General features: G+C 56.0%; 9 protein-coding genes and 1 long non-coding RNA gene across 32 annotated transcripts; 4 read left to right on the plus strand and 6 right to left on the minus strand.

The window, feature by feature from the left end:
• Positions 1-7,480: 7,480 nt before the first annotated feature.
• Positions 7,481-12,091, plus strand: CHRNE (cholinergic receptor nicotinic epsilon subunit). 5 transcript variants are annotated; one of them, XR_016224254.1, is made up of 13 exons: positions 7,481-7,605; positions 7,777-7,883; positions 7,977-8,119; positions 8,203-8,247; positions 8,343-8,452; positions 8,547-8,702; positions 9,049-9,149; positions 9,395-9,571; positions 9,654-9,768; positions 10,940-11,068; positions 11,151-11,337; positions 11,427-11,533; positions 11,608-12,091. XR_016224254.1 is itself a non-coding variant. In XM_017348960.4 (13 exons), exons 2-13 carry the CDS (start codon positions 7,838-7,840, stop codon positions 11,761-11,763), a joined length of 1,458 nt encoding a protein of 485 aa, XP_017204449.4. In that variant the 5' UTR covers positions 7,499-7,605; positions 7,777-7,837; the 3' UTR covers positions 11,764-12,091. The 5 variants fall into 5 exon arrangements, 4 of the variants coding, with proteins under 4 accessions (XP_051681262.3, XP_089174406.1, XP_069917393.2 ...); XM_017348960.4 differs by having other exon boundaries at positions 7,499-7,605; positions 10,954-11,068; XM_089318280.1 differs by having other exon boundaries at positions 7,497-7,605; positions 9,395-9,768.
• Positions 9,778-10,858, minus strand: C17H17orf107 (chromosome 17 C17orf107 homolog). The gene is made up of 3 exons (XM_089318281.1): positions 10,674-10,858; positions 10,041-10,580; positions 9,778-9,954 (listed from the first exon to the last, which is right to left on the minus strand). Exons 1-3 carry the CDS (start codon positions 10,737-10,739, stop codon positions 9,871-9,873), a joined length of 690 nt encoding a protein of 229 aa, XP_089174407.1. The 5' UTR covers positions 10,740-10,858; the 3' UTR covers positions 9,778-9,870.
• Positions 12,082-67,311, minus strand: MINK1 (misshapen like kinase 1). Of its 16 annotated transcripts, none has more exons than XM_070061278.2 (34): positions 66,882-67,311; positions 29,014-29,079; positions 27,039-27,095; positions 26,825-26,950; positions 24,789-24,899; positions 24,360-24,450; positions 23,874-24,004; positions 23,398-23,452; positions 23,228-23,306; positions 22,928-23,094; positions 22,487-22,556; positions 22,053-22,263; positions 19,074-19,190; positions 18,646-18,732; positions 18,236-18,442; positions 17,943-18,116; positions 17,431-17,691; positions 17,078-17,163; positions 16,815-16,925; positions 16,563-16,675; positions 16,273-16,361; positions 16,032-16,055; positions 15,776-15,939; positions 15,479-15,584; positions 15,225-15,362; positions 14,973-15,081; positions 14,525-14,692; positions 14,287-14,430; positions 13,943-14,077; positions 13,750-13,850; positions 13,523-13,672; positions 13,283-13,442; positions 13,063-13,202; positions 12,082-12,915 (listed from the first exon to the last, which is right to left on the minus strand). In XM_070061278.2, exons 1-34 carry the CDS (start codon positions 66,936-66,938, stop codon positions 12,832-12,834), a joined length of 4,089 nt encoding a protein of 1,362 aa, XP_069917379.2. In that variant the 5' UTR covers positions 66,939-67,311; the 3' UTR covers positions 12,082-12,831. The 16 variants fall into 16 exon arrangements, with proteins under 16 accessions (XP_069917379.2, XP_069917381.2, XP_089174403.1 ...); XM_070061280.2 differs by having other exon boundaries at positions 17,431-17,631; positions 22,919-23,094; positions 66,882-67,175; XM_089318277.1 differs by having other exon boundaries at positions 15,479-15,581; positions 22,919-23,094; positions 66,882-67,175.
• Positions 67,312-72,520: 5,209 nt separating this feature from the next.
• PLD2 (phospholipase D2) lies at positions 72,521-87,696 on the minus strand. Of its 4 annotated transcripts, none has more exons than XM_070061293.2 (25): positions 87,563-87,696; positions 87,002-87,110; positions 86,781-86,911; positions 86,547-86,689; positions 86,077-86,182; positions 85,922-85,987; positions 85,769-85,827; positions 85,551-85,643; positions 85,309-85,461; positions 84,720-84,869; positions 78,095-78,178; positions 77,888-77,966; positions 77,285-77,395; positions 76,603-76,773; positions 76,163-76,289; positions 75,885-76,003; positions 75,679-75,792; positions 75,478-75,582; positions 75,257-75,345; positions 75,052-75,165; positions 74,421-74,470; positions 74,026-74,160; positions 73,786-73,939; positions 73,426-73,540; positions 72,521-73,213 (listed from the first exon to the last, which is right to left on the minus strand). In XM_070061293.2, exons 2-25 carry the CDS (start codon positions 87,108-87,110, stop codon positions 72,989-72,991), a joined length of 2,802 nt encoding a protein of 933 aa, XP_069917394.1. In that variant the 5' UTR covers positions 87,563-87,696; the 3' UTR covers positions 72,521-72,988. The 4 variants fall into 4 exon arrangements, with proteins under 4 accessions (XP_069917394.1, XP_069917395.1, XP_089174408.1 ...); XM_070061294.2 differs by having other exon boundaries at positions 86,547-86,664; positions 87,563-87,648; XM_089318282.1 differs by having other exon boundaries at positions 75,885-76,289.
• Positions 87,697-95,829: 8,133 nt separating this feature from the next.
• Positions 95,830-96,603, plus strand: C17H17orf114 (chromosome 17 C17orf114 homolog). Its single transcript, XM_051825155.3, has 2 exons — positions 95,830-95,902; positions 96,326-96,603. The coding sequence occupies exons 1-2, from the start codon at positions 95,830-95,832 to the stop codon at positions 96,490-96,492; spliced, it is 240 nt and encodes a 79-aa protein (XP_051681115.1). The 3' UTR covers positions 96,493-96,603.
• A 3,318-nt stretch (positions 96,604-99,921) lies between these two features.
• On the minus strand, positions 99,922-101,854 carry PSMB6 (proteasome 20S subunit beta 6). The gene is made up of 6 exons (XM_002718827.6): positions 101,742-101,854; positions 101,316-101,383; positions 100,823-100,954; positions 100,572-100,701; positions 100,261-100,405; positions 99,922-100,138 (listed from the first exon to the last, which is right to left on the minus strand). Exons 1-6 carry the CDS (start codon positions 101,841-101,843, stop codon positions 99,996-99,998), a joined length of 720 nt encoding a protein of 239 aa, XP_002718873.3. The 5' UTR covers positions 101,844-101,854; the 3' UTR covers positions 99,922-99,995.
• Positions 101,855-106,423: 4,569 nt separating this feature from the next.
• Positions 106,424-109,608, minus strand: GLTPD2 (glycolipid transfer protein domain containing 2). Its single transcript, XM_070061295.2, is given in 4 exon segments — positions 106,424-108,863; positions 108,960-109,126; positions 109,273-109,391; positions 109,394-109,608. Coding segments are annotated over 4 exon segments (1,029 nt in total). The 5' UTR covers positions 109,599-109,608; the 3' UTR covers positions 106,424-108,325.
• Positions 109,609-112,251: 2,643 nt separating this feature from the next.
• Positions 112,252-114,604, plus strand: VMO1 (vitelline membrane outer layer 1 homolog). Its single transcript, XM_002718826.6, has 4 exons — positions 112,252-112,345; positions 112,709-112,986; positions 113,108-113,223; positions 113,385-114,604. Exons 2-4 carry the CDS (start codon positions 112,777-112,779, stop codon positions 113,680-113,682), a joined length of 624 nt encoding a protein of 207 aa, XP_002718872.4. The 5' UTR covers positions 112,252-112,345; positions 112,709-112,776; the 3' UTR covers positions 113,683-114,604.
• Positions 114,605-115,000: 396 nt separating this feature from the next.
• On the minus strand, positions 115,001-121,395 carry TM4SF5 (transmembrane 4 L six family member 5). Its single transcript, XM_002719003.6, has 5 exons — positions 121,026-121,395; positions 116,017-116,097; positions 115,524-115,660; positions 115,189-115,369; positions 115,001-115,111 (listed from the first exon to the last, which is right to left on the minus strand). Exons 1-5 carry the CDS (start codon positions 121,194-121,196, stop codon positions 115,100-115,102), a joined length of 582 nt encoding a protein of 193 aa, XP_002719049.1. The 5' UTR covers positions 121,197-121,395; the 3' UTR covers positions 115,001-115,099.
• Positions 121,396-121,514: 119 nt separating this feature from the next.
• On the plus strand, positions 121,515-125,232 carry LOC149121230 (uncharacterized). The gene is made up of 2 exons (XR_016224258.1): positions 121,515-122,278; positions 125,036-125,232. It is a non-coding gene; the product is annotated as an uncharacterized LOC149121230 (long non-coding RNA).
• Positions 125,233-134,271: the final 9,039 nt, after the last annotated feature.

Here is a 134,271-nt window from a genome sequence, read left to right on the forward strand (position 1 = left end):
CAATTGGCTGCACCGGCCAGAGCTGAGCCAATCCGAGCCAGGAGCCAGGAGCCCCCTCTGGGTCTCCCACATGGGTGCAGGAGCCCAAGCACTTGGGCCATCCTCCATTGCTTTCCCAGGCCACAGCAGAGAGCTGGATCAGAAGTGGGACAGCCAGTACTGGAACTGGTGCCCATATGGGATGCTGGCACTGCAGGTGGCGGCTTTATCCACTATTCCACAGCACCGACCCCAGGGAGAATATTTTAACCATTGTGCCGGACACCCACCCCTTAAACTTTATCTTTTTGCATTAATATTTCATCTTCATTGAATAGCAAACAATGATATACTAGAACAAATATTTTGTTCTATTGATATGAACAGGCAGTTTTCAGAAATTATAAATGCACATAAATGGCCACTATGTATTTTTTTAATGTTTATTTGAAAGGCAGAGTTATAGAGGCAGAGAGAGGTCTTTCATCCTCTGGTTCACTTCACAAATGGTCGCAACGGTGGGAACTGGGCCAATCCGAAGCCAGGAGCCAGGAGCTTCTTCTGTGGGCACATCTTTTGCTTTCCCAGGCTATAACAGCTGGATCTTGAACCAGTGTCCATATAGGGCGCTGGCACTTCAGGCAGCGGCTTTACCTGCTAGGCCACAGTGTAGCCCCCACTATATTTTAAGTTCAATAGACAGAGATCTTCCATCTGCTGGTCTACTCCCCAAAGCCCACAACAGCCAAGGCTAGGCCAGGCCAAAGCCAGGAGCCTAGAACTCATTGTGGGTCTCCCACGTGGGTGACAGGCACCCAGGTACTTGAGCCGTCCCTTGCTGTCTCCTAGGTGATTATCCCTGCATTAGCAGGAAGCTGGAGTCAGAAGTGGAGCTAGGACTTGAACCCAGACACTCTGATGTTGGATGTGGGTGTCCCAAGTGGTGTCTTAATCATTGTACCAAATGTTAACCTTAGTGGTTAGATTTTTAAAAAATCTTTAAAAGAAAAATGGATTCAACAATTAAAAAAAGTAGCAGCTGTCTCCTCTCCTTTGGCAGAAGTATCGATGATGCCGTGTTGGGGGCAGGCGTGAGCAGACAAACCTCGCAGCTGGCTGGTGTGGATCTAAAGTGGGGCGTGCTTCTTGCGCAACGGCGAGGCCAAAGGCAGCAGCAGCTTAACACCAGTGCGTGACCTCTCCGCCCCAGCGGTTGACTGCGGCATTTACCCTATGGATACACGGACCCAAGTGGGTCAAACGGCACTCAGGCCGCCCCACAGGGCACTGCACAAACCGCGGGGCTTACGTCCTCTGCGTCTGTCCCCGGGGAAGTGGCGAGAGTGTCAGTGGTCCTTGGCTGCGTGGGAACCCCGTGCACCAGTTACAGGCTGAGAGCACGCGCTGCAGCGGTAGGGCCTGGTCTCTATGAGAGCTGTGACAGCAAGGTGGAGAAGAGTCAACAGTCTGATGGCCGTGCGCACGCACACACACACACACACACACACACGCTGGATGTGGGTGCAGGAGGATTTACAAGAGGCTGCTCGGTTTTGGAGGGAGTGACTAGGTGGGAAGAGGAGTGCCTTTGTGTCTTTTTATTATTACAGATTATTTTACTTGAAAGGCAGAAACAGAGTGATTAGATCTTCCATCTGCCAGTTCACTCCCCAAATTGCTACAGTGATGGAAGCTGGTCCAAGCTGAAGCCAGGAGCTTCTTCTGGGTCTCTGACGTGAGTGCAGGAGTCCAAGCACTTGGGCCACCTTCCACTGCTTTCCCAGGCCACAGCAGAGAGCTGGATCAGAAGTGGAGCAGCCGGGACTTGAACCAGCGCCTGTATGGGAGGCCGGCACTGCAGGTGGCGACTACCAGCTACGCTGCACCACTGGCTCCTTCTTATTACTATCTTTTTTTTTTTTTTTTAATGCTGATATCTTTAAGCCAAGAAAAGGGGGATTTATTGGAAAGTTGCTGAGGCATCTTGTTCAACCACCGGAAGTGCCGGGCAGCCTGCCTGTGGGAGGAGGCAGTCTGGCTCCAGGAGCTGGAGTGCTGTAGGCTGTTCTTGTCTCTGCTTGTCTGTGTGCTGGTCCCCTGCTGTCTACGGAAGGGATGATGAACACAGCTATCTGATGCGTCTGAAATCCGTGCCTTGGGGCAGGCACTTGGCGCGGTGGTTAGGACGCCGTGTGTTAGGCTCACAACCCGTGTCAGACTGCCCGGGTTCAAGTCCTGACTGCCCCCAATTCCAGCTTCCTGCTAACGCGCACCCCCGGGAGGCAGCAGAGGATGAAACCTGCCTTGCGTGTGGGAGACGTGGCCCGAGTTCCCAGCCTGGCCCTGCTCTGGCTGTTGTGGGCTTTGTGAGGGGCGGGGGGGAGGACCAGTGGCTGAGAGATCTGTCCCTTTAAAAAAATTTTAAAAATTAAAAACTCAGGTGCCGCCCAAGAGACTGTTCCCCCTCCCACCCCCCTGCGGGGTTCTGTCTGACAGAGTTCTCGGGGAGGGATGAATTCTGGCCTGCCTGGGCTCATGGATGGCTGCGGCGGGGGGGCGGGGAGACCCTAGAGGGTCAGGTGCTTGGAGAAGGCAGCTTCTCAAGGAGGCAGAGTTTGGGGAGACAAAGCTGTCACCCCTTATTCTCTTAGTCACTTGTTTAGCAAGCATTTCGTAGGCGCTGAGCCAGCAAGGGAGGTGTGTGACAACCAGGTCTGGTGCTACTGAGGGAGGCAGTCTAGAAATTAGCATCTGCTTGGGCCTCTGACGACTGCTTAGCCAAACGACTGTCCCTGCTGATCAGAGTAGGAGGGCCGAGGGCTGGCCGTGTGGCACAGCGGGGGTAAGCTGCCGCCTGCATGTGGCGCCCGCGTCCCACGTCGGCACCGGTTACAGTTCGGCTGGTTGACTTCCGATCCAGCTCCCTGGGAAAGCAGCAGAGGATGGCCCAAGTGCTGGGGCCCCCACCACTCATGTGGGGGAGCCACAGGCAGTTCCAGGCTCCTGGCTTCAGCCTGGCCCAGCCCCAGCTGTGGTGAGGATTTGGGGAGTGAACCAGCGGCGGAAGACCTCTGTCTCTGCCTCCCCTTCTCTCTTGGTCATTCTGCCTTCCGAGTAAATCTAAGAAGAAAGAAGGCTGAGGAACCCCAGTTCCTGTGCCTGCAGGGCAGGAAGACCCCGAGGTGAGGGTCCTCCAGGCTCAGCTGTGTGCCAGGAGAAGCCCTGTCAGAGAGGGGGCGCGTGCAGAGAGAAGAGATACTCCATCCGGGTCCCCCCCCCCCCGGGTGGCAGGGACCCAGGAACTGCAGCCGTCATCCGCCACCTGCACACATTAGCAGGGAGCTGGATTGGAAACGGAGCAGCTAGGACTTGAAGCAGGGCTCCGAGTGGATGCGGGCATCACGAGCACAATTTTTTTTTTTTTTTTTTGACAGGCAGAGTGGACAGTGAGAGAGAGAGACAGAGAGAAAGGTCTTCCTTTGCCGTTGGTTCACCCTCCAATGGCCGCCACGGCCGGCATGCTGCGGCTGGCGCACTGCGCTGATCTGAAGCCAGGAGCCAGGTGCTTCCTCCTGGTCTCCCATGCGGGTGCAGGGCCCAAGGACTTGGGCCATCCTCCACTGCACTCCCTGGCCACAGCAGAGAGCTGGCCTGGAAGAGGGGCAACCGGGACAGAATCCGGCGCCCCGACCGGGACTAGAACCCGGTGTGCCAGCGCCACAGGCGGAGGATTAGCCTAGTGAGCCGCGGCGCCGGCCAATGAACACAAAATTAACCCAGTGCGGCACTGGTGGCCACCCCCGCCCCTGCCCCTGCCCCTGCTCAGCAGAAGGAGGGAGAAGCGAGGTGGAGGCCTGTGGGAGGGGTCTGAGCGAGACCTTCACCCACGACCTGCAGTCCCAGTCAGGACCCTCTTGTTGAATGTGACCCCTGCCTGGGAACCGTGGCCCAGCCTGCACTGCGTGGGGCTGGGGATCCAGGGATGAGGACTTGCGTTCCTTCCCCCAACCCCGAGCAGCTCTCCTGCGTGCAGGCCGTTGGTGCAAAGGTAGTGCTGCCCACTGTTGTGTCGTGCATGGTATATGTGTGGCAGGATGAGAGCGAAGCCATAGAACAATGCGATTAAAAGATCTTGGTGTGGCCGGCACTGTGGCTCACTGGGATAATCCTCTGCCTGCAGCGCCGGCACCCCCGGGTTCTAGTCCCGGTTGGGGCACCAGTTTTGTCCCGGTTGCTCCTCTTCCAGGCCAGCTCTCTGCTGTGGCCCGGGAGGGCAGTGGAGGATGGCCCAAGTGCTTGGGCCCTGCACCCCATGGGAGACCAGGAGGAAGCACCTGGCTCCTGGCTTCAGATCAGCGCAGCGCTGGCTGTAGTGGCCACTTGGGGGGTGAACCAATGGAAGGAAGACCTTTCTGTCTATCTAACTCTGCCTGTCAAAAAAAAAAAAAAAAAAAAAGATCTTGGTGTGAGACATTTTTGAAATCCATGCATATTATATGTGTGTACTCCATGAACTCATAAGACATTATTTTCATAAGAGATGGGTAGAACATGCTCCCATCTGCCCTTCACTCCCCAAATGTCCACAACGGTTCTCGCCTAGGGGCTGAAGCTGGGGGTCTAGAACGCAGTCCAGGTCCCCCGGGTGGGTGGCAGGAATCCAGTACTTGAGCCATCACCACTGCTTCCCCGGGTCTGCATTAGCAGGGAGCTGGAGCCGGGAGCTGGAGCTGGGTGTGGAACCCGAGCACCTTAACCCTAACCACCAGGCCAATTGCCTGACCCTCGGATGGACTTCAAAGTGTTTTGTATCAGAATAAACTTATTTTTTGTGTGTCTGATTAGCTGAAGAAATTATATTAAGAGCTAGTCTCATATTTTCTTTTCAATACCTGTGTTAGAAATATTTTATTTGAAAGTCAGAGTTACAGAGAGGAGAGGCAGAGAGAGAGAGAGAGAGAGAGAGAGAGAGAGAGAGAGAGGTCTTCCATTCGCTGGTTCACTCCCCAATTAGCCGCAACAGTTGGAGCCAAACCAATCCAAAGCCAGGAGCTTCTTCCGGGTCTCCCACGTAGGTGCAGGGACCCAAGGACTTGGGCCATCCTCTACTGCTTTCCCAGGCCATAGCAGAGAGCTGGATCAGAAGTGGAGCAGCTGGGACTCCGACTGGTGCCCATATGGGATGCCGGCACTGCAGGCAGTGGCTTTACCTGCTATGCCACAGCGCCGGCCCATAGCTTGTTTACCATGCAATTTAAAACATGACCTTGCACATAACTTAGTTCATCATTTGGAGGACGGATGCAAGTCACCCAGGTGAGGCTTTTTTTTTTTTTTTTGATAGGTAGAGTGGACAGTGAGAGAGAGACAGTGAAGATTTAGACGTTGGTTCACTCCCACAATGGCCGCTGCTGCCGGCGCACCGCGCTGATCCGAAGCCAGGAGCCAGGTGCTTCTGGTCTCCCATGCGGGTGCAGGGCCCAAGCACTTGGGCCATCCTCCACTGCCCTCCCAGGCCACAGCAGAGAGCTGGACTGGAAGAGGAGCAACCGGGACAGAATCTGGCGCCCCAACCGGGACTAGAACCCGGTGTGCCGGCGCCGCAAGGCAGAGGATTAACCTATTGAGCTGCGTTGCCGGCCGGTGAGGCTGTTCTTAAACCAGGGAGCCCGGCCTCTGGGTTAGGTTTTTGGAAGGGCTCCTGCCACAGTGGCTTTTAGGAGTGCGAGTGCTGGGGAGGACGTAGTGAACTTGCAGTTGGAGCAATGAGAATTGGGTCATGGCAGGTGTTTTGAAAACTAATTACGTAGGAAGTGGGCTGGGTTGGCAAGGGGTGGAAGGCCCTGGGCACAGGGCCACACCCACCAGCCTTGGCAGATTAGTCTTAGGCCACACCCATGACCTTTGGTGTCTGTAGCTTCAGCCTTAGTGGCATCAGGCAGGTGACCTAGGGCTGCCATGGCCGCATCTGCGGAGAGGAGCCAAGAGGTGGGCTGGGGGCCAAGACCCTGGCGCCCTGATACAGAAGCTGGGAGAGAGCAGAACTCTCTGGCAGAAAAGGGAGACGCCAATGGGGAGAAGTGGAGGAGCAGACGGGGCAGCAGGGACCTGGTCCCCAGAACCGCCCTGGCCTCCGACACGCACTGGTCCATCTGTCCCAGGCCAGGTGTCCATGTTTCCAAGCCTGCTGGAGACTTCCAGAAGCCGTGGTTTTCTTTCGCTGGGTCTACGCGGAGCTGCTTCACCCCACCTAGTGTTTCCATGGCTGCGGTCTCGCCGCTGTCTTCACAGTTCTGGGGTCACTGTGGATGGTGTCCTCTGTAAGCCAGCAGCTCGTCCTCTTCGTCTGGCCCTGGCCCCGTGTGGGAACCTTGCCGGAGCCCATGCACCTGCGTGCGCTCATCGGAGCTCTCAGCCTGGACCCCACCGCAGGCGCCATGGGCAGGACAGTGTTTTGTGAAGCGTGTACCTGACCTGTCAAGTTGATGTCTCGGGCGTTTCTGCCAATCTGCTTGTGTGACCTTGGACTTCGACTTCAGAGTCGTCTTTCGTGCATTCGGGATGATGCTGGGTTGGCGTGGGGACGTCTGGTGTCTTAGTCCAGCAGCTGCAGTTATTACATGAGGAGCTCTGGGAGAACTACTTAAAAACATGGATTCCCAGCACCCTGTATCTCCTGCTTTCCTAAATCAGGATCCTGTGGGTGCCTAGATATGTGCATTTTATTTTATTTTATTTTATTTATTTTTTTGACAGGCAGAGTTAGTGAGAGAGAGAGAAAGAAAGAGCGAGAGACAGAGAGAAAGGTCTTCCTTCCGTTGGTTCACCCCCCAAATGGCCACTATGGCCAGCGCACTGCGCCGATCCGAAGCCAGGAGCCAGGTGCCTTCCTCCTGGTCTCCCATGGGGTGCAGGGCCCAAGGACTTGGGCCATCCTCCACTGCCCTCCCGGGCCACAGCAGAGAGCTGGACTGGAAGAGGAGCAACCAGGACAGAATCTGGTGCCCCAACCGGGACTAGAACCGGGAGTACCAGCGCTGCAGGCGGAGGATTAGCCTAGTGAGCCGCGGCATTGGCCAATATGTGCATTTTAAATAAGCACCCCAGGACTGTTCAGAGCGGTTCAAAACTTTGAGAAATACAAAAGAATCAATTAATTACGTTTGGGTGGTGCTGTGTTGGGGAGACAGTACTATCATCTGTGGCCACAAGGTGGCAGCAGAAGAGGGCAGGATAATTGGCAGCCTCTGGCAGGTGCTCATACCCCTAGGGATGGGTGTGGGCATCAGACTGTGAAAGGGTTGGGACTTTACGGGGACAGGGGCCCCTTGGCCAGGTGGAGTCTTACCACAGAGCAGTCCTTGTGACCGCCTGTCTCATTTTGGGGGATCTTTAAGGAGACTTGGCTTCTTGCCATATGCCAGCAGCAGGAGTTGTGTGTGACCTTGGCCAGGCTGCAGGCGGTGACAGTGTGTGTCCCACATGGCTGAGTATGAGGCAAGGAGTGGGTCACATGCCTAGATGTGATCAGCGGAGTCCCAGGGCCTGTGGGAAGCAGGGTCCCTGTCCGCACCGTTCCTGGTTCCAGGAGCTCGGACAGGCTGGCTCCTCTCCCTACTGGACCAGGTCCGCGGCTGTGGAGCTGGCCGGGGATGCCCAGGGTGGGGTGAGGGCAGGCGGCAGGAAACGGGTCGGGGCAGCTGCTTCTGGGAGCAGCCACAGTAGGGATAAGGGGAAAGGATTAGGTGACAGTCCCCTAACTCGGCCCGGAACTGACACCCTCCTCCCCTCCCACAGCACCCTGGCCTGCTCCCTCCAAGCCTGCCAGAGCTCAGAATAACCAGAGTCAGACGGCGGGATGGCAGGCGCTCCACTCGGCACCTTGCTCCTCCTGGGGCTCCTTGGTATGAACAGGGGTCGGGCGTCCAGACCAAGACAGACTTGGCCCCCAGGGACCGTGGGCGTCCAGCCACCCTTTGTTCTCGCCCCCACCCCAGGCAGCGGCCTGGGCAGGAATGAGGAGCTGAGTCTGTACCACCATCTGCTGGACAACTATGACCGACAGAGCCGGCCGGTGAGGGGCCCCGAGGACACCGTCACCATCACCCTCAAGGTCACCCTGACCAACCTCATCTCCCTGGTAAGCACCCGGCCCCCACCCTGAGCCTGACGTCCGGTTTCCGGCCCCCACGGCCCGCGGTCACCCCGGTCTCGCTTCCGCAGAACGAGAAGGAGGAGACCCTCACGACCAGCGTGTGGATTGGAATCGTGAGTCGGTGCTGGGAGATGCTGCCCAGGGGCCCCCAGCTGTGCGGCTCGAGGGGGAGACGCAGGCCACGTGTCCCGTGTCCCCCGCCCCGCAGGACTGGCAGGATTACCGACTGAACTTCAGCAAGGACAGCTTTGGGGGCGTACAGACCCTGCGGGTCCCTTCCGAGCTCGTATGGCTGCCGGAGATTGTGCTGGAAAACAAGTGAGGGCGCCAGGCAGGAGCAGGGGGCTGGCCTGGATCTGGTCGGGGCAGGTGGGGCAGACCCGTGAGAAGTCCGGCTTCCTGGAACCCACAGCATCGACGGCCAGTTCGGCGTGGCCTACGAGGCCAACGTGCTGATCTACGAGGGTGGCTTCGTGAGCTGGCTGCCGCCGGCCATCTACCGCAGCACCTGCGCCGTGGAGGTCACCTACTTCCCCTTCGACTGGCAGAACTGCTCGCTCATCTTCCGGTGGGAAGGGAGACCTGGAGACCCGGGTGGCTGTGGGTGGGGCCAGGGAAGGGGGCGGTCCCTGGGGGGGTGGGCTTGGTGCCGGAGGCGGGGTCAGGCTCTGGAATGAGACGGGCTGAGTTCCAAGTTGGGTGGGACCAAGTGCGTGCAGGCGGGGCCTGGGTGTAGGGGGTGGGGCCCCAGGACCCCCAGATCCGAGCTCCCAGGGCGAGGACCCAAGGACCCCAAGATCTGAGCTCCCAGGGCGGGGACCCAGGGGCCCCCAGACCCGAGCTCCCAGGGTGGGGCCCGAGGCCCAGGCCCACGTCCAAGCCCGGGGGATGGGCCGGACCCTGTGGCTCCGCAGCTCTCAGACATACAACGCCGAAGAGGTGGAGTTCGTCTTTGCCGTGGACGACAACGGCGAGACCATCGACAAGATCGACATCGACACGGAGGCCTACACCGGTGAGGCCCCTCCTACTCCGAGAAAGCCGCTTCTGGCCGAGGTCCTCGGGTGCAAGGGTCCCCAACCCGACAATGGGCGTGAACTGGCAACTGGGCCCTGCGTGTCGCCCGCAGCCGGCCCACACACTCGCCAGGAATGCCCCTTCCGCGCTCACTGCCCACGGTCCCAGCAGCCTGCCCTGGTCCACACGGCCACAGGTGTCTGTGGTCAGGTGTGCGGGCTGACCAGCGCCTTCGCCCCGCAGAGAACGGCGAATGGGCCATCGACTTCTGCCCGGGCGTGATCCGCCGCCAGGAGCACAGTGACGTCATCTACACGCTCATCATCCGCCGGAAGCCGCTCTTCTACGTCATCAACATCATCGTGCCCTGCGTGCTCATCTCGGGCCTCGTGCTGCTCGCCTACTTTCTTCCGGCGCAGGGTAGGGCCTGGGCCCGGACGGAAACCCTGGCCGGCTCCTGGGGGCCAGCCCTGCCTGCCCTTAGCTGGCGTGCTCCCCGCAGCTGGCGGCCAGAAGTGCACGGTCTCCATCAATGTCCTGCTCGCCCAGACCGTCTTCCTGTTCCTGATCGCTCAGAAAATCCCAGAGACGTCTCTGAGCGTGCCACTGCTGGGCAGGTGAGGCCCGGAGGAGCAGGCGGGGAGGGACGGGGGGCCGCGCGGCCGCCGAGACCCAGCGACCGCAGGAGCTGCTCTGGCTGCTGTGCCCCCTCCAGGGCTTTATTTGGGTGCAGGGTGGGGCTGGGATGGTGGTGGAGCCTCAGGTCCCCCGTCTTCGGCCAGCAGGAGGTCTCCCGAGTTTCCCTGTGAGGGGGGGAGGAGGTCCGGCTCAGTGCCTCCCCCATCCCGCCGCCTCGGGTCCCCACCCCACCCTTCTCCCCCGAACTCACGGGCTCCCCGGAGATGCCGAGGCCGGGCTGGCATCGCCACTGCTGCAGGAAAGGGCTGGACTCCTGTAGCCCCCGGCCGCACAGGCACAGCCACGCGCCCTGCACGAGGAGCTGGGCGCTCACCCGCGCCGCGACCCCAGCTTGCCGGGCACCTCGCCCGGCAGCCTGAGCCACGCGGGCCAGCGCTCCGCCCGGATCCCCAGTTTCTGGGGCTGCACCTGGGCCGCCGCCACCCTCCAGCCGTCGCGCCTCCTTCTGCAGCCACAGGGCTGAGATCTGCGTTGGGGACACAGGAGTTAGGGCAAACGCAGAGACCCCGCCGCCCCGCAGCCCCGCAGCCCCGTGCCGCACCTCGACCAAGGCGGCCCCGAAGCTCACGATGCTGGCCGCGGCTTCTCTCAGCACCAGACCCAGGGTGGGCGGCTTCGCCGACTCCCCAGGCTCCGGGGACCCCAGCTCGCTGAACCTCTGCTCCAGATACTCGTGGGCGGCTGCCGCGGCCAGTTCCAGGGAGGAGAGGAGTGGGGGCTGCAGGGCTACCTGGAGAGGGCGCAAGGACGGTGGTCAGAAAGTCGCCGGAAAGGGGTCATGGAGAGGGGTCGCCCTCGGGTGGGACCGCGGGCAGAGCCTCACCTCGGTGGAGCTGTGGAAGTGGTAGACCCACAGTAGGGTCTCCAGGGAGCTGGGGGTGCCCTTCATGGCCGCCGCAGGTGACAGGAGGGGCAGAAGGGCTGGGGACGCGGCTAGCCTCGCAGAGGGGGAGCCGCGAGGGGGCGCCACCCCACCTGCTGCAGAGGGGAGGTGTGTTTGTGAGGTCAGGGGACCCGCGCCTGCTGCGCCCTGGGGGCGTGGGGAGGCAGGGTTGTCAGCTGGGCCGATGATGCTGTGACGTCACGCAGGTCGCCCTCTTCAGGTACCTTATTTTCGTCATGGTGGTTGCCACTCTCATTGTCATGAACTGCGTCATTGTGCTCAACGTGTCTCTGCGGACGCCCACCACTCACACCACCTCCCCGCGGCTGCGCCACGTAAGCGCGGGGGGGGGGGGTGGGGGTGGCGGGGGCGCGGCCCGAGTAAGAGGCGGGACCTAGAGCTGAGCCCCACCCCCAGGCCCTGCTGGAGCTGCTGCCCCGCCTCCTGGGCTCCGGCCCGCCCCCCGAGGCCCCTCGCTCCGCGTCACCGCCCAGGCGGGCGTCGTCCGTGGGTCTTCTGCTCCGCGCCGAGGAGCTGATCTTGAAAAAGCCCCGGAGCGAACTCGTGTTCGAGGGGCAGAGGCATCGGCACGGGGCCTGGACGGGTGAGCACAGTGGCCCTGGGCAGCCAGCGGGGGGTGCCTGCAGCCGGGGAGGCTCCCCTTGGCCCACCCTCAGGGTCCCCCCTTGCCAGCTGCCCTCTGCCAGAGCCTGGGCGCCGCCGCCCCCGAGATCCGCTGCTGTGTGGATGCCGTGAACTTCGTGGCTGAGAGCACGCGAGACCAGGAGGCCGCTGCGGAGGTGCGGCGGAGCCGGGGCGGGGCGGGAGCCCCCTCCCCCAGCCGCCGAGCTGAGCCGGCCTCTCTCTTCCCCAGGAGGTGTCCGACTGGGTGCGCATGGGGAAGGCCCTGGACAACATCTGCTTCTGGGCGGCTCTGGTGCTGTTCAGCGTGGGCTCCACCGTCATCTTCCTCGGGGGCTACTTCAACCAAGTGCCGGACCTCCCCTACCCGCCGTGCATCGGGCCCTGAGCCCAGCCCGCGCGGCGTCGGCTTTGCCAGCCTCCAGCAGGTCACCCGTCAGGCTGCTGCCACCACCCCCGCCTTGCCAAGAGGAAGCGGGATGCCAAGGTGTGGATGCCAAGGTCAGCCCCCAGGTCAGCCACACTGACCCCTGGCTGTCGGCAGGCCCAGCCCCGGGAACGGCTCGGCCTGAGCTGTTAAGCAACCTTTATCCATTTGCTAAACCACTTGGCAGGATGGGCAGAGGCTGGGGTGGGTGGCCCCCAGGCCCTGCCCCTTCCCGGCAGCCCTGACTAGCTTGTGAGAGAACACACAATACACGAAGCCTGCAGTGGTAGGAGCTGGTTGAATTGTCTTTATTAACAAACGGGGTATCCAAGGCCACTACATCGAGGAGAGGTGGGGAGGGCAGGGAGGGCTACTTGCTGCTCACACTATATACAGATGCAAGCAAGGGGGGGTTGGCTGGGGCGGGAGCACCCTGCTCCCACCCTCCACCAGGGAGAGGCTAGAAAAGATGGGGGTCGGAGAGGGGGGAATGTTTTGGCTGGCGGGGTCCCCCCTCCATTCCCTGGGGGGAGGGAATCATTAAAGTGCTTTCAGAGAAATGAGGAAATGGCCCCTGCCCCGGAGTGGCTGGAGACTCCCCTAAAGCCCGGGGCCCGGTGACGCCCCCCAGAGTCTGGTACATTCAAGGGGGGAGCCGGCTCCCCTAACGTGCAAATAAAGGGGTCCAGGGCCCTGCCCAGTCAGCAGCGGGGGTGGGGGGAGGGGCCAAGCCCCAAGCACTCTCCTCACAAGGGGAGGCGGGGCAAGGCCCCCTGATTCCTGCCAAGGGGTAGCCGTGTCCCTCCCCAGAAGCTGGGGCCAGGCACAGACTTGGGGAGAGAACACTGGGGGAAGAGGATGGTCACGTGATCACAAAAGCATCAGGGGTCAGAGGTCACGTTCCCAGCAGGCTCCAGTGAATCAAACCAGTAAAAGCAAAAGCCCAGGGAGGGGGAAGCAGGGCGGCCTGGGAAGCCTGGCGCAGGGAGAGCCGGGTCCAGGGCAGGGTGGCCCCAGCCCAGGGCGCCGTCACCAGTTCATGATGCAGTTCCGGTTCAGAGTCATGAAGTAAACCTGGCTGCTGCCCCCAGAGCGGACGGAGGCAAAAAACACCTGCGTGGGGCGGGGGGAGGCGTCACCAGGGGCCGGCGAGGACCGGCACACCGCAGGGACAGGCAGGCAGGGGAAGAGGTGCTGGGAGGACCCAGGGCAGTGTGCCCGCCCCTGACCTCCGCCCCGCCCCGGCCCCGGGCCTCCCACCTTGTCGTTCCGCTCACACAGGAACTTGAGCCTCTGGGCTCGTTTGTGCATGAAGACCCCGTCCAGGTGGCCCGTCTCCACGGAGCGGATCTCGATGGCTTTCTCACCCCAGCCCATGATCTGGTTGGAGCAGATGTAGGCTGCGGGGGAGGCAGGGGCAGCCAGTGAGCGAGCCGCAGCCCGGGCCGCCGGGGTGGGGGGGTCCGCGGGCCTCACTCACCCACAGAGGTGGGCATCTCGCCCCACTGCAGCACCACGTCCTTGATGATCCGCCCGTACGTGTTGACGTAGACACCCTCGTCCTCGTAGCACAGCAGCATCTCCATGCCGTCGGTGTTGGGGAGGAAGATGATGGCGTGGGGTGTGATCTGGCTCTGAATCTGGGGAGGAAAAGGAGGCTGGAGGTCCCCTGGCGGGTGCCAGGCTGGGCCCCGCCCCCGATACCCTGCAGCTGCCTCACGTGCACGGGGATGTAGATGTCGTAGCTGTTCCCCGAGTCCACATCCACAGCGTGGAAGCCGGCGCTGGAGCCGTAGATGACCTTGAGCCGCTGCCCCTCCTCCACCGTGAGGTCGACCAGCAGAGGGCGGTGCGGGAGGTCGGCAAAGGACTGTGGAGCAGAGAAGGGGTCGGCGCGGGCTGGGGTGGCCCGGGCCTGGGGCAGCGTCGGGGCAGGGGTGGGGTTACCTTGAAGGCCATGAATTTGTGGTAGGGCTTGGGGGCCCAGGCATACACCTCCACGGAGCTCTTCAGGGCAATGACCAGGAACTTGATGCGCTCGTACTTCACTGGGGGCAGCAAGGCAGGGGGCTGCAGGCCCATTCCCCAGGTCTCTCCCAGCACAGCCCCAGCTTCCCGGCCCCGCCCCTCCCTGGCTCACCCACGCGGTAGTGGCCACAGCCCTCCATGTCCCCCACAGTGGTCCAGCCCTGCTTCTTCTCCACTTCCGGGTCATTGTGCAGAATCTTGTTCCGGAGCCAGGACAGGTAATACACCCGCAGTTTGTTCCTCTTCCCTGAGGGACAGACAGACTTGTCCTCACGGCGGCCCAGCTGCTGCCCCCCCACTGTCCTCGGTCTGCCACCCGCAAAGGGGTGAGGAAAGCGTAGCCCCGCCTTCAGCTCCGGCCCAGGGCTGCCCTCCTCGCCTGCGGGAGAGCTGAGCCCCGCCCACCGCCCTCCTCGCCTGTGGGAGAGCCGAGCCCCCCCCCCCCCCCGCACACACCTGAGATGGTGATGAGCAGGTTGAGCCCCTCCAGCACGTCCATCTGCTGGAAGCGGCGCCGCCCTATGAGGCCGTACACCTTGCCCTGCCCGCTCCGGTCCAGCAGCATGAGCCCATTCTCCGTGCCCACCAGCAGGTTGACCCCTGCAACAGGAACCCTGGGCAGGTGAGAGGCAGGGCCGGGCGCTCCCCGGTCGGGCCCCGTCAGCCCTCGCCAGCCCTCGCCAGCCTGGCTTACCCCAGAGGGCGGCACAGAGGATCTCCGAGTTGAAACGCTTCTTGTACTTGCGGATCTCGGGGGTCTCGCTGTGGGCGCGGGTGTTGGTGGGATTCACGTTGACCACGGAGCCCTTCCTCACGTCGTACTGCAGCTGATCCAGCCGAGCGCCCTCTCCACCCACCAGGGCTGCCGGGAGGAGCGAGAACAGGGGGAGGCGCTGCAGCCTCTCCTCTGCCCCATCACCCCACCCCCTACCCCTGCTCTGGATCCTTGGAATGTTCAGAAGGGAAGGGGGAGACTGCAGAACGGGGGTGGGGGTGCCCGGAAGAGGCGGAGGCCGAGAGCAGGACACAGTCGCAGGCCTGGCTCGAGTCCCAGTTCTGCCGCTTGTTATGTTGGAGCTGTGCCCAGGTCCCTGTGCTGCCCTCCGGGCCCAGCCTCTGGGCAGCTCCGCGCCCGTTCTCACCTGTGATGGGGATGGTGTCCCCACTGCCTCCGGGCTGGTAGAGCCCTAGATCCACAAACATGGTGAAGGAGCTCTTGCCGGGGGCCTTGACCAGGCCACGGGACTGGTACTGTGGGCGGGACAGCAGTCAGGCAGACCAGCCTGGGCCCGGCCCCTCTACCCTCCCCGGTCCCTGGAGGGAGGCTCGTGGCGCTCTGCCTGCCCACGGCCAGGCCCCATCTCTGGTCCATGGAGCCACCCCAGCCCACTTACGTCACTGCTTCCATCCTTTGAGGGGGGGCTCTGGCCTTTGCTGTTCTCGGTGGGCGAGTGGCTCGGCTGGACCACGTCCGGCAGGTTCGTGTAGCCGTTGCTGTCTGAGTGCAGCAGGCTTCGCTCCTCCTCCGGGGTCTGCAGGACAGAGGGTCAGGTCGGCGCTGGGGCCCGGCCGGGGTGGGCGTGGGCGCGGGCAGCCGTGGGCAGGGCAGGGCGGGGGGCAGGGCAGGCAGGGCGGGGGGCCCACTCACGCGCTGCACCAGCATCGTGCCGCCCCCGTAGGGGGGCTGGGTCCCGGCCGTCTCCTCCACGTCGTGGACCACCATGGTGCTGACGCTGTCTGTGTCTCCGTCGCTGCTGGGGGAGACAGGAAGAGGCCCCTCCAGGTGCTGCTGCCGTACAGGTGCCCCAGGAAGCAGGGGGCGGCCAGACTCGGGCTTTCCAGCTCAGCCCTCGCTGGTGGCCCCTGCTGTGCGGCGCATTCCATGGGACAGGGACAAGACGCAGGCACCCGCGCCCCGTGCTCTCTCCCTTGGGCTGCCCCATACCGGCCCCCGGGGGTGTCTCTGCTGCCCTCCGCAGGCTCGCCGTCGCCCTCCTCGTCGTCGTCCTCGCTGCTCTCCACCTCCTCGCTGGACGAGGAGTAGTCCATGGCTTTTTTGGGCGGCCGCGGGGCCTCGTCCAGGGTCCGCTCTTTCAGCAGCACAAAATCCTGCCAAAGGGCAGAGGTGCGTGAGGGGAGGGGTGGGTGCAGGCTGAGGGGGTGGCAAGGAGGATGCCAGAGGAGACCCCCATCTCACTGACCTCACCAATCGCTCGCTTATAGCTCTAGGAGGGGCCGCGGGGGGGAGAAAGGCAGCCAGGAGAAGGCAGGAGAGAGGGTGAGAAAGGTTAGTGACTTGAGCCACACCCGGGGCAGGGTCCCCACTGCCCTTCCTCTCCCGTAGATTAGTGAAGCCCCACCCCTGACACCCAGGCTCCACGGCCTGCCCCTAAGCCCAGCACCAGGGTGAGGCAGGGCTATGCCTGCCGCCAGGCAACTCACTGCGGGCCGGCCTGGCCGAGAGCGGTGGTCATCGGGCTTGGCTTTGTTCCCGGGGGACAGCACTGGGGAGCTGTCCAGTTTGGTGGTAGCTGGACACAGCAGGGTGGGAGAAGGGAGGTTACCCCGATACCTACACAGCGGCTGGCCCCAAGCCCGAGAACTCCATGTCTCTGCCCTCATCCGCTCTGCCCCCGCAGGTGTCCTGGCCCACCACCACCAGAGGCAGGGCCCATCCCGATCGAGACCAGGCTGGGGCGCAGCGCCAGCCTCTCCAGCCCTCGCTCACGCACCTCCCACTCGGTTTCGCTCCAGCGAGCCAGCCTGCGGGAGGTGCCCATGAGAAGCCGGGAGGACGCTGTCCGAGCGCTCCCAGCCAGGATCGCTCCTCCTGAGGTCAGGGTTACTGTGGGGGGATAGGATCAGGGTCAGGGAGACAGGAGCGCCCCTCCACGGGGGCCAGGCTGCACTGCAGAGGGAGCTGTCACCGGGGAAGCAGGTGGCACAAGTGAGAAGTGAGAGTGAGTAGGGGACAACTCTGTTACCTAGAGGCGTTGGGCGGGCCAGGGGGCTGAGCAGGGGGCCCTGGAGGCTTGGGGGCGCCCCGCTCTGCCCGCCTTTGCAGGTAGATCTGCCAGGCGGAGTTGCTGCGAGGTCTGTGGAGGGAGCACAGGGTGCGGGGTGGGGGGGCACAGAGGGGGGCTGAGGTGACCTGGCCGGGGCTTGCCCACCCCTGAGCGGGTAACCTGGGAAAGTCCCCTCTGCCCCCCGATTCCCTAGGCTGGCACCTGCCCCCACCAGGCAGTACCTGGCACGGACAGCCTGCGCTGGCCGGGACCCTGCGGCCCCACTGGTGTTAAGGGCAGTGGCGATGGACGAGGTCCTCTGAGGCACCTGCAGGAGGAGCACGTGGTTGGCCGGCGCCCCCAGCAGGCGGGGTTCAGGGACGTCAGCCGCGTGTCCGGGTTAGAAAGCTGGGAAGTGGTAGCTTCTAACCCGGGGAGTCTGCCCCAGGCTCCTGCCACCAGCTGGGTGTTTCCCACTTCCAGGGCCACAGCTGCACCCCTTCCTTCCCACCCTGCCTGCCCCTCCACTCACCCCTCCCTCTTCTTCGCCTCACTGTCCCCTTGCTGTCCCCTGGTCCGAAAGGGCTGTCCCTACCTTGGGCGGGGCCTCATTGTCTGGCCGGACCCAGGCTGGGGGGTTGGGGCTGGGCCCAGGCCCTTCAGAGGTGGGGTCTGAATTCTGGCGGATGACAGCTCCGCGGGCACTGGGCGTGGCAGCAGGTGCGGCGACGGCAGGGTCTGGGTCGTGGGAGGCTGGGAAGGCAGCCAGGTTTCGGGTGGGCTGGTCCTGCAGGGACTGGGATCGGGGTACAGGTGCTGCATATGGCTTCAGTGGGACCCGGTGTGCCACCAGGCTCTGCAGGGAGAGACCAGGGAGGGTGGGCTGCCCGCTCTGTGGCACATCCCCACCTGCATGTCAGGGTGCGGGCAGGGAAGGGGCATTGCGAGGGTTCCCGGAGCCCGAGGACAGGTAAGGAGTAGGAGCTGTGACCATCTGTGCCCATGGACCCTGTGGTCTATGATCCTGGCTGGGAGCTGAGTCAGTGTGGACTTGCGTGCTCACGCGTGTGCACATACACGCCAAGACAGCCGTGTGGAGACACTTACCTTGTGCGGTCCCTCCTGGGGCTCCACCGGCCTCTGCATAGGAGGAGTTTGGGACAGGGGTCCTGGGGGGCTGGGGGAGGCCTGGGGGGCAGGGGGCTCAGGTCCCGTGCTGCTCGGCTTGGTCTTGGCCAAGGGAGAGTTCTGCTGCTTGTTCATCCTGGTTCTCTCTTCCACCTGCGATGGTCAGGCAGGCTGGTCTCGCCTTCTGGCCCCAGCGGCCCCAACCCCTCAGCCCCAGGCCTCTTCCCCTTCTCGCCAGTCTCCAGGGCTCGGGTGCGGAGGGCAGGGAGTACCTCTCGGGCCCAGGCTGGTTTGTCGGCAGGGTTGACGCCCCGGCCATAGTGGTAGAGGGGCTTCCTGTCCCCGGGCAGGATCTGCGGCGGCTGCTTCTGGAGCTGCTGCTGCTGCTGCAGGGACTTGAGGTAGGCGTGCTCCTGCTGCAGCTGCCTCTGCAGGCGCTCCGACTGCCGCTGCTCCTCCAGCTGCTTCCGCTTGTACTCCTGGGCCCAAGGGTAGGGAGAGAGGGCTCAGCAGGGGGTGGCCCCGGAAGTGCGAGCCGGCGGCCCTCGGCTTTCTCCAGCTGCCTAGAGAGGAGGGTCTCCCTCGGTGACTCGGGCGAACCCTCTCTCCCCGAGTGCTCCCATCCCCGCTCGGCAGAGGGGCTCTGGGGAGCGCCTCCCCCGGGGACGCGAGGGCCCGTTACCAGCAGGAGCGCCTGTTCCTGGAGCAGCTGCTGCTGGAGGATCTCGAGCTGTCGCTGCTCCTCCTCCAGCCTGTGACGGATATACTCCTGGGGGGGCGGGGCGGGGGCAGGGGGCAGGGGGAGAGGCGGAGGGGGCAGCGCGGCGGCGGCGGGGTGAGGATGAGGGGAGCAGGGAGGATGAGCCCCGAGCAGGGGTGCGGCACGGATGGGGTCAAGAGGAGCAGGAGCGGGACAGGGACAGGGAGGGGTAGAGATGGGAATGAAGGCACAGAGACAGGAGGAGGGCAGGAGCCAGGGCCGGGGTTCAAGGGGGGGAGAAAACAGAGAGAGAGAGTGAAGCTAGAAGAGATAGGGGGACTCTGGGGGCGGGGAGAGCAGGGGAGCAGGCGGCGGGGGCGGGAGGACCGGGAGCACGGGGAGCGCCGTACCTGCTCCCGCTCGGCCTGCCGCCGCTCCTCCTCCCGCCGCAGGGCCTGCATGTCCTCCAGCCGCCGCTGCTGCTCCTTCTCCTGCAGCTTGCGCTGCTCCCGCTCCCGCCGCTGTTGCTGGGGGCCGACAGGGAGGAGGTGGGCTTAGGGACAGCCCTGCCCTGGGAGGGCGCCCTGCAGGGTCAGGGCTCATGTCCTTGCTTCCCCAGGGTGGCGACAGAGAATGGCCTCAATATGCCTGCTCACAGCCCAAGGGGGTGTGACGTGCAAGAGGATAAAGCAGGCTGCCCCAACCCCTAACAGCCAGCAGAGAACCAGGAGACAAGCGCCCGGGCTGTGGGATAACCTTGGGCCACAAGGGGGCACCAGGTGCTCCTGCACAGAGAGGCAACCTTTGGATTTCCGTCCAGGGCCTGGGCAGCAAGGCTGTGGGGTTGCACTTGACTTTCACAAGGTTTCTGACCAAAGAGCTCTCAAACAACAGTGGGGCAGGCGCTCCGAGGAGCCCTTGCACTCCCAGGGACCCGCGCCTCTGCGGTGGGCTGCCTCCTCCGGGAAGCGTCTGGCTAGCTGTGATTTCCTGTTGCTGTGCCGCCTGAACGCTACGGAGCTGACAGAACTGCACACGGCTCTTTTGGAGCAGGCTTTCTCGCAAGTTCTTTTTCTGTTCAACAAAGGTGGGGGGGGTCTGCTTTGGGGAGCGGGAGACGCAGTGTATGCGCTGCAGTTCGGGCCTACTATTTTAGACACTTTTTTTGTGTGTGAAGTCCCTCTCATGAACTTGGAAGTCTTACAACAGTTTCAACAAATATGCTATTTATTTAAGGCATGTTAAAAACTGCTTTGGGGCCGGCGCTGTGGTGCAGTGAGTAAAGCCACCACCTGCAGTGTCGGCATCCCATATGGGTACTGGTTTGAGTCCCGGCTGCTCCACTTCCAATCCAGCTCTCTGCTATGACCTGGGAAAGCAGTAGAAGATGGCCCAAGTGCTTGCGCCTCTTCACCCACACGGGAGACCCAGGAGAAGCTCCTGGCTCCGGATCAGTGCAGCTCTGGCCGTTGAGGCCAACTGGGGAGTGAACCAACAGACAAGAGACCTCTCTCTCTCTGCCTCTCCTTCTGTGTAACTCTTTCAAATAAATAATAATAATAATAAAAACCCTCTTCTTCCCCATGTGTCCCTCTGCACCATAAATGAGTACGAATGTATATGCGTGCACTCTATATATAGACATATACACCCAGTCTTCCACATTCGTGGGTTCCGTGTTGGTGCGTTCAATCGCCCCAGTAGAAAATATTTAGAGCAGTGGGCATTTGGCACAATGGTTAAGATGTTGCTTGGGATGCCTACATTCTATATGCAAGTGCCTGGTTCAAGTCCTGGCCTGCTTCCTGCTAATGCACACCCTGGGAGGCAGCAAGTAATGGCTCAGGCATGGGTCCCGACACCCATATGGGAGACTCAAATTCAGTTCTGAGCTCCTGTTTGGGCCTGGCCCAGCCCTGGCTGCTGTGGGCATTTGGGGAGTGAGCCAGCAGATGGGAGATCTCTGTGTATGTGTCTGTTTTTCTTTCTGTGTCCCTCTGCCTTTTGAACAAATAAAATTTAGGAAAAAAATTACATCTGTACTGAATATGTATAGACTTAAATCTTTTTAAAGATTTATGTATTTGAAAGGCAAAATAACAGAAAGATCTTCCATTCACTGGTTCACCCCCAAATACCCACAACAGCTAGGGTTGGGCCAGGCTGAAGCCAGGAGCCAGAAACTCTATGCAGGTCTCCCACGTGAGTGGCAGGAACCCGAGCACCTGAGCTCCCTCCCAGGCACATTAGCAGGAAGCTGGATCAGAAGTGAGGGTTGGGCCACTGCCTGCAGTGCTGGCATCCTGGATGGCCATTGGTTTGAGTCCCAGCTGCTCCACTTCCAATCCGGTTCTCTGCTGTGGTCTGGGAAAGCAGTGGAAGATGGCCCCTGCACCCACGTGGGAGACCCGGAAGAAGCTCTTGGCTCCTGGCTTCGGATCGGCACAGCTCTGGCCGTTTGCAGCTATCTGGGGAGTGAACCAGCAGATGGAAGACCTCTCTTTCCCTCTCTCTCTGACTGCCTCTCTGTAACTCTGCCTTCCAAATAAATAAATAAATCTTAAAAAAAAAAAAAAAAAGCGCAGGGCAGCCACGACTCAAATCCTCAGATATGGATGCGAGTATCCCGAGCAGCAGCTTAACCAGTGCACCACAATGCCCACCCCAGACTTCTCTCTTACCATCCCCTAAATAATACAGCTATTTACCTAGCACTCAGGTACCAGAAGCAATCTAGAGACGGTTTGCAGATGCATGGGATGCTGTGCGGGGGTCACTATGCAAATACTGTAGCACTGCAATATGAGGGACCTGAGCACCCAGATTCCGGCTTCACTGGGGGTCCTGACCAATCCTCCAACTGCCCCTCAGGTCCCAGGGGACAAATGTGTTCTAACTGGCGATATCAAGAATTAGAAAGGAAGAAGCTCTGTGCTTATTTAAAAATAGGATTCTGTTAATTAAAATGAGTCTCTCCCACCCACCTCCAATTAGTCCAAAACGATAACACTACACTTCACAGTCCTACGCTAAAATAACCAGAAGTGAAAGGTCTTTAAAAGGGTCCTTGCTATGTTCAGACCAGAAGCCGTCGACAGGGCCCGAGGCGGCGCACGGACCCCCAGCCGCCGGGTACCGGGGCGCGGGAGGAGCCGCAGCCAGGGAGGAGGTTTAGAAGCAGAGAGGAAGACGGGGTCGTCCTGACGTGGGCGAGGGTGAGGGCCTTTCAGAACCGGCTCTGCTCCGAAGGGCTGCTGGCGGCACAACGCCCACAGCGCGGGGCAGAGGGCGCCGTGGCCAGGGAGCGAGCCTCTCACGACACAGGAGAGAGCCTGTGCGCAGGACTCCGGAAGCAAAGGACTGGGGCGCCCCGCCGCCCCCGGGCCCACCTCCTCCACGCGCCGCCGCTCCTCCTTCTGCTCCTCGATGCGCCGCTGCCGCTGGTGCAGCAGGTGCTTGATGTGCGCCTCGGGGTCGCGCTGCTGCTGCTGCTGCTGCTGCTGCTGCTGCTTCAGCGCCTCCGAGTTGCTCTTGTTCTCCTGCTGGAGCCGCAGGAACTCCCGGCGCAGCGTGGACTCCCCGGGCACGTTCATGATGGAGCTGGCCAGGGTGCACACGGGACACTGAGCGCAGAACCCTGCCGGGGAGCCGCCTGGGGGCCCCCGCCTGAACCACACAACGGACCCCGCCGCAGCCCCACCTCTTGCTCACTTCCCTCCCTTCCCACTTCTCTGCAGCACTCAGGATGTGTTTCCAAGGGGCTCCCCCGCCCAGGGCCAAGCAGCACGGCTGTCCCCTCCCCCGGCCCCGGGTGCCAGCCCACCTTGGCTCTCCTTCCTCTCCGTGGCTGTCGTCTTCCTCCTCACTGCCGCTGTACTCGTACTCGGTCTCCTCTGCGGGGGGGATCACCACTGTCTCTGCACCCAGTGCCCCAGGCCCCACCCCGGGCTGGGGAAACCTTCGCTGGGGACAGCCAACAATTCTCTCTGATGCCCGAGCACGCAGGTCCCACCCGCCTCCCGGCAGCAACTGGGAGACCGTGGGTCTCGGGTGTGGGCCTGGGCAGCAGTGGCATGAGACCCCCTACCCCAGGGTCTGACACCTATGTGGGTGCGAGAGGCTGATGCCAGTCAGTGGGGAAGGAGGAGAAGCGCCCCTAACTGGAAATTTGGGGAACACGATCTCGTGGGATCCCGGGCCGGAGGAGGGGAGCGGGCGTCTCCCGAGACCCACCGCCGCCCGCCTGCCCACTGACCTTTCTCACCCCGCTTCTTCCGGGAACGGTCGATGTGGTCCTTGAGCTGGATGCGGACCTGCCGCTCTGTGGGCTGGTCACGGATGAAGGGAAACTTGAGTAGCTGCTCCGTGGGTGGGCGGCTCAGGTAAGTCTTGATGAGACAGGTGTCGATGAAATCGATGAACTTCTTCGACCTGGAAGCAGTCATGGCTCACTCAGAGCAGGAAGCTGGGTCATTCACCCCAAAGCCACCCTGACCTTCCCCGTCCGCTCCGTCCCGCGACAGGGCCCCTGCAGTGACCGGACGCCCAGCCCTGGGAGACCTACCACTTCTTGGACTTGAGCCGGGGCGGGGGGTTCCGAGGGATGAGGAAGAGGGCTCGCATGGGGTGCATGTCGCACAGAGCTGTGGCACAGCAGAGACGCCGTCAGCCTAGAGGACCCCTCCCTGCACGGCCTCCCTGAGCCCCCCAACCCCAGGCAGCCTCAGCACTTACGGGGGGCTCCCTCCGCCATCTCGATGGCTGTGATTCCTAGAGACCAGATGTCACTCTACAGAGGGCAGAGACAGCGACCGGTGAAGATCTTCAGCAACCCTGCCCAGGAGCCACCAGCCCTGCCCTCCCTGGGACCCCTTCCTGGTCCCCACTCTTGCCAAGGTGAGGCCAGCGCTACGGCATAGTAGGTTTAGCCTCCGCCTGTGGTGCTGGCGTCCCCTCTGGGCACCAGTTTGAGTCCAGACTGCTCCACTTCCGATCCAGCTCCCCGCTAATGACCGAGGTCCCTCCCCTCCAACTCATCCCATCTCCCTGCCCCTACTCCTTGCCACAGTTCCCCAGTCCCCATTGCTAATGTGTCGCTGACCTTGGCTTTCTTCCCTAGCCCACTCAAGCCCTGACACCTTCTATCCACCCGGCACCCCCACCTCACTTCCTGCCCTGGGCAGCCCCCACAAGCCCACTCCCTTCCATACCCTGTAATCGTAGGTGGCATCGGGGTTCTCATCACAGGCAATGACCTCTGGGGCCATCCAGTACGGGGTCCCAATGAAAGTGTTCCGCCTGCCCACGGTGCGATCCAGCTGAGCGCTCACCCCAAAATCCACTGTGACGTGTGGAGCAGGCGTCAGCACAGGGGCAGGTCCACACCTCACCTGAGGCAGCTGGGGTCTGGGTCCCACCCTGACATCCTCCCACCCCCCGACACCCTTCAGAACCTGACCCAACCTCCCTGCACCCTGGGGGTAAAGCAAAGCGAAAGGTCAAGGGCCACACCCTGGGCAGGGGTCAGTTGTCCCCCTTCCCCCAAGGGACCCTGGGCACTAGGCACATGGGCAGGTGAGAAGCTGCCTGAGGGGCTTTCAGCAGGAGGCACGGAGGGGGCCTAGGCAGAGCTGCCTCCGAGCACACAGGAGGTTGGACCTGGGCCCTATTCTCTGTCCTGGAGGGAACCTGCGCACCTAGCTTAACCTCAGCGTTCTCGGTCAGCAGCACGTTCTGCCCCTTGATGTCTCGATGAATCACCTTGTGTGCGTGGAGATGCGCCAGACCCTAGGACGGCAGGGGGCAGTCAGCCATGGGTCAGAGAGTCATGGGTCATGGCAGAAGGGTGTGGGGGGGGGGGAGGAAGGAGGAGGGGGAGCCATCAGTCTGCACAGGGCCGGGCTGAGGGAGCAGAAGCCCCTGCTGCCTCCCCTCCCCCCAGCCTCAAGCACAGGCTGAGCGGTCTTCTGGGAGCTTCTGGAGCAGTGGCTCTCACTGAGTGCCCAGAGGTCACAGGGGTGCAAGTGCAGGCAGAGCTTGGAGAGGGCGGGGCTCGTCTCCTCAGACAGCCTGAGCACTCCGGGCCTGGGGCCCAGGGCAGGGGAGGAGCGAGGGGCCGGGCGCACCCTGAGAATCTCCCGGCAGATGTAGGCGATGCAGTCCTCCTTCAGGGCGTTCCCCTTGGTGTTCTTCACCAGGTCAGTCACGGAGCCAGCACCACAGAACTCCATCACCAGCTGCGGGCACGGTGCGAGGGGGAAAGCAGTGGGGTCAGGCAAGGCCCACCCCCTGCCAGAGGCCTTGGGGGTAGCACTGGGCTCAGCTAGACAGTAGGGCCCCTGGACTCTCACAAAGAGCACAGACCTCTTGAGACTGGGAGCGACAGGGAAAGGGAAGACAGCTGGGGAGGAACCGGCAGGGCTGGGAGGCCCCGAGCCCCCGAGACCGTGCAGACGGCGAGGAAGGGTTCAACGATCGCAGCAGGTTCTCAGGGGGCCCCAAACTCCAAAGGGCTAAGAAGCACTGCTCTGCAGCAGAGGCCGCCAGCCCTGGCCGCCCAAGGACGACTTCTGTAGGAAGCCTTTACCCTTTTCAAGGGTCACGAGTGAAGTCAGAAGAATCCCACATCACGATACGTGAAAATCGTTTTGGCGACCACACAGGTCTGTGGGACACAGCCACGCTCCCCATGGGGCACCGTCTGCTGCTGCTTTCACAGTGCACAGCACAGCGATGTGTGCAGGGCAGCTGTGACGGCACAGCCACAGCCACAGCCACGAAGCCCACAGAATCCACCGCCCAGCCCCTGACTCAAAGGCAAGGAAGGCTAAGCAGGGGGATGTGCCACGCCCGTGCATGGGGTCTACCCAGGGAGCTGCAGGGGAACCTGAGAACACTTCCTGTCCGAGTAGTTTCATTAACAAACACATCCACAACAGAACGGTTGCACCAGTCACGCATTTTTGCACAAGCAATAAGAGTAATTGGCGGGGCTGGCATTGTGGTGTAGCGGGAAAAGCTGCAGCTTGCAGTGCCGGCATCCCATATTGGTGCCAGTTCCCATCCTGGCTGCTCCACTTCCAATCCAGCTCCCTGCTAATGTACCTAGGAAAGCAGTGGAAGATGGCCCAGTGCTTGGGCTCCTGCACCTATGTGGGAGACCTGGACGAAGTCCAGGCTCCTGGTTGACTCAGCCCAGCCCTGGTTGTTGCGGCCATCTGGGGAGTGTACCAGCAGATGCAAGATCTCTCTTTTGCTATCTCTTCCTTTTTGCCTTTCAATAACATAAACAAATCTTGAAAAAAATTTGCATGTGTGCCCTTTTGGGGCCCGCCCCTTGGATAGCAGGTGGCACAGTGACAGGAGGGAAGGACCACGCTAACACGTCCAGAAGAGGGCGCCTCGCTGCCCATCTCAGTGACCTCCCCTGCACACATCTGGCAGGTAAACCCACCAAGGCTCAGGGGCCTGGGAGGCCGGGACTGTGGCTCATGCTCATGTGTACAGGGCAGACAGCAGGTGCTTAGTAAGCACTTGTTGACCGGCTGACTGCTAGGAGGGGAGACCTGGCAGGACCGGCAAAGCTGCCCCAGTCCTTGCCCTGCTCCTGCTGCTCTCCCTAGGGGCTGGGCTCAGCACCCCAAAGCCTGAGGCTGACAGAATGCAGCACCCACGCCAGGGAGGGGAAGGACTCTGGAATGTTCTGGGCCACCAGGGATTTGGGGAGGCCCCAAAGAGTGATGGCAGGTTCTGGCTCAACCAGTCGCGAGGGGAGCTATGCACTACCAGGAGGGGTCTGAGCCCAAGGGCCTCCCACAAATATTCTGGGTCTGCTGCCTTCCCGGGAGCTGTGCTCCTAGGCAGCTGGACTGAAGACTGGCCTCCCTGTGGTCTCTTCCCACCACGACTTCCCTGCAGAGGGAGGGGAGAGCAGCACCCCTGCCCCCAGAGCACGGAGGACTAGGGCCTGCAGGGTGTGCAGAGGGCCCGGGAGTGGCAGCTCTGGGCGACTCATGACGTCCCTCTGACCCAGAGACAGGAGGGGCCAGGGCACCAAGGGAGGGCTGGCAAGAAGACGCCCTGGGCGTGGGCCCCCGAGTTCCATGACGGCAGCCTGGAGGCAGGGCCGTGGGGGGCGGGACAGGTGGGGGGCGTTTCTCACCCAGAGCTGGTCGTCGTTTCCAGGGGGGCTCTTCTTGATGAAGGCCCCATAGTAGGTGGCGATGTTGCGGTGGTGAGAGTATTTTTTCAGCATATTGATCTCCTGTTTGATCTCTTCCTCCTCGTCCTAGGCAAAGGAAGGTAGTAAGCCCTGAGACTCTCCCACACCCTCTGCTCAGTGCTCAGACCCTCCCTCTGCCTGGCACTGCTCCTACCTCCGTGACGTCCATGACCTTGATGGCAGCCAGCTGCCCGGTCTTGACATGCCGACCCTGTGGGACAGAGAGCCCGGCACGCAAGGATCAGGGTCTGTGCTCAGGGAGCAGGAGGGGGAGGGGCCTGACTCCAGGAGAGGCCACGTCCCTGGGCTGTCTTCTATCTCAGAGCATGCCCCTCGTGTGGCAAGGCTCCTCCGTCTGTGTGTTGGCCATCAAAGCAGACAGTGGAGACAGCTCCTGGGCCATCAGGGAACAGAAAATACCACCTCGACTGGACTCCCACGCTGCAAGCTCAATAAACGTAAAGGATCTCTTCTCATTGAAAACTGGAGAAGGGGCTGGCCTTGCAGTGCAGTGGGTTAAGCTGCCACCTGCAACTCTGGCATCCCACATGAGCACCAGTTCAAGTCCCAGCCGCTCCACTTCCATCCAGCTCCCTGCTGATGCTCCTGGGAAAGCAGTGGAAGACGGCCCAAGTCCTTGGGCCTCTGCACCCACATGGGAGACCTGGAAGAAGCTCCTGGCTCCCGGCTTTGGTTCAGCTCAGCTCTGGCCATTGCAACCATTTGGGGAGTGAACCTGCAGATGGAAGGCCTTTCTCTCTGTCTCTCCCTCTGTCTATAATTCTACCTCTCAAATAAATCAATAAAAATATTTAAAAAATAAAAAAAAAGATGGAGAGAGGAGATGAGTGAGAGGCTTATATTCCACACTCTGCTTTGGGCCTGCTCGCATCTGAAAGGAAAGGGAGTGGAAGACACTTCTCATCCTGATAGAGGCTGGGCGAGCTGGAGGGGAGGCAGGGAGGAGTGGGCTTTCCTGACCCACCACTGCAGACAGGAGGCCTCTCCTGGGATCACCCCCACTCCCCGGGCTGTCTGTCGTGGAGACAGAGCTGAGAATTTAGGGAACTTGGAAGACACAGAGGGGCCCGCTGATGCATGTCAACGCTGTCGCCAGACCTAACGGGAGGAAACTTGCCCTTCTTGAGTATGTCCCACCAGCCCCCGCCTCCCCCTCCAGCCTTCTGGAATTCCTGTAGAAGTCATCTAAGGCTTGGACAGGAAAGCCAAGGCTTCCTGAGGCGGACCGGGGTGAGGGAAGGCAGCCCCTTGTGGGTACGGACATGGGTGGTGCCAGCTCACAAATTAATGTCCTCAGCTGCCACTCAAGACTCAAGCGCAGGAGCACATGGAGCGATCTCCATGGCAACAAGTAGGCAAGAGACTGGGGAAGTGTGTAGGGAGGTGCCTGCTTCCCCCAAGCTTGCAGGGGCAGGAGGTAAGGGCAGGTGGTCCCAGTGGCAGAGGGGACACAGAGATGCGGGGGGTGGAGGGGCTGGAGGGCACCATGTTGGGACAAAGCAGCAGCACCATCTTGAATGGCCCCCATCCAAGTGTGAGCAGTGGTCGAGCCACGTGAGAGGGCCAGGCTGACGGCTACCCTCAGGGGCTGAGAAGAGGCCACTCTGCAGCCTCCGCAGCAGAAGGCTGGAGCTCCGTCTCCCTGTGCTGCAGGCCGCAGGAGGCAGCCGGGGAAAGCCACCGACCGCCCTCGGTGCAAGGCCGCCCACGAGGTCCACAACTCCAGCTCCTGGGTCTCTCCGCGGCCTTGGGAGAAGCCAAACTCACACCTTCAGCGCGAACCCCCGCCTCCGCATCCCAGGGCAGCTCTGCCACTGCCCCTGTGCCCTCGTGCTTCCTGTCCCACGCCCCACCCGGCTGCAGCCTGTTCCTGCCACACCCAGCATTAGTGGTAAACGCGGAGGAAGAGGCCAGCCAAAGCACCCCTTCTTGCTGCTCCTGCATCGGCTCCCCTCCCTCCGTCGTGTCCTCTCCTTCCTTTCCTGGGGCCCCCAGCCTGTCACCTCCCACAGCCCCCCTCGGATCTCCAGACCTGTAACCCACGCTTCCATCCTGGCAAGAGGGCCCTGAGGATGTGGAGGCCACACTTCTGCACCTTTAGATCTCACCTTGTACACCTGTCCGTAGGTTCCATTGCCGACCACTTCCACCAGCTCAAAGATCCCAGCAGGGTCCTGGAGGGGAGGGCAGCGGAGGAGAGAATAAAGGGTCAGGACGTCAGAAGAGGAAGCCGAGGCCGAGGCTGGAGGAGAGGGCAAGGTATGGGGTCGGGGTGGGAGAGTGACACCAGCTCTCCCCAGGGCGCTGGCAGGGGAGCCCTGCGGCCTGCCCTTCTCCTGGGCTGGCTCCCAGTGGGTGCTCTGTGGGGAAAGGGAGAAGGAGGTGAAAGAACATGGAAGTGAGGGGCCAGATGGCTTTGCAGACGTATTCCTGATGTCAAACCCAGCGACCAGCTCTGCAAGTCTGTCCTCATCCACCCGACGAGGGTGCCCGAGGCCCTGCCTCTGGGGCTGGCACAAATGCTAAGTGAAGTAATGTCCCTAACGCGCTGGCACGGAGCGTGTGCTCCAAGAAGTTAATCACCACTGTGGCTGCTCAGCAGAGACAAGCAGGAGCCATCGTCCTTCTGCTCTTCCCCCTTCCCAGTGCTCCTGCACTGCAGGAGGCCAGGCCAGGGTTTGAGGCATCCAGGGGCTGTGGGCGAGAACTTCAGGGACGGACGGGACCCAGGACGGAGGGAAAGGACCTCCGGGACAGGCAGATGGGCAGAGAGAACTTCCTGTTCCTATTCTTCTGAGCCAGGCTGTGCCAGGGGGAGAGGGGGCCCAAAGGGCTCGAGAGAGCCTCATCTTGCTGGGCCGAGTGCAGGCGCCTGGCCTCCAAGCAGCACGCGCACCCTCCGGGCAGGCCTGTTTCTTCTCTTTCTTGAGGGAGAGAGAGACAGAAAGCTGAGAGGTGCAGCTGCAAGCTGGAGATGGGTCCCCTCTCTCCACCTGTGGGACCCAGAGGGGAGGCAGAGGGTGAGGGTGGTGCTCAGGAATGAACCGTGCAGGCAACCCCCGGGCCCCGTGCTGATCATGTGGTAGGATCCAATACTCCTTTCTCGCTGATTTTGGAAGCCAGCATAGGATTTCTGAGGGGGGAGGAGGAGGAGGAGGAGGAGGAGGAGGGGGAGGGGGAGGGGAAAGGAGAACGAACTACCACCACCAGCAGCAGAAACCCACAAGAAAGCCCAATCCTCCTCCACCCGTTGAAGTGAGCCTACAGAACACGGCTGGGGCCTGGTGGAGTCTGGGGAGACACCTGCCCCACGCTGCTTAAGAACGTCCTCCCCAGGAGGAATGCGTGGGCAACGCGCCCCAGCTCCCTGCACCCGCCCCGTCACAGCATGCAGCACTGCGGTGCAAATCCCCTGGAGGAAGGGACCCAGTGTTCCTGCTCACTCAGTCTGTCCAGCACCCTGCATGGAGAATGCTCTTAACCCGCTTGCAGCCGCAGCTTGCAAGGACTGCCCTCCCTGCGCTCTGAGCAGCCTGGCTGACCAGACCAAGTAAGGGAGCCTATGTTCGATTATTTAGCTCCAGGCGAAGACACTGAAACAAACAAATTGGGGGCATCTGGTTGGGCTGTTAAGAAGCTGCTGAGGGGGCCAGAGTTGTGGTGCAATGGGTTATACCATAGCCTGTGACTCAATATCCCATGAGTGCCACTTCCAGTCCAGCTCCCTGCTAACGTGCCCGGGAAAGCAGGGAAAGATGGCTCAACTGCCTGCTCCCTGCCACCCACAAGGGAGCCCCAGATGGAGTTCCAGGCTCTTGGCTTTGGCCTGGTCCAGCTCAGGCCACTGCGGCCATTTGGGGACTAAAACAGTGGATGGAAGATCTCTCTCCATCTCTCTCCCTTTCTTTCTCTCCTTCTTTCTGACTCTGATGCTTCCTCTCTTTGAGTCTGTCTTCCCAATAAATAAAATAAATCTTAGAAAAGGTGCCGCTTAGGTCATCAGAGTGCCTGGGCTTGAGATCCAACTCCCGACTGCACCCTTCTTCCTAATGTGCACCCTAGGAAACACTGGGTTGACAGCTCAAGTGCTTGGGTCCTTGCCACCCATGTGGGAGACCCAGATGGAGTTCCTGGCTCCTGGCTTTGACTTGGCCTAGCCCTGGCTGTTGCAGGCATTTAAGATCTTCCAGTGGATGGAAGATCTCTGTGTTGTGTGTGTTTCTGTGTCACTCTGCCTTTCAAGTAAAATAAATAAAAAATCATTTTTAAAAAGGGTAAGTTTTCTTTGGTACAAAAAATTTTGAAATCCAGGGCCAGGTGTTGTGGTACAGCAGGTGGGGCTGCCACCTGTGATGTTTACATCCCACACTGGAGTACTGCTTCGAGTTCAATCCAGCTTCCTGCTAATGCAGACCTTGGGAGGCAACAGATGATGGCTCAAGTATTTGGGTTTCTGCCACCCTTGTGGGAAACTCGGAATGAGTTCCTGACTCCTGGCTTTGGCCTGGCCCAGGCCTGGCTTTTGTAGACATTTGGGGATTGAACCAACAGAGGGAAGATCTCTGTGTGTCACTCTGTCTTTCAAGTAGATGAAAAACAAACATCCATTAAAAAAAAAAAAGGCAAAAAGAACTGAGCTCTAGGGGCCAGCACTGTGGTACAAGTTAGGCTGCCACGTACAAAGCCAGCACCCCACTTTAGAACATCCATTTGTAGATGTTGTGCTTTGGATCCAGCTCCCTGTTAAAGCCCCTGGGAAGGTGGCACATGATAGTACAAGTGCTGGAGCCCCTGTCACCCATGTGGGAGACCCAGACGAAGTCCCTGGCTCCTGGATGCAGCATGGCCTAGCCTTTGCCACTGCATCCATTTATGGAGTAAAGTAGGGATAGAAGCTCTCTCTCCCCTCGGCCCCCCGCCCTGTTGCTCTGCCTTTCAAATAAATAAATCTTTAAAAAAAAAAAAAAGAGTACAAAGATGCTGCTTGCTTGGAGCCGCAGTGATGGGTGGTGGCTCTCCAGTGAGAACGGTGGCATCAGCTGTGTGTCCTGAGCAAGTGTCTAACTGTTGGGGGCCTTGCTTTTCCCCACAAACTGAGAGGGCACTGGATGGGGTAAAAAGTCTGCTTCACAGTTTCAGGGCACAAGAATTAGGTTCTACTTGGGGTCCCAGGTGGGGTCCCTGCAGGAGGTGATGTCTGAGCTGGGCTTTGGAGGCTGTTTCCAGTTGGTGACGAGAAGGGAAGAGTGGAGAACGCCACGCCACACCAAGGGACAGCAGCCAGGGTCTGGAATTCGAGTCTGCGATGTGAGGAGATGCATCTCACGTGAGAAGCACCTGTCTATCAGGCAGTTAGAAAGATGGCTCTGGAGCCAGTGCTATGGCAGAGTGGGTAAAGCTACCGCCTGCAGTGCTGGCATCCCATATGGGTGCCGGTTCAAGTCCCAGCTGCTCCACTTCTGATCCCGCTCTCTGCTGTGGCCTGGGAAAGCAGTGGAAGAGGGCCCAAGTTCTTGGACCTTTGCACCCATGTGGGAAACCCTGAAGAAGTTCCTGGCTCCTGACTTAAGCCTAGCCCAGCCCTGGCTGTTGTGGCCATTTGGGCAGTGAAACAGAGTATGGAAGACCTGTCTCTCTGTCTCTCCCTCTCTAACTCAATCTTTCAAATAAAATAAATCAAAAAATAAAATTAAAAAAAAAATAATTCCCCAAAACACAAACAAAAATCTGGAGACAAAGATTTAGAGGCCCTCAGGAACGAGAGCTGGAGACATGGACAAGTACCCGGGGAGAGTGCACAGGGACAACAGAAGAGCATGCTACAGAGCAGAAGGGGAGCAGACACCAGAGAGGGGCACGAGGTGACGGAGGATCCCAAGCGCTGCAGGCCACTCGGACAGCACGGGAACTGAGGCCTGAGCAGCCAGGGAACCACTGGGAACTGCGGCGCTGAGAGGAGAGGCAGATGCAGGGGCTGGAGGAGACAGGGAGTGATAAGGGGTGAAGGCCACAGGGACAGCACCCTCTCTGGACAAGTCCAGCTTTGAGAGGCAGGGGAGAAGTCAGATAACATCAAGAGGAGGGAGCAGGGTCAAAGGGCTTTCAAGGGGCCAGTGCTGTGGCACAGCGGCTTAAGCCACCTTCTGTAATACTGGCATCCCGCGTGGGCATGAGTTCCAGCCCCAGCTGCTCCACTTCCAATCCAGCTCTCTGCTAAGGCCTGGGAAAGCAGCGGAAGATGGCCCAGGTCCTTGGGCCCCTGCACCCATGTGGGAGACCCAGAAGCTCCTGGTTCCTCACTTGGTCTGACCCAGCCCCGGTTATTGTGGCCATTTGGGGAGTGAACCAGCAGATGAAAGACCCTTTCTCTCTGTCTCTCCCTCTAACTCTGCCTTTCAAATAAAAACACATCTTTAAAAAAATTGAGGGAGATTTTAAAACAGAAGGGCTCTCCAAAGCTCGTGGAAGGGAAGAGGCTTAAAGCGGAGGAATTAAATTTTTTATTTGTACATGTTTGTTTATATTTGAATGCAGAGACAGTGAGACCTCTCCTATCCATTGATCTAGTCCCCAGATGCCTGCACAGTCATAGATGGAGAAAGCCAAAGCCAGGAGCCAGGAACTGCGTCCAGGTCTCCCAGGTGGGTGGCAGGGATCCAGGTACTTCGGCCACCATCTGCTGCCTCCCAGGGTCTGTTTCAGCAAGAGGCTAAAGGCAAGGATGAGGCCGGGACCTGAAACCAGGCTCTCTGATATGGGATGTGGACACCTCAACCACTGTGCTAAGTGCCCACCCCAAGGAAATGATTTTTCAATAATGCACCTGTGGATGTGGTGTATGTCTGTATGTTTTAGTCCACAGCGTGTAAACTGCATGTTTCACTAGTTCACTACAGGGATGAAACACAACACCTAGAGATGCATAACACAGTTCAGATGTGACTCCTGCACTGGGGATACTGTGCCTACGTTCCTGGTCACCCTCTCTGAAGGTGACCCAGAAACGGTATTCCAGAGGGAGGTACTCTGCCCCTGGGAGCTGAGCTGAGCTGGCCCCAGCACAGCTTTGAGGAGGCTGCTAGGGGACTTCCCCAGCTCTCCCTCGTGATGCTCCATGTCCTGGCCGGCCTGCTGCCAAAGGGGCAGGGGATGCTAACAAGGGCTTGGGTGACCCGGGAGAGGAGAGGAGAGGAGAGGACAGGCAGAGGGAAGAAGGGGAAAGCCTGCTGTGCTCGGGCGAGGAGGAGCTCAGTAAGTGTTCAACAGCCTTGACTTCAGGGATTATGTCAGGAAGACCATCTGCTCGGGAGGGGACCCGAGCTCGTGGGCTGCACAGTAGAGTTATCAAACCTACGGGCTACGTGAGAATCACTTGTGAAGCAGACTCCTGGCCGGGTTTGGGATGAGGAACAAGAACTCGAGTGAGTCAAAGGCAGAGGGCAGGGACAGTTGTCCCACAGCAGGCCAGCACCACTGCTGCCTGCATGCTGACATCCTATGTGGGCTCCATATTGCTCCAGCTCCAATCCAGCTCCCGGCTAAAGTGCCTGGGAAAGCAGTGGAAGACGGCCCAAGTATCTGGACCCCTGACACCCTTATGGGAGATCTGGATGGAGTTCCAGGCTCCTGGCTTCAGCCTGGCCCAGCCTTTTGGGGGGAGGGGGGTGAACCAGATCTCTTAACTCTGCCTTTCAAATAAATCAATCACTAAATCTTTAAAACAAAACAAGAAAACAAATGCCAAGGGCTAGTAGACCCAGTCTGGGAAACACTGCTTCAGGGTGTTACTAGCAGGGTTCTGGCAGGCGTAGGACTATCCAGGAGCAGTAAGGATGGGGTGGAGTCTGGCAGCCCAAGTGGCAGGGCGCCAGCAGCACTCTGTGTGGTCAAGGGCTGTCCTTCCTATGGCATCTCGCCAGCCCTGTGGCCTCAGTGACTCCCCACCCAGCCATACACTGGCACCTGCTTGCTTCCACACCTGGCCAACCCTGTTTTAAAATGACCTCTTGGGGCCGGTGCTGTGGCACCTGGGAAGGCACTGGAAGATAGTTCAAGTGTTTGAACTTCTGAACCCATGTTGGAGACCCAGAAGAAGCTCCTGGCTCCTGGCCTTGGACTGGCCCAGCCCTGGCTGTTGCAGCAATTTGGGAAGTGAACCAGCAGATGGAAGATTCTCCCTCTCTCCTTCTCTCTCTGTATCTCTGCCTTTCAAATAATAAATCTTTTTTTTTTTCTTTTAATGACCTCTCTCCCTCAGCAAAGCCAAATCTCAAGAACTTTTCCCCCAGAAAATCTCCCCTACCTACTAGCTCACCACAAGTCATCCTACCCATGAGTTTCAACCACAACTTCACATATTAATCTCATCCCACTATGAGTTTAAGTCTCTCAAGGAGAGAACCAAGCAGACATATTGTCTAAAATAACCTAAGAACAACACCGTGATGTCCATTCTTGACTTTTCTCTTCATATAGAGGCTCGAGCCAGAGCAATTAGACCAGAAAACAAAATAACTGGCATTGGGACTAGAAAGGAAGAATGTTCTAGCTCTATGTGCAGATAACATGATCTCATGTGTAAAGTCCTAAGGAATCCACTAAAAATCTATTAGATGGGGTGGGTGCTGTGGCATATCAGGTTAAGCCGCCACTGTGGTGCCAGCATCCCATATGGGTGCAGGTTCGAGTCCTAGCTGCTCCACTTCCAATCCAGCTCCCTGCTCATGTGACTGGGAAAGCAACAGAAGATGGCCCAAGTGCTGGGCCCCTGCACCCATGTAGGAGACCCAGAAGAAGCTACTGGCTTCAGCCTGGCCCAGTTCTGGGTGTCACAACCATTTGGAGGGCGTACCAGCATATGTAAGAGCTCTCTCTCTTCCTTTTTGTAACTCTGCCTTTCAAATAAGATAAATCTTCTTAAAAAAATCTAATAGAACTAATAAACATGCTTAGCAAGGTTGTAAGACACAAGATCGATATGCAAAAATCAACTGTATTTCCATGATCCAAAAATCAAGAAAATAATTCCAGTTAACAATAGCATCCAAAAAAGTTTGTTTAACCAAAGAAGTGTCAGACACGTACACTGAAAACTATAAAATAATGTTGAAATTACAGACCTAAAGAGATAGATACATTCCTGAATCATAAGACTTAATTAAAAAAATATTTATTTATTTGATAGAGTTACAGAGAGAGAGAGGCAGAGACAGAGATAGAGAGCTGCATCTGCTGGTTCACTCCCCAAATGGGTGCAATGGCCAGAGCTGGGCTGATCTGAAACCAGGAGCCAGGAGCTTCTTCCAGGTCTCCCAGGTAAGTATAGGGGCACAAGCACTTGGGCCATCTTCTACTGCCTTCCCGGGCCATTAGCAGAGAGCTGGATCAGAAGAGGAGCAGCCAGGACACGAGTCACCGTCCATATGGGATGCCAGCCAGCACTGCAGGCAGATTAACCTACTATGTTATAGTGCTAGTCCCAATATTGTTAAGATCCACAGATCCAGTGCATTTTTATCAAAATCCCAGCTGGCTATTTTTACTAAAACTGACAAACTTATCCTAAAAATCATATGGAAATGCAAGGGAGTCAGAACAGATCTTAAAAATGAAGAAGAAAGTTGGAGGACTCACACGTTCCAATTTCAAAACTCACCACAAAGCTACAGGAACCAAGACAGTGTGGGTGGGAGTTTAGCCTACGGATTAAGACACCCATGTCCCACAGCCCCCCTCCGGCACCTGACTCCACCTTCCTGCTAATGCTGACCCTAGCAGGCAGAGGTGATGGCGCAAGTGACTGGGTTCCTGAAACCCACGTGGGAAACCTGGATGGAGTTCCTGGCTCCGGGTTCTGGATTCAGCCCAGCCCTGGCTATCACTGGCACTTGAGGAGTGAATCAGCAGATGGGAGCACACGAATTCTCTCTCAAAATTTCTGTCTGTCTGCCCATCAAATAAAGAAATAAATATATTTTTGAAAAGTTTGATGCTGGCACAATGACAGACATATTGATCACAAATAGAATTGAGAATCCAAAAATAAACTCTTAACATTTTTCTTCCTCCACAACGGTGCTAAAAAGCATTCAATAGTTTTTTTTTTTTTTTTTTTTTTTGACAGGCAGAGTGGACAGTGAGAGAGAGAGAGAGAGAGAGAGAAAGGTCTTCCTTTTGCCATTGGCTCACCCTCCAATGGCTGCCGCGGCCCGTGCACCACACTGATCCGATGGCAGGAGCCAGGTGCTTATCCTGGTCTCCCATGGGGTGCAGGGCCCAAGCACCTGGGCCATCCTCCACTGCACTCCGGGCCACAGCAGAGAGCTGGCCTGGAAGAGGGGCAACCGGGACAGAATCCGGTGCCCCGACCGGGACTAGAACCCAGTGTGCCGGCGCCGCAATGCGGAGGATTAGCCTAGTGAGCTGCGGCGCCCGGCCTTCAGTAGTCCTTTCAACAAGTGGTGCTGGGGGCCGGCACCGCGGCCATTGGTGTAGCTTTACCTGCTACACCATAGTGCTGGTCCGTAAAAAAATTTTTAAAAAACCCTTTGTGCTTTAAAAGATACTGAGCAGCCGAGTCTCCAACTGGCGCCCATATGGGATGCTGGCATTGCAGGCCAGGGCATTAACCCACTGCGCCACAGTGCCAGCCCCCCTGGGAGACTTTTGAACAGTACATTTGATTGTCCACTATGGCTGAAATGAGCAATATCCAGAATTATGGATTGCAACTTTAGTAGTCAAGGGCAGCTACTAATTGTCTGATAGATGGTCAAGGAGTTGGGAGGAATAGATTTAGAAGTGACAAGATCTGGCGAAATGCATGTGCATGGACTCTTAGACTTAAAGGTATTTGGGCTTCAAGTGAATGTTCACCAAAGGACATTGTGTGGCCATGTGGATGAACTTTGCATACATATGACTATAGGGAACATGATTAATGGAAGGCCCCAGAGGCTGCACTTTGACTCATTACTGCGCATGTGCCAGTTCATACACCCAAGGAGCTACTCCCGGCAAATGACTGAGCATAGCAGGACTATGAAGACATGCCAATTTGTTGGGATAGATGGGTCTCCTGTGACAGCTGACTTTGACTTGAGGACTTCCCAATGGCCTTGCTGAAGCTAAATGAAGTGATCCACTGCAGAGGAGGCTGCCAGCAGTCAGTAGGACATGACAACAGACTTAGTGGATATTGGTCAGCTTCTTTCCCCAGCCATTCCAGTGATTTCCCAATGGGCCCATGTACCAGAGTAAGGATGGGAGTTTATACCCACGCTCCACAATGCAGACTTCCCTTCACTAAGACTGACCTGCTGAAGGCTGACCTTCCAGCAGTGGAGACGGACAATATGCCCCTGATGTTGACACTTTGTGGCTGGTCAATTACATTGAACACTTTCCACCATGGAAGGGGTAGTTATTTACTCTTATTGGAAAAGATAAATATTATGAACATGGTTGTGCTTTAAAAAAAAAAAAAGATACTGCTAAGAAAGTGAAAATAACCCACAGAATGAGAGCAAATGTTTATAAATTATAGAGCTAATAAAAGATCTGTCTATAAAAGAGATTCCTACAAATAACTCTAAAATAAGACAAAAACCCATACAAAATGGGCAGGGGTGGGTATTTGGCCTGGTGGTTAGGGTGCCAAGTCCCATATGTTAGTAACTGTGTTGGATGCCCAACTCCAGCTTCCTGCTAATTCAGACCATGGGAGACAGCTCATGTAGGAGACCTGGATTGAGTTCCCAGTTCCTGGCGTCAGCCTGGCCCAGCCCTGGCTACTGTGGGCATCTGGGGAGTCAATCAGCAGATGGGAGTGCTCGCTTACTCTTTCTCAGATAAATTATAAAAAATTATTTTAACAAGCAAAGGTTTTGAATAGACCTGTCTTCAAAGAAGATACATATTAAGATGAGATGTTCAATGTTGTTAGCCATTAGGGAACTGCAAACAGAAGCTACAAGGCCAAGTTATCACTTCACATGTGCTAGGATGGATATAATCAAAATGACAGGTGGCAACAAGTGTTGATGAGGGTATGGAGAAACTGACACCTTCATACACTGCTGGTGGGAATATACAATGGGGCAGACACTTAGGAAAAGTTAGGCATTCCTCCGACACTAAACAGACTTGTCTTGTGACTCAGCAATCCCACCCCAGGGTAGACGCTCAGACTGAGAACTGGTCCACCAGAAAACGTGTACACGAGGGCTTGCACCAGGATGCAGCACGTTAAGCTTCTGCTTACACCACCAGTAACCCGTATCAGAGCCGGTTTGAGTCCCGGCTGTTCCACTTCTGATCCAGCTCCCTGCTAATGCACCTGGGAAAGCAGTGGAAGATGGCCCAAGTCCTTGAGCCCCTGTCACCTATGTGGGAGACCAGGATGGAGTTCCTGGCTCCTGGATTCAACCTGGCCCAGACCTGGCCGTTGTGAGCATTTGGGGAATGAACCAACCGCTAAAAGATCTCTCTCTCTCCCTCTGTCACTTTGCCTCTCAAATAAATTTTAAAAATTTGAAAAAAAAATCTATGTGAATGTTCACAGCAGCATTATTCCTTTTTTTTTTTTTTAACTTTTATTTAATAAATATAAATCTCCAAAGTATAGCTTTTGGATTACAGTGGCTTTCCCCTCCCCCCATAACTTCCCTCCCAGCATTATTCCTAATAGCAAAAAAGCAGGAACAATGCAAAAATTCACCAACTGAATGGATAAATGTGGCTTACCTTTACATTGGAGTACTAATGGCAATAAAAGGAATGAAGTATGATTGCTAGATGTCGCAACACAAATGAACCCTCAAAATATTCTGCTAGGGGCTGGCGCTGTGGCATAGCAGGTCAAGCCACTGCCTGCAGTGCCAACATCCCATATGGGGGCCTGGTTGGAGTCCTGACTGCTCCACTTCCAATGCAGCTCCCTGCTAATGCACCTGGGAAAGCAGCAGAAAATGGCCCAAGTCCTTTGGTCCCTGCACCCATGTGGGAGACACAGAAGCAGCTACTGGCTTCTGGTTTTGGACCAGCCCAGCTCTGGCCAGTGTGGCCATTTGGGGAGTGAACTAGCGGATGGAAGCATTCCCTCTCTGCGCCCCCCCCCACTGCCCCATAATTCTTTCAAATAAATCTTTTAAAAATCTGCTATTCAGAGAAGCCAGTCATGCGATGGATCTCACTGTACGGCTCCATGTGTATTTAACACCCAGAACAGGCAAATCCAGAGACAGAAAGCAGCTCTGAGGTTGTCAGGAGCTGGGGGGAAGCGCAATGGGTGGTGCCTGGGTTTCACCTGGGGTTGATGGAAATGTCCTGAGGTCAAGTGGTGATGACTGCACAAGGCTATGACTATACTAAAAACCACTTTAGAACAGTTTAAAAGGGTAGATTTTATGGTATATGAATTTATAGCTCAATCAAGCTATTACTAAAAACAATAACCAGGCAGGCATTTGACCTAGCAGGTAAAACACCAATTAAAATGCCCACATCCCACACTGGAGGGCCTGGGTTCAATGCCAGTTCCAGTGCTGGCTCCCGATTCCAGATTCCTGCTAATGTAGATCCTGGGAGGCAGTGCTGGTGCCTCAGGTGGGTTCCTGACACCCATGGGAGAGACCTGGATTGTGTTCCTGGCTCTTGGTTCCACCCTGGCCTGAAAGGATGCTGCTGTGGGCATCTGGGGGGTGAGTCAGCATATAGGACTTTCTGACCCTCAGAGGAGAGTACTTACCACAGTGTTCAATAAGTTACTATTGATTATTGACAACTTGCACTCTAAGCTACCCTACTAACACGAGAGGCAACCCCTCGGTGCTTCTGGTCTAGTGACACACATAAAACAGTCTGACGAGAGCAGCTCATATGATTCGGAGTTAGGCAATCTGGTTTCTATTCTGAACCCTGTGGCTAACAAGGCACGTGTCTGGCGGCAAGCATCTAGGTTCCCTACCAACGAGGATAAAACACTTTCGAATTCTTATTTTTTAAAGGTTTATTTCTTTATTTGAAAGGCAGAGTGACAGAGAGAAGGGAGAGGCAGAAAGACCTTCTGTCCTGAGCTCCACAACCAGTGATCTGAACACAGCTGTGCCAGGCTTCTGTGCTACGCTGACCACGTCTGGAGAGTCGGGAAAGCCCTTCTGAAGAAGGCAGAGCCGCCCCCTCAGCACAGCGAGTGCCGGTTCTCTGGGTTGCCTTAGGAGATGGCCTATCTTGGCCGTCTCAGACCACGGTCATTGCCCACGCTCCCGCAGCCCCTTAGTGATCTTAATAGCTGCTAATTTTTGAGCACTTTCTTTGCTCCGGATCTGCCTAGTAGTTTATAAGTATAATCTCATAGCAAACTTTGAGGTAAGTACTATTCTTACACTCATTTCACAGATGAAGGCAGTTCAGAGCAATTAAATGACTTGCCCAGGGTTAGACAAAGCTAGCAAGTGGTGGAGCCAAGATCTGACCTCAAAAATCTGACTCCAACACCTGCAGCAAGCTTTGCCTGGCTCACAGCTCCGGCTGCCCAAAGGGCCATGTTCCCCACGCTTTGGTCCCCTCTCTTGCCCCAGCAAGGATACAAGAGGTGGGCTCCTGATCTGACAAAACCCAAGATGACTCCGGGCAAATTTCTCCGTCAGCTGCGAAGGAACATGGCAGATAGAATAAGGGGTCAGGGCTAGCGAGGCCACTGTCATCTCACGTAAAGGGAAGCAGACGCTGTGAGCAGAGAGGGCCAGGGTGGACACAGAGAATGGAGCAGGCGCGGAGGGAGGGCGCCAGCTGCAGAGAAGGAGTGGAGTTGTGACTGGCTGACCTGAGCTGTCCCTTGGCGGCCCCATGAATCCAGAACCACCCTGGGGTTCCAGTTCCAACGAGCCATCTACACCACACTTCTGGTGCTCAGATTCCATTGGGGTTCCCCCCGCAACATCCTTTAGAACAACCCATCACCTGGTATTTTTACAGAGTTATGGGGTACAGTGTGACATTTCAACACATGCATTCATTGTGCAATGATGAGATCAGAGTAATCAGCATTTTCATGCCCTCAAACATTGATCGTTTCTTTGTGGTAAGAACATTCAAAATCATCTCATCAAGTGACTTGAAATACACAACAGACTATATTAGTCACGCTACTGTACCAGCCAGCACCTGAACTTTTCCTCCTCTCAACTGCGATGTTGTAGCCATTACCCAACTTCTCCCCAGCCCTGTAAGCCTATGGTGACGGCCACTCTGCTCTCCACCTCCGCAAGATCTACTTTTTTAGCTTCCATGTAGGAGATCCTGGGGTGTCTATCTTTCTGTGCCTGGCTTATTTCATGTAACATGATGTACCCCAGGCTCATCTGTGTGGCCAGAAATGACAGGATTTAATTCATTCCTTCTCCAATGAGATTCTTGACCTTAACTTAAAATAATGTAACACTGGCATCCAGGCACTGTGCTAGGAATTTTACACACAACCGCCGATTTCATCTCTGCCTAACTCCACGAGGCCGATGATCATTCTCGCTTTGCAGAAGAGGACACTGAGCTCGGGGAAGGCAAGCAGCTTGCCCGAGGCCGACAGCTGAGGACGCAGCTGAGCCCGGAGCTGAGTGCAGCCAGCCTGGCTCCAGAGGCTGAGCCACAGCCTCCCCTTTACTTGGCCCAGCCACAGCAGGGTCCGTGCACCCCCACATTGCCAAGTCCACCCGACACACAACTGGGTCTCCCCTTCTCCAGGACACTGTTTGGGGCAGGAATATGCCTGGGTGGTCCCTGGCTCTCTGGAGTATGAGTGAGGCAGACCAGCACTGCCATGGGAGCCTGACTGGAAGACGACAGCAGTGAACTGTGCAGCACTGAACCTGTGGCACACAAAGAATTGCTTCTGGTGCACAGAGAGCGTGTGGAGCCACAGCCTGGCTGCTTCCTTTCACTAGGGCTCAGCTTACTATGCATTCCTGATCCTCCCACATGGCACATACATTACAATTTTAAAAGCCTTTGCTTCAGGGCTGGCGCTGTGGCGTAGTGGGTGAAGCTGCCGCCTGGAGTGCCAGCATCCCATATGGGTGCTGGTTCGAGTCCACTTCCGGACCAGCTCTCTGTTGTGACCTGGAAAAGCAGTGGAAGATGGCCAGAATCCTCGGGCCCCTGCATCTGCATGGAAGACCCAGATGAGGTTCCAGGCTCCCGGCTTCAGAATAGCCCAGCTCCAGCCATTGCAGCCATTTGTGGGGTAAACCAGCAGATGGAAGATCTCTCTCTCTGGAAGACCCCTTTCTCTCTCTGCCTTTCAAATAAATAAATAAATCTAAAAAAAAAAATTTAAAAAGCCTTTGGTTCCTGGCCAGTGTTGTGGCGCAGGTTAGGCTGTCATCTGCAATGCTGACATTCTATCTCAAGTCCTAGCTGATCCACTTCTGATCCAGCTCCTTGTGAATGTGCTTGGGAAGTCAGTGGGAGATGCCCCAAGTACTTAGGCCCCTGCCACCCATTTGGGAGACCTGGATGGAATTCCAGGCTCCTGGTTTTGGTCTGGCCCAGCCATTATGGCCATCTGGGGAGTGAACTAGCAGATGGACTTATTCTGTCTGTCTTTCTCTCTCTCCCTCCCTTCCTCTCGCCACCCCCTGTTCTCTCTGTAACTCTTTCAAATAAATAAAATCTTCAAAAAAAAAAAAAAAAAGCCTTTGGTTCAATGGAGAGACTATGGAAAGTGACATAAGCACGGTGGGCTCAAATACTAAAGGGTGTGGCTGAGACAACTGACAGACCCACCTCGTGTGGTCCAAGCCATCAGGGAGAGACGACGCAGCACTGGGTTTAACAAGTTTCACATATGAGGTCCTTTTAGTTGTACAATTATACGTACTGCAGAAACTCTTGGAAGACATAACGAACTCCTCATACCACGCAGGGAAGCCAGTCACACGCACAGCTAACCCGGACGGCACGCACCTCGTGATGTGCCGGTCCGGCAGGATGTCACCCTTGCATGACTCAGAACAGCCTGGCGTCTTTTCCCCATTTTCCTTACCACTCCAGGCTTGCTTCTGGGGTTCTATGAGGAACTCAAACACTTGCTGACTGAAGGCTTCGATGCCAGAGAGAGCGAGGCAGAGATGGGTCTGGTCAAGGAAAGCTCTTTGGAAGAGGTTGAGGGTAAAGGACTGGGGGGAGGGAAGGGGCCTAAAACTGGGAGGCTTCAGAGGAAACCTCAGCCTGAGGTGGGTGCTGGGGCAGAGGGCAGGAACTACCCCCTTAGGCTCTGCTCCTCTTTGTTTGAAAGTTTATTTATTTATCTGAACATCAGTGAGGTGTGTGGGAGGAGACGGGAGAGAGGGAGGGAATCTTCCATCTGTTGATTCAATCCCAAGTGCACAAAACAGCCAGGGCTGGGCCAGGCTGAAGTCAGGAACCCAGAATTCCATCCAGGTCTCCCACTCCCACTTAAGTGGCAAGAACCCATGCACTTCAACCATCATCTGCTTCCTCCTAGCGTGTGAATTAGCAGGAAGTTGGACCGGAAGCGGAGTAGCCAGGACTCGAACCAAGCACTCAGGTACAGGATGCGGCATCCCAAGCAGCAGCCATGACATAATGCCCACCCCACTTCTCTGTTTCAAATCCCTCTAACTATTTCAAGTCCTTCAGTCTCCCCTGCCTGTACTTCAGAATCTCCCCAGCATCTGGGCATGAGAGGTGCTGAGCAATGAGGCATAGCACCTAGATCCTTCCCAAGACACTGACTCATGGCTTCATTTTGCACTGTGCAGGAGAGAACCAGGCACAGCTGGGCCGGGGCTGTCTCCTCCCTGTCCTGCTGACTCTCGTGGGGCCCCCCTGACAGCTCACAAGGTGAAAAAGCCAGCCTGGCTCTGACCGATGAATAGGACCCAGCTGTGGCTTCCATCTTCCCTTCTCTTCCCACCCCTGAAACCCAGAAGTCATTTTAAAACTCTAGGACAGAGTGAGATTAGGTCAGAAATGAAGGTTATGACTATGTCCCTAGAGAGAACGCAAAAGGGACTATGCACACACTGTGCAGGGCGTGGAGCCTGGGATGGGGTGGCAGTGGCGATACTCACTGAAGCTCAACAACCAGGAGGCATGAACCAGCGCCAGAGGACAAGGGAGGGAGGCAAGGGGTAAACCCCAGCCACTCCCCAACCCAGAAGCGAACAGGAGCAGTGTGCAGTCGCGGAGGAGCCCCGGATGACAGGGATGACAGCGGGGCACAAGGAGGCAAGGCCTGAGGTTTGGGGTAAACTCCCTGCTGGTGGCCCGCAGGTGGTAGGTTACAAATCTGGCTCCAGTCCTCACTCCACTAACAATGCCTCCTCTGACAGCTAGCCCTTCCCTCTGCACTCTTGTTTGCCCATCTCCAAAGGGGGAAAGTAATTCCTGCCTGGTTGGTTTTGCAGGTAGATGAAATTTCCGTTCAGTAAAGATTTTTTGTTTGTTTTTTTTTTTTTTTTTAAGAAGTACTTTAACAAATGCAAACTGTGATCTGTATTAGCCAATATCTTTATTAAATATCTGTCAAAGAGAACCTTCTTAAACCCTGGCTCTACCCTCTGGGAGCTTCTAAGCCAGACGCTAATGCAGAAAGAAGAGAATTAACTGTCTGAGTTACAGGTGCTTCAACATAAACCCTAAGAGCAGGTAGGGGAGGAAAACAGCCGCCACTTTTCCTGCTGGCCTGTGAGCCTTATCATTACTGAACAGTCGAGCTGGGAAGGCTCACCAAGCATTACAGGCGATTGGGGCAGGCATCTGAGCCCGCAGCGAAGACACTGGTGAAGCGCTCACATCCCATATGGAAGTGCCCGAGTTTGCTTCCCAGCTCTATCTCCTGGTTCCGGCTTCCTGCTCAGGGCAACCCTGACAGGCAGCAACGATGCTTAAGTAACTGAGCTCCTGTCACTCAGGTGAGAGACCTGGACTGCGTTCCCAACTCAGCTTCATCTGGGGTGGGTGTCTGCAGAGTAAACCAGTGGAAAGGAGTTCTCTGTCTCTCTTCCTTTTCATCTCTTGAATAAATAAATTTCTTATGAGAGAGAGAGAGAGAGAGAGAGAGAGAGAAGCCGGCACTATGGCACAGCAGGTTAAGCTGCCGCCAGCATCCTGTATGGGCGCCAGTTCAAGTCCCAGCTGCTCCACTTCCCATCCAGCTCCCTGCTACTGTCCCTGAGAAAGCAGTGGAGGATGGACCAAGTGCTTGGGTCCCTGTATCCATATGGGAGACCTGGAAGAGGGTCCTAGCTGCAGCCCAGCCCAGCCCTGGCCATTGCAGCCATTTGGGAAGGAAAGTAGTGGATAGGAGGATTTCTCTCATTTTCTCTCTCTCTTGCCTCTTGCTTCCTCTCTCTCTCTGTAATCATGACTTATAAATGAATAAATAAATCTTAAAAAAAAAAAAAAAAGTAAGTATTCCAGGAGATTCTAAGAAGCTCCTAGAATGGGAATGAAACCCTGGGAAAGAAACAGCCCAGTGGAGACAAGGGCTGGTCGCACCCAGCCAAGATTATTCATGCAGATTTGCCCCGGCAGGTCCTGCTGCCCAGCCAGTGCCAGCCAAACCCAGATGGGGCGCGCCCCTCCCTCACAGAGGAGGAGTGCCAGGAGGCAGGGCTGCCCTGGGGAGGAGGGGCCCCTCCTTTGCTGGGCCCCAGCCCCACCTCCTCACAGGAGGCAGGCTTTCTCCGGTTACCTGTTACCAACCTCACAGGATGGCACAGAGAGACCCAGAGAAGCCTGTGATAGGGAAAGAGGAGTGGGAACTTGTGGTCTAAAGAGGGAACCAGCAGGAGCTGGACCAACAGAGCCCCAAGCCCAGTAACTGCCAGGGCCTGTGGAGTCCATTTATCTGGTACCATTCAGAGGAGACTGGGCTGGGCCGAGAGGCCTCCCCCCACCGCTGGGTGGAAACAATAGGCCTGTTTTCCTTAGCACTTCCTGTAATCCAGAAGCCCACACAGAGAGGAAGAGGGGGGCAAGGGCAACAGTACCAAGGGAGAGCTGGGGGAGGGACCTTCAGCCTCCCATCAGTCATCAGTTCTTTCAAAGCCACCCCGAAACACCATCAAAGTATGCAGCAGTGCAGCCTTAAAACCCACCGATTAGTCCCATTTCCCTCCGGGTTACTCACCCAACCCCCTCTGTAGGGGCTGTTCTGAAACCACCGCGGGGTGGGGTGGGGGTCCTAAGGGCTGTGGGGACAGGGGCAGCCAGGGCTTCCCTGTACTGGCAGAGCCTGGAAGGAAGGGCAAGTTCTGGTAGAGGGGTGGAGTCTCACAGGTCCTGCAGTTAACTATCAGTGGCTAAAGGATGCCATGAGAGCCAACACACACAAGGGTCTTTAGAAAGCTCACATAGGGCAGCCCCAGAGCACCTGGGTTCAAGTCCTGTGTACCCCGGGAGGCAGCAGGTGCTGGCCACCCACATGGGAGATCCTAACTGAGTTCCCTCCTCCTGGCTTCAGCCTGGCCCAGCCCTGGCTGCTACAGGCATTTGGGGAGTGGGCCAGCAGAAATCTCTGTCTTTGAAATAAATAAACAAAAAATTTTAACTTCATGGAAAATGTATATTATGAAACAACTATGCCGAGATGTCAAAATTAAACTTAACTTTTAATACATTTTCCCACAAACTTTTTGAAGTTTACTCATACGGGAGAGTGTATGTGAGAAAAAGGTAGCATGTGAGTATGAGAGTAGCAGAGAAAATGGGAGTGAGTATGTAGGCTGGGGGTGGGGAGAAGTCTGACGAAGCAGAACACAGCCACAGCCCCCCCCACCCCCAATCTGGAAGGAAGGGTGGCAGGAGGCCCGGGTGAGTCTCCTTCTTCTACCCCAAGGCCCACCATGGGAAGGGAGCACATGACCCCCACTCCCACTCCAAAGGGCTCAGTGTGAAAAGCAGGCCCACGGCCAAGGCAGGGGACAGACAGAATACTCCTAGGGAGAGAAAGGAAGGAGACGCAGGAGGGGGTGTCGGGGAGCCAGGAACTGCAAGGAGGAGGGAAGAGAAGGCGGCTTGAAGCCCCATCAATCCCCTCCTGCCTGTCCATGAACCCAGTAACAACGCTGACTCTTTCATGAAGCCTGTGGAAACTCCCTTCCCCAGCTTTCTTACCCTCTGTGACAGACTGCACACCCTGCCTCCCACACTGGCCAGCTGGCCCTGCGTTCTGGTTCCATCCGCATCGTCAGGCCCTCGCCCCTGTTTGACATTTGCTGCCTGTGTCTGAATGGGCAGGCGATGGGCATGCAGCAGAGGAAGAGGGAGTCCTAGTCGGCTCTGGGAATCGCAAGGAGGGAAGGAGCCCAGGACAGCTACGTGAGCACGAGAGGAGGGTGGCTTACAACTCTCTATGCCAGGAGGATGTGTGAAACACACACGCACACATACTTGCAGATACACGCAGAGGCAAGAGCGAGTTCAGACATGACACACGCATGGACACAAATACCATTCTCACCAGGAACCAGTCAGAGCAGAAGGGGCCCTGCCTGCAGCCAGCAACTGGGGACTTCCCCCTCCTCCTTCCAAAGTTGATTCTGCGGCCTCAACGCCCAGGCTCCCCGGCCCTGGTCTGGTGGATTGAAATAGTCTGGAGGTCTTCACAGATGGAGAGGCCCACAGGAAGTGGCAGCTGACACATGCAGAGAGCCGGAGGAGGGAGGCTGTGGGAGCAGGGCAGTGCAGACAGTGTCGGGCAGTGCGGGAGGGAGGGAAGGCGAAGGGACCAGGATTCAGGCAGCCTGGTGCTGGTTCTAAAATGGCCACAGGCAAGGCAAGGGACAGATGGTCTCTTTCTGATGCTGAGCCGGGGAAGTGGGGAAAGGGAAAAAGGAAAAAATAAATACCATCACAGTCAGGAATTTAAAAATAAACTGAAAAACCTGAAAGATAAACAGCTTACTTCTGAGGTTCCGCCTGCCTCCAGAGCCTTCCAAGGGAAGAGAGAGCTGTGGGCCTGGGGGCCAACTCCCAGTCGTGGGTCTGAAGACAGCCGGAGGTCATTCCAGCCGTCCCCCTGTCCCCAGTCCTGCAGCGTTTGAGGTCGCCGAGGTGGCTTCTTGCCTTTGCTTCCCCCAGCATTCCTTCCCCAGTCTCGCCTTAGGGAAGTTAAAATTTTCAGATGTTACAATCTCTGTGTGCCTCTCTCCTCCCTAAGAACAGGGTCAGCAGAATCCATGTCATCATCTCACAGCTGCCGTGGCCACCCAACTGCCCAGCACTTGACAATGTGCAAGGGGCTTCCACAACACCGCTTCTCATTCACGCCTGGAACCTGCAGGGAAGCGGGGCAGGAGCTACAACCTCACTTCACAGACGAGAAACCCGAGGCTCTGACAGGTCACGGACCTGCCACGGTGAAGCCAGACCTCAAGCTTGCTTGGTCACCCCGGCAGCCTCTTGAGCTTCATCCGCCAGAAGGCATTTGCCGTCGGCAAGCCAAAGACGAACCTCCTCAGGCTCCGATGTGACTGCCTCACAGCTGCTGGTCCCAGGTAAGCTGACCTGGAGCCTTGCCAGAGCCCACACTGGTGTCCTTTCGTTTTGTTCCCAGCTGGTGTGGCCAGGTGGCAGATGCATGGATCTCTCCCTGTTCTCACGTTGTCTTCTACCTCTGGGCCTCCATGGACGGCGGTCACTCTTCTTTACTGGGCTGCCTTGGGCCCATGCCTCCAGATCTCAACCTAGCCACAGCCACCTCCAGGAAGCGTGCCCAACGGAACCCTGTTCTGCACCCACAGTTCTCTCTGTCGTGACAAAAATCCTGTTTTTGTGGCGGATTCTGTCTCCTTGGCCAGAGTAATTTCTTGGTGGTCAGGGTTACACTGAACACCTGTCTGCTGAATGAATGAAATAAAAGAAAGTAGGTGTTACCTAGAAAAACGCTCCTCACTGTTCAACACGGTGGTTTCTAACACAACTTTGGGCTGTCTCTGTCCTTCCTAAACCACACTAGAGTGTTCGCTCACATGTGATGCACTGGGCAGCTGCTCAACACGAATCCTTTTGCCATGTGGAATCAGCACCTCACAGCTACCTGCTTGGTAAATGGGCGTTCCCAGAAGTGGACTCTCTTCAAGTACAGAACTCCAAATGGTCAGCAAAAATCAAAGGGGGCTGCTGATAAGGGCCCGAGCACCACAGGAGGCCGCAGGGCAGGAAGAGGTGGAGAGGTGAAGGGAATGCCTCTTGGGGGAGAAGGAGAGGAAGATGACAGGGCAGAGGCCAGGAGACCCACTTCACCTGGAGGCTCCCAGGTGTAAGGGGTAACCCAGGGGCAAGTTTCTAGGCTGAGACAGAAAGGATGCCACGAGTGTAGTGAGATAGACCAGCAGGGTCGGTGCCAACACTGCACTGAAAATGACAAGGCCTGGGCACTGGTTCTGACTCTTAGGGAATTTAGGCAAATCAACCTCTCAGAGCCTTTTTCCTTATCTACTTAGTCCCATCACAAAAGAATTGATGGCTGGAGCCTGGCTGTGGCACAGCAGGTCAAGCTGCTGCCTGTGACACCAGCATCCCATATAAGCAGTGGTTTGAATCCTGGTTGTGTCACTTCCAATCCAGTTCATTGTTCATGTACCTGAGAAGGCAGCAGATGATGGCTCAAGTGCTTGGGCCCCTGCCACCCACACAGGAGACTTGGATGGAGTTCCAGGCTTCTGGCTTCGACCTGGCCCAGCCCTGACCATCACAGCCATTTGGGAACTGAACCAGCAGACAGAAGATCAATCTCTCTGTGTGTGCGTGTTTCTCTGTCTCTCCCTCTAACTCTACCTTTCAAATAAATAAATAAATCTTTTAAAAAAAAAAACAAACTTAGGGCTGTAAAAACATCCTGAAATAAAGCGCTCCACATCTGCATAGCATCCTTATGAAGAGTCGGGCTTCCGCAGAGCAAGGAAAGGTGACGCAACAGTGATTTTCTGACACTGCTGAGGGTCCTGGGCTTTAGGGTGAAGAGTGGCAGCTTAGGAGAAAAAAGACCCGAAAGCAGAACTGGAGGACGGGCAGGAGAGAGACAGGAAGGCGAGGCAGGCCCTGGGAGAGACACAGACAGGGCAGCAAGGGGCACAGTGTGGAGGCAGCAGGCAGGGGAGAGACGTCAGGCCTGCTCAAGCTGGCGGGGCGCAGACTAACGGAGGAAGACACCACCAGTAATCAGGGGTTGGATAATAATAAGGCTTCTCGCAACTGGTTTTCAATGGTAGCACAAACAAATCATTATACCTCATTGCCAGCCTCCTACTGTGGGAGGCAGGTGTCCACAGATCCTAGGGAGGAGACCGGGGCAGCTTCCTGACCAAGAAAGCCTGCCCCTCTCGCGCCCCCACAACGCCTCTAACTCCAGAAACCCACTCAGGGGCAGGAGCAAGGACTGGGGAAAGAATGCTAGGAAAGAACCTAGAAGGGAGGGCAGAGGGTGCAGAGCTGAGTCAGTGGGAAGCAGAGCAGAGGGTGGGGCCCGCAGTCGGGGGGGGGGGGGCCTGAATCACAGACTTAGAAGAAACAACATTACCCCTCACAGGGTGGGGACTAGGTATTCTCTGGCTCCACCAAGGGCCAGCCCAGGATAAATTACAGTCAAAGGGAAGTAGGTGAGACAGGAGGAGGAACTTCCTGATGGGCAGGATGGGGCAAACAGGCTTACCCAACTTCTCACCAGGCCTGTCTCTCCTCTTTCTCCTAAGAAACCTTCTCTGGCTCCCTTCCTGCCAACTCTAGGGCTCAGCGAACCAGTCCATGTATTCATTCAACAGACGCCGAGTACCTGCCGTATACCCGGCACACGAGATCCCAGTGAACAGGGCAGCAATGGTCCCTTCTTTCAGGACACTTGACAGTCTGGTGGAGGAGGCAAACACTGATGACATCATCACACACAACAACTATGAGAGACTGAAGAAAAGGTACAAACACCATGGAGGGAGGCTCTTCCTATAAGAGGCACCAGGTGATCTGCAAAAATGGTCTGCTATTCACTTGGCCCAGAAAAACCCACAACATCATGCAAATCAGGAGCCTCAAACCTCTGTGTCCACTTTAAGAACGCCATCAAGGGTATGCACATCGGAAGAGCCAGCAGGCATCTGAAAAACAGCACACTGAAGCAGCGCTGAGCTCCAGGGTAGAGTCGGTGGCCGTGCCCAGGCCCAACAGTGAGGCCGGACACAGGGCCGGTGATCCAGAAAGACTTTTCATGGCACATTCTCAACAGCACAGGGAGTAACACTGGGCTTAAGGGTTTGCACAAAGGGACTCTGGTCATCGAACAGATCCACCCGAGACGCGCCCCTGTCCCTGCCGAGCTCAGCGCTGGACTAACCACGCCCCTGCCGCACTGAGGGTCCTCACCTCTCCCGAAGGAACAGGCTGTGCCTGAACCAGAGGAGGAGGGGCACGGAAGGAACAAGATATCCCAAGAGGAACTGAAGAAACACAAACTGATGGTGTGGGAATAAATTCAGCATAGAATAAATGCACCAAAAGTAGAAATAAATAAATAAATGGTTCAACGGAGGTCCTGATGAGGACGGGAGCAGGGAGGCCTGCAGAGGAAGTGAGATTCATGCTGAGCCCAAAACAAGGAGCAAGAGTCACCCAGGCAGAGCTCTGGGGCTGGCGGGCGCGAAGGCCCTCAGCGCCAGGCAAGGCAGTGGGAGGAGCCACGCAACCGCCTCAGCCCGACCTGTGCTTTTCCATAGAGTTCCTCACACATTTTTGTAGGGATGTCTCTCTCCCACCCCAACAGGGCCTTGTCCCCTCCCCATCAGAATGTCCCCAAGGGGGAGGCACTGGCTTCGCCCCTCTGCTTCCTCTGGGTGGGTCAGAGCTTTTCCGAGTGCCTGCCAGGGTGACTGCCGGAATTCCTGACTCAGGGGGCAGGGCAAACAGGAGTTATGCGCTCCTGGAAGATTGCGAAGTTACTCTTTTTTCCAGTGATGCTTGGATTCTCTCGGGCGATGGGCGATGGCTCTGGGACGGGGAGCCAGGCCTCCACCTCGGACTCAGTGACTCACCGCAGCCATTCGGATAAAAGTCAGCGGTCTGGTGGTTTTCTCTTTGTTAAAGAAAACTCTAAGTCAGGAGAGTTCACAGAGCCCCAAGAGACATCCATCTGGGCACTTTCTTCAGTCAGAGCCTTGGGCACCCACCTCTCGTGAGCGTTTACTGGGCTAAGGGCTTCCCATCACACTTATTTAACCCTCTCAACATCCCTGTGAGGTGGGTCTTCTTGCCCTCATTTTATAAGGGATGAGGGCTGATCACTGGCCAAAGACCACACGGGAAGCCACAGAGCTGAGTCTGTCTCCAAGGCCTGTGCTGTGGGGCTGGTGAGTGGTGAGTGGTGATGGAGAAGGCCCCCCCTACTCCAGGCCCCTCTCTATCCTCGAGCCCCCACAAAAATTCCCATTTCCCAAGTCAACCTTCGCCGGGATCTGCCCGGCTGCCCCAGGCACCAGTGCACTCAGGAAACTGTTTCGGCTGCACACCTCCGCGGTCCCTTCAGACCATGTCCCGAAACTTCCCTGGATCTGTGTGCTGTCCACAGATGCTGGCCCCAAGCCCACCCCAAGACCTCCACACAAGCAGGCACCCTGTCCCCAAGGCCATGCTGTTGCTCTCAACTCCTCCTTTCCCCAGGTTAGCACACACAGTTGTCACCTCAGATGTGTACCTTTCCTTATATAAGAATACTGCAAATCACACATCTGTTTGGACATTTAAATCAGTGCCAGACAGTAGGCACTCAAAGACTGTTACGAAGGGAGAGAAGGATCCCTGGAGCCAGAGTTTGTGGTATAGCCGGCCATGCCACTGCCTGCAATGCTGGCGTCCCAGAGGGGTGTCAGTTTGAGTCCTGGCTGCTCCACTTCTGGTCCAGCTCCCTACTAATGCACCTGGGAAAGCAATGGAAGATGGCCCAAGTACTTGGGCCCCTGACACTCACATGGGAGACCTGGAGGAAGCTGCTGACTCCTGGCTTCAGCTTGGCCCAGCCCCAGCCATTGCAGCAATCTAGGGAGTGAACCAGCAAATGGAAGATCTCTCTCTCCTTCTAATTCTGCCTTTCAAATAAATAAAATAAAGTTTAAAAGAGATAGAGCGAGAGAAAAGAAAGAAGGACTAATTGGTCCCCTACATCAGCTCCCCTGGGTCCCACCCTGACTCCACTGAATCACCTCTGGGGGCAGGAGCTGGGTATGTGCAGGTTTGGGATGCTACAAAGATGATGTGAGCCTCTGATTAAAAGTCACTGAGTGGGGGCGGGTGCTATGGCGCAGTGGGTTAACGCCCTGGCCTGAAGCACCAGCATCCCATTTGGGCGCCAGTTCTAGTCCCGGCTGCTCCTCTTCCAATCCAGCTCTCTGCTATGGCCTGGGAAAGCAGCAGAAGATGGCTCAAGTTCTTGGGCCCCTGCACTCGCATGGGAGACCCGGAAGAAGCTCCTGGTTTCAGATCAGCGCAGCTCCGGCCATTGCGGCCAACTGGGGAGTGAACCATCAGACGGAAGACCTCTCTTTCTCTGCCTCTCCTCTCTCTGTGTAACTCTGTTTTCAAATAAATAACTCTTTACCAAAAAAAAAAAAAAAAAAAGTCACTGAGTTGCTAATCTCTTTGTTTTGTGGGTGAAAAAAACAGAGACAAGTAAGCTAGAAACGGAAGTGAAACTAGAGCCAGGTCTCCCAGCTCCTGCCGCCACATTGCTCACGGGTGTGCTGAAGGCAGCGCCCAAGCTGCGCAGCCCCTCCTGGCAGCAGGCCTCCAGCTGGGAGCCCTTCAGAGACGGACTTCCACCTGACACAGTCCCAGGAGGTTATGAGGTTATGAGGCCGGGGCAGGCAGCGTGGACAGCAGCAGGGGCATCCATCATGAACTTGTGAAACACGCCTAATCTGGATTCTGGACTGAGCGTGAACAGTTCCCTCCTGGTGGGGATTAAGTACGTGAGTACAGGAGGTCAGCGCTAACTTCCTCTAAGGCCTGCTGTTGGCACTTGTACGATGCAAGGATGGCCTGCAGATGCTCTACGTTAACACAAGCACTTACATCACTTTTCATTTTTATTAGTGATGGTGGTGAGAACAGTATCTAGGCAGTGTGTGGTGCCAGACTACAGGATAACACCCAGGGAAGACCGCATTTCTGGGAGTCGGCAATTGGAACACTCACTCACAGGGCACCATGGGGTGGGCGTTTGGCCCGGCAGTTAAGATGCTGATTAGGATGTCTTCGTCCTAATCCCACTGGAGGGATGGGTTCGATACCTGGTTCTGGCTCCTGATTCCAGTTTCCTGCTCATGCAGACTTTGAGAAGCCGTGGAGATGGCTCAAGTGGTTGGGTTCCTGCCACCTATGTGGGAGGCCTGGACTGAGTTCCCAGCTCCCAGCTTGCAATGAGCAAGCATTTGGGGAGCGAATCGGCACATAGGAGCACCCTCTCGAGTGCCCACACTCGCTCAAATAAATATTAAAAACAAAAACTTTCGAGCATCAGGGTTGGATAGACTAGCTTCAGTTCAAGAGCAACTGACCCCAGCTCACACGTGGCTCAAACCAAGAGGGAAGCAGGCTCTCAATTGCAGTGGGAGGATGTGTGGTGCCAAGGGCACCTCTGGCAGGTAACCCGTATCTGAATACACGCAGCCTCCTGAGGCTGTACACAGATGACGGAGAAGGGGACCTCATCAATGCTGCAGCTCTCCCTCAATCCTAGGGAGCCAGCACTGTTGGGAGGGAATGCAGGTCTCCTGTGCTGCCAGCCAGCTAAGGGCACAGCCTGCCACAGTGCAGCCCAAGACACCACCTCGCTCTAGCACCTGGAGGTACAAAACCCACTCTGCATTTTGATTCTAAGACAGGTCTCCCTAGCACGGGGGCTCTCATGTCCTCTTCCTTCTCCCCGCTCCTCACCCCAGAGAGTCAATGACAAAGGGTACATGGTGCAGACAAGAAGGGAGGAAGCTGGTAGGCTGCTGACTTGCTCATGCTGTGTCCCAAGACACTGAACTCACTTCTGGGTCATGCTCTGGGTCTATCCAGAGGTGTGGACACCACAGAGGGATGCAGAGCCTAACCTGGCTCAAAACTGTATAGGTCTCAGAGCCTAGAACTCACGCATCCCCTCACACGGCAGTGCAGAGCTGCTGGTAATCTGTGTTATCTTCATCCTCTAAATGACCTCCTTCCCAGTTTCCTCCAAGCCCCCAGACCCCGGGAGGAGACGCAGAGAGGGGCTGAGCCTGAGCATGGTGAGGAGTATCTGCACAACAGCACAGCCAGGAAGCAAGTCACAGCTGAGAGACGGTCCAAGGAGCTGAATGTGGAAGAGAAACCCGTAACTTCTCTTTCCGCTGCCCGATCCTGGGGGATCCCGTGCAGCCGTTTCACCTAAAGTCCCTGCCAGGGAGAAAGGCCTATACTCTCACATCAGAGGCAGGAGGGAGGGGTGCACTCACAGCTGCTGATACACATGGACTTCTGACACAGTGCGCTCACCTGACTCCACAAATACCAGCCAGGTATTAAGCACCTGTTAGGTCAGGCCCTCTGCTCACCTCTGCACACGCAAGAGGGGATGAGACGTGGAACGGTGGTTGCCAGGGGCCAGGGTGAAGGGAATGGAGAGCTACTGTTGCACGCATGGCGGCACCGGCTACCCAAAACGCAGATGTGCTTCCCGCCCCAGAACTGTGCAGTTAAAATGTTAAGTCTAATATCATGTATATTTAACCACAGCAGGAATTTTAGAAATGCAGGTGGGATGAACCCGAAAAGCAGGCCTTCTTTTGAATTGCTCAACTCTTTCTTCAAGATGTAATCTTCCAAATCATTCATGGGTCATTCTCTTCCTGTTGTCAGAGCGCTCTGCCCCAGCGGCCCAACAGCCAGCAATCGCCATCAGTTCTGGACCCAGGAAGCTCTGCACACCCAGCCCATGCCACCACTGCCACCCCAGCAGCAGTGCCCAAAAGCTCAGGCTGAAGCCACGCATGCTGATCTCCCCTAAAAAACAAACAGAAAACAACGCAGCCTCAGGTACACAAATACCTGTTCTCTACCAAGACTACCCAGACCACAGGCTCCTGGAGGGCAGCCTCCAGCCCTCCCTCAAGTCATCTACAATCAGGAAACAGCCTGTGCTCCAAGGCTGCAAACCACGCTGAGACCCCCTACAGCTGGTGTCCAAGCCCTCAGCGAGCCCACCGAGCATGCTTACCACAGGTCACTCCAATTAGAGCACAAGTAGAAAGGCAGCCACACTGCCCCGTGGCCCTCCTCGCGACACCGGCCACACACACACACCGGCCACTCCAACAGTACAGGGGCTGCACAGACTCAGGTTTTGGAGTGAGTCAGACTTGAGTCTGCATCGTGGCTCTGCCTCTTCCCGGTCGTCCGCGTTAGATAAGTCATTTAACTTCCAAGTTAGTGTTTCTAAACCTCGGTTTCTTTATCTTGAAAAGGAAGACAGTATCATCTACCTCAAAGGGCTCCTGTGAGTGATAAAGAGATCACAGAAGGAAAGAACCTATGGCAAAGCCCCCTTCGGAGATGAATCCGCATTAAAACACTTCTATCAGAGCCATCTCTGTTCCAAAGCCAGGGAGAGAAGGGCTCTCAGGAAGACTAAGGGGAGGAGAACCAGCAGGTCCTGGTCCACACTGCCTGTTCCCATCCTCCCTCGACACACTGCCCTATAGGTGGGCCCAGAGCAGCAGTCACTGTGAGAGGGACTTTTTTTTTTTTTTTGAGATTTTTATTTGACAGAGAGAGGGAGAGCCACAGAGAAAGGTTTTCCATCCGCTTGCTCACTCCACAAATGGCCACAACAGCCACAGCTGAGCCCATCTGAAGCCAGGAGCCAGGTCTCCTACACGGATGCAGGGGCCAGCTTCCATTGCTTTCCCAGGCCTGTAGCAGAGAGTTGGATCAGAAAACCAGCATCCAGAACACGAACCGGCGCCCATACCGGATGCTGGCATTGCAGGCAGAGGCTTAGCCTGCTACACCATAGTGCGGGCCTGAGAGGGACTTTCTACAGCTTTCCCAAACCTTAGCTAGCCGAGGCCAGGCACCCATCAAGTTGAGACAGACCCAGAGACATCGAGACGCTGACAGCAGCTCTGCATTGCCTCAACTTGTCCTGTGCAGCTGCTGTCCCCAGCCACCACCAACTCCCCAAGAGGACACACCATGGCCAGGTGCCTCCCACCCCCTCACTTCCCTGCAGTGAGTCACGACATTCATTCTTCACCTTTGATCTGAAGGGGACAAGGGCAGGATGCAAAGGCCCAAGCCCCTCTCCCAGCACTGTGCGCGTGGGCCTCTCTCCGCCTCTGCTTCGTGCTCCGGGACTCTGGGGGCACCGCGGGCAGTTGCTTCCTTGCACACTCTTTCCTGAGCCACTTAAAATTAAACACCAAGCGCTGCCTGCTTTAGCCACGCTCTTACAAATGTGCCTTGAAAGAACGAGTGGGTGGGTGGTGGCTCGGGAACAGGAGAATCCTCTTCCTGGCAGTCTGGCGTGGAGCCCACCCGGTCTACCTGCACAGGTGTGACGCAGACAAAGCGACGCTGTCGGGAGCAGCATGTGCTGGCCGCGCACAGTCGGGTAGCGTCTACGTTCCCTTTCACCCAGAGGGACGAGGGGACTGAGGAACTACTTCCTCCTTCACAGAAGAAAGCAGCCCAGCCCTTCCCCCGCCTCTCCTGTCTCTGTGGCGAGTTCGTGAGAGGCACCAGTGACACCTCAAGTGGAAAAGAATTCTCCAATGCACTGTCCTAGACGCGGCAGGATTGTTAAAAGGGAAGGGCAGGCCGGTGCTGCAGCTCACTAGGCTAATCCTCCACCTGCAGCGCCAGCACCCCGGGTTCTAGTCCCGGTCAGGGCGCTGGATTCTGTCCCGGTTGCTCCTCTTCCAGTCCAGCTCTCTGCTATGCCCCGGGAGTACAGTGCAGGATGGCCCAAGTACTTGGGCCCTGTACCCGCATGGGAGACCAGGAGGAAGCACCTGGCTCCTGGCTTTCAGATCAGCGCAGTGCGCCAGCCGCAGCGGCCATTGGAGGGTGAACCAACAGAAAAATGAAGACCTTTCTCTCTCTCTCTCACTGCCTAACTGTCATAAATAAATAAATAAGGGAAGGGCACTGCTGCCCTAGCTGAGGACCCCTCGAGTGAGGACCCACATTGCTCTGTATCCCGTGCGGTCTGGCATACACAAGCCCCTCTACGGCTTGTGGACTGAGGCTGGTAGGGAAGGACAAGTGACAGGGCACTCAGACCCACATCTCCTGCCCAGGGACGGATCACCGAATGCCTCCTAGGGGCTCAGCACTTTTATAAGCACAAGAAGGACCCACAAGAAATATGGATGCCAGCCCCTGTGCATAACTAAGTGGTAGGAAAAATCAGACTGTAGAATGTATTTACTACAAAGCAATATACAAACAAATGCTGGGAAAGTGGACACGGTCATCAGTTAAGGGCAGGCATTGTCGGGGACACTCTGGGGGCGGGGGAAGCATAGCTGCTTGGGTTGCTCCTGGAGATGGACTTCTCTTCACTCAGCCCTACTGAGCTTCAACCTGTCCTGCAAAGGCCACTGCCCATGGAACTTTCCATCCCCCCCAGAAAATCAGCTAGCACCAGGCCTGCTTGAAGGAGGCGTGCTCGCCCAGAGGCAAGGCGGGAGAGCCCCGGACTCACCGCCTCTTACCTGCACAGACACTGAGCAGTGCGCTTCCCCGTGGGGAGGCAAAAACTCCCTGCCCCTGGCCCTGGGAGTGCCCTGCTGTGGGACGTGGGCCTCTGAGATGCATCTGAGCTCTAACGACCTCCTCCTCGCCTACCAGCACCTCTCTCCTTAGGCCAACAGCTCCCGTCCTCCATTCGTCTCCCCTCTGCCTCCCAGGCTCCTCCTCACACAGGCTGCATCACCGAGCACCTCTCCTGTTACGCTGCTCCAGGAGTCTGGCTCCTTCCAGAAACCCAAGACATGCGGCTTCCCCAACCCAACTCTGCTTCCTTTCAAACACGCAAAAATCGGTAGCACTCCCCTACATGTCCTGCTCATCCTTTGCACACAACGCAAACTGAGAGTCTCACCTATTCTATATGGTATCTGTCTCATGCTAGGAAGTCTCCCACCCCCGACAGACCTCAAGAGCTAAGGCCAAGGCTGGGCCTCCCTGTTCTTACTTCTGGGACCCTTCCGCACCGTCCAAGCCCTAAGCACCTCTCAGGCTGGTGACACCTAGCAGTGCAGCCTTGTCCCTCACATACCAGCTCTAGGTGACAAGCACTCACCCACGCCCTGCAAAGCCACATGTGGGTCTACAGACCCAGGACTCAGAGACCCTCCACTCCAGTAAGAAGAAGGAAAAAAAAGGATTGACTCACATTGTGGCACAGTGAGCTAAGCCACCACCTGTGACATTTGTATCAAAGTCTGGATCACATCCCGACTGCTCCACTCCTGATCCAGCTCCCTGCTAATGTGCCTGTGAAAGCAGTGAAAGAAGGCCCAAGTCCTTGGGTCCCTGCCACCCACATAGGAGACCTGGATGGAACTTCTGGCATCAGCTTGGACCAGACCTGGCTGCTGCGGCCCTTTGGGGAATGAACCAGTGGATGGAAAATCTTTCTGTCGCTCTGACCTCCAAATAAATAAGTCCTTTTTAAAACATTGAGGGTTTAAGGAGTCATATGCCCTTTCCATAGATATTATGTGTCCTTTTTTTAAAAAAAAATATTATTTGAAAGACGGAGTTACAGAGAGAAGTAGAGAGAGAGGCCTTCCATCAGCTGGTTCACTTCCCAAATGGCCACAACGGCCGGAGCTGGGCCAATCCGAAGCCAGGAGCCAGAAGCCTCTTCCGGGTCTCCCATGTGGGTGCAGGGGGGCCAAGGACTTGGGCCATCTTCCACTGCTTTCCCCGGCCACAGCAGAGAGCTGGATTGGAAGTGGAACAGCCGAGACAAACCGGCACCCGTGTGGGATGCCTTACCTGCTACACCACAGCGGTGGTCCCTGTCCTTTCCTTCTGAAACATTGTTTTCCCTCCCACGGGCAGGGTCAGAAGAAATCCGGTGGAAGTTAAGCCTGGAGCTCCCACCCCTCCTGCGGCTCCTGGCCCTCGGCTGCTGATCCGAAGCTCTACCCTGAGAGAGGCTCCGTTCCAGGGCTTCCCAGTTCCGGCGTCTACCTGCTGAATCACCTCTATTGACTCGTCCTGGATAAGACCTACATCTCAACCAACCAAAAAACCGTAAAAAATAAAAACAGGGGTGGACATCGTGGTACAGAGGGTTAGGCCATCACTTGGGACACCCACATCCCACACTCTAGAGCTGGCTCCAGTCCAGGCTGCTCCGCTTCTGATCAGCTTCCCGTTATTGCAACCCTAGGAAGAGGCGGACGACACCTCACGTGCTCAGGCCCTGCCACCCAGGCGGGAGACCTGCTGCCTGGTTTTGGCCTAGCGCAGCACTGGCTGACACAGGCACTTAGGGAGCGAGCCAATGGATGGCAGAGCTCTCTCTCCCTGTTGCTATACCTTTCAAGGAGATGAAAATAATTTTTTTAAAGTAAAATCCTTGTTATATGTGTTCATGGCTGCTTAAGTTTTTTTCCTACAGTTCTTATCATGGCTTGTAATTATAGACAGTCACCTGGTGTCCCATCCTAGTACTAGCCTGTAGAAGAACCAGGTCTGCCTTGTTCACACTGTATCTCTGTGTCTAGTTCTAGATCCTCACCCACAGCGAGCAGACACATCCCTATACCACCTGGCCACTGGACAGAATCTTCAAGGGTTTCCTTGGATCACTACAATTCCATTTTTCCTCTCTCTTCCCTCCACCAGTCCCTACCCTTAGTGAAAACAAAAAGCCTCCAGTACCTTTCCAATCACCCTCTACAGGTGGGAGAACCAGACTCAAGGACAGCCTGGTTGGGAGACTGTCAGCAAGAGGAGAGAGAAGAGAACAAGTGTGAACTACGGGCAAGTCTTCCACCAAACAACGCCTTTGCGTCTTCCTAGAATCTGTGAGTAAAGAAACATTTTCAGTGTCAACTTGTTAACCGGATGCATTTCTGTTCTATCTTTTTCCACGTAGGGGAGGAAAGACTGGAGAGATAGTGGTAGAGTGGGTGCTGAGAGAGTTGGGGGCTGAGCCCCAGATTTCAAGATGACTGACTGCTGACAACGGTAACTTGTGGCAATCAGATTGAACAAAAATGTCCCAACCTTGAGGATTCCAAGATTTAAGGAACACAGGAACCACTTAAGCAAAGGCTAGCCCATGCTGACCAAGGCATTTCTCTTAGCTGGAAGCTCCCAGAGCTCTGGTCGATGGCTTGGTGTCACGCTGGGCACACTACCGCCACGTTCCCACAGTCCCCAGACCAGACTCAACACAGTGCACCGACAGTGCTTGGTGACGGACGGACACAGTAGAGGATGGTATTGACAACTTTCCCCGATTCAGCTTTGCTTGAAGATGAAAGACTGTGCAGGCAGGCTCTCACACGGCTTCTGGGAGCTGCAGCAGCCCGGGACTGTTTAGCACTGAAAGGGTACGGACTCCTTATTTACAGACTGACCGAGCAGAGGAGCATCATGAGTAGTTACGCGTTTCCTGCCATCTTGTCCCCTCAATGACAAACAAGGATGTTTTATTACCTGTCCCAGCTGCCTGTGTCATCCTGTCTCAGCCACACAGTTCAAAGGTGACAGCAGGGGAGGTCAGGTTTAAATCGGGTGAGTTCTCTGAGGTCCTGGGGCGGCAGTGAAGGGGTGGGGCAGCAGGCTCTCCTGCTGACCTTTTTAGTATTTTCTATCTCAACTGTCCAAAAGCTCATGTTTCCGGAATACTCCCTCCACAGACCACTAAGGGCTACGGTGACCAGTCCCGTCCCGGAGCATAAAGGGTGGTGGCGTCTCTCCCCGTCTGGAGAACAGCTGAACACCTAGGGTCGGAAAAATCCCCTGCCTTCTGCCTTCCATCGTTTCGCCAAAGCAGCATTTCACCTTTTTCCAAATGCCTCGCCCCCCTCCTACCCCGCAGTTCTCCAGGGACAAAGTCACTGTCAACGCCCCCATGTCTGCTGCAGGCGGTCAGCCTTCCAGTCCCCCGCCGGAGGCATCTGCCGTCGACACTTGGCCAGCGAGCACATCCGAACACAGCAGCAGCCCCGCGCGGCTCAGCAGCCTTGAGATACATGCCCAGAACTGCCTGCCTTCCAAGTGCTGCTGGCTCCACAGCCGCGTGGAGAGCAAGGGAAGGAGAAGGGCTGCTCCAGAGAACAGACACAACAACATCAAATCACTGGAAAAAGAACATCTCTGTCAGCAGCCACCTCCTAGCAACAAGTCCTCCTTGCATGTGCTCCACGATGTTTCCGCCGGGCAGCACGCAGTGCAGCGCCACAGCGTCAAGGACACTGCAGTCTAAAACTTCCAGCCGGGCAGACAGTACCGAGAAGCTGTTTGACGGATGAAATGGGTCACCCAGAGGGAGCAGTGCAGAAGGAAGGGGGTCAGCCTGGGGTCTGGCCCTTCCTCGGCGCATCTGCTTCCGCTCAGCCTTTGCGAGACGCCAAGAGCTGCTCCTGGAACGGAACCAAGCCTGGACACAGGGAAGGCTGGGAACGGGAAGCCCATGTTTCCTCTTGAACGTTCCTAACTTTACTGCAAGGCACTGCCCAGACAGGAGTCCAGGGCTCTGCTTACCACCACACCAAGTCTGATTCCAAAGACACCTCCGAAAAGAAAAGATAATGTCTTTATGTGCTTAGAAAAGAGGAGCGAGAGGAAGCCTACCAAGCCTGACATTTATGGAAAATGTTCTCTAAGCAAGCATCGTGCTAAGATCTCTCGCCAGTTCTAGCATGTACTCACTCAACAAACATTTGAGCCCCTACTACATACAAAACTGTCCTAAGAACTGGGTGTACAAAAATAAACAACTCAGTCCAAATCCTAGCTTTCACTAACTTATATTTTCGTCGAGATTGTCAGAAATAAATATATACGGCTGTTGGTGACAAACATGATGAAGAATGATTTTAAAGTAGACAAAGGAAATGCCATTATATACAAGAGCAGTTCAAAAGCTTTCTGGAAAATGGAATTAAATGTGTGTTTGGGTACCAAAAATTGTTAAAATCCAGGCATATGAGGGATGTTCAAAAATTCAGAGAAAACTATGCATGGATTTCAAAATATTTGCACCCAAATAAACTTTCCCTTTAATTCCACTTTTCCATGAACTTTTTGAAGTACTTTATTAAAATTTTCTCTACAAACGAAGCAGGGAGGGGGTGCCCTTTTGAATACCGTTGTGCTGGAAGGCTTCCCTGACTGCCATTTGGTAACAACGACACTAAGGGCCAGGCATATATGGTCACTGTGAGCCAGAAACGACTAAGTCCTTAATGAGCAATATTTCATTTACTCATCAGCCACCCCGAGTTCAATACTACGCCCATCCCCACTACACAGATGAGAAAATGGCTTTGTGTAGAATCTGTAATAAGTAAGGGATGAAGGGGGAGCAAGGCCCAGGTGGCACAGGAAGTCAGGAGACCAGGACTGGACCTCAAGATTGCAGTGCCAAACCCCACAATTCTCCCCACTGCACCACGCTACTGCGCTGGTGGGAGAGACGGCACCTCCAGGAGGTCACATGTGGCTCCCCACATTCGGCTAAGAGATGACTGCAATTCAATCTTCCCAAATATGAGACTATATGATTCTCAACACCAGCTAGAAACCAAGCCCTAGCTTGAAACAAGAGGAGAGAGGCAGGCACCTGGGGCTCTTCAAGGCCAGCTAATAAAGCTAAGTTCCTCCCCCCCCCACCCTCCCTGGCCCCCAACGCAAGCCCATGCAGCAAAGGGAGGTACACTTCGCTGCTCACTGTCCAGGTCGCCAGCCAGGCGCCGGCTGCCCAACAGAGCCACGGCAGCTCTCCCAGGCGGAGTGCAGGGACAGGCCCTGAGAAAGGGAGGGCAGGCCCTCTCCAGCTCCGTTGCAGAGCCAGCACAGCTCTCCCCCAAGCCTTGGAATACTGGGGTGCTACAGGGGGAGGCAGAGTATTTCCTCAGGAGCAGAAGGCAGGACAGAGAGAGGGACGGCCCCGAAACGGGTCTGCTAGGAGAGGAGAGAGGACAGAGTGGCAGAAGGCGACCCAAGCAGGCGAGCCCAGAAGGGAAATACCACGCGCAGGGTCAGAGGGTAGCTAATCACCGGGAAACCCACACTGGGGGCCCAGACCAAACTACCAGCGGCTACAAGGAAGGAGAAGCCCAAGCAGAGTGCCACAGGTTCAAAGCAGAGGTCATGGCCTGGACCCACCTATTTTGTGCTGCATTTCCACTCCACAGCCACAGGAACCTGCACCTAGAGTTAATCAGCAACCGGGGCGGGGCGGGTGGAGTGCAGTCAGACTGCTCTTCACAGCCCGCGTCTCCAGCTTATAGCCCGACCCACCTGAGCACCCCAGTTTAAAGCCAGGCTAAGCTGCCCTTACTGATCTCCCTCCTGAGGCCGGCGGCCCCTGTCCCCAACATCAGGACGCACAGAAAGGCCAGGCTCAGTCTCCCTCCCTGGCACCAAAGGGATTATGACCTGAATGGCAGGAGAAAAACTGTGTCACCTGGAGAAACCCAATTAACAACATGACTCTGCTCTCTTCAATTCCCCTCTCCCCTCTAGTCATATCCGGGGCAGCTGCCTGGCTGACCGCCTTTTCCCACTACCGGCCACGTTCCCTGGCTAATTCGAAAGCCAGGAGCCAGGTGGCACGGGGGCCTCCCGAGCAGCTCGCCCACAGATGGGAAATCCTGCTGTCCCCACACCTTGGCCTGTTGAGCAAGCTGGAAGGGCACGGGATCCAACACCACCTGGCAGTCTGGAGTGTTCACCTTGAAATCAGCGAATTGCCCTTAAGCCAAAGCTGCGTGGGGAAGGAGCACACACACACAGGAGGGCAGCCAGAGCTCCTTCAGAGGAGCCTGCAAGTGCCCCCACGTGGGACAAGAAATGGTATTTGCAAGCGATGTCTGCTGCTCTTGTTTCCACTCAACCCCTTTCCTAATTATAATTAGCGCCCCCCCAACATACACATAACCGCAGCTTTTCCAAACCACAGGCCGCGTGTGTGTGTGTGTGTGTGTGTGTCCATGTATGTAAACATTCTCTTCCCGGCCCGGTGCTGGAGTTACTTAAAAGAGACGTCTGCCCTCCTCCCCCGCTGCACTTGTCTGGGTCCCGGCCTCACGGCGCTGCGGAGTGGGTAATGCAATACTCGGGGACCCTGAGACCGGAAATGCCTGGCTCTGGACTGCTGGCCGGCTGCACTTGAAACAGGAGCGCAGGCACAGCCAGGGGCAACTGGACGTTGGGACCACAGGGGAGCCCGCGGGAGGGAGGAGGGGAGCGGGGAGCTGCGATTCCGACCGGGGAAGAGACGCGATTCAGGGGGCAGGCCAGGAGGAGAAAGACGGATGAGGGGGAGGCTCGTCAAGACACTTGCAAAGTCAAAAATCCTGGGAGCCGAGGAAGGGGGGGCAGGGGAGAGCCAAGTAAGGGCAAGGGGACCGCCATGGAGCCCCTGCAGGTGACTCCAAACACTTCGGAGGAGGGGGTTCCCGGGCCCCAGAGTAGAGGCAGGGGTGGCAGGGAAGTGTGGGGGCGGGGCACCCCAGGGTGGAGACCGAACCGGTTCCCAGAACCTGCGGCGAGTGGAGAGAGAAGGGGAGCAGAGGGCGGGGGCCCGGCGGCCGCGAGAGCCCGGGAAAGAGGCGAGGGTCGCCTAGGGCTGGGAAGCGGCCGGTGGAGGGGGCGCCCGACTAGCACGTGAGGCGCGCAGCCAGCACGCTCCCTCCCCTGCAGCGAGGACGCGAACCAGGGCGAGGCTGGGGGGCGGCGCGCTCACCCGCAGGGCGGACAGGTCGATGTCGTCCAGGCTGCGGGCGGGGGCTGGGTCGCCCATGGCCTCCGCGGGGAACGGCGCCCCGGGGCCGCTCACGCTCCGGCTCGGTTATTCCACTGCCGCCGTCGCCGCTTCTCCCCCATCGGGGGACCTTGGGGGCGGGCTCCACCGCGCCTCCCCCGGAGACCGGGGAGGGGGAGGGCCGGCGGGAGGACCGACCCACCGGCTGACAGGAGCTATCGCCCCGGAGCCTGCAACCCGAGCCTCCCGCCTCTCCTGCGCAGGCGCGGAGCGGCCGTGCCCCGGGAGGGTGGAAGAGCGAACGTGACGCGAGCGCGCCGGGTTCCCCCTCCCCCTAGGCGCCGACACCTGCGCGCAGGCGCAGCAGAGCCGGCGAAAGGCGCGCGCGAGGACCGAGCGACCGCGCGAGCCTGGCGTGAAAGAAGTGGGCGGCGGCCGAGGCGGCCGCGGTGCGCGCCCACCAGCCGGCGCGCGTGCGCACACGCGTTTCTTTCCCCTAATTTTTTTTTTCCCCCTTTTCTCCCTCCTGTTTCCTTCTAAGATTTCCTTTGACGCCTTTCCTTCCCTTTCCCTCCTTTCGTGTGCCCGGCTGCCAGTCAAACCACCCACCTCCCTATTTGCGGGGGAAGGGGGGCGGGACCCAGCCCCCTCCATTACTAGGGGAGTTGTTATGGTAACTCCCCACGCGAAGGCTGGGTGGCCTCTAGATAGGACGGGCTGTCCACCCACCCAATTGCCATGGCAACAGTGGAGCCGCCAAGGGAGGGGCCTCTCCGTGAGAACTTGGCTGTGGGAACCACGTGGGAGTTGGGGACTGGGGTGGTGGCGGGGGACAGTGGATGCCTCAGGAAGACCCTGTACTCCCGTCCCCGGCGGAGGAAGGGGTACCTCAGATCTCAGGATGGGAGATCCTACGTCAGACCCGAAACCCTGCATGTCTCAAAGTGCGGTGCGCAAAGGCACTGTTCCAACAATTATTCATTGACCGATCACTGGAGTTGTGCGTGGGGGAGAGGTGACAGAGAGGAGGAGGAGGAGACTCTCTAATCCCTGCCAGTCTTGCTCGGATCACCTTAGATCTGGTCGTGTTGGAGCAGCACCTGCAGCCACCGCCTCACGGGAGGCTGGTAGTACTTGGTAAGAACAAGGAGGCTCCTTCTGCCTTGGCTTGCTGTTCAACCTTGAGCAAGTGGCTTTGCTGCTCTGGGTTTTTCCTTCATTGTTGAAACTGAGGGAGCAGACTGCAGGACCGTCAGGGTCTCTGCCCAGCTCGACCACCTCTGAACCTCCCGCCAGCCTTGGTGTTAAACCTCACCTAGGAGGGTTTGAATGAAAGGTCCTTGGAAAAGTGCTGAATGCCTTCCCTCCGCGACCCTGCTTGGTACTTTTGGGTGCACATCCAGGCTTGCTCTCCTCCCTTCCCGGGTCATTTACTTTCCTTACCCGAGCCACCGGCCCCGTTCACTTCCACTCTCTGTCATCCTACTTGGCCACAGAGTGATTTCTGTAAAACTGAAACCTGACCGTATTCCTCTGTGTAAGACGCTTGCTAACAGCTGCTCTCTTCGAAGACCTGTCCGGATGCTGCTTGCTTCTCCTTCTTTATTTTTCGGTACCCCAATGTTCAACTTCACATGTTCCGGCTGTTTGAAATACCACTCAGTTCCCAGAACTCGGCACACTCTCCTGTGGCTGTTGTACTTACTGTCTCTTCTCCCTGGAATAGCCTCCAGCCTCCTGACCCTGCCAGCTCTTGCCGTCCTTTGCTTTGTCCTGTGGGTCTACACTGCCTTCTCCCTGCAGCCTCTGTGGACCCACTACACCCGTTTGGTTCTTCTGGATTAGCTGTCTGGCTTAAGCCCAAAGTAACATTTTACACATTGAACTGTGAATTTCTCTTGAATCTCCTTCAAGGCAGGAACGATCTTGTTCAGCACAGGACCTGGCACCCACGCGAGGATGCCTTCATTAACTTAATGAAGGCATCTGTTATCTGAGTGGGCACTGTAATAGTTCAAGGCCAAGACCATAGGCTAGTAGGAAAAAACAATTTGAAGTTAGGGCTTTAGACAACTTACTAACCTCTCCGAGGCTCAATTCTAATCAACTGTAAAATGAAGATAATAATAGGGACATTAGGATAAAATAAAATTATGTATGTAAAGCACTTGGCATGTACTAGGTCCTTAATAAATTTATTAATGCCTGACTAATAGAGTGTTTAGTGGAGAGATACTAAACAAATGAATGAGCAAACCAAGATCATGGGGATGGGATAATTGGCCACCCAAGACTCCAGAAGCGAAGCAATCTAGGGGGTGACAAGGATAGGAAACAAGACTGGCCCTGTGAAGCCGGAGTATGCATACCAGGACGTATATGGGAGGGGGCCTTCGAAAGATTATGGGAAAACACGTGTTATAAAAAAGCAGCACGGTGGGGCCAGCGCTGTGGCGTAGTGGATAAAGCCATCACTTGAAGTGCTGGCATCCCATTTGGGCGCTGGTTCGAGTCCTGGCTGCTCCACTTCCAATCCAGCTCTCTGCTATGGCTTGGGAAAGCAGTAGAAAATGGCCCAAGTCCTTGGGCCCCTGCACCTGTGTGGGAGATCCAGAAGAAGCTCCTGGCTCCAGATCGGCACAGCTCCACCATTGCAGCCATCTGGGGTGTGAACCAGTGGATGGAAGACCTCTCTCTCTCTCTCCCTCTCTGCCTCTGTGTAATTCTTTCAAATAAATAAATAAATCTTAAAAAAAAAAAAAGCTGCATGGTTTTCAAAATCTTTGCATCAAAATAAACTTACTAGGGTGGGCTTTTGCAGGCCAGGCATTTGGTGCCGTGGTTAACACGGCGCTTAGGATGCCTGCCTCCCATACTCCCTGCGTTCAAGTCTTGGCTCCACTTCTAATTTCAGCTTCCTGCTGATGTGCACCCTGGGAGGCGGCAGTGATGGCTCCAGTACTTAGGTCCTTGTCGCCCACTGGGAGACCTGGGCTGAGACTCAGGCTGCTGGCTTTAGCCTGGCCCAGCCCTGGCTATTGTGGACATTTGGGGAGTGCACCAGCAGATAGATTTTTCTCTCCCCACCCTTCCCACCCTCCAACATTTCAAATAAAATGAAAGTAAATAAATAAAAATTTAAAATTTATCTTTCAACCCCATTTTCCAGGATGGCTATGCAGGTTCATTAACCTATTCTCTATATATCTGAAGTTGCTCACATAAAAACTTAAAAAGAGACAAAGTGATGGACGGAGTGGCATCAAGAACAGTGAAAATGTTAAATGTGAGACTAATCACAGGGCCCCTGGAGGGTGACTGGACACTTTGCTCAGGCCTAGACGTCCTGGGGCCTCCCACCCACCCCAGGGAGCTGGATTCCTTCTCTGCAGGCCGCTCTTGGGATTCCAAGCTCTCTTGCTTTTCTCCCAGGCACTGTTGTTGGCGTCTGTTCTAGAAACTCCAGGACTAAGGAGGGGCAGGCTGGCCCAGCCTGGGGCCGCTGTTACCTCCATCCAACCCCAGTTAACGAGGTAATGGCACCCCCAGGGATAGAGGCACTTAAGTGCTGACAATGAGGCTAATTAACAGAATGCCAATTAGCACCCAGAGACTGCTAGGCTGTGTGTGGGAGAGGGGACTTCTTGCTTCTTCAAAGAGCGGGAAGGCTGGACTCTGAGGAGAGGACGGGCCACAGAGCGCCCTCTGTTTCTGTCGTCATGCCCCCGGCACACCCCTCCTCCAAGAAGGCTTCCGGAATTCCTCACTCTGTGCCCCTCTGTTCTGTCCTGTTTCTGGAGGGCTTGCAGGCATGATCCAGCACCTATGCTAAACTTTTCCTTCTTCTCTTTTTTTAAAAACTGGTGTCTAAGCTTTATTGACAGGTGAATTGTTGAAAAATGTTCTCAAGAGTCAATAATTACAAAAACTGAGGCTTACATTAAAAGATTAAAAACCAGACCCTCCAGCAGGTGCCCAGCCCAGCAGAAGGCCCAAGGGAGGCAGGAGAGGTGGGCAGGTGTGGGTGTGATATGCACAGGCGCAGCCGGCGGTGCCACATCACTCAGCACCAACTCCACCAAGTGGTGCTAACCTTTTTCCAATTGAAAAATATTCCAGGGGCCGGCGTTGTGGCACAGCGGGTTAACGCCCTGGCCTGAAGCACCGGCATCCCATATGGGCGCCTGTTCGAGTCCCGGCTACTCCACTTCTGATCCAGCTCTCTGCTATGGCCTGGGAAAGCAGCAGAGGATGGCTCAAGTCCTTGGGCCCCTGCACCCGCATGGGAGGCCTGGAAGAAGCTCCTGGCTCCTGGCTTCGGATCGGCGCAGCTCCAGCCTTTGTGGCCATCTGGAGAGTGAACCAGCAAATGGAAGATCGATCTCTCTCTCTCTCTGGAGAGTGAACCAGCAGATGGAAGATCTCTCTCTCTCTCTCTCTGCCTCTCCTCTCTCTGTGTAACTCTTTCAAATAAATAAATAAATATTAAAAAAAAATATTCCAGGGGGCTGCATTATGGCACGGCAAGTTAAGCTGCCGCTTGCGATGCCGGCATCTCATATCTGAATACCATTGCGAATCCTGACTGCTCATCTCCCAATCCAGCTTCCTGCTAATGTGCCCGGGAAGGCAGCAGAAGATGGCTACCGGCCTGGACTGGGGGGCTCCAGAACATACATGCCATGGGGTGGGGACTTCGTTGTAGTGCAGCAGTCAGTGCCAGTCTTTACACGAACCAATCGTGTAAATATTCTCATTTCCCAGTTGGGATCAACAAGTCCCAGAGAAGTAACCTGACAAGGCCTTCGGGCTTCTTTATTTTTTAAATGTTTTGCAAGTTAGCAATTGTTTAAAAAAATTAATTTAATTGAAAGGCAGAATGACAGAGAAGGGGAAACACACAGAGGGAGAGACAGACAGAGATGAGTTTTGCATCAACTGATTAAGTTCCCAGATGCCTGCAACAGGGCTAGGCCAGACTCAAGTCAGGAGCCAGGAGCTGTGTCCGTGCGGGTTACAGGACCCCAAGGACCGGGGCCATCACCTGCTGCCTCTCAGGCACATCAGCAGGAAGCTGGATTGGACGTGCAGAGTAGCTGGGACTCAAACCAGGCACTCTGATGTGGGATGCAGGCATCCCAAGGGGCAACTTAACCTGCTGCACCACAACACCTGCCCCCACATCTTTTATTGTTGAAAATTTGAGAGAGCAAGAAGTCCCACCAATTCTCTCCCTCAAATGCCCGCAATGGCCAGGGCTGAGCTGGGGGCCAAATCTGGGTGCTAGGAACTCAATCAAGGCCTCGCATGTGGGTGTCAGGAACTCAATCATTTGAGCCATCACTACTGCCTCCCAGGGTCGGCTCTGACAAAGAGTCCAGGCATTGAACCCAGGCTCTCGGATGTGGGACATCGCCACTGCTAGGCTAAACCCTCACCGCCATGCCCCACCCCCCAGCTTCTAAGTGACAGGTGTAGGATTCAGGCTCAGTTCTGTTCTCCCTGACCTCAAGCCTATAGCCCTCTCCAGGACAGGATGCAGAAGAAAGGAGTGGGGTAGGAAGGGGACTGGTGCTCTGGGTGGCTGCGACAAGGACTCAGGCCCTCCAGGAAGACAGGCGTGGGCTTTTCTAGACGTTTATTTATGAAATGCTTATTGCACTGGTACACAGTTAGTGTCTGTCAGTAGGCTGGCGGAGGGAATTAGTGTGTGCTCATCCTCATCCCCGTGTGGGGTGCAGCCTGCAGGGGCCCTGCCCTCCCCTCCACCCTGGCCGCAATGGGTTGGAGAGGACGGGAGGAGAAAGGGGGAGATGGGGAGGCCCCTCCTCCTGCAATGAGAAGTCCCACCCCCTACGTCCTAGCAGCAGTGGTTTGAGCTGGGCAGCAAGGCGGATGAGCCGTCTGGACCCCTCTCCATCCCCCTCTGCCCAGGGATGAGAGCGCCCCCTCTGGCCACTTCTCAAGGAAGGGCCCTCAGTGGCTTCCCCAGCACCTTCTGGGACACTGCTTGTGCCTGCACGGCCCTCAGTCCTTGGGGTAAAGGAGCAGGCAGCCGGCGCCCTCTGCCCGAGCGAGCGGAGCCTCTGCTACGTCCACACCTCCAGGGGAATCATGCCTTCCTTGCTGCCCAGCGGCGGCAGCAAAGACTCATCCTCCAGGAACTTGAGGGGGAAGTGGACCAAGTGGCCCTGGACCTGGGTGAGCTCCGACCTGGCCAAGGGAGGGCTGACCACGGCCAGGGGCTCCACGGCCACGTACTCCCGGAGAGTCCGCAGGGAGCGCGTGGCATTGGATGGCAGGCAGCGGAAGATCTGTGGGCAACGGGGCACCGAGGCCAGTCAGCTGGAGGGGACTCCTCCAACCGGACTCCTCCACCCCCGCCCCCGCCCCCGATCATCTCTCCAGACCCCCAGCACTGACCAGGGTCACTGACTTCCTCCAGAGTGGCCTCCCCCCAGGCCCTCATCCCCCTTCTGACAATGCCGGAGTGGAGGGGCTCAGGCCAGCGCCCCTCAGCTCCCACCTGCTCGTAGATATTGGCATTGTTTTCCGCTGTTGCTTGCCACAACTGGAAGAAGTCGTCACACACAGGGTCTCGGAGATCCAGGTCCGGCCGGGCATTTGCGCCAAGAATCACACTACAGGACAAAGGGGTCCCAGCAGCACCAGGTTAGGATACTCAGAGACTGAGTGCTAGAAGGTTGTGTTGTCCCTACCCAGGTAATTCAAAACAGATGTGAGAGGAAACAGTAAGATAAGCGTGAATGAGGCCAGCAAAGCTTTGATTTGTCTGAACATTGGTGCTGAAAATCTTTCAAATACTTCTCTCCCTGCACCCCTCCGCCCTGCCCTGGCCTCCCCTCACCCCCGCACCCGGCTCTACCTGAAGCAGTGTTTGCGCAAACTCAAGGCGAATCTGCCTGCCTGGTACTCGGCCCCATCCATGAGGGACGGCTCCATCTCTGTGTCCTCAATCAGCACAGCCAGCTCACTGTCCCGCTTCCCCAGCAAGCTCCGGTCATTGATGTTGGCAGAACCTGGGTGGGTGCAGACACTCGCTCTGCCAGGGCCCACCCACCCACACCGCATCCCCTCCACCCCCTCCCTCCCACCCAGCACGGACCGATGATGACTGTGCGGTCGTCCGCAATGAGCATCTTGCTGTGGATGTAGATGAGCTCTGAGACCGGGTGCCCGCCCAGCTCTCCGTGGGTGCGGAGTCCGCAGATGGATATGTAGTCCCGCCACGCTGTCCCCACTGCGCATAGGAAGGCCAGGGAGGGGAGGGGGCAGATGAGAGGTGCCTACCGCAGGCCAGCGCCGTCCTGTCCCACCTCTCTCCTCATTCAGAATTGGTTCCTGCAGCCTGTATACTTCTCCCTACGGTCCTGTATACTTCTCCCCGCAGTCCAAGGCCACCTGTGGCCAGGGTAGCTTCCTCTCCACCCCCAGGCCTCCAGCTCCAGAATCTCTCCCTCCCAGGGCCCAGGCCTCGAGCCCCCTGCCCCCAGCACTTACTGGCTGCTTTGAGGCGGTGCAGTATGGAATACTCCCCACGACACAGGGTCCTGAGGCAAGAAAAAGGGGAGGGATGTGGAGGCTGGGGGTAGGGGGGCGGAAGTGGGGGGGGTGGAGGCAGGGGAGGGGGATGGAGGCTGGGGGAGGGAGGTGGAGGCTGGGGGAAGAGGGATGTGGAGGCCGGGGGAGGGAGGCAGAGGCGGGGGTGGGGGTCGGCGAGGGGAGGGAAGGCCCTCAAAGATCCAGCAGAAAGGGGTCAGGACAGTGAGGAGGGAGGCAGAGGTGGGAGGGGGTCAGGACAGTGAGGAGGGAGGCAGAGGTGGGAGGGGATCAGGACAGTGAGGAGGGAGGCACAGGTGGGAGGGGGTCAGGACAGTGAGGAGGGAGGCAGAGGTGGGAGGGGATCAGGACAGTGAGGAGGGAGGCACAGGTGGGAGGGGGTCAGGACAGTGAGGAGGGAGGCACAGGTGGGAGGGGGTCAGGACAGTGAGGAGGGAGGCACAGGTGGGAGGGGGTCAGGACAGTGAGGAGGGAGGCACAGGTGGGAGAGGGTCAGGACAGTGAGGAGGGAGGCACAGGTGGGAGGGGGTCAGGACAGGGAGGAGGGAGGCACAGGTGGGAGGGGGAACACCTGTAGGTGAAGTGCAGAATGGCCTGGATGGAGTTGCCCCCGCCTGTAGAGATGTCGCCCTCGAAGCCAGGGAGCAGGGGCAAAAGCACATAGACCCGGAAACGCTGCCCCTGGCTGGGGAGAGGGGCGGGGTCAGCAGTGGGTGACAGGACCCTAAAGCCCCACCCCTTCCGGCTGGGCGTAAGCCCCGCCCCCCGCCCCTTACTTGTGGGCCTTCAGAATTCTGTCCACGATCTCATCGCCCACCTTGTTCAGAACCGACCGCCCATCTGAGCAGCTAATGAAGAACTGGTTCTGGGGCAAGGGTCAAAGACAGACGTCAGCAGTCTCCCAGCCCAGCGCCAGCCACGCCAGCCCTGGGTGAGCGATTCCACTGACATCCCAGGTCCCTCTCGCGGCACATCCTCCACCTCGCCCCAGGCAGACCTCAATGTAGAGGAAGTGGCGGCTCTCCCGGATGGTGTGCAGGTACGCATTGAGGATGGAGCTCTCCGAAGTGCCCGCTGACCAGCGGTCCACGGACCGCAGGACCTGGAGGGACGGTGGACAGGATGTGGTGCCAACCCAGAGAGGGCAAGCTCGGGAGCCTCACTCGTCAGGGAGACAGGGCTGAAGTGGGGCCCCCACCTGCACAGTGGTGCACTGTCCCCCGGAGATGGTGAAAGGGAGATGGTTTGCAGTGCTGGTGGACTTGGGCAGCAGGTAGGGGTACATGGGTATCTTGTACTTGGCCTTGGTGGTCTGAGGTGAAGAGGGCAGCATCAGCAGGGGGTGGCTGTCCCCAGCTCCCTCCCTCCTTCCTTCCCTCCTGCCCCTGTGGGAGGGGCGGGCACCTTGGTGAAGTTCCATCGCTGGATGAAGTGGCGGGCAAGGTCACGGGCAGGTGGGCCATGGACAACCACCCCGATGTCCCGCCATGGCATCCGGGGGGTGGTCTCCCTGTCAATGAAATCTGGGGGTCCCAGGAGAGTCAGGGATGGATGATTGGGGCAGGGGGGTAGGAGGATCATGGCGGAGAGATGCCTGGGCCCAGCGCATCCCAGTCCCAGTCCCCGTGTCAGCTTCTGCCCCTGCTGTCTGCACTCAGGGGCTTCGGGGGAGAGGACCTCACCTTCAAAAGGCCGGTCCAGCTGCACCCAGTCCTTGGCAATGAGGTTGCTGTAGTCCTTGCCCAGCCAGAAGAGGTGGTTGTGAGACAGGTCTGGGGAGGCTTCAGGGTCTGGCTGTGGCAGGTGAGGCTGCAGGGGGAACACACCCAAGGCAGGGGGGCAAGGAGAGGTCACGGTCACGGGGGCCACACCGAGCCAGGCCACAGAGAAGACAGGAGCACTGAAAGAGTGCGAGAGACACGGAGAGGAGGAATGAGGCAGAGAGAGTTTGGTTTCCCAGCCTTCCCTGCAGCCGCGCTGGGCAGCCTCAGAGGGATGGGGGAGGGGCTGCGACATGTTCCAGAGGGGTTCTTGGGGTTCCAGAAAGAGCCTGGAAGGAGTGGAGCTGGGAAGCGATGTGGAGTCAGGGTGGGGCTCAGGAGGACCTGGGGTGGGGGGTTACCTGGGCGGTGGCTGACTCAGAAGAGTTGTCAAGGTCTGTCAGTCTGTAGTGCAGGTCGTCCCAGCGCCCGTAGGCAAGGTCCAGCCCCCCCAAGAAGGCCACCACCTGGTCCACCACCAGCAGCTTCTCATGGTGAGCCCACAGCGTCACCTGGTCTGGGTGCCGCATCACCTGGGGCAGGCGTGGAGCAGACAAGAAGGGGGGTTGGAGTGAGAGAAGGTAGAGGCTGTTGGGAGGGAGGGGAAGGGGAAGAGGGTGGCCGGGTGGGGGAGGTCTCCGGGCTGGGGGGGGAGGGAGAGGGCGGCCGGGGGGAGGGGTCTCTGGGCTGGGGGGGGAGGGGAGAGGGCGGCCGGGGGGAGGGGTCTTCGGGCTCTGGGGGAGGAGAGGGCAGCCAGATGGAGGGGTCTCCGGGCTGAGGGGGGAGGGAGAGGGTGGCTGGGGGAGGGGTCTCTGGGCTTAGGGGGAGGGGAGAGGGCAGCTGGGGGAGGGGTCTCTGGGCTGGGGGGGGAGGGGAGAGGGCGGCCGGGTGGAGGGGTCTTCGGGCTCTGGGGGAGGGAGAGGGCAGCCAGGTGGAGGGGTCTCCGGGCTGAGGGGGAGGAGAGAGGGTGGCTGGGGGAGGGGTCTCTGGGCTTGGGGGAGGGGAGAGGGCGGCTGGGGGAGGGGTCTCGGGCTCAGGAGCCACCTTTACGTTGGGGTGCAGCAGCATCAGCGTCCTCTTGCTGTAGCCACTGTTGATGCCCAAGGCCAATTCCACTTCCTTAAACAGCAGCACGGACACACGAACACCCTCCTCCTGGCGGTGAGCGCGGGAATCAGATCCTAGGAGCCCCCTTCCACCCTTCCCGAACTGTCACGCACCCGCTCATCTCCCATCTACCGTTCGTCCATCCGGCCACCTGCCCAGCTGTCGTTCGACCTCCCCAACTCCTATCCGTCCATCCATCCATCTCACCCACACATCCTCCTCCTGTCCGTCAACATCCACACATGCCCCCTCCGTGGCAGGCACTGGGCCTTGCCCTGGAAGTAGTGAGAGAGAGGGACACGCACACACCCAGGTGACACAATGAAGTTGTACGGGACCAGAGAAGCCTCTGCCGGGGGGGGGGGGCAGGACAGGGAGGTGCAAGTTCTGCTCAGGGAGGAGGGAGCAGGTGCCAGGACGGGCAGTTCCCCTCCCCTGAAGCCTCGCATCCGCTTCTTCCTCCCACACTGCAGCGTCTCCAATCGCCCTCTGCCCATAAACCTCGCCATGCCTGGGCGGCAGCCTGACCACACTCCTCACCGCCTTTCTCTTGAGCAAAATGTCCAGTCTCCAGTCGTCCGAATGGGCCGGGCGCTTCAGGTACACCTCAGGACTCAACCTGGGGGCGAGGGCAGGTGGTGAGGGACAAGCCAAGGCCACTGCTCCCCCGCTGCTTCTCCTCTCACCCATCTGCTGATCAGCCGCGGGCCTGGTCCCCCCAGCTCCCAAGTGCCTTTCCCCACTCACCACCAGTCTGTGATGAAAATCTCCTCTCGAGCCCGCAGGATGGCGTCGGCCACAGCAGCAAAGTAACCTGCCCCATTCACGAACCTGGGGGGAGGCCGAGCCAGGGAGGTCAGGGGAGTCAGGGGCCAGAAAGCTCTGGAGAGTGAAGTGGGAGGACAGTCAGGGGTCAGAGGTGACAGCAGGGTCAAAGATCAGAAATGAGCAGGGAGGTCAGAGGGCATCAAGATATATCAGGGCCGGCGCCACGGCTCACTAGGCTAATCCTCCGCCTTGCGGTGCCGGCACACCGGGTTCTAGTCCCGGTTGCCCCTCTTCCAGGCCAGCTCTCTGCTGTGGCCAGGGGGTGCAGTGGAGGATGGCCCAAGTACTTGGGCCCTGCATCCCATGGGAGACCAGGAGAAGCACCTGGCTCCTGCCATCGGATCAGCACGGTGCGCCGGCTGCAGCGCGCTGGCCGCGGCGGCCATTGGAGGGTGAACCAACGGCAAAGGAAGACCTTTCTCTCTGACTCTCTCTCTCTCTCCCTCTCACTGTCCACTCTGCCTGTCAAAAATAAATAAATAAATAAATAAATAAATAAAAAGATATATCAGCGTGGGCTTTGCCACTAAGGTTTGCCAGTATGAGCTGAATAAAGACACAGGAGCTGGTGTGTGGTGCAGCAGGCGAGGCCCCCCCGGAGCCGCCGGCATCTCCTATCAGAGCGCTGGTTGTAGTCCCAGCTGCTCTGCTTCTGATCCAGCCTTTAGCTAATGCGCCTGGGAGGGCAGCAGATGGCCCAGCTACTTGGGCCCTTGCCACCCATATGGGAGACCAGGATAGAGTTCCTGGCTTCTGGCTTTGGCCTGGCCCAGACCTGGCTGTTGTGGCCATATGGGTAGTGAACCAGCAGGTAGGTCTCTCTCTTTCTCCCTCTCTGTCACTGCCTTTCAAATAAATAAATTTTTTAGAGACACAATCAATGAAAGAAATTGGCTGAGAAGGTTGATGTATCATACAAGCAGGCAACAGTCGTCACCCCTACCTGACCTGCCTGCCTGCTGCTTCCTTGCAGTGTGTTCAGTAAATCATACAAACAAATCAGTAACAAAGCAACTGAAAAATGAGCAAATAAGAAGCAGACAGTTCACAGAGCAAGTTAAAATAGCCAATCATAGGGGAAAATGTTCAGTTTCACTAATCAACAGAAATGGAAATTAAAACTAAACTAAATAATGGGCCAGCATTGTGACATAGCATGTAAAGCCACAGCCTGCCCCCGACACACTGGCATCCCATATGGGCATCAGTTCATGTCCTGGCTGCTCCACTTCCAATCCAGCTCCCTGCTAATGGCCTGGGAAGGCAGTGGAGGATGGCTCAAGTGTTTGGGCCCTTGCTCCCCATCTGAGAGACCCAGAAGAAGCTCCTGGCACCTGGCTCTGGCCTGGCCCAGATTTGGCTATTGCGGCCATCTAGAGATCTTCCATCTGCTGGTTCATTCCCCAGAAGCCACAATAACCAGGGCTGGACCAGGCCAGAGCCAGGACTCAATCCAAACTCCATCTGGGTCTCCTACAAGGGTGGCAGTACTTGAGCCATCACCTCCTGCCCCCCCAGGGTGTACGTTAGCAGGAAGTTAGAATTAGAAGTAGAGCTAGGACTTGAACCCAGGCATTCTAATATGGGATGCCAGCATTCCATCTGGCATCTTGAACTGCACCATAGCACTTGTCCCTGAAATAACACTAGATTGGCAAAAGTTAAAACTGGGCTGGCATCAGGCCTAGTGGCTGGCATTGATGATGATGATTAAATCCTGGGCCGGCACTGTGGTGCAGTGAGTTAATGCCCTGGCCTGAAGCGCCGGCATCCCATATGAGCATCAGTTCGAGTCCTGGCTGCTCCTCTTCCAATCCAGCTCTCTGCTATGGCCTGGGATAGCAGTAGAAGATGGCCCAAGTATCTTTGGGCCCCTGCACCTGCGTGGGAGACCCAGAAGAAGCTCCTGGCTCCTGGCTTCGGATCAGCATAGCTCCAGCCATTGCGGCCATCTGTGGAGTGAACCAGCAGATAGAAGACCTTTCTGTCTCTATCGCTCTCTGTAACTCTGTCTTTCAAATAAATAAAATAAATCTAAAAAAAAAAAAAAGGTGATTGAATCCTGTGGCTAAGCCTCCACCTGCAGTGCCAGCATCCCATATGGGTACCAATTCTAGTCCCATCCAGCTCTCTGCTATGGCCTGGCAAAGCAGAAGATGGACCAAATGTTTGGGTCCTTGCACCTGCATGGGAGACCTAGAAGCTCCTGGCTCCTGGTTCCTGGCTCCTGACCAGCCTAGCTCCAGCCACTGCAACCATTTGGGAAGTGAACTAGCAGATGGAAGACGTTTTTCTCTGTCTCTCCCTTTCTCTGTAATTCTGCCTCTCCAATAAATAATTAAAATCTTAAAAAAAAAAAAAAGTGCCTGTGTCCCACATTGACATGCCTGGGTTCAATTCCTGGCTTCAGCTCCTGAACCCAGCTTCTTACCAGTGCCGACACTGGGAGGCAACAGGTGATGGCTGAGTTCTTGCCACCTAGGCAGGAGGCTTGGAGTGGGTTCCTGGCTGCTGGCTTCAGCTTGGCACAGCCCCAGCTATTATGGGCATTTGGGGAGTGAACAAGCAGATGGGAACTCTATCAAAAAAAAAAAAAAAAGCTAATATAATTAGTAACATTCAGTAATGGCATATGGGAAAGTGAGTGTTCTCATAGACTATGAAGATATATGGAGATATATGTTAATTATATAATCCTTTTAGAAAAAAAATTTGGCAATATCTATCAAAATAGTAAATGTGCAGATCCTTTAATACCATTAAATACACATAGTAATTCTTTTTTTTCTTGAATATTTATTTATTTATTGAAAGGCAGTTACATTGAGAGAGAGGAAAAGAGAGGGAGAGAGAGAATCTTTCATCTGATGGTTCACTCCCCAAATGGCTGCAAAGGCTGGGGCTGGGCCAGGCCAAAGCCAGAAGCCAGGAACTCCATTTGGGTCTTCCACATGGGTAACAGGATCTTAAGCACTTGGGCCACCTTTTGCTGCTTCCCAGGCACACTATTAGAGACCTGGATGGCAAGGGGAGCAGCCGGGACTCGAACTAACACTCATATGGGATGCTGGCCCCAGTAATTATTTTTCTAGGAATGCATTCTATAAAACCCTCAAAGACTGTGCTCATCAAAGCACTGTTTGTAAGAATGAAAAATGGAAAACAATTTAAATGTCTAATCTCAAATATATTAAGTGAACAAAATAAGCTGGAGAGGGTGAAGGATTTCATTTAAGTTAAAACAAAAAGCAACATATGTGCATGCACACATATATAAAAACATGCAGGAGAGGCTCTAGGAGATAATCTTACACAGGTGCCAGGAGCAGGTGTTGCGGGGCAGCCTGGTAAGCCACTACTTGCAACATCGGCATCCCATAGCCGAGTGCCAGTTTGAGTCCCAGCTGCTCCACTTCCAATCCAGTTCCCCGCTAGCATGCCTGGGAAAGTACTTTGGGTGCTGCCACCCATGTGGGAGACCCAAAGGGAGTTCCTGGCTCCTGGCTTTGGCCTGGCCCAGACCTGGCTGTTGTGGTCATTTGGGGAGTGAACCAGCAGATGGAAGATCTCCCTCTCTGTCTCTGCCTTTCATATAAATTAAACACACACACACACACGCACAGAACTTTTGCCAGGGTTTCTTCAGGTGAAGAAATGGGATTTGGGGGGTAGAGGGAAGAATAAGGGAGGTAGGTAAAGGACTGTGCCATGAGGAGGGCCTTCCATTGTTTACTTAATAAGCTGTCATACTATTTGGTTGTTTAACAAGTAGTAGTCTAGAATGGCAGTTAGGAACAGTCTTAGCCCAGACTACACGGATTTGAACCTTGGTTCCACTCTTCACAACGTTCTGTAACTTGGACAAGTTACTTAATCTCTCCTGGGCTCCGTTTTCTCCTGAGTAAAATGGCAATAACGGGTGTACTTGCCTCATAAAGTTGTTGGGAAGATCCAACAGGCTAACACAAAAGATACTTCAAGAAATTCATGGAAAATCTAATTAAAAGCTAAGTTCACCGGGGCTAGTATTGTGGCGTAGCCGGTGGAGCCACAGCTTGCACTGCTACCGTCCCACATCAGAGTGCTGGTTTGAGTCCTGGCTGCTCCACTTCTGATCTGGCTTCCTGCTGGTACTCCTGGGAGGGCAGCGGAGGATGCCCCAAGTGTTTGGGCCCCTCCCACTCACAGGAGAGACCCAGGATGGAGTTGTAGGCTGGCTTTGGCCTGGCCCATCCCTGGATTTTTTTTTTTTAAACCTATTTGTGGGGGCCGATGCCATGGCTCACTTGGCTAATCCTCCGCCTGCAGTGATGGAATCCCATATAGGTGCCTGGTTCTAGTCCTAGTTGCTCCTCTTCCAGTCCAGCTCTCTGCTGTGGCCCAAGAAGGCAGTGGAGGATGGCCCAAGTGCTTGGGCCCTGCACCTGCATGGGAGACCAGGAGGAAGAACCTGGCTCCTGGCTTCAGATCGGCATAGCTCTGGCCGTAGCAGCCATTTGGGGGATGAACCAACAGAAGGAAGACCATTCTCTCTGTATCTTGTTCTCACTGTCTGTAACTCTACCTCTCAAATAAATAAATAAATAAATCTTTTAAAAAAACTATTTGTGGTACAAAAATAACCACAATCCATAGATGGTTGTTTCATACTGCTCATTTGTCATCAACTTTTTTTTTTTTTTTTTTTGACAGGCAGAGTGGACAGTGAGAGAGAGACAGAGAGAAAGGTCTTCCTTTGCCGTTGGTTCACCCTCCAATGGCCGCCGCGGCCGGCACACTGCGGCCTGCGCACCGCGCTGATCCGATGGCAGGAGCCAGGAGCCAGGTGCTTTTCCTGGTCTCCCATGGGGTGAAGGGCCCAAGCACTTGGGCCATCCTCCACTGCACTCCCTGGCCACAGCAGAGAGCTGGCCTGGAAGAGGAGCAACCCGGACAGAATCCGGCACCCCGACCAGGACTAGAACCCGGTGTGCCGGCGCCGCTAGGCAGAGGATTAGCCTAGTGAGCCGCGGCGCCGGCCCATCAACTTTTTGAAGAATCCTTACATGCATAGATTTCTAATTTTTTTGCTAAAATAACATTTTAATTCCATTTTCCATGAACTTTTGGAAGTACTCTCATACGTGTAAAACACTTAATTCCCAGCATACAGTAAATACTTCTCAACTATCAAGTATTACATATTATCAATTCTTATGCTAAAAGTTACACCCATATCCCACATTGGAGTAATTGGGTTCAATTCCTAGCTCCATTTCCTAACTGCAGCTTCCTACTATAATGCAGACCCCAAGAGGCAGCAGTAATGGTTCAAGTAGTTGGGTTCCTGCCATCCACGTGAGAGACCTGGATTGAGTTCCCAGTTCCTGGTTTCAGTCCCAACCTAGCCCAGGCTGTTGTGGGCATTTAAAGAATGAACCGATAGGAGCTTGTATGTGTATGTGTGTGTGTGTGTGTGTGTGTGTCCCTGTCTCTATCTCTTAATATCTCTGTGCCTCTCAAATAAATGACAATCACTTGTGGGACAGGCATTTGCAGGCCAAATGAGGCACCGTTCAGAACGTACCTGACTGGCAAGGTTCAATATCTGTCTCTGGCCTTGACTCCCGCTTCCTGCTAATGCAGACCTTGGGAGGCAATGGTGATGCTCAAGTGACCGAGTTCCCGCCACCCACGTGGGAACCTGGATTGGGCCTGTAGCTCCTGGATGTGACCTCATCCCAGCCCTGGCCGTTTCGGGCATTTGGGAAGTGAGTCAGCAGATAGGAGCGCGCATGTTCTCTCTCTCTCTCTGTGTCTCTCTGCTTCTCATATAAATAAGAACTAAAACAAAAGCAAAATCTCAACACCGCCCCCAAGAAAAAAAAATTCTTCCATGACGCCCCAGAGCCAGCGATCAAGTTCACCCTCCTCAGCTCAGCACAGGCTGCTGACTCCCAGCCCCTACTCCGACAGCTGCTCCCTGCTTTGTAGCCATATTGAGGCCTCAAGGATCCCAGACCCGCCAGGCTGTTTCTGTCCACTCTGCCTGCACTGCCCTGCGGCCTCTTCTTTGTCTTGCTAAGCAAGCCTTGAGGTTACTGCCTTCTGGAAGTTTGTCCCCAGGTCCTCACGCTGAGCAGACGCCCCCAGTCTGTGTTCGGTGCCCTGCACCTATCACGATATTTCATGATGGGATTACTTACTTCCCTCAACCATAGAAGCCTGCGTCCCACACATAGCAGGTGCTTAGGAAACCTTTACTAAATGAAGAAATGTACCAGAGAGGTCTGAGATCCCGGAGAGCAGCTCTGGGTGGTAGCGGGGATCTGAAAGGTCGTATGAGGTCAGAGAGATCAGGGGTCAGAGGAGATTACCGAGCCTGGGGGTCAGAAAGGTCAGAGGGGAGTCAGGGGGATCAGTGTGGTTAAAGAGGCTGGAGGTCAGGGAGGGTCACTGAGGTCAGCAGGGGTCAGAGGGATAAGAGAGGACCCAGGACCCACAGAACTCAGGGGGTCAGGAAGGCCACACACACACAGGCTCAGAAGGGACAGCAGGGTCTCACCACCGGGCCAAGGTCCCAGGCCGGGGCGGGGCGAAGCTCTCATGCCGGTGCAGCTGCAGGAAGTCTTTGCCGAGGCCCTGAGCCAGCTCGGTGATCTCCTGGGCCCACCACCGGGCCTGCCGGTAGCTGCCGCACTTGAGAATCAAGGACCTGGAGGGGAACGAGGACGGGGCCAGTGGTCCTGGCCCTTCGTACCCTGCCAAGGACCTCCCTGTTTCAGCCTTTTCCTACTTCCTCCCTTAGTCCTTAATCAGGACTCCGTGGGGCCAGGCTACACTTAACTCCTGGCCGGGGCCCAGCAAGCAGCCCTGGCTCAGGCACTCAGGTTCGTCAAATGAGCAAATGAGAAGGGAGCTTCTCTTCCACTGGGAGCACGGCTCCCCCCTCCCCGGCTTACAGGGGCTGCTCTCTCTGGCCCCAGACTGTAAGAGCATCCCAAGCATGTGGCTGGACCAGTTCCCAGGTTCAAAACTACTTGGATCCCAGGCAGTGGAAAAGCCTTCCCTTCCTCTCTGCCACGGTCCCCCGGCCCCGCATGAACCCCCCTGAGGGTGGCAGGTTGGGTCCCCTCACCCCAGGGAGCCCTCACCTGTGGGAGGTGTCGATGCGCACCCCATACCGTGCCTCTGTGCTCCTCTTCCCCACCTGCACCTCGAAGCCCGGGTCAAAGAGCTGAACAAAGGAGATGGCGCCGGTCTCCAGGGTCATGTACAGCAGGAAGGAGTCTTTCACTACCAGCCACCTGGACGGAAGGGCTCCGGTTCCTCCCTGCCCGCCAGCTCCCCTTCCTCACCCCCAGCCCCCGCTCAGCTGCTCAGTCCCCACCCCCACCTCTTGGACCAGCGATAACAAACTTGGTCTCTGCCACAGCAGGTGAGGCCAGGGACGCGGTGGCCACCCGAGCGCTTCCGGATCACGCCCTCCCTGTGGGGACAACCAGGAAGAGACGCTGGATGAGGGCTGCAGCCCCCTGCCCGCCCCGTTCTCAGGCGGGAAGGGCTGGGGAGTGAGGGCTGCAGACGGCTGGGGGAGGGGTGTTCCACACTCACAATCCTTTGGAGCCCAGGTCTGGGATAAAGGACAGCTGACTGACTTCCAGGAACTCTGTCTGCAGAGGAAGACGAAAGTGCAGAGGAGCCCCCTGGCCTTTGGTCCCTCGTGGCCCCGTGGACCCAGGCCCATCGTCCCCTCGGGGACCTCACCATGGCGTGGTAGTTGCGGTAGAAGGACATGGTCAAGAGGCGGTTGAGGTAATTCTCCAGGTATTTCTGAAGTGGGAATGGGAAAGAGAAACAGGTGGGACCAGAGCCACGTGCACAGAGGGACGCCTTCCCAGGGAACCAGGTGTCTGCCGCACCTGCTTGCTGGCTGTGTGTCTGCTGGAGCCCTCATGACCTGCTCGGGGTAGAGAGGGCATCTCTCTGTTGGTGGCCTCTCGGGTCACAGAAGAGGGAACAGCGAAGCTGCGGAAGGGATGGGGTGCGGGTCAGGCCCTGTCCCAAGCCTGGTGTGGAGGCGCAGGTGGGGGCAAAGGCACTGGCAGGCTGGGCTGCTGGGGTCTGGGAGGAGGTCAGGGGGCTGGCACAAGGCAGACCTCCCTGTCCTGGGATTGGAGAGGCTGCCAAGGCCACTTTGGGCACCCAGCCCAGCTGAGATGTTGGCACGAAACCGCAGCCAGGGAGAGCTGAGCAGGGCAAGTTTCCTAGTAACCAGGGTCAGGGGAGTTGGGGGCCGGGAGGTGCCTGGGGGTGGGCTGCACAGAAAGGAGCAATGGCTGCCGCGGGTCGAGGGGCGTCTGCCCTCCCCATGCAGCTGGGCTCCCCTCACCGGGCCAGGGGGAGCAGACTCATCAGGACTTTATGTCTCAGGAGGTCCCGGTGCAGCTCCTGGAAATGACGGAACTTCTTCTTGGTCGTCCAGGTAAAGTCACCGTGCGTCAGGCGGACTGAATACAGAGTGCAGGTTCCCACCTGAGGATGTGAGTCGCTGAATCCATGTCCCCTCCCCTCTGGCCAAAGCCACGCCCACCCCACCCCCCCACCCCGGGGCCTGCCTGGCCACCTTGGATCCACTGGTGTATCTTTCGGTGCCCACCACCTGGGCTGTGACAGGGACCCCAGGGGCGAACACCAAGGGGCGCGCTTTCATCGGCTGAAGGTCGTAGATGGCCAGAAAGGGGTGCATCCGGTCAGCTGGGAGGAGACAAAGTCCAAGACTGGAGCCCCCAGGAGGGCCCCAGCCCTCCCCGGCTCCCCTCCCCCGGGGGCCTTGATCCTGAGTACCTGGGTCCTCTCCCTCCCTCAGCGTGTCCACCTCATCCGGCTCCATCTGTAACTGGCTGGAGTCCAGGTCGTCCCCAGAGGAGAAGGGGCTCCTGGGGGTCGCCGTCATCTAGGAATGCGGGGCCGCCTCAGGGGGGCGATCAGCCCTGCAGGTCCCACCCCCCAGCCTCGCACCTGCGCCTCTCACCTCCTCCTGCCCGGCCACCTCCCCGTGACGCGGCTAGAACCTCCATCCCCTACCCCAGGATGCAGGATCCCTCAACTCCGCCCTCTCGCGAACCGGAGCCCCCGGGGTACACCCAACCCAGCCCGGATGTCCCGAACTAGGGCAGCGCAGAAACCAGAGAGCGCGGGGCCAACGCGGCTCGGGCCGGGCCAGGCCGGCCGAGCGCGGGGGTCCCGGCGGGAATGAGGAAGTTGCGCGCTCCTTGCCCGGGAGAAGATTCCTGCAATCTGAGCGTGCGGCTGAGTCAGAGGCCCCCGCCGGTCGCAGCCGGTCTCGTCCCCGCCCGCTCTCCGGGGCGCGACACCCCCGCGGCGCCCCCAGCCCGGCCCCCTCACCCTGGCAGCTCCAGCCGGCGCCCGCGCGGTTTCGCGAGCCGAGGGAAGCGGAGGCGAACGCGAGCCGGAGCCGGTGCCCACACCCCAGCGGGCCGGGGCGGGGCCGGGGCTCGGGCCTGCCCTCGGGGGCGGGACGGGCCCCGGCCTCCCCTCCGCGGGATTCTCGCCTAGCGCGTCCCGCCCCCGCCGCCCTCGCCGCCCTCGGCCCGCCCCGGCCCGGCCCGGCCCGGCCCGGCCCGGCGAGACCGGGGACCTCCCACCGCCCGGGGGCCGCCTTCGCCCAGCCTGGCTGTGCCCTCGGTCCGAGGGCACCCGGTCGCCACCCAGTGTGCGCTCCAACCGCGCGCGTCCCTCCGCGCTGGCCTCTCCACCAGCTGCGCTGCCTCGGGCCCCAGGCTGGCCGCGCTTCCGCGGGGACACCTGCAGGTGCCTCCTTTTCCCGGAGAGCGTTTGTAGAAGGAGGGGATGAGGGGAAATGCACCCTTACATTCATTCACCAAACATTTATTGCGCGCCTGCTCCGTGGTAGACTCTGAACTTTTAAACAAGGACAGTCCAGGGAAAATGACATTTTGTTATATTTCTGTTTTTTAAGCTAAGCAGGTTGCTTTATCTACTCCTGATGGACGGTTGGATTGTTTCTAGTTGACTGCTCTGAATAAAACTCCTATAAACATTCCTGTATAAGTCTTTGTGTGGCTTTTATTTCTCTTGAGTAAATAGCAGTAGGGTTTTTGGGTCATATAAGTGTATGTTTAACCTACAAGAAACTGCCAAGTCGTTTTCCACAATTTTCACATTTCCACAAGCTTCAGTAGTTCCAGGTATTCTACAATGGCCAACAAGCTAGATTCAATTTTTAAAATTTATTATTTATTTGAAAGTCAGAGTTAACAGAGAGGGAGATCCCAGATGGTCTGGGCTGGGCCAGGGGGAAGCCAAGAGCTTCATCAGGGCCTCCCGTGTAGGTGGCAGGGGCCCAAACACTTGAGCCATCTTCCTTTGCTTTTCCCAGGCCATTAGCAGGGAGCAGAATTCGAAGTGGAGCAGCCAGGACAAGACGTGGCACCCAGATGGGATTGCAGTGTTGCAGGCAGCAGCCTTACCCTCTATGCCACGAAGTCAGGCCCTTGATAGTTAACTTTTTAAAAGGTTTAATTTATTTGAAAGGCTGAGTGAAATAGCAAGAGGGAGAGAGAGATCTTCTATCCACTGGTTCACTCTCCAAATGGCCACAACAGCCAAGACTGGGCCAGGCTCAAGCCAGGAGCCAGGAGATCCATATAGGTCTCCCACATGGATGGCAGGGGCCCAAGCACTTGGGCAGTTACCTGCTGCTTTCCCAGTTGCATTATCAGGGAGCTGGATCAAAAATGAAGCAGTCGGGTTTCTGGGTTATATAAGTGTATGTTTAACCTACATGAAACCGCCAAGTTGTTTTCCACAATCTTCAGTAGTTCCAGATATTCTACAATGGCCAACATGTGAGAGTCAAGTTTTAAAACGTATTTATTTATTTGAAAGTCAGAGTTACAGAGAGAGAGGGAGACCCCAGATGGCCAGGGCTGGGCCAGGGGGAAGCCAAGAGCTTCACCAGGGTCTCCCATGTGGGTGACAGGGGTTGGTGTTGTGGCACAGTAGGTAAAGCTGCTGCCTGCAATGCTGGCATCCCATAGGGGCATCAGTTCAGGTTCTGGCTGTTCCACTTCTGATTCAGCTCCCTGATAATGGCCTGGGAAAGCAGCAGAAGATGGCCCTTGCCACCCATGTGGGAGACCTGGATAAAGCTCCTGCCTCCAGCCTGGCCCATCACTGGCCATTGCAGCCATCTGAGGAGTGAACCAGCAGATGGAAGATTGCAGCCATCTGAGTGAACCAATGGATGGAAGATCTCTCTCTCTCTCTCCCCCTTCCTCTCTCCCTCCCTCTCTCTCTCACTCTGTAACTCTTTCAAATAAATGAATAAATCTTTAAAAAAAAATGGAGCAGTTGGGACTCCAACCATCGCTCTGAAATGGGATGTCGGCATTGCACATGGTGGCTAAACCCTCAGTGTCACAATGCAGCTCCATAATGCCAATTTCTAAGATTAGACACTCTATTAAGCATAATGTGTGTATCACTGCAATTTTTTAAAAACTTATTTTTTTGGCCGGCGCCGCGGCTCACTAGGCTAATCCTCCGCCTAGCGGCGCCGGCACACCGGGTTCTAGTCCCGGTCGGGGCGCCGGATTCTGTCCTGGTTGCCCCTCTTCCAGGCCAGCCCTCTGCTGTGGCCAGGGAGTGCAGTGGAGGATGGCCCAGGTGCTTGGGCCCTGCACCCGCATGGGAGACCAGGAAAAGCACCTGGCTCCTGGCTCCTGCCATCGGATCAGCGCAGTGCAACGGCCGCAGCGCGCTGGACGCGGCGGCCATTGGAGGGTGAACCAACGGCAAAGGAAGACCTTTCTCTCTGTCTCTCTCTCTCACTGTCCACTCTGCCTGTCAAAAAAAAAAAAAACTTATTTTTTTATTTATTTGAAAGTTACAGAGAGAGGTAGAGACACACAGAGAGGTCTTCCATCCACTGGTTCACTCCCCCAGATGGTTGCAACAGCCAGAGCCAGGAGCCAGGAGCTTCTTCTGGGTCTCCCACGTGAGTGAGGGGCCCAAGGATTTGGGTCATCTTCTGCTGCTATCCCAGGCCATAGCAGAGAGCTGGATCAGAAGAGAAGCAGCCGAGACTAGAACTGGTGCTCATATGGGATGCCGGCACCTCAGGCCAGGGCGTTAACCTGCTGTGCCACAGTGCCAGCCCCATCACTGAAATTTTATTTGCATTTCTCAGATAATTAATTATGTTGAACACATTCCATGTGCCTCTTGGCTATTGTTTATCTTGTTTTGCAAAATATCTGTTCAAGTCTCTTGGTATAAAAATTCATGTTTTCTTACTGAATTGTAACAGTTCTCATGTATTTTGGATACACTCCCTTATCAGATATACACATTGAAAATATTTTCTCCTAGAATGTGGCTTGTCTTTATGTTTTCTTATTTTTTATTTTTTTTAAGATTTATTTAGTTATTTGAAAGTCAGAGTTACACAGAGAGAGAAGGAGGGGCAGAGAGAGAGGTCTTCCATCCACTGGTTCACTCCCCAGTTGGCTGCGGCTGGAGCTGTGCCCATCTGAAGCCAGGAGCCAGAAGCGTCTTCTGGTTCTCTCATGCAGGTACAGGGGCCCAAGGACTTGGGCCATCTTCCACTGCTTTCCCAGGCCACAGCAGAGAGCTGGATCGGAAGTGAAGCAGCCGGAACTGGAACTGGCACCAATATGGGATGCTGGCACTGCCAGTGGTGGCTTTACCTGCATTGCCACAGTGCTGCCTCATAAATAGAATTTTTTTTAAAGATTTATTTTATGGCCGGCGCCACAGCTCACTAGGCTAATCCTCTGCCTGCGGCGCTAGCACCTCGGATTCTGTCCTGGTCGCTCCTCTTCCTGTCCAGCTCTCTGCTGTGGCCCGGAGTGAAGTGGAGGATGGCCCAAGTCCTTGGGCCCTGCACCTGCATGGGAGACCAGGAGAAGCACCTGGCTCCTGGCTCCTGGCTCCTGGCTCCTGGCTCCTGATCAGCGCGATGCACTGGCCGCAGCGGCCACTGTGGGGTGAACCAATGGCAAAGGAAGACCTTTCTCTCTCTCTCTCTCTCACTGTCCACTCAAAATTTGACAGGCAGAGTAGACAGTGAGAGAGAGAGACAGATAAAAAGGTCTTCCTTTGCCATTGGTTCACCCTCCAATGGCCGCCGCGGCTGGCACGCTGCGGCCGGCACGCTGCTGCCGGCATACTGCGCTGATCCGATGGCAGGAGCCAGGTACTTATCCTGGTCTCCCATGGGGTGCAGGGCCCAAGCACTTGGGCCATCCTCCACTGCACTTCCTGGCCACAGCAGAGAGCTGGCCTGGAAGAGGGGCAACCGGGACAGAATCCGGCACCCCGACCAGGACTAGAACCTGGTGTGCTGGCATTGCAGGTGGAGGATTAGCCTAGTGAGCCGCAGCGCCGGCATCAAAAATTTTTTAAAAAATGAAAACAAAAAGATTTATTTTATTTATTTGAAAGACAGAGTTACAGAGAGAGAGGTCTTCCATCTGCTAGATCACTCCCCAGATGGCCACAATGGCCGGAGCTGCGCGGATCCGAAGCCAGGAGCCAGGAGCTTCTTCCGGGTCTCCCACATGGGTGCAGGGGCTGAAGGACTTGGCCCATCTTCCACTGCTATCCCAGGACATAGCAGAGAGCTGGATCAGAAGAGGAGCAGCCAGGACTAGAACCAGCACCCATATGGGATGCTGGCACTTCATGCCAGGGCGTTAACCCACTGTGCCACAGCACCGGCCCCCCCCCCCCCATAAATAGAAGTTTAAAAACAAAATGTAGGGACCAGTGCTGTGGTGTAGCTGGTAAAGCTACAGCCTGCATCCCATATGGATGCCGTTTAGAGTCTCGGCTGCTCCACTTCCGATCCAGCTCTCTGCTATGGCCTGGGAAAGCAGTAGAGGATGGCCCAAGTCCCTGGGCCCCTGTACCCACGTGGGAGACCTGGCGGAAGCTCCTGGCTCCTGGCTTCGGATCAGTGCAGCTCCAGTCTTTGCTGCCAACTGGGGAGTGAACCAGCAGATGGAAGACCTCTCTGTCTCTACCTCTCCTCTCTCTGTATAACTCTGACTTTCAAATAAATAAATAAATCTTAAAAAAAAAAAAGGCTTCCTGTAAAGGAACTTTCTGGGGTCATGGAAATGCCATACACAGACACACACACATTTATTTAACTTATTTGAGAGGTAGAGTTACAGTCAGAGAGAGGGAGAGACAGAGAGGTCTTCCATCTGTTGGTTTACTCTCCAGATGGCTGCAATGGCCAGAGCTGGGCCAATCCAAAGCCAGGAGTCAGGAGCTTCTTCCAGGTCTCCCACTCGGGTAAGCTCTTGCGCCATCTTCCACTGCTTTCCCAGGCCATAGCAGAGAGCTGGATGGGAAGAGGAGCAGCCAGGACTTGAACTGGCTCCTACATGGGATTCTGGCGTTACAGGAGGAGGCTTAGCCCACTAACACAGGGTCGGCCCCCAGTGGCCTATATTTTGATCAAGGTAGTGATAACATTAGGTGTATATATGCAGGTACCTCAAAAAGTTCACAGGAAATGAAATTAAAAAACATAAGCTTATTGTGGCACAAAAGAAGTTGAAATGGGGGTTGGTGCTGTGGGTTAGCAGGTTAAGCCACGGCCAGCAGCTCCTGCATCCAATATGGGCACTGGTTCGAGTCTCAGCCATTCCACTTCCAATCCAGCCCCCTGCTAATGCACCTGGAAAGGCAGTGGAAGGTGGCCCAAGTGCTTGGGCTCCTGCCACAGACGTGGGAGATCCAGATGAAGCTCCTAGCTCCTGGTTTTGGATCGTCTCAGCCCCAGTCAATGCAGCCATTTGGGGAATGAACCAGCCAATGGAAGACCTCTCTCTGTAACTGCCTTTCAAATGAATTTTTGGTTCATTTTCTTTTTTTTTTAAATTTTTTTGACAGGCAGAGTGGACAGTGAGAGAGAGAGACAGAGAGAAAGGTCTTCCTTTGCCATTGGTTCACCCTCCAATGGCCGCCGCGGCCGGCGCGCTGCAGCTGGCGCATCGCACTGATCCGAAGGCAGGAGCCAGGTACTTATCCTGGTCTCCCATGGGGTGCAGGGCCCAAGCACTTGGGCCATCCTCCACTGCACTCCCTGGCCATAGCAGAGAGCTGGCCTGGAAGAGGGGCAACCAGGACAGAATCTGGCACCCTGACCGGTACTAGAACCCGGTGTGCTGGCGCTGCAAGGTGGAGGATTAGCCTAGTGAGTCGCAGCGCCGGCCTTTTTGGTTCATTTTCAAATCAAATTTTTAAAAATCATTTATTGATTTAATTGAAAGACAGAAAGAGCAAGAGACAAAGATATATAGAAAGATCTTCCATCTGGAGGTTCATTCCCCAAATGCCCAGAACAGCAGGGATGGGTCAGGCCAAACCCAGGATCCTGGAGGTCAATCCAGATCTCCCTTCTGAGCATCTGGGACCACGTGCTGGCGCCAACACCTGCTGCTTCCCAGAGTACACATTAGCAGGAAGCTGGAATTGGAAGTGGAGCTGGAACTCAAACTCAGGCACTCTGATACGGATTCTCTGTCCCAACCCCTGCGGCCAAGTGGCCATCCTGGGATACTTGTATTAAATTATATGGACATTTTTATTTTAATACCATTCTTAAAACAGACTTCTGTCTTCTAAGGTATACAGAAGAGTCAGCAGTACTTCCTTGTTTTTTTGTTTGTTTGTTTGTTTGTTTTTTACACACAGGAAGAGTTAGACAGTGAGAGAGACAGAGAGAAAGGTCTTCCTTCCGTTGGTTCACCTCCTAAATGGCTGCTACGGCCAGCGCACTGTGCCAATCCAAAGCCAGGAGCCAGGTGCTTCCTCCTGGTCTCCCATGCTGGTGAAGGGCCCAAGCACTTGGGCCATCCTCCACTGCCTTCTCGGGCCACAGCAGAGAGCTGGACAGGAAGAGGAGCAACCGGGACAGAATCCGGCACCCCAACCGGACTAGAACCCGGAGTGCCAGTGCCACAGGCAGAGGATTAGCCTAGTGAGCTGTGGCGCCGGCCAGCAGTACTTCCTAACACCATTATGGAACCCTGATACAGCCAGCCTGCAGCTTTACCTAGGACCCTTGCAGCTTTAGCAAGCACCCACTAGGGTGCTCTGGCTCCTCCCAGGGCTGGCTGAGGGCATCTGCCTGGGAAGCTCCAAGGCGTTAACAGACAGACTATAGATTCTGCTCTGCTAGGACTGTGTAGCCTTGGGCAAGCCGCCCTGCCTCCCACTGCCCCTCCTCCCTCATCTGTGAACTCAGTCCTACACTCACCTCAAGAGATCAGATGGCATCAGACGAGATGAGATGGCATGCAGAAGTCAGCCCTGGCCGTCTGTTTGATGCAGCTTAATTACAACAATCTTCATGAAAGGGGACAAGCGCTACCAGACCATTTCACGAAAGCCTAACGTTTCACCAGCTCCTAGAGTTTCTCATTCTAAAAACGAAGATTCTTTAGAATTTTGTTTCTTGGACACTCCAAATTCTTATTCCAAAACATAGATAGGAGCCCGCATTGCAGTGCGGGCTGCCACTTGGGATGCAACATCGCATATCAGAGTGTCTGGTTTTTTGTTTCTTTTTGTTTCTTTTCTTAAAGAAGTTTATTTATTTATTTGAAAGGCAGAGTTAGAGAGAGAGAGAGAGATCTTTCACCTGCTGGCTCAATCCCCAGATGGTTGCAAAGGCCAGGGTTGGCCTGGGCCAGGAGCCTGGATCTCCAGCTGGATCTCCCACATTGGTGGCCAGGGCCCAAGTATTTGGGCCATCCCCTGCTGCCTTCCCAGATACGTCAGCAGGGAGTTGGATCGGAAGTGGGGCAGCCAGGACTCGAAGTGGTACTCATATGGGATGCTGGTACCATGCTGGTCGTAGAATGAAAGTTGTTTTTTTGTTTTTAAGATTTATTTCTTTAAAAAGTAGAGTTAGAGAGAGAGAATGAATCTTCCATCTGCTGGTTCACTCCTCAAACAGCCCCCCAAATCTGGGGCCAGGCTGGAAGCCAGGCACTTCTTCCTGGTCTCCTATGTAGACAGCAGGGGCCCAAGGACTTGGGCCATCCTCTGCAGCTTTCCCAGGCACATTAGCAGGAAGCTGGATCTGAAATGGAGCAGCTGGGACTCAAACCAGTGCCCAAATGGGATGCCTACTCTATCACAGCACCAGCCCAAAAATGCCTGGTTTGAGTCGCTGTCACTGTCATTCAATAAATCTTTATATATAATATATATTATATTATATACATATATAATACAAATGAATCCTCTGCAGTTCTAGCCTGGCACAAGTGGTTTGGCACGGCTGTACTAAATTTTCACCCGATTGTCTCTGCCATGCCATCTCTCCTGATGCCCTCCTGCTTTTCCATGGGGATCAGAAAGAACCCCAAAATTAAAGAGGTAAAACAATAAGTGTTTGAATGAGAGTGTCTCTCCACCCCTCCCCTCCGCGCTCCTCTCCCCCTCCATCCCCTGGCGCCTGTAATCACCAGGCAGGCTCGGGATAAGTGGTAGTTTTGCCCACGTTGGGGGGGCTTGGAAGCCACACCCCTCTCCTTGGAGCTCTCCTGGCCACTTCCAGCACCCCAGTCTGCTCCAGTGTTGAGATGGGTCTGAAGGGGGCATGGTGCTTCCCATGGTGTGGGTGCCGCAGACAGCGAGGGACTGAAAGAGGACCAGGTATGGGGGTCGACTGAGGGAAATGGAGGGTGGTCAGGCAGCCGGCCAGCCGCGTGGGGGAGAAAGAGAAATGCCCAAGCCAGCAACGGGAAGGAGCATCTGTGTCCCTGGGTGGGAGGTGGGTCCCTCACGTCCTCACAGGACCAGTTAAACGCTTTGCGGAGTCCAGTGAAGTCAGAGTGGTGACTGCAGAGTGCCACACCAAGCCCGGGGCCCCTTTTGGGGGGAGCCCTTCTGAGCTGCACAGGTCACACGCCCATGAGCCAGCCCTGAGGTCTCAGCACCCCCAGTTCACATCCTCGCTGCCGCCAGCACACTCCTCAGACCCCCAGGTGTCCTCCCTCCCTTCCTTCCTCCCGCACTCTGGGTGGGCAGAGGGCAGTTGAGTCCCGGCCCACAACCCCTTCTTCCTCTCCTTTGTAGGCCTGGATCCCGCTGCCCCTCCAGCTCCTGGCCCGGCTACACCTGCCGTCCTGGCTGAGGGAGGGCCGCCCCCCCTGGGGGCTGGTGCCTACTTCAGCAGGAAAGCCCGACTGTCCTTCCGCCACCAGCTGCACGACATGGCCTCCGCCAACGACTCTACCATCTGATGGGGACAACCAGGACCTTGACCTCCCTCCTCCCTGCTTCTCAGGGGTCCCTGTGTCTCCGGCTCCCAAGTGCCTCATGACCGTCTCATTAAATGTGTTCAGAGCTGTCCAGTCCTGTGTGTACTGAGGGTGGCGGGGAGGAGCAGAGGGAGCCACGGGGCTAGGGCTGGATTATGGGGTGGCAGTGGGGACAGGTGTGGCTTGCAGGACAGGGAGTTGGCTGAAATCTAGCTTCAGCACTGGTGTGGTGACAGCAGTTGGGGGAGTCTGGGGGCCGGGCAGGGCAGCAGGAGGGGTTAGAGGGCATATTCAATCAATAAGCATCAAGTGTCTACTCCCGGCCAGGCAGGGAAGGTGTAGGAATGCACCAGGAAGGAGGCATGGTCTCTTTTCCCTGGGCTGACCTACCAGTAAGGGGAGGCAGACATTCGGTAAGTAAGCAAGCCTGGCAGTGTGAGACTGCTACATGTGCTGCAGTGAAGAAATTACCACATCCTACACGGGTGCTGGTCCGTGTCCCGGCTGCTCCACTTCCAACCCAGCTCCCGAATGGCCTGGGAAAAGCAGCACAAAAGGACCCAAGCACATAGGCCCCTGCCACAAACGTGGGAGACCCGGATGAAGCTCCTGGCTTCAGCCTGGCTCAGCTCTGGCCGTTGCAGCCACTCGGGCAGTGAGCCAGCAGGTAGAGGACCACTCTCTCAAATAAATAAATCTTTAAAAAAAGAAAATGGAACAGGGTAACTGGAGAGTGGGCTGGGGGAGGGTAGTGATTCAGTTTCAGGGGGTCAGGAGTGGCCTTCCTGTTGAAGGGACATTTGAGCCAAGGCCTGCATTGCTGTGTGAAAACGGGAATGAGGTGTTAGTTCACGCTCACTGCCTCCAACACGCTTGCCTCTGCGGTGTAGCGTGCTGGCTGACAGTGGGGCAGGCTGTGTGCCTGTGAGGGCAGGGAGCATACGGCACATCTGCGCCTTCCACTCAGTTTTGCTGTGAACCCAAAATGGCTCTAAAAAATGTTATTAAAAAAAAAAAAAATCAAAGCAGCTCCAGCCAGACAATAACAAGTGAAAACCCCAGAGGCTGTAGCCAACAGAATAAAAGGCAGAGATTCAAGTGCGCTGCTGGGTCTTCCGAGCCCTGGTAAAGAGCCAAACTATTCTAGGTGGGATGCTAAGACTGGAGAATGTGAAGCAGGGCAGTAAGTCTCATGTTGACAAGGATCGCTGTGGTTGCTGTATGGGGAAAGGACTGTGCACGGGCGAGTGTGCACGCAGCCAGGCCATTTAGGAGGTTGTTACCATCCTCCAGGCAAGAGATGATGCGACCTGAACAGGAATAGCGAGGTGGAGATGGTGAGAGATAGACCAGATGTACATCCTGTCAGGAAGTATCCAGGACTTCTTAGAGTGAATGAGAGATGAGAGGCAGAGAGGAATCAAAGTGGATGACTTAAGATAGGGAGGGCTGGAGAACAGGTTTTGGCTTGAAAATCAAGTGTTCTGGGGGCTGGCATTGTGGCACAGCAGGTTAAGCCGCAGACTGGGATGTCGGCATCCCATATGGGTGCCAGCTGGAGACCTGGCTGCTCCACTTGTGATCCAGCTCCCTGCTAATGTGCCTGGAAAAGCAGTGGAAGATGGCCCAAGTGCTTGGGCCCCTGCACCCACACGGGAGACCCAGAGGAAGCTCCAGACTCCTGGCTTTGGCCTGGCTCTGCCCTGGGCACTGTAGCAATGGGAAGTGAATCATAGGTTGGAAAATCTTTCTTTTCTCTAACTCCTTCAAATAAATAAAAAGTAAACCTTAAGCCGGCGCCGTGGCTCACTAGGCTAATCCTCCGCCTAGCGGCGCCGGCACACCGGGTTCTAGTCCCGGTTGGGGCGCCGGATTCTGTCCCGGTTGCCCCTCTTCCAGGCCAGCTCTCTGCTGTGGCCAGGGAGTGCAGTGGAGGATGGCCCAAGTGCTTGGGCCCTGCACCCCATGGGAGACCAGGAGAAGCACCTGCTCCTGCCATCAGGTCAGTGCGTTGCACCGGTTGCAGCGCGCCGGCCGCGGCGGCCATTGCAGGGTGAACCAACGGCAAAGGAAGACCTTTCTATCTCTCTCTCTCACTCTCCACTCTGTCAAAAAAAAAAGTAAATCTTAAAAAAAATCAGAAGTTCTGCATTTTAGGTGATGGCTCAAGTAGTTAGGTCCCTGCCACCCAACTTGAGAAACTTACAGTGGGGTTGCTGGCTCCTGGATTAAGATTAGCACAGCCTCAGCTATTGCAGGCATTTGGGGAGTGACCTTTCCCTGCCTTGTCTCTCTTCCTATCAAATCAATTAAATAAAAAGTCAAAGGTTCTGCATTTGGCTAAATTCAAGGTACATCTTCAGGGTCAGAATCCTTCTCTGGGGTCCAGCACTGTGCTGTAGCGGGTAAAGCCGCCACCTGTGGCCCCGGCACTCCCTTGGGCACCTGCTAATGAGCCTGGAAACGCACCAGAGGATGTCCCAAGTGCTTGGGGCCTGGCACTCACGTGGGAGACCCAGAAGCTCCTGGCTTTGGACTGGCCCAGCTCTGGCCATTGCAGTCCCTGGGGATTGATCTCGCAGACGGAAGATCTCACTCTGTCTCCCTCTCTTTAACTCTGCCTTTCAAATAAATAAATAAAATCTTTAAAATATAAAAAAAGAATCCTTCTCTTCTTCATATAACCCAGGGACCTCTTTATCTACTTAACAAACCTCCCTACTACCCTGAGAAATGCTCCAGGCAGGGTTATGTTCTAGACCAAGGTTTGTGAACACAGCTTCCATGGTTCCCTGACCCAGGAACTGAATGTGTCACTGTCAGTGAGCACCATGACCTCTTTTAGGGCCCTGGTTTTAGTCAAGGACAGCTGCAGAGGGCTCAGTGGCCCAGGGGATGGTGGCTTCTAGAGCTGGCCGGAGGTGCTGCCAGTGACTGTCACCCCCTCCAACGTCCACCTGGAGTTCCGTCTACAGACAAGACCCACTTCTCTCCCACAAGCCAAGGAAGACACCCGGCTGCTCCTGACCACAAAATGAGGTGACAGAGGCTCGGTGGACTAAGGGGAGGCTGGGGTAGAAGCAAATCCCTCTGGCTTTACTGTCAGTGGTCACCCATGTTGGCTGGCAGGCGGCAGGCGGCGGGAAGGTGACTCCAGCCTCAGAATTCTGAATTCCACCTAAAGCTTAAAACAGGGAGAGGGTGTGGCAGGCACCACAACCTGGTGGTCAGGGACCTGGGTATGGTAGAAGGTTAAGTGTGGAGAAGTAGGTTTGAAGAACATTCATGAACACCCCCCATCTCCTCTCCAACTCCCCTGCAGCTCAGTACAGGAGTTTACACAAACAGCAGTGGGTCAGACAAGTTTAGGCTTGAGGTCAACAAAAGAATCCCAAAGCAAAGCACAAAGACTCTCTTTGACAAAGTGTTTATTAAACTTCCTGTCTGCATGGCGTGTCTCTTACTGCATCCTAGAATTCCAGGGTTCAGGGGGGTGGTAAAGTGGCAATGGTGAATTTGGGTATCTGGTCTCCCAGAAGCACTTGGCGCTCCACCCCTGATTCGGCGATGGCTGCCAGACGGATCACCCCACCACTGGAGCCGTCCCGCTCCATGGCCAAAGCGAGAGCTGAGGATAAAAGAGAAGGCTGGGTTCAGAGTGAGATCCTGGGGCCACGACGAGGAATGAGGGGCGCTGGCCTGGCTTGGGGAGGGGCTGCAGCTCACAGGCCCTGCAGGCCAAGCACTCACCGTTGGCGGTGAACTGCAGACACTCTTCCTTGGTCATGCCTTCCCGGTAGGTGGCGTCCACGTAGCCGTAGATGTACGAACTCCCAGAGCCTCCGATGGCAAAGGACTGCCTCACCATCATGCCCCCCATGGGGACTGAGTACACCTGCCAGATGGATGAAGACAGTCACTGGCTGTACGCTCCCCCCCACCCAGCACACGTCCACTTATCCGTCCACGTGGGCCTGGGCGGGGCACAGTTAACCGTAGAAGTGAGGTAGGAGCTGGAGACAGACGGGGAATGGCCGCAGGGGGACAAGCCGGGCTCTGACCTGCCCGCCTTCTTGAGGGTCCCAGCCGGCAATGATGATCCCTGCCATCAGGTCTTCCCGGTACCGGTAACACATCTCCTTGAAGAGGCTGGCTGCTGTGTGCACCAGGGGGGGCTCATTCAGTTCAATGCTGGCCGGGGGGGGGGGGGGGTGTCACAGAGAAAGCAGGGTCAGAACCTAGGAATCAGTCCATTTAGAGTCTTTGGCTCCAACTCCTTCCAGATCCCAGCTCCTCCCCTGCCCATAAGCACCTGTGGAAACCAAGCTGATAGGTGACAGCATCAGCGACTGCCTGGGTATCAGCTGCTGAGCCCGAGCGGCAGCAAAAAATGTGGTCATGAATGGGAGTCAGTTTGTCAGTCACTCGATTGGCGATGTAGGACCTGCGGGAAGACAGACAGTGAGGGCAAAGACCCCACCTGCCTCCCTCCCACCCCAACCCATCACTCAGAGCTCAAGGACAGGAAACCCAGTATTGCCTATCAGTTCTCATCCAAACCTAAATCAGTTGGAGAACAGATTTCTATAAAGATCTCACCAAGGGTGGGGGGAATGCTTATCTGCAGGGAGAGGAGAAGTCCCTGCCCACAGAAGTCTGTCGAGGCTAAGGGTGGGCTGGCATCGGGGCAGGCGCGGGGGAGGGGAGGCCCTTTCACCAATCTGTGCCGCGCTCAGGATGGGCTGGCAGTCGGGCCAGGCAGCGGGGGAGGAGGGGGCCCCTTCACCAATCTGTCCCGCGCTCACCCCGTGGTTGTTCTCGAGTCGGCCCCCAGGACCACGCCCCCGTCGAACTGCACGGCCATAATTGTGGTCTGGGGAAAGGGAAGGAGTGAGTCGGGGTCTTCCCACGTTTTCCACCATACACAAGCTTCAGTGGTCGCTCAGGCCAGCTCCCGGAATACGACCCTCGGGCGCCACCGACCCATTTCCAAATCTCACGGGCGCCTCACCCCCCCGAGGACTACCAGAATTCTAACCCTCCAGCTCCAAAGACCCATCCCGGCCTTGACCCCTAGAGCTTCATTCGGCCCGCGAGATGCCAGAACCCCACCACGAACGCACCACACCGCTCTAGCACCCTCCGGATACATCCTCCCGCTGCCCGCAAGCACAACAGTCCGCCTCCCCTCCGCCTTCCTCAGCTCTCCTGAACCCCGACCCCTGCCTCACCCCTGTGGAGACTTCCCGGTTTTCCCAGTCCGGGGCTAGGGCCTCTTGCCCCCAGGCCGGTGCCGGACCCGCTCCCCGAGCGGCTACTAAGGTGGCCGCCATCTTCCTCCTCCGGTGCTGCCACAAAGCAACTGTCGTAAAGCGCTCTGTCACTCTCTTTCGTCGCGCTCTTGAGGCCTTCTGGGAGGGAAGCTGCACCGCGGTTGACGGCAGAAGGGAAACGAAAAGTATAGGGACGGGTCTTTTGCGACAGTGAGCACTTGGGGGCAGTGTGGCAAGCACCATGTAGACTAAACGGCGGTCTGTAGAGTAAGCGGCTGAATTTGCCAACGCCGTGCTGGTCTCTTTGGGTGGCGTTGCGGTGCAGTATAAACTCGAGAATCTCTGCGTAGGAACGAGCACACCGTATTTTCTTTTTCTTGAGGATATACTCGTCCCTAGGAGTCCTTGTACATGCTAGAATAGCTGGTTCCTAACACTTTAAAAAAAGACAGCTGTTTCCTACAACCAGCTGCAATATTTTACATATCCTCAAGCAATGTTTGAGGGTCCCACTTAAAAAAAAAGATTTATTTACTTATTTGAAAGGCTGTTACAAAGGTGGGGGTGGGTGAAGCATCTGCTGGTTCACTCTCTATATGGCTGCAATGGATGGAGCTGGGCCAAACCAAAGCCAGGAGCCAGGAGCTTCTTCTGGCTCTCCCACATACAGGGGCCCAAGCACTTGGGTCATCTTCTACTGCTTTCCCAGGCCATAGCAGAGAGCTGGATTAGAAGTGGAGCAGCTGGGACTCGAACCCGTGCCCATAAGGGATGCTGGCACTGCAGGCTGCGGCTTTACCCAATACGCCATAGCGACGGCCCCAAGGGTTCCATTGTCTCTGCATCCTCAGGTACACTTAGTTGATACGGTGTATTAAAAAAAAAATACAGGCCGGCGCCGCGGCTCACTAGGCTAATCCTCCGCCTTGCGGCACCGGCACACCGGGTTCTAGTCCTGGTCGGGGCACCAGATTCTGTCCCGGTTGCTCCTCTTCCAGGCCAGCTCTCTGCTGTGGCCCGGGAGTGCAGTGGAGGATGGCCCAAGTGCTTGGGCCCTGCACCCACGTGGGAGACCAGGAGGAAGCACCTGGCTCCTGGCTTTGGATCGGGTGCAGCGCACCTGCCGTAGCGGCCATTTGGGGGGATTTGGGGGGTGAACCAATGGAAGGAAGACCTTTCTATCTGGTTCTCTCTCTCACTGTCCACTCTGCCTGTCAAAAAAAAAAAAAAATACGGTCAGTTTAGGGGATTTTGATTTGCAGTTCCCTAATGATTTGTGGGTTTTTAAAAAAGATTTATTTATTTGAAAGTCAAAATTACACAGAGAGGGGAGAGGCAGAGAGAGAGAGAGAGGTGGCGGGGGGGGGGGGTTCTTCCATCTGCTGGTTCACTCTCTATATGGCTACAATGGCTGGAGCTGGGCCAATCCAAAGCTAGGAGCCAGGAGCTTCTTCTAGGTCTCCCAAGTGAGTGCAGGGGCCCAAGGACTTGGGCCATCTTCTACTGCTTTCCTAGGCCATAGCAGAGAGCTGGATCAGAAGTGGAGCAGCCAGGTCTTGAACCGGCGCCCATATGAGATGCCGGCACTGTAGGCCAGAGCATTAACCCGATATACCACAGTGCTGGCCCTATGATTTGTGTGATTTGAGCAGATTTCTGTGTGCTAATTTGCCATTTTTAATATCTTCTTTGGAACAATTCCTATTCAAGATTTTGTTCATTTAAAAATTTGGTTGTCAGGGTGGGCACTGTGGCATAGCGGGTAAAGCTGCCACCTTCAGTGCCGCCGTCCCATGTGTGTGCCAATTCGAGTCCTGGCTGCTCCACTTCTGATCCAGCTCTCTGCTATGGCCTACAAAAGCAACAGAAGATGGCCCAAGTCCCTGGGCCCCTGCACCCATGTGGGAGACCTAGAAGAAGCTCCTGGTTCCTAGCTTTGGATTGGCCCAGCTCCAGCCATTGCAGCCATATAGAGAGTGAACCAGCAGATGGAAGACCTCTCTCTCTCTCTCTCTCTCTCTGCCTCTCCTTCTCTCTCTGTGTAACTCTGACTTTCAAATAAATAAATAAATCTTTATAAAAAATAATTGGGTTGTCTTTATTGTTGAATGGTACAAGTATTTTTTTTTATACTCTAGGTATGAGAAACTTAACAGGTGTATGATTGGCAAATATTTTCCCCCACTGGATTATCTTTTCACTTCATCAGTGACCTCTGAAGCACAAATGTTCTGAATTTTGATTAACTCCTGGGCTGGCATCGTGGCACAGCAGTTTAAGCTGCCACCTGTGACTCTTGCATCCTGTATGAGTGCCACTTGGCATGCTGGCTTCTCCACTTCCCATCTAGCTTCCTACTAATGCACCTGAAAAAGCTGTGGAGGATGGCCCAAGTGCTTGGCCCTTGCCACCCACGTGGGAGACCTGGATGGGATGCATTCCTGGCTGCTGGCTTTGGCCTGGCTGGGCCCCAGATGTTGCTGCCATTTGGGAAGTGATCTGGTAGATGGAAAGTTCATACTCTCTCTCTCTCTCTCTCTCTCTCTCTCTCTCTCTGCCTTAAAGTAAATTTGTAAAACATTTTTTATGGAATCCAATTTCTCTATTTTTCTTTTGATTGGTTGTGCTTTTGGAATCATACCCAACAAAGCATTGTCTCAGTCCAAGGCCAGAAATATTCACATGAATTTTCCCCCTAAGATTTGTATAGTGTTAGCTCACAATTTTAGCTCTAATATCCATTTTGAGTTAATTTTTGTATTTGATGTGACGTGGGGAATCCAAATTTGTTCTTTTATATGTGGCTATCCAGATGTTCTAGCACCATTTGCTGAAGACAATTCTTTCTCCATTAACTGGCCTTGGCATCCTTGTCAAAAAGCCAGTGACTAGGGGTAGGCCTTTGACCTGCCTGGGACTGCCACATTCCATATCAGAGCGCCTGAGTTCAAGTCCTGGCTCTGCTGATTCCAGTGTCTCAGTATCGTGCACCCTGGGAGGCAGCAGGTGACAGCTCAAGTACTCAGTTCTCTGCCACCCACATGGGAGACCTGGACTGAGTGTTCAGGCTCCTGGCTTCGGCCTGGCCCAGCCCCAGCTGTTGCAAGCATTTGGAGAGTGAACCAGTGGATGGAGACTCTCTGTCTTTCTCTGTGTCTCTCCCTGCTTTTCAAATAAAATTTTTAAATCAGTTGATGATGAATATATGGTTCTTTTATGAACTCAGTTTTATCCCATTGATCGATAGATCTCTCCCTATACCAATATCATGCTGTAGCCTCATGGCTCATGTGTGAACCCTGAGGCTGAGTTAAGCTAGCAGCATTTAGGCCTCTCCCAGTGCTGTGCAGTCATCACCACTGTCCGGTTCCTGAGTGTGGTCATTTTTTAAATCAGGACCTGTGAACCCTCCAACTTTGGTCTTCCCTTTCAAGATCGTTTTGGCTTTTCTGGGTCCCTTACATTTCCATATGAATTTTAGGATCAGCTCCTTTTGCCCAAGAAGCAGTTGGGATGTCAATAGGGATTGCATTGAACCCGTGGATCAGTTTGGGGAGCACCACCTTCTTAAAATGTCTCCCAGTCCATGAACATGGGTGTTCTTCCATTTGTTTATATTTTCTTTAATTTCTTTAAGCAGTGTTTTGTAGTTTTTGGTGTACAGGTCTAGCACATTAAGTTAAGCTTATTTCCAAGCATTTTACTCTCTTCAGTGTCACTGTCAGAGAAATTGTTCATCTTTGGATGATTCATTGCTAATATTTGGAAATACAATTGATTTTTCTATAGAGCTCTTGTATCCTGAAGTCTTGTTGAACCATTTATTAGCTCTAACATGGCGTGTATATGTGTTTTCCTTAAGACTTTTCTATGTCAGTGACCAAGTCATCTGCAAATAGATATAGTTTTATTCCTCCCTTCTAGTCTGGATGATTTTAATGTTAATTGTCTAACTGCCTTCACTTGAGATTCCAGTAATATGTTGAATAGAGAAACAAAAGCTCTGGTTTTTAGGGGGAAAGCTTGGGGGAAGTTTAGGGGAAAATATCTTACACCATCGAGTATGACATCAGCTGTGGGTTTTTCATAGACACCCTTTACCAGGTTGAGGAAAGTCCCTTCTATTTCTAGTTTGTTGATTTTTTTTTATCATTAAAGTATGTTGGATTTTCTCAAATGCTTTTCTAACAAGAGTATCATATTTTCCCTTTTATTTTATTAATATGATACACGGTATAGCTTTTCATAGATTGAATCAATTTTGTAAGCATGGGATGAATTCCACTTGGTTATGATTTATAAGTTTTTTTGTATGTGGTTTGATAGAATTTGTTATTTCTATTCATCAAAATTTTGATCTGGGGCCAGCATGGTAGCATAGCAAGTTAAGCCTCCACCTCTGATACCAGCATTCCATATGGGAGCCACTTGTTCCACTTCCGATCCAGCTCCTGGGAAATGCACCTGGGAAAGCAGCAGAAGATGGCCCAAGTGCTTGTGCCCCTGCACCCATGTGAGAGACCCAGAGGAAGCTCCTGGCTCCAGGACTTGGTCCCGCCCTGGCTGTTGTGGCCATTTGGGGAGTGAACCAACTGATGGGAGATCTCTCTCTCTCTCTTTCTCTCTGTAACTCCTTTTTTTTTTTTTTTTTTTTTTTGACAGGCAGAGTGGACAGTGAGGGAGAGAGACAGAGAGAAAAGTCTTCCTTTTTGCCATTGTTTCACCCTCCAATGGCTGCTGCGGCCGGCGGGCTTTGGCCGGCGCGTCGCGATGATCTGAAGCCAGGAGCCAGGTGCTTCTCCTGGTCTCCCATGCGGGTGCAGGGCCCAAGCACCTGGGCCATCCTCCACTGCACTCCCGGGGCATAGCAGAGAGCTGGCCTGGAAGAGGGGCCACCGGGACAGAATCCGGCGCCCTGACCGGGACTAGAACCCGGTGTGCCGGCGCCGCAGGCGGAGGATTAGCCTAGTGAGCTGCGGCGCTGGCCTTGTAACTCTCCCTTTCAAAAAAAAAAAAAAAAAAAAACTTTAAAAATGTTTATTGAACTGTAGTTTTAAAATTAATTCTTAATTTTTAAAAGCTATTTATTTATTTGAAAGAGTTGCAGAGAGGGAAACACACACACACACACACACACACACAGATTTTCCACCTGCTGATTCACTCCCCAAATGGCCCCAATGGCCAGGGCTGGGCCAGGCTGAAGTCACCAGCCAGAACCTCCAGCAGGGTCTCCCAAGTGGGTAATAGGGTTCCAAGTACTTGGGAAACCTCTGCCTGCTTTCCCAGGCAACATGAGCAGGGAGTTGGATTGGAAGTGGAGCACCTACATGGGATGTCAGCATTGCAGGTGGTGGCTTAACCTGCTGCCCCACAACACTAGCCCCAATTCTTTTTATTTCTGTAAGATTGATAAATGTAAATAATTTCCTGTCTCTCTGAAAGATTATTTATTTGAAAGAATTACAAAGAAGACAGAGAGAGAGAGACGGATCTTCCATCCCCTGGTTCACTCCCGAGATGCCGGGGAAAGACTGAGTACCAGCGAATGTAAAAGAGTGTTCTATCTGGAAAGCTCAGGCCTGCCCTAAGGGATCGCCTTGGTTGCTGCACTGAAAATACAGACAGGGGAAGAAGGGACAGAGACAACCAGGAGGCTATACCAATCCCGGTGCTAGAAGAGGCTGGCGTTGGTAAAGAAGCGGTCGGATTCTCCTGGACTGAAGCCCAAGAGCCAGGATGACAAGGGTTTTGGGCGAAATTACGGGAAGAACGGAGCTGTCGCTTACTGAGCGAGGACTAGGAAGGGTGGATTTTGGAGGGTACGGGGTATGGGAAGCTCAGTATTAGACACGTGGATTTGCTACCCACGGATATGGGGTGGGGGGACGCCGAATAGGCAGGCGCGTACACAGGGCGACGTCCCGTGCTGGAGGCGGACTGGAGTTGTAACCTGGCGTCCGCGCGTGAACCGGCCCCGCGCTGCGGTGGCGGGAGCGGCCCGGGAGCCGCTGCACACACTTGCGGGATCAGGCCGTGCCCGCGAGGGGCGCGGCGCGGTGCGGGTCTCGGCCTTGGGTCACTGGAGGAGGTGCGGGGCTGCGGGGAGGCCGGGGCACCCGCGTCGGCCGCGTTTGCGGTGTCTGTGGCGGAGCCCAGGGGAGGAGCTGGCCGGGTGGCGGTAGGGCTCCGGGGACACGGCCTGGCGCTGGCAACGGAAGCCAGAGGAGCGGCGGAGAAAGGACAGGGCGTGAGGCTGTCGGCCGCCGGGAAAGGGAGGACACCGCTTCCCAAGTTCGCTCTTTATTTCCCTTCAATGCCCGCGGCCCTCACAGAAAACGCCCGCAAGTCCGCGGCTGCCCCAGACGGCGACGGAGGCGGGGGCTGAGGACCACGCCCAGAGGGGGCGTGCCCGCGATAACGGCGTCACGAGGAGGCGGGGCTGTTGGGGACGCTCCGCCCCCTGGTATCCTGGGCTGGTGCCGCAGGCGCTGCCCTCGGGGCGCTGGGTCCCCTGCCGGCCGCCTCCGCCGCCGCTGTCCTCAGGCCAGCTGGAGCAGACCGCGCTCGGCCAGCAGGCCCTGGGTGCGGTTGTAGACGTCCTCCAGGGTGCCGGCGGCTCGGGCCAGCGCCGCCCGCGCCTCCGCCTCTCTGGCTCCGGGACACGCCAGCTCGAGCAAGGCGCCGCGACCCGGGAGCGCGAGGAACGCGAGGCGGGCGGCCTGGCGGACCAGCCAGGGGTGGTGCGGGGCCAGGGCCGTGCCGTAGGCGTCGCCGCACTGCACTCCAGCGTCAGGGCCTTCGAGCGCCCCGGTGGCCACGCGGTGGAGGCAGAGTTGGGACCAGCGCAGCGCGCGGTGCAGCAAGAGCAGCGTCCGGGAGCCCGAGGACCGCGCCGAGTCCCCGGGTTCGGTCCCCGTCCGCTCCAGCAGTCCGGTCCGCTGCTCCCAGGCCGCCATGGTCACCAGCGACGAGTAGTGCGCGGCGTGCGGGCCGTGTACCCGAGCCTCCAGGGCTGTCACCTTGGCGAAGGCCTCGCTTATAGCGAAGGCGAAGATGGAGCCGAGGGGAGTTAGGAACCTGCGTGTTTAGTGGTGGGACAAGGAAGACGATCTGAGAGAGCGCCATGAAACCCCGAGGAGGGAGGCGCTGGCTGGGGGGCGGGAGACCCCTCACCTGAGTAGTTCCCTCCATCCAGCCAAGTACCGCGACAAGGCGACATCCCCTTCGGGGATCAGACTGGCGCGGAAAGGCCGCATCATGCGGCCCAGCATCCCGTTAGGGCCCAGGCACGGAGGCTCTTCTCGTTCCGAGGCCACCTGGGGGCCCGATTCTCTCCGGACCTGGGAGTGGGCAGGAGAGGAAGAGGGCTTGCTTGGCACTCAGACCCGTGCGGCTCGGAGGAAATTGTTCTGGCGGTCTAACTGGAGATGGGTCAGAGGGGGAGGCCCCTCAGCCTGGCTCCATCTCCCGCTATGGAGGGCCTCACCTGGAGCTCCTGGATCCCGCCCTGGCCCGGGCGTACCTGCACAGGTAGCCGTGCCTTCGGAATGCAGGACCGGACCCCGGGTCTGCACCCCGAGAGGATACCTGGGGAAAGGCGAAGTGAGTGGTGAGGGCGCCAGAAAGAGACTTGGACACCCGCCCCTGCCCAGGCTTGGACTCCCCGCTTCCTCCCCGGGCGGGTGAGGGAAGAGGCCACTCACTGGATGCCGGACCACTGAAATACAGCAGGAGCAGCAGTGCCAAGGCAGCGAGAGAAAGGGCGCCGCGGGACCAGCGCCGCAGGGCGGGTGGCGGCAGCGCGACCCCCATGGCTGCTGCTGGGATCGCCGCCCCCTCTCCAGTCCCTCCGACTCTAGGAGCGGAGAGAAGCCCTCAGGGCACTAAGGCGCAAATGGTTAATAATTAACCTACTAAGGCCCCCTTCTCGCTGGCCTTCGCCCCCGGAGGGCAGGTACCCCGGGGCGAGGGACCACAGGAAGGGGATTTGGGGATTTGGCCCCACCATTCCCTTCCCCGAAGGGCCGGCTTGCAGGTGCAAAGCCTGGGCTACCCAGCCGCCCCTCCCATGGAGCCGCTGTGTGGGCTGTCAGTTACCGCTGGGTTTGAGTTTCCCCCACTGTAAATTGACGATAATAATAGGTACTTTGCAAGCCTCGCCTGAGGATTAAATGATAATGTATGTGAAAACGCCACACATGGAAAAGCTGACCACAATTGCCCCATAAATCTCACTAGGGTCGGCAGAGGTTGGGGGTGGGGCCAAGGAGGCAGGAACTCCATCCTGGTCTTCCCTGTGGGTGGCAGGGCCCAAGTATTTGGGCTGTTAGCTCATTAGCAGGGAGTTGAATATGAAGTGAGCAGCTAGGACTCCAGTGGGTGCTTTGAAAAGCCATCACAAGGGGTGGCTGAACTTTTTGTGACTTAATTTTTTAAATTCCAGACAGGCTCCTCAGTCATGCATCGAATCCATCTTTTTTTTTTTTTTTTTTTTTTTTTTGACAGGCAGAGTGGACAGTGAGAGAGAGAGACAGAGAGAAAGGTATTCCTTTTGCCGTTGGTTCACCCTCCAATGGCAGCCGCGGCCAGCGCGCTGCAGCCGGCACACCGCCATGATCCGAAGGCAGGAGCCAGGTGCTTCTTCTGGTCTCCCATGGGGTGCAGGGCCCAAGCACTTGGGCCATCCTCCACTGCACTCCCTGGCCACAGCAGAGAGCTGGCCTGGAAGAGGGGCAACCGGGACAGAATCCAGCGCCCTGACTGGGACTAGAACCTGGTGTGCCGGTGCCGCAGGCGGAGGATTAGCCTAGTGAGCCACAGCACCGGCCGAATTCATCTTGTTAACAACCTCCACAAGTCTGGCCCCGTGCCACATCTCCAGAACACAAAAGCGCTTCACAAAATTTGTCGTCTGCCTCCCCACTGGGATGGGAGCTGTGGGGAAGACAGGGATCTTTGTTTTTCTTGGTTGTCTGCAGCACTTAGAATGTTGCTTGGGCCAAAGCACACTATTGCTAAATAAGTAGGTACTGAAGAAACAAAGGAAGGTCAAGTCCCATGTAGCCAGGCTTGTTGGCTTTGTAAACTAGGAGTCCACCTGGTGGTCCCGGGCGGAAAGGCATCCCAGGGAAGGACACAGGGGCACAGAAACAATGGCATTTGTTCTGAGGGTGCTTAGTCCCCTATGAACCTCTTAGAGTTGCCTTTTTTTTTTTTTTTCCGGCAGAGTGGACAGTGAGAGAGAGAGACAGAGAGAAAGGTCTTCCTTTGCCGTTGGTTCACCCTCCAATGGCCGCTGCGGCCGGCGCACCGCGACTGGCGCACCGTGCTGATCCGATGGCAGGAGCCAGGTACTTCTCCTGGTCTCCCATGGGGTGCAGGGCCCAAGTACTTGGGCCATCCTCCACTGCACTCCCTGGCCACAGCAGAAAGCTGGCCTGGAAGAGGGGCAACCGGGACAGAATCCGGCACCCCGACCGGGACTAGAACCTGGTGTGCCGGCGCCGCAAGGCGGAGGATTAGCCTAGTGAGCCACGGTGCTGGCTAGAGTTGCTCTTGTCTCTCCTGATCCTGCAGGGGTCAGGGCCTCAGTCCCCCAGCTCCTGGATTCTTGCCCTGTGCTCACTCTGAGGCCCCCTCCCATGCTGGAGGTCCCTGGGTTCCTCCTGGTCAATCTTGTTCCTGGGAGTGTTAGGTAGGAAGTCAGATATGAGCTTATACGTGCATGACAAAGGCCTAAGGAGACTTCTAGGTCCAGCATATGCATCTCAAAGTCATCCCGATAACCTGCCAGGGGCAGCCCATATCTGCACTTCAGACATCCTGCCCATCCTTCCTCTAACTGGGTGACGCCAGCCAGGCTTTCTCCTGTCTGATAACTTCAGGGGTAAAACTCAGAAAGAAATTTTTAGTATTTACATCCAAAAAGTCCTTTGTTCCAGGAGGAGAAGATGTGGGAAGACAAGACCCATCCCCTTAAAAACCTCCGGCCTCAACGGGACTGCGCGCTCAGCCCTCTGCCTCTCTGCTGAGCTGCCCGCCTGGCCTCTACAGGTGTACTCTCTCCACTCAACCAGGTAGCCCCGCTCTCCCCCAGTCTGAGCGACTGGGCACTCTCTCTCAGGTCCTGTCTGGAGAGGCGCCCATCCATTCTTACGGATGTCCCTGCCCTAATAAACCTTGCTATTTGCTTTCGACTTACTCTCTGTCTCCCGCCTGAATTCTTTCTTGTGCAGACAAGAACCCTGCAGTTCTCTGGTAACAGGAGGATTCCCACAAGATCACTTCCATCCCCAGTCCTGGTCTCCTCTCCCATGGCTGGAATGTTTCCCTGCTGGCTATGACCTTAAGGCAAGTCACTTGTCTTTTTTTTTTTTTTAATTGGTTGATTCCTTTGTTGACTGCTTTGAAAGGCAGAGCAACAGAGAGAGAGGTCTTCCACCCACTGGTTCACTCCCCAGATGGCTGCAACAGCCAGGTCCGGGCCAGGCCAAAGCCAGGAGCCAGGAATTCCATCTCGGTCTCCCACATGGGCCATCCTCTGCCGCCTTCCCAGGCAGGTGAGCACAGAGCTGGATGGGAAGAGGAGTAGACAGGACTCCGATCCGGGCTCCTGGCATCAGAGCAGCGGCTTAACCCGCGGTGCCACAACAGCCGCCCCGCCCCTGTTCCCTCATCCACGAAGCAGGAAGAGTAATTCCACGCCCAGTTTTTTTTGGGTGAGGATTAAAGACAACAAACGCTAACCACAGCCCTTGGCCTGCAGTCAGCTGTCTCCAGGACTCTCCCTGACCCTCCTCCCCTACCTTTGCAAGCTTCCGCCACCACCCCCTCCCCCTCGGAGAGGGGAATCAAGTGTGCAGGCTTCCCGGAGCAGCTTAGTTTCAGGTATCACTTAAGTCCGACGGTTTTTCCGTAATCAGAACCTCGGTGCGGGCGGATGGAGCTGGCATAAGCCTGCCTAAGGGGCCTGGCTCACAACAGCCGCAACATGGAGCAGGGCGCTGGACGCAAGCCGCTGCTGCCGCTGCTGCTGCTGCTGCTGCTACTGCTGGCGCGGACGCCCTGCAGATGCTCATGGGCAGACGGGCTGAGCGACTACACAACGGTCATCCAAGTGACCAACGGCGGCCCCTGGGGCGACTGGGCCTGGCCTGAGATGTGTCCTGAAGGGTACTTCAGCAGCGGCTTCTCGCTTAAGGTGGGGGAGGCTCAGGCCTAGCGGAGGTCCTGCAGGGGAAGGAGAGGCGCAGGGCACAGGGCGCAAGGCGCGGAGAAGAGCCGCGCCCTGACTCCTCGCCCGTTCAATCCCGGCCGCCCAGGTGGAGCCCTCTCAGGGCCTTCCCGGCGACGACACGGCTCTGAACGGGGTCCGGCTGCACTGCACGCGGGGGAACGCCGAGCGCAACACGCATGTGGTGGAGTCCCAGTCTGGAAGGTGAGGCAGGGGCCATGGGTATGTCCCTTACCCTCTGCTAGACGCCCCCGCCCGCCCTCTGCATCCTGGAGCCCCTGGCTGGAAAAGTCCCAAGGCTTGGGTCGGCCTGGGGGTGGGTAGGGCGCGCCCGCAGTGCCCGCGCGTCTCCGCTTCCCGTGCAGGTGGGGCGCATGGAGCGAGCCGCTGTGGTGTCCTGGCGGCGGCTTCCTAGTGGCTTTCTCGCTTCGCGTGGAGCCATCCACCACTCTCGGGGACAACACGGCAGCGAACAACGTGCGCTTCCGCTGCTCAGACGGCACCGAGTTGGAGGGCCCTGGCCAGACCTGGGGGGTCTTTGGAGACTGGAGCGGCTCCTGCCCCAAAGGCGTGTGCGGCTTGCAGACCAAGGTCGAGCGGCCGCGCGGCCTGCGCGACGACACCGCGCTGAACGACCTGCGCCTCTTCTGCTGCCGCAACTGACCACCAGCGCCCCCTCCCGGGCCCGGAGGGTACTCCCGCCTGCCGCTATTAAATCCTCTGTCTGGGCTCCGGTCTGGTTTGTCGTGAGGAAGGGAGGGAAGCATGTGCCCCGCCCCCCAAACCTAGCACGAGGCCAGGCCTGCTCTGGGGTTTGGTCTCGCGGGTGCATGGCTGGCTGCTGAACGTTCCAGATCCAATGTCTGGGAAACCGTGTTTAAACATGCAATATTTAAAAAGTGAAGCAGGAATCTGCCTTTTTACTGATTTATTTGTGAAGAATCTAACAATCTCTCCCTTTTTAAAATACCTATTGGAGCCAACGTTTTGGCATAGTTGATTAAACCACTGCTGGCAATGCCAGCATCCCATATGCGTGCCTGTTCAAGTCCCAGCTGCTCCACTTCCTACCCAGCTCCCTGCTAATGCACCTGGGAAAGCAGCAGAGGATGGTCTAAGTGCTTGGGCCCCTGCACCCACATGGGACACCAGGATGGAGCTTTTGGCTTCTGGCTTTGGCTGGCACAGGCCCATTGGGGATTTGGATAGTGAACCCAATGGAAGATCCGTTTCTCCCTCTCTCTGTAACTCTGCCTTTCAAGTAAAATAAAATAAATCTTAAACAAATAAGTAAATAAATATGGGCTGGCGCTGTGGTATAGCAGGTAAAGCTGACACCTGCAGTGCCAGCATCCCATATGGGCACCAGTTCAAGTCCCGGCTGCTCCACTTCTGATCCCTGCTGTGGCCTGGAAAAGCAGAAGAAAATGGCCCAAGTGCTTGGGCCCCTGCACCTGTGTGGGAGACTGGCCCAGCTCTCGATATTGAAGCCATTTGGGAGTGAACTAGCAGATGGAAGGCCTTTCTCTCTTCCTCTGCCTCTCTACCTTTCAAATAAATAAATAAATCTTTTTTAAAAAATAAATCAGTCTTTAAAGGGAGGGCCAGTACTGTGGCACAGCGGGTTAAGCTGCCACCTGGGATGTCAGCATCCCATGTCAGAGTGCCAGTATGAGTCCCGACTGCTTTGGCTTGAATGCAGCCCCCAGGTAATGCGCCTGGGAAAGCAGCTGAAGATGCCTCAAGTGCCTGGGCCCCTGAAGCCCACATGGGAGACCCGGATGGAGTTCCAGGTTCCTGGCTTCGGCCTGGTCCAGTTTCGGCTGTTGTGGTCATTTGGGAATGGAAGATCCCTCTCTCCCTGTCTATCACTCCACCTTTCAAATAAATAAAATAAATTTTAAAAAAGGAAATAACAAGCTGTCGCAGGATTCCCAAGCCCCAGACACTCCTTTCACGTGGCACAAACTGAGTCGGGGAGGAAAGCTCAAAGCAGTTTATTCCAGAGAGCCGGGGCAGAAGCGGGCGGGGCCGGGGGGCATCCAAGAGCCAGCAGGTGCAGGGCGGCGTGGATGTGGCCTCAGTGAACTTCCTGCGGGAAAGACAGAGTAAAGATGCTGCCAGGAGCAAGCGGGTGCCCAGTATGACGCCACCGCCCGGCCGTCCCACCTTCTTCCGGCAGTCGCCACAGAAGACACCAATGGTGGCGTTCACCAGCTGCAGCCCGCACAGCACGATCTCCAGGCACGAGGCGGCCACCAGCAACGAGAACAGCGTCACGTTCCAGGGCACCACGCGGGGCGGTGACTCGCACAAATCCCACTGAGTATCGTTGAGCAAGTAAGAGCCTCTGGGGGCGGGGCGGGGCAGGGAGGCATGACGTCACTAGTGCGTGGGGGGGCCGCGCATGCGCCCTAGGGGGTTGGCCCACGTGGAGCTAGCGCCGTCGAAGCCGCGGCCGACCACGTGGGAAGGGCGGGAACGAAAAGGCCGCAAAGCCTTACCCGGTCTCTTGGAAGTGGTAGTCCCACTTGCCGTCTATCAAACATTTGGGTCCGTTTCGGAGCGCAGTTCCCGACACTGAGAGGCAGTAGATAGCCCCAAGCACCCCAATCGCTGAGGAGAAGACCGAGCTCAGCATCTGGAAGAGGGGTGGGGAGTGAGTGAGGCGAGGAGCGCCCTCCTGGCGGGCCCGCCCCTCACAGAACCGCACGTCGCTTGAATCTGGTTAGAAATACATTTCCCGTCAAGCCCCGCGCTGGGAATTGGGCTAATCCTAAGAGGCGGGGTCGCTGAGGTTCATGGGAGTTGTAGTTCCCCTCTGGTCAGGGTCGCTGAGGCCTGAGATTTGTGGGTTCGAGGGGAGGGTGCGATGGACCCTGTTGGGCCTCCGCAGAGGGCGTCATGCAACTAGGAATTCTGTTGGGCGTGCTGTGTGGCTCTGCCAAGGCGAAGTCAGAGTCCGGGTCCTGAGTTCCTTCTTCATTTGAATCTTACCCTGCAGCGGTTCCCACAGCAGCCTGCGCCACAGCAACCCTTGCCTCCTGCCCGGACGGCTGAAATCCCTGGACACAGTATCTGTGGGACAAGAGTCGGTGTGATAGCAGTCCCCGCAGATCCCCAAGGCCTTCCTTGCGTCAGCGCGCACCTCCTGCAGGAAGCTACCTGGGATCCCCTCAGCCCTTTGGACTACAGAAAGACCTTATCACCACTTCTCTTCCAGCTCTGTTGAGCGCTACCTCAATCTATCATTATTTATGTGCTTACCTTATCTCTGTCCGTACTGTAGCCTCCTAGAGGGTAGGGTCCAACATCAGTATAGTCTCCACAAGTCTCGGCACATAGTAGGTGCCCAACTGGCAGTCAGGAGGCCTGCTGTTAAGGCCAACCCTGGATTACTTCACGCTTTATGAATTGGTTCATGTGTCTGGGACTCAGTTTTGCCTCGTGTAAAATGGGTGTGCAAGACCTACCTCACGGGGCTATGGTCAAGATTGAATCAGGGCTGGCGCCGTGGCTCACTAGGCTAATCCTCCACCTTGCGGCGCCGGCACACCGGGTTCTAGTCCCGGTCGGGGCGCCGGATTCTGTCCCGGTTGCCCCTCTTCCAGGCCAGCTCTCTGCTGTGGCCAGGGAGTGGAGTGGAGGATGGCCCAGGTGCTTGGGCCCTGCACCCCATGGGAGACCAGGATAAGTACCTGGCTCCTGCCTTCGGATCAGTGCGGTGTGCCGGCCACAGCGCACGGCCATGGCGGCTATTGGAGGGTGAGCCAATGGCAAAAAAGGAAGACCTTTCTCTCTGTCTCTCTCTCACTGTCCACTCTGCCTGTCAAAAAAAAAAAAAAAAGATTGAATCAGATCAAAGGTTGATCATGTCAAGTCTGACTCAAGAGAATTCTCGGAATCTCTGACTTCCTTCTGTGCTAGGAAGGGATAGTGGTGCGGAGTGGCTGGTGAGCTGGGGCTATGGCAGAGTGTGAAAGAGTGTATTAGCGAATGCTCCGATGTGGAGTGTAGGATTTCCCGAGATTCAGCCTCTGTTTTTTTTCCCCCTCTGTGGTCTTCCTTCCCAGTACACCCAATGCATTCCCTTCCATGATATCACCTGTTTCTCCCGCTAATAGTTGTGTCTAGATTCAAATCTGACTGAGGAGATGTTCATTTGAACATCTTAGTTTGAGCTGAAATTCAGGTAGCCTCAGATCGACTGCACCCTATGCCCCAACTTCAGCTCCCTTTGATTTTCTTGTCTACATCAATGGAAGAATATTCTGCTGGTGACCCAGGCTGGAGAACTTTAATCCTCCTATTTAACTGGCTTCTGATCTCTTTCTCCTTCCTCTTTTCTCATTCAGCACCCCCCCCTCCATGAGGAGACTGTTCTCAGCCTCCCTCCTGGTTCCCATAGCTCCTGCCCCACGCATCCCACACTGCACCACCAGATCCACAGAGCTTTTGCTCAGACCTGTTAGGGTCTCTTCACAGAGCAGCCCAGCAAGGCGTTCGAGGCCCTCACTCCATCTGCAGCGTTGCCTTTGTCTTTGTTTCATGAGGTTCATTGCCAAGGCCAGGAAACAGGAACTTGGTCTGGGTCTCCCACCAGGGTGGCAGGGACCCAGCTAGCTGAGCCATCACCTGCTGCCTCCTGGGCTGTGCATCCGCAGGAAATGGGGATCCAGGGCACAGCCAGGACTCCAACCCAGATACTGCAATATGGGATGCGGGTGTCCCAGGCAGAGCTTTAACCAGAAGACAACGGCCACCCGAAGATTTTTTACTGTTTTTGGTCAAAGTATTTGCTTCCTTTTGTAGTCTGAGCTTCTCTGTCTTGCTCTCTGCAATCTAACTGTCTTAATGAAAAGAGAAAGGCCATCAGAAACACCGAATTCATAGCCTGGATCTGCTCCTTTTTCTTCATCTCCATGGCCACTGGATGGCTCCAAGCCACTGTCCCTCTCCCGGACAACCGCAGTGACCTCTTCCTGGCCTTTCTGCATCTATGGCTGACCTCCCGTCCGTTCTGCACGCGAGGGGCCAAGGGAGCTTCTTCAATCCAGTGCGGGTGTGGAGCCACTAGAGCTCTCACACTGCTGATGGCAGTGACACTGGAGCTCAGTACCGTGTTTGACAGTACGCGGTAGCACCCAGTATTTGCCATTCCACAAGAAGCAGCAGTTTTGCTCCTGGGTGTTTATCTACCAGAAACGTGCACTCACCTGAAGACATCTGCAGGAACCTCTACAGTGGCATGGTCTGCAACAGACCCAAATGTTCGTCAACAGTGGGATGTTAAAAGATTGCGGGGTGGGCCGGCGCCGCGGCTCACTAGGCTAATCCTCCGCCTAGCGGCGCCGGCACACCGGGTTCTAGTCCCGGTCTGGGCACCGGATTCTGTCCCGGTTGCCCCTCTTCCAGGCCAGCCCTCTGCTGTGGCCAGGGAGTGCAGTGGAGGATGGCCCAGGTGCTTGGGCCCTGCACCCCATGGGAGACCAGGAAAAGCACCTGGCTCCTGGCTCCTGCCATCGGATCAGCGCGGTGCGCCGGCCGCAGCGCGCTGGCCGCGGCGGCCATTGGAGGGTGAACCAACGGCAAAAGGAAGATCTTTCTCTCTGTCTCTCTCTCTCTCACTGTCCACTCTGCCTGTCCAAAAAAAAAAAAAAAAAAAAAAAGATTGCGGGGTGCAGTGGGCATTTAGCCTTGACGTTAAAGACACCTGTGCCTCACATTGGTGTGCTGGAGTTTGACTCCCGGCTCCAGCCCTGGATTCCAGCTTCCTACCACTGCTGAGCCTGGGAGGCACAGGCGATGGCTTAAGTACCTGAGTACCATGTAGGAGAGCTGAACTGAATTCCTGGCTCCTGCAGTTGCAGGCATTTGGGGAGTGAACCAGTGGATGAGAGCTCTGTCTGTCTCTATGGGTCTCTCTACCTTTCAAATAAAATAAAAAGAAAAAAAATAACATTGAGGAATGAAGAAGAAATGTACAAATGACAGGACAGCCACACACAATAATAATAATAATATGCATAGTTCTCACAAACAGTATTGTGCCAGAGAAACAAGAAAGACGTATGAGCCCATTTATATAAAGTCTTAAACAGAGTGAACTGGTCTGTGGGGTTAGATAGCAGGCCAGTGGTTACTGCTGATGGTGGTGGTGAGGGGTGGTTCTCAGTCTAGATGCTGTGTACAAGGCTGAGTTCATTCAGTCAAAATTCATTGAGCTGTACACCGAGGATCTGGGTCCTTTCACTCATTGGCCTTTCAATGGTGTACCCAGCCCAGTGTCTGTCTGCTTCAAACTTCACCTCGTGGAACCTCAGCTGCCCCAGCCTGCTGCCCTGTCCTCAGGTGAGGGGAGCCCCTGTTTGCAGTGCCCACACCTCCTTTGTGGTCTGGGTCTCAGCTCAGACATCACCTACCAGTGGCCTTCCCTGCCAATGCCCATGGAGCTCTTTATGATACCACCTGGCTTAATGTCTCCGGCGGCACCGTCTCCTGCCTGAGACTGCCTTCAGCCACTCAGGGCTCGCTCAATACAAGGCCCTGGTCTAGGCATTGGGCATAAGCACCAGCAAGACAGGCAGTCCTTCTCTCATGGCGCTTCCTGGATTGCTCCAGCCTCTCCAATGGGAATGCAAGCTGCGGGGACAGCAGGGACCTTGTCTCTATGCTCGTGGCACAGGGTGACCCTTGAGAGTGGCTGGGCACAGAGGTGGGAGGGCAGCCCTGGGGGTCTCCACGGCAGCAGGCTGGTTAGGTCGCGGGGAGGACAGTGGCGGGCTGGAGGCACTGGTGTGGGCTGGAGGAGCGCTCTGGGAATGCTGGCTACGTGTATAGGCCTCTCAGAGAGGGTTGGCGCGGGATGGAGTAGAGTCCAACAGATAGGAGTCCGCGCTGGAGATGGGGAGTGGGAGGAAGGACGCCAGAGAGTAAAGGGGATGGGTGGTTCAAGGACAGCTGTCCCGCCGGCGCCCCGGCTCACTAGGCTAATCCTCCGCCTTGTGGCGCCGGCACACCGGGTTCTAGTCCCGGTCGGGGCGCCGGATTCTGTCCCGGTTGCCCCTCTTCCAGGCCAGCTCTCTGCTGTGGCCCAGGAAGGCAGTGGAGGATGGCCTAAGTACTTGGGTCCTGCACCCCATGGGAGACCAGGAGAAGCACCTGGCTCCTGCCTTCGGATCAGTGCGGTGCGCCGGCCGCAGCGCGCCAGCCACGGCAGCCATCAGAGGGTGAACCAACGGCAAAGGAAGACCTTTCTCTCTCACTGTCCACTCTGCCTGTCAAAAAAAAAAAAAAAGGACAGCTGTCCCGATGAGCTCCTAGAGGGGTCACAGTCGCCCCCTGAGCCGTGGGGATCTGGGCAGGGACCATCTGCTGTCTTTACCCCAAGGCCCCTCTGAATGGAGAAGGAATTGGAGGTGGGGGTTAAGCAGGTTGGGAGAGCCGTGTCTCCTCTCCCCCCACTTTTCCTGGGGAAGACTGGGGCTGGGAGGGGGCTCATCTGTGCCCCACCGACCAATGGACCGCGCTTCCCAGTGATGGTGAGCACCCCGCAGAGTGGCCTGAGGCTGGGAAGGCCATGTGAGCTGAGAGGAGAGTGACTGACCCGTGATGCCGCCCTCTGGCTCCGCATGCCTCTTGCTCTCCTGCCCTGATAACCTCCCACAGGGCTAGCAACCTGGTAGTCAGGTGCAGCCAGCCAGCTGCTCACCGGTGTGGGCGGACAGGGGCCCTCAGGACATGCTCTCAAGCCGGGAGGGAGGCTCCTGCCTTCCCTGTCCCCTCACACATTCAGCTCAGGGCCTTGGCCCAGGTGCATTAGAGGCACGGTCTGTAGAGTGTTCAGCCTGTCAGGGCAGGTGGGCCCGTTCTTGTTCCCCTCCAAGCCTTTGCCAGCCTCTCTTAGGTAGCCGATCTTTCCCCTCTCCCCCACCTCCCTGTCCTGTTCAGACCCCCTAGGAGCAGCACCCAGCCCCTGGTCCAGGTTCCCGCACCAGTCTTCTCACCATCAGGCCGCCGCCGATGAAGCCAGCCATGAGCCAGACTTGCAAGCTGAGATGGTTGGTCCAAGTGGTCTCCCCATTAGGCACCAGCAGGAGGGCATTGGCCACGATGCAGACCAGGGAGAGGGGGATGAGGGAGAGCCCCACACAGCGGGCACACTTCCCCGTGCACATGGCGAGGCGTCGGCCAGGGCAGGTGGTGAGTGAAAGTGAGCTGGAGGTTTGCGGCTCAGGGAAAACCTGCTGGAGCCAGGGGCAGGAGCAAAGGTCGGGGAGGGGTGGAGCAAAACCTGGCAGGAGCCTCTGATAAGGGCTGGAGGCACAGGACCTGCTGCTGGGGAGGCGGGGGCAGAGGGGCTGCAGCTGCCGGGGAAGGGGAGGATGTGGTGTGGACAGGATGGGAGAGCTTGTCACACAAAGGAAGTTCTTGTGGTCATTGTCCTCTTCCTCTTTGCGCACACGTTTGTCCAGATGGGCTGCTGGGTCCTTACCTGCTTTGCACTTGACTGGCCAGCTGTGTGTCTGAGTCCCAGGGGCCTCACCTGTTGCCTGCTGGGCTGGGAGTGAGACAACAGGAGCAGGACTTGGTCAGCCAGGAAGCACTTATAGCTGTGCAGTGGCCTTGTGTCTGTTGGTGCCGTGGGGACAGTTCCTCCCAGCACAGTGGGCTGTCCCTGTGCCCCCTCTTCTCCAGCTGAGGCCACTGCTCCTTTCTCAGGGTGGGACTTTGAGACGGGAGACCTCACTGATGTTCAGCTCCGGCCTCCAGCCTCAGCGTCTGATTCAGCGATGGCTATGCCAGCACAGCTGGGCCCATGAGAATCCATTTCTGCTTGTTTCACTTTTTAAAATGTCAAGTTCAGTTTTATATATTTTTTTAATTTATTTGAAAGGCAGAGAGACAGAGACAGAGAGAGAGAGAGAGTGCTTCCTTCCTCTAGCTCACTCCTCAAGTGGCCACAACAGTCAGATCTGGGCCAGGCTGAAGCCAGGAGCCAGGAACTCCATCCTGGTCTCCCACATGGGTGGCAGAGCCCAGGTATTCAGGCCATCATCTTCTATCTTCCCAGGTGCATTAGCAGGGAGCTGGGTCCAAAGTGGAACAGCCAGGACTTGAACTGCTGTTCTGCTATGGAATGCCGGTGTCGCAAGCGGCAGCTCAACCCCCTGTGCTACGATGCCAGCCCCAAGAGGAAGACTGGATGACGTCACCAGACTCTGCAGATCCAGCCACACCTGAAGCCTGATCTTCCTTGGTAAGTTTTGATGACGTGAATTGTCATTCGAGTTGTGTTTCTGCCAGCTGCAGACCCAGCTGTGGGTCTCAGGAGCAAACAGGAGCGTGAAGGCCCGCACAGGATGTGGTAGTGCCATGGAGGGGCTGGGGGGGGGGGGCTGCGGGCAGGGCTTCAGAGGGCACGCGATGGCGGCGTCTCACGGGGTGTGGCTTCCAGCCCATGGCCTCCACTGCAGCTGCTCCCAGAGGCCCTGTGCAATCACTACAGGTGTGGAGAGAGAAAACTAACCTCTCCAGGGAATGTCAGATCTGCCGTGTGTAAGGAGCTAGTGTGGCAAACTATGACGGGTTGACCTCTTGATACAGAAAAACAAACTACACCGAAGCCCTGGCGGCTGTTTGCCTCTGACTCAGAGGCAGCTATCGCGGTAACTGAAATTTGGTTTTGCTTCTGTTGTTTCGTTTAATGTTTTTCAAAACAAAAAAAAACGTTTCCACGTTACTTCTGATGCTTCCTGTCCCCTCCCCTCCCCTTTTTTAAAAGATTTTACCTTCTCCTCTGTTTCAGAAGGCATATTTTAAAACTATATTTTATTTGAAAGGCAAATAGACAGAGGCAGACACATAGGCAGAGATCTTCCATTCTCTGGTTCACTCCCCAACTGGCCACAACAGCCAGGGCTGGGGGTACATGAAACCAGGAGCCCAGAATGGAATCCAGGCCTCCCATGTGGGTGACAGGGACCCGAGTACTTGAGCCATCACCAGCTACCTTCCAGAGTGTGCATTAGCAGGAAGCTGGACCAGAAACAGAGCCAGGAGGCAAACCAGGCACTCTGATACCGGATGTGGGTGTCCCAAGTGGTGTGTTAACCTTGGCGCTAAGCACCTGCCCCAGAAGGCATATTTTAAGTCCTAATAGTGGTTAGTTTTAAGTGTATCCTTAGCCAAAGTATCCTTGACCCAGTCACTCTGCCTCTTTCTGAGACCCTCAGGCCGCTGGGCAGGTGCAGTCTTCTTGGAAGGGTTCTGTACAGATAGTTTACCACGCTCACAGCACAAGGACCATGTGACCTGGTGGCCAGAATGGACCGGCTGCTTGCCTCCATCCTTCATCTACCTTATGTCCGAGTCCTTTGCCGTGCCGCTGTGTAGTCCCTGTCACTAGTGGAAGGATGTTCCTCTCACCATATGGGCAGACGCAACAAGGTCCCAGGCGTGTCTAGGCCTTGAGAGGTACTGAATCTTGCCAACATCATTGCCATAAGAATGTGCCCAAGTTCACCCAGTGGTAGAAGGAGGGTGTGTGGGGCACAGGGCTCCAAGATCCCCTGTCAGAGTGCCGGGGTTCGGGTCCTGGTTCCTGCACTCCTGATTCCAGCTGCCTGCTAGCGCACACCCTGGGAAGCAGCAGATGATGGCTCACATACTCGGGCCCCTGCCATCCACGTGGGACACCTGGATTATATTTCCGGCTCTTGATTTGGGCCTGGCCCAGCTCTGGCTATTGCAAGTATTTGGAGAGTGAACCAGAGGATGGGACTTGTGTCAGTCCGTCTGTCTCTCCCTGCCATGTAACTAACTTCTAACTGACTGACCCGGTAAAGTGCAAGAGAAAGGTTTGGATTAGAATCCAGCCTAGGTCAGTTGACTTCCACCCAACCAGTTCACGTGTGAGTGAAATAAGGGCTTGCGCAGTTGGCTCTCTGTGTAGGTTTTGCACCTGCTGATTCAACCAGGAATAGACAATATTCAGCAAAAAAAAAAAAAAAAAAAAATAGTCGTGTCTGTGATGAGCGTGTACGGATTTCTTTTTTCTTGTCATTACTTCCTGAACAATACTGTATGCCAACTATTTATACAGCACTTTGGTTGCATTAGGCATTATACTTTTTGTTTATTCATTGTGGTGTTATAAGTAATCTAGATGATTTAAAGCAGCAGATGGCCTGGGAGCATGTGTGTAGTTCATATGCACACACACTGTGCCATTTTATATGAGGGACTTGAGCACCTGCAGATGTTGGGAGGGGAGGGGCTTCTGGTGCCAAGGCCCTGCAGGTCCCACGGGACAACTGTATTTGTATGTCACTGAGACTTTATGAGATTCCTGGCTCCACAACAGCTGCCCTACACGGACCCCATTATCTAGGTTACGGCTGATTAATGGAGGAACAGGTGGCTGGCCTGCGACAGCCATGGCTCTGAGGTCACTTGAGATGAGGGCTCTGCCCAGCAGAGGTGCCCAGCGACGACTCCTCAGCCAGCCGAATCTGCATTCTTGGGAAATTTGTTGTCGGGGAGGCAACAGAAAGCAGGGTGGTCCCAAACTGAGAGCCGGCTCAGAGAAGGGACCGAGCCAACGCCGCTCAAACCAGGAAGGAGCAGAAGCTGCCGCAAGGGAGTGGCACAGAGAGTGTGGGGGGTAGAGGGCGGAGGGAAGGCCAAGGCCAAGCAGAGCTGGAAGTCGGGCTCCTCAGCGGGGCAGACCAGCAGAGGTGCTGCTGCGTAGGCAGAACTGGTATTGACCTTCCCGGGTGGCTGGCACGTCCTGGACGGTGGACCGGCCCCGTGGATCCGGCCACTGTCTCCACGCACACAGAATGGGCCAAGCCAGCCACATGTTTGAGTCAGAGACAGAACTTGTTTTGAGGATAAATAAAGAGAAGGGGTCAGCGCTGTGGCATAGCGAGTAAAGCCACCGCCTCCAGTCCTTTGGCTACTGGTTCTAGTCCCGGCTGCTCCTTTTCTGATCCAGCTCTCTGCTGTGGCCTAGGAAAGAGGTAGGAGATGGCCCAAGTGCTTGGACCCCTGCACCCGCGTGGGAGACCAGGAAGAGACTTCTGCCTCCTAGCTTTGGATGGGCCCAGCCGCACCTGTTTGGAAGGCCTATCTCTGCCTCTGCCTCTCTGTAACTGCCTTTCAAATAAATAAATAAATAAATCTTAAAAAAAAAAAAAAAGAGGAAAAGAGTTGTGTGTGAGGGATGCTCCTCAAACATGCATTGTATTATTTTTATACAACTCCATATGGATGAAATAATATTAATAATGTTACCAATAGGCCAGCGCCGCGGCTCACTAGGCTAATCCTCCACCTGCGGCGCCGGCACACCGGGTTCTAGTCCTGGTCAGGGCGCCGGATTCTGTCCCGGTTGCCCCTCTTCCAGGCCAGCTCTCTGCTGTGGCCCGGGAAGGCAGTGGAGGATGGCCCAAGTGCTTGGGCCCTGCACCCCATGGGAGACCAGGATAAGCACCTGGCTCCTGCCATCGGATCAGCGCGGTGCGCCAGCCGCAGCGCGCCGGCCGTGGTGGCCATTGGAGGGTGAACCAACGGCAAAGGAAGACTCTCTCTCTCTCTCACTATCCACTCTGCCTGTCAAAAAATAAAAATAAAAAAATAATGTTACCAACACAACACAAAGATTCTGAAAACAAGAGGCTGGCATTGTTGCACAATGGGTTAAGCTGCCACCTCTGACACCAGCATCCCATATCCAAGCAGCACCGTGACTCCCGGCTGCTCCACTTCCGATCCAGCTCCCTACTAATGCTCCTGGGAAAGCAGTAGAAGATGCCCCAAGTGCTTGGGCCCCTGCCAGCCTTGTGGAAGACCAGGATGGAATTTCAGCCAACTGGGGAGTGAACCAGCTGATGGAAGATCTCTACCCAGTCCTCGTAACTCTGCCTTTCAAAAAAAAAAAATGTTTTTTTTTTAAAGTTCCAAACACATGCTGTAAAAAACAGAATATTCATGTAAATATATTTTTATAGATTTATTTATTTATTTGAAATGCAGAGTTACTGAGAGGCAGAGGCAGAGAGAGGGAGCGAGGGTGGGGGGGAGAGATGAAGTCTTCCATCTGCTGATTCACTCCCCAAATGGCTGAAATGACTGGAGCTTGGCCAATTTGAAATCAGGAGCTTCTTTTGGGTCTCCCACATGGGTGCAGGGGACTAAAGACTTGGGCCATCCTCCACTGCTTCCCCAGGCCATAGCAGAAGCAGAAAGCTGGATTGGAAGTGGAGCAGCCGGACTCAAACCGGCGCCCATATGGAATGCCGGCACTGCAGGTGACAGCTTTCCTGCTTCACCACAGTGCTGGCCCCTCATGTAAATATCTTAAACTCTTCTATGAAAAAATTAATTGAAATATTACAAGTGTTGGGGCCAGCACTGTGGCACAGTGGGTTAAAGCCCTGGCTTGAAGCGCCGGCATCCCATATGAGCGCCAGTTCAAGTCCTGGCTGCTCCTCTTCCAATCCAGCTCTCTGCTATGGCCTGGGAAAGCAGTGGAAGATGGCCCACATCCTTTGGCCCCTGCATCCAAGTGGGAGACCCGGAAGAAGCTCCTGGCTACTGGCTTTGGGTCAGCGCAGCTCCAGCCGTTGTGGCCATCTGGGGAGTGAACCAGCAGATGGAAGACCACTCTCTCTCTCTCTCTCTCTCTGTAACTCTGTCTTTCAAATAAATAATTAAAGAAGAAATATTACAGGGCCGGCGTGGTGAAGCAATGGGTTAACGCTCTGGCCTGAAGTGCCAGCATCCCATATGGATGCTGGTTTGAGACCCGGCTGCTCCACTTCCAACCCAGCTCTGTGTTATGGCCTGGGAAAACAGTAGAAAATGGCCCAAGTCCTTGGGCCCCTGCACCCATGTGGGAAACCTGGAAGAAGCTCCTGGCTCCTGGCTTCAGATCAGCACAGCTCCAGCTGTTGCAGCCATCTGGGGAGTGAACCATCGGATGGAAGACCTCTCTCTCTCTCTGCCTCTCCTCTCTCTGTGTAACTCTGACTTTCAAGTAAATAAATAAATCTTAAAAAAAAAAAAAAAAAAAAAAGGCCGCCATGTGTCACTAGGCTAATCCTCCGCCTGTGGTGCCGGCACCCCAGGTTCTAGTCCCAGTTGGGGTGCTGGTTCTGTCCCGGTTGCTCCTCTTCCAGTCCAGCTCTCTGCTGTGGCCCAGAAAGGCAGTGGAGGATGGCCCAGATCTTTGGGCCCTGCACCCCATGGGAGACCAGGAGAAGCACCTGCCTCCTGACTTCGAATCGGTGCAGCGCACCTGCCGGCCATGGCGGCCATTTATGGGGTGAACCAATGGAAGGAAGACCTTTCTCTCTGTCTCTCTCTCTCTCTCACTGTCTAACTCTGCCTGTCAAAAAAAAAAAAAAAAAAAAAAAAAAAAAGAAAGAAAGAAAGAAAAAAAAGAAAAGAAAGATTACAAGTGTCTTCACACCAAGTTAATCAGAAAATTCAATTAACAATGGGTATCTTGTGGAAGGGGAACTGGATAATGGGGAAAAAGAGAGGAAGAGAAATTACGTTTCCCTTTTGTACCTTTGGAATTTCATTATTATATATATAGCTTAAACAATAAATATATAATAAAATTAGCCATATCATATAGATAACATTTTGTTAAATCATCAATTTACACTGATAGAGGGTATATTTATAGTGATTATATAACAGCCATAAACCTTTAGGCACTAAATCATATTGTATTGAAAAATATAAAGCCAAAGTAGTGAGAGATATACTAGGAAACTGTTAGAGCAACAGAACAGTAGTGGGACACAATAACATAACACAACGAGTCATTAGCAAATGAAGTAAGAGAAGTAGGCAAAGGTACAAAGGTAAAGAGAATATAAATGACAAGAGGGTTGATCGATTAATTAGCCACTCACTTAGCAAATATGTGCTGAATGGCTGTGAGGTGCACTGGGCCCCCTGCTGGACACGAGGAACACAGCAGCAGCACACACGCAGGGGCAAGGAGCCGTCATCCCCCTGGAGCTAGTGTTCCAGCGATACTGCTTGAACTCTGTAGCTCATTAAAGTATAACTTTTTCAGTGCCAATCAAACATTTAAAAATATTGATCCAAGATTTCCCCGAGCTTGAAAATTTATCAGCTGCTTTCTCAGGCCATAATACGCTGAGCTAGAAATCTGCAAATGTTTAAGTACCCAAACCCAGCCTCTTTTTTTTTTTTTTTAATTTATTTGACAGGTGGAGTTATAGACAGTGAGAGAGAGACAGAGAGAAAGGTCTTCCTTTTGTTGGTTCACTCCCCAAATGGCCGCTACGGACGGCGCTGCGCTGATCCGAAGCCAGGAGCCAGGTGCTTCCTCCTGGTCTCCCACGCAGGTGCAGGGCCCAAGCACTTGGGCCATCCTCCACTGCACTCCAGGGCCACAGCAGAGAGCTGGACTGGAAGAGGAGCAACCGGGACTAGAACCTGGCACCCCGACCGGGACTAGAACCTGGCACCCATATGGGATGCTGGCACCGCAGGTGGAGGATTAGCCAAGTGAGCCACGGCGCCAGCCCCTGCCAGCCTCTTAAAAATCCCCAAACAGCCCTAAAATAATTCTTCAACCATGGAGGAAATCTGAATCGCAAACACAGGTTTACAGACAGACAAGGAGGGGGGAAAACTTGCAGGTTGCGCATGAATGACAGCAGGTTACCGAGTGTTTTCTAGCGTGTGTGTGTGCTGGGCTTCTCCTACATGACCTCATAGAGTCCTTCCATCAGCCCTGCAGAGGAGACACTCAGTAAACACTTGCTGAACAAGCATATGTTGGCTCAGGGAGATAAGGGAACTTCCCTGACGTTGCACAGGAAGCTGGCCAGGCTGGGACCTGCTCGAAGCCGCGCCGGATTCCCGGCACTCGGCATCAGATTGCTCTGTCACGTGACTGGTGTGGGTGCTGAACTGTGGGGAGCAACTCAGACTAGACTAAGTTACTGGAATTAATGCATCTGCTCTCCCACAATATGGCGCTGGGAGAGGAGTAAACAACTTCTACACAGCTGCCTTCAGTTCAACCAGTAACCTGCAGGAGCTGATCCTGCTCCTGATTGGAGGAGAGCAGCATACTCGGCGTGTGGGTAGCAGAGTTGGGATTGGTGGAAGAGGACTATAAAGGAGGAGAGAGACAACATGCACCAGGAGCATCTAAAGGGAACATCCGAATAACATCTGAGCAGCCCCCAAGAGAGCCGGCCGGCGGTGTGCCGCTCCCCCACGGAAGTGGGGAAAGTGGCAGGGGGAACCGCCCTTCCACGGAGGTGGAAGGGTCGGTAGCCAACCCGAGAAGAACCAGCAGCAAACCCGGGAAGGGCCGAGCAGACAAAAGAACAGCGCAGGGTCCTGTGTCGTTCCTCTGCGAAGAGGGGGAGCGACACTGAACGGTGATTCAAGTTGGCTTTTCCTGAAACCATTTTTCTGAGACTTGCTCCTTACTGCTTATGATTTTCTTTCTCATCCCCCGCTGCCTGTTTCCCTCATACAACAAAGGCTTGTAGAGAACTCACTTTACACGGGCATGGCTCAGCATGCTGGGGTTCAGCTGGAAGAGACAGACGATAACTGAGCAGAGCACCAAATAGACAAGAAGCTCAGGAGATGGGCTCGCAGGTGTCAAGAGCCACCTCGGTCAAGGAGGGCAGGGAAGGTGGGTCAGAGACAAGAAGGGAGACTTGGTGAGCAGACAGGTTCCAGCAAAAGCAGCAGGAAGTGCGGAGGCCCTGAGGGGACACGTGTGGCAAGGCGTGGCCGTGAGACAGGCGCTGGGGAGTGAGAGCAGCAGAGCTGGGAAGGTGATGTCTGGCCCTGGCCTGTGTTGGTCATGGTGACAGTTTGAGAGCGATGCCACAGGTGCCATGGGGAAGCCATCAGAGGGTTTGCAGCAGGGGCTCAAACCTGTGATATAGCCCTTTGTTATGAAGAGAATGGGCTGTAGAAGGACAAGACTGGGTGTCTGAGATGAGTGAGGAGGTTCTCACAGCTGTTCCGGTGAGGGACAGTGAGTGGGGGCTGGGATCGGTGTGGTAGAGGCAGAGGTGGTGCAGGGTGGTCAGCTTTGGGACATTGTCTGATAATAGAGTTGTTAGGACCTGCTGAGGGGCTGGTTGCATGTGAGGGAAAGACAGGAATCATGGCTGATTCCTACCATTTTATTTTTAAGATTTCTTTATTTATTTGAAAGGCAGAAATACCAAGAGAGAGGGAGAGGGAGAGAGAGAAATCTTCCATCTGCTGGTTCACTCCCCAAATGGCCACAACAGCCAGAACTGGGCCTGGCTGAAGCCAGGAGCTTCTTCAGGGTCTCCCATGTGGGTGCAGGGGCCATTTTCCACTGCTTTCCCAGGTGCATTAGCAGGGAGCTGGATCAGAAGTGGAGCAGCCAGGACATGAACCTGTGCCCATATGGGATGCCGACACTGCAGGCAGAGGCTTAACCTTCTATGTCACAGCGCCAGCCTCTGTTTCCTAAAATTTGCACCCAGTGATGGGATGGGTGGTACCATTTTCTAGCCTGAGGAAGCATGGGGAAGATGGGTGTGTGGTGCAGGGGTGAGAGAAATAATACAGGCAGAGCAAAGAGGGTGGAGGATGGACAGACTGCCCAGGGGAGGAGGAGCCAGAAGGAGCCACTGGGAAACCAGGAGAGTGTGACCTCCTGGGAAAACGAGGGGCTTCTAGGAGGGAGTGACAACTCCAGTGACTGCTGCTACCATTGTGTTTGGCAAGGCTCTCAGCAGGAGTGGTCAAGAAGCAAATGGAGAACAGAGGATGACCCAATATGTGGAGAACATATCATAAGAGGCCAAACAGCAGTTAAAAAAAATAGAAAGAAAAAGGGGAATTGGCAGTGGGCAGACGTAATAGGAAACACTAGGATAAAATGAGGAACTTCTGGTTACTTCTCTGTCTCTGCAAGTCAAGTATTAAGATCACTAGCTGGGGCCTCACATTGTGGAGCAGCGCGTTAAGCCACTGCCTGCAGTGCCAGCATCCCATAATGGGCGCCAGTTCACATCCCAGCTGCTTTACTTCCAATCCAGCTCCTTGCTAATGCACCTGGGAAAGTCCTTCCTCTCAGAGTTCAGGCTCTCTTACAGCAGGCATTGATGATCAGAAGAGGAGCAGCCAGGACTTGAACTGGGGCCCATACGAGATGCTGGTGCCGCAGGTGGAGGCTTAGCCTACTACGCCACAGCTCTGGCCCCTACATTTACATTTCTCATAGCCTTTTTCCTCCTACAACCCTATGGAATAGGTACTGGTACTGTCCCCACCTTGCAGACGCACACAGCCTGGGTAACTCCCTCAAGGTCATGAAGCTGGGAACAGGGGAGACTGGGCTCAGACCCCAAAAGCCTGGTCTTTGATCATGGGCCATCCTGCTCCCTTACTGTAGGGGCCAGGTGGGCAGTGCTGGGATAGGCAGAGAAGAGACCCTTCCTGAAGCCCTTGGGGCTCTGCGGGTCTCCCTGCAATTGCTCTGTACTCATGCATTTCAAAGAAAACCTGGCAGAAGTGTTGCTGAGTGTGGATCATCAGTGCCCACTATCAGAGACTGGACTCTAAGAAGGAAGGATCCCATGGTGAGCCTTTGGCACTGTTTCCTGAAAACTGCACCCTTTAGGAAGAAGCAGTATGGTGCATATGGTGAAGAGGTTTAAAAGCTCATATCCTGGGGCCAGCACCGCGGCTCAGTAGGCTAATCCTCTACCTTGCGGCGCCGGCACACCGGGTTCTAGTCCCGGTCGGGCACCAGATTCTGTCCCGGTTGCCCCTCTTCCAGGCCAGCTCTCTGCTGTGGCCAGGGAGTGCAGTGGAGGATGGCCCAAGTGCTTGGGCCCTGCACCCCATGGGAGACCAGGAGTAGCACCTGGTTCCTGCCTTCGGATCAGCGCGGTGCGCCGGCCACAGCACGCCGGCCGTGGCGGCCATTGGAGGGTGAACCAACTGCAAAAAGGAAGACCTTTCTCTCTGCCTCTCTCTCTCACTGTCCACTCTGCCTGTCAAAAAAAAAAAAAAAAAAAAAAAAAACTCATATCCTGGGTGCTGGCACTATGGCACAGTGCATTGATGCCCGAATCCCATATGAGTGCTGGTTCCAGTCCTGGCTGCTGCCTGCTGGTGCTTCAAGTGCCTGGGCTCCTGTCACCCAGGTAGGACACAAGATGGATTTCCTGGCTCCTGGCTTGGGGCCATTCGGGAAGTGAAACAATAGATGAAGAAATTCCTCTCTGTGACTCCCTCTCTCTCTGTAACTCTGCCTTTCATATACATCAGTCTTTCTTTTTTTTTAAGCACACATCCTGGAGCCAGACTGCCTGGGTTTGGTCCTAGCCTACGTTAAGTTACTGAGCCCCAGTCTCCTTGTCTGTGAACCGGTGGATAATAATAGCAACAGCACCTGAATTACAGGATTCTAATGAAGGTTCAACTGATACGTGTGCTCAGCACCCACTCTCACAGAGTAAGCACTATATGAACATCTGCTATTTGTGTGCTTTAACTAAAAAATAAACTTAATTATAATAGCTACATTTAGCACTGAATGACACATCTGGGAAGCAAGAGTTAAATGCACAGCCTGGGACCGTTCTAAGTTGCTCACTTCGTTTATCGGTTCAGAGAAAAGTCCAGTTTTTCCCTCACCATCCTGTCTTGCCATCAAACTGACCTTGCCTTGGAGGGCTCGGTGGGGGGAAGGTCCTCCCAGACCTTGCTGTTGAGCTGGGCGCTGACCAGTGCCAGCAGGGGCAGGTGTGCAGGGCTGCACCTTCCTCCCAGAATCTGTCACCCCCTCGGAGCGTCTTCCAGCAGGTGACGGGACAGGAACTGGGAGCTTCGCAGTCCGAACAGACTTAAGGAGGTTTCATTACAAGGGCCTGAAAACCCCCTGAGCTTGCCCAGCTGGGGAGGGGCAGTGGGGGGTTCTGGATCACAGAGGAGAGCAGCGGCTGCCCTAGTTCTTGCCTCCTGGGTCCTTGTGAGGAGCTCCCCTGGGCTGCAGGGAGCCAGCGCAGACGCTGTGGGGGAGGGTCTTCTTTGCAGCAACGGGGTCAGCACTCTTGCGTTCCCAACTGCCCTGAGGAGCAGAGCGGAAGCCCCCACTCTCTGGGAAGCGCATGGTGGTCCCCCTGGGGCAGAGCGGGTGGTGGTGTAGACGGTGCCCCTGAGCGGGCCTGGATGATGCCCCGAGCCCAGCGGCGTCTTGGCAGCTCTCCACAAGGCCTGCGTCCCCAGCACCCCAGCCCCATCTTCACTCCCCATAGGCCAAGGCGACCACGGCCAAGAACGCAAAACCCTGCGACCTGCCATGGTGTCCATCACGTTCTGCTCCATCTTCGCGCCGGAGCGCACGCACGCAGCAGCTCCGGAGCGCCCCTCCTCCACCAGGGCGTGCGTGCCGGCTGCCTACGTGCGGCAGCCTCCCGCACCAGCGCAGGTGTGTCGGTGAGGCAGTGAATCACTTTATGGGCGGCTCCCATCTCGTCCGGGATGGAGGCGGGGACTGGCGGCTCCACAGACAGCAATACACCCTCGCCGTGCCTCCCTGATGGCGCGCACCTGCGACAGGCCCACTTCGGGGAGCTGGCCATTATCTTGGGAGCCCACAGGGTGCTTGCGCCCCTGTGAAGCCCCGCGCCAGCGCACAGGCACCTGCTCCCGCTGCGGAGTCCCAGCCTCCCTCCAGTCAGCCACAGGGTGGCGCGCGGCTGGGCGCGGAGACTCGGCCCCGGGCAGGCGCGGAGTGCGGGTGCCCACCTGCGGCGCGCCAGGGAGGCGGGGACCGGCGCTCTGGGCCGCCAGGGGCTCGGGGCTGGTCGCCGTCCCGGGACCCCCTCACTCACTGCGGGGTCCGCCACAGGCCACGTGGCCTCACTGTTTTGTTTTGTTTTGTTTCCTCTTTGTATTCGATAGGCGGACATACAGAGGGAAAGAGCCTTTGTGTCCCTGGGAATGTAGCACCAACCACGGTCCTGTCTCATTTTCTCCTTACTTAGAGGGCGAGGGCGGGAGCTAGAGCAATCTTTCACCTGCTGGTTCACGCCCCATGTTACAGAAACCTGGGCTGGGAAAACTCCCTCCCTCCACACAGGCACCAGAGACAGTGGAGGATCGAGCAGCTTATTCCGCCAGCGGCCTCAGCTGGAGTCATTTCCTGAGAACTGATTGACAATCCCAAGTTTCCTACAGTAT

Source organism: Oryctolagus cuniculus, chromosome 17 (genome assembly GCF_051225735.1).
Source record: "Oryctolagus cuniculus isolate XC-2025 breed Fujian yellow rabbit chromosome 17, ASM5122573v1, whole genome shotgun sequence".
NCBI lineage: Eukaryota > Metazoa > Chordata > Mammalia > Lagomorpha > Leporidae > Oryctolagus > Oryctolagus cuniculus.

What these genes read in the sequence shown, in the direction of transcription:
- PSMB6 (XM_002718827.6), bottom strand. Translation starts at nt 101,843, where the DNA reads ATGGCGGCCACCTTAGTAGCCGCTCGGGGAGCGGGTCCGGCACCGGCC. An exon ending in GACTCGAGAACAACCACGGG is followed by an intron (nt 100,955 to 101,315) that starts GTGAGCGCGGGA and finishes GTCTTCCCGCAG; the next exon opens with GTCCTACATCGCCAATCGAG. An exon ending in TCTGCAGTTCACCGCCAACG is followed by an intron (nt 100,139 to 100,260) that starts GTGAGTGCTTGG and finishes TTTTATCCTCAG; the next exon opens with CTCTCGCTTTGGCCATGGAG.
- C17H17orf107 (XM_089318281.1), bottom strand. Translation starts at nt 10,739, where the DNA reads ATGAAGGGCACCCCCAGCTCCCTGGAGACCCTACTGTGGGTCTACCAC. An exon ending in ACTTCCACAGCTCCACCGAG is followed by an intron (nt 10,581 to 10,673) that starts GTGAGGCTCTGC and finishes CGCCCTCTCCAG; the next exon opens with GTAGCCCTGCAGCCCCCACT. An exon ending in TCGGCATCTCCGGGGAGCCC is followed by an intron (nt 9,955 to 10,040) that starts GTGAGTTCGGGG and finishes CCCCCCTCACAG; the next exon opens with GGAAACTCGGGAGACCTCCT.
- TM4SF5 (XM_002719003.6), bottom strand. Translation starts at nt 121,196, where the DNA reads ATGTGCACGGGGAAGTGTGCCCGCTGTGTGGGGCTCTCCCTCATCCCC. An exon ending in TCATCGGCGGCGGCCTGATG is followed by an intron (nt 116,098 to 121,025) that starts GTGAGAAGACTG and finishes CTTGTCCCACAG; the next exon opens with ATACTGTGTCCAGGGATTTC. An exon ending in GCTGTGGGAACCGCTGCAGG is followed by an intron (nt 115,661 to 116,016) that starts GTAAGATTCAAA and finishes CCCCTCTTCCAG; the next exon opens with ATGCTGAGCTCGGTCTTCTC.
- MINK1 (XM_070061283.2), bottom strand. Translation starts at nt 66,938, where the DNA reads ATGGGCGACCCAGCCCCCGCCCGCAGCCTGGACGACATCGACCTGTCC. An exon ending in TCTGCCGGGAGATTCTCAGG is followed by an intron (nt 24,451 to 24,788) that starts GTGCGCCCGGCC and finishes CTGCCGTCCTAG; the next exon opens with GGTCTGGCGCATCTCCACGC. An exon ending in GAAGAAGCGGGGTGAGAAAG is followed by an intron (nt 22,557 to 22,918) that starts GTCAGTGGGCAG and finishes TCCCCCCCGCAG; the next exon opens with AGGAGACCGAGTACGAGTAC.
- C17H17orf114 (XM_051825155.3), top strand. Translation starts at nt 95,830, where the DNA reads ATGGGTCTGAAGGGGGCATGGTGCTTCCCATGGTGTGGGTGCCGCAGA. An exon ending in AGGGACTGAAAGAGGACCAG is followed by an intron (nt 95,903 to 96,325) that starts GTATGGGGGTCG and finishes TCTCCTTTGTAG; the next exon opens with GCCTGGATCCCGCTGCCCCT.
- CHRNE (XM_051825302.3), top strand. Translation starts at nt 7,838, where the DNA reads ATGGCAGGCGCTCCACTCGGCACCTTGCTCCTCCTGGGGCTCCTTG. An exon ending in GAGATTGTGCTGGAAAACAA is followed by an intron (nt 8,453 to 8,546) that starts GTGAGGGCGCCA and finishes TGGAACCCACAG; the next exon opens with CATCGACGGCCAGTTCGGCG. An exon ending in AACTGCTCGCTCATCTTCCG is followed by an intron (nt 8,703 to 9,048) that starts GTGGGAAGGGAG and finishes GTGGCTCCGCAG; the next exon opens with CTCTCAGACATACAACGCCG.
- PLD2 (XM_089318282.1), bottom strand. Translation starts at nt 87,110, where the DNA reads ATGACGGCGACCCCCAGGAGCCCCTTCTCCTCTGGGGACGACCTGGAC. An exon ending in CCTGGGACCTTGGCCCGGTG is followed by an intron (nt 78,179 to 84,719) that starts GTGAGACCCTGC and finishes GCCTCCCCCCAG; the next exon opens with GTTCGTGAATGGGGCAGGTT. An exon ending in GCCACTTCCTCTACATTGAG is followed by an intron (nt 75,346 to 75,477) that starts GTCTGCCTGGGG and finishes CCCTTGCCCCAG; the next exon opens with AACCAGTTCTTCATTAGCTG.
- VMO1 (XM_002718826.6), top strand. Translation starts at nt 112,777, where the DNA reads ATGGAGCAGGGCGCTGGACGCAAGCCGCTGCTGCCGCTGCTGCTGCTG. An exon ending in GCAGCGGCTTCTCGCTTAAG is followed by an intron (nt 112,987 to 113,107) that starts GTGGGGGAGGCT and finishes CCGGCCGCCCAG; the next exon opens with GTGGAGCCCTCTCAGGGCCT. An exon ending in GTGGAGTCCCAGTCTGGAAG is followed by an intron (nt 113,224 to 113,384) that starts GTGAGGCAGGGG and finishes CTTCCCGTGCAG; the next exon opens with GTGGGGCGCATGGAGCGAGC.